This window comes from Mytilus trossulus, chromosome 6 (genome assembly GCF_036588685.1).
Source record: "Mytilus trossulus isolate FHL-02 chromosome 6, PNRI_Mtr1.1.1.hap1, whole genome shotgun sequence".
NCBI classification, from domain to species: Eukaryota; Metazoa; Mollusca; class Bivalvia; order Mytilida; family Mytilidae; genus Mytilus; species Mytilus trossulus.
The window spans coordinates 36,981,860-37,126,038 of NC_086378.1; the positions used below are offsets into that span (position 1 = coordinate 36,981,860).

The 144,179-nt window shown below is 31.9% G+C and overlaps 5 protein-coding genes across 5 annotated transcripts; 3 read left to right on the forward strand and 2 right to left on the reverse strand.

The window, feature by feature from the left end:
* The first annotated feature begins 16,372 nt into the window (after positions 1-16,372).
* On the forward strand, positions 16,373-27,721 carry LOC134723413 (cysteine-rich venom protein LIO1-like). Its single transcript, XM_063587029.1, has 9 exons — positions 16,373-16,442; positions 19,323-19,412; positions 21,611-21,793; positions 22,079-22,224; positions 22,724-22,809; positions 23,364-23,428; positions 24,455-24,580; positions 25,993-26,115; positions 26,419-27,721. The coding sequence occupies exons 1-9, from the start codon at positions 16,373-16,375 to the stop codon at positions 26,547-26,549; spliced, it is 1,020 nt and encodes a 339-aa protein (XP_063443099.1). The 3' UTR covers positions 26,550-27,721.
* A 12,443-nt stretch (positions 27,722-40,164) lies between these two features.
* On the reverse strand, positions 40,165-63,060 carry LOC134721262 (nucleoporin SEH1-like). The gene is made up of 10 exons (XM_063584110.1): positions 62,853-63,060; positions 59,230-59,280; positions 53,385-53,609; positions 52,812-52,942; positions 51,517-51,609; positions 49,863-50,003; positions 49,104-49,182; positions 47,943-48,021; positions 47,315-47,444; positions 40,165-40,502 (listed from the first exon to the last, which is right to left on the reverse strand). The coding sequence occupies exons 1-10, from the start codon at positions 62,961-62,963 to the stop codon at positions 40,406-40,408; spliced, it is 1,137 nt and encodes a 378-aa protein (XP_063440180.1). The 5' UTR covers positions 62,964-63,060; the 3' UTR covers positions 40,165-40,405.
* A 93-nt stretch (positions 63,061-63,153) lies between these two features.
* LOC134721264 (neuralized-like protein 2) lies at positions 63,154-81,274 on the forward strand. The gene is made up of 3 exons (XM_063584114.1): positions 63,154-63,272; positions 76,471-77,163; positions 78,009-81,274. The coding sequence occupies exons 1-3, from the start codon at positions 63,266-63,268 to the stop codon at positions 78,122-78,124; spliced, it is 816 nt and encodes a 271-aa protein (XP_063440184.1). The 5' UTR covers positions 63,154-63,265; the 3' UTR covers positions 78,125-81,274.
* A 3,922-nt stretch (positions 81,275-85,196) lies between these two features.
* On the reverse strand, positions 85,197-91,871 carry LOC134721265 (uncharacterized). The gene is made up of 4 exons (XM_063584115.1): positions 91,623-91,871; positions 90,525-90,821; positions 88,958-88,999; positions 85,197-87,133 (listed from the first exon to the last, which is right to left on the reverse strand). The coding sequence occupies exons 1-4, from the start codon at positions 91,681-91,683 to the stop codon at positions 87,051-87,053; spliced, it is 483 nt and encodes a 160-aa protein (XP_063440185.1). The 5' UTR covers positions 91,684-91,871; the 3' UTR covers positions 85,197-87,050.
* An 11,430-nt stretch (positions 91,872-103,301) lies between these two features.
* On the forward strand, positions 103,302-112,862 carry LOC134722695 (uncharacterized). Its single transcript, XM_063586317.1, has 5 exons — positions 103,302-103,361; positions 106,940-107,016; positions 108,582-108,768; positions 112,134-112,210; positions 112,780-112,862. The coding sequence occupies exons 2-5, from the start codon at positions 106,950-106,952 to the stop codon at positions 112,860-112,862; spliced, it is 414 nt and encodes a 137-aa protein (XP_063442387.1). The 5' UTR covers positions 103,302-103,361; positions 106,940-106,949.
* The last annotated feature ends 31,317 nt before the right edge of the window (positions 112,863-144,179 follow it).

Below are 144,179 nucleotides of genomic sequence, written 5' to 3' on the forward strand. Positions count from 1 at the left end.
GTTGTCTCATTGGCAATCATACCACATCTTCTTTTTTATATGAAACCATATAACCTACCTCCTCTGAAGTCTTCCCCTTCATGAGAGCCATTATTCAATCGCACAGGCAAGGCAATTCCAGCAAGAAGTATATCACTGATGCATAGGTTAATAATAAACAAATCTACTGAGGTGAAAGAGTGTGCTTTGGTGGCTAAGACCAATATCACTACGCTGTTTAACAAGACAGCTAGTATACACATTATAGTCAGGGATACCGACAATCCGGGTACATCTCCTAATGCTTCGCCTCCAGACATTTTAGCAACAGAGTATAATTTACCCAAAAAAATCTTTGAATATAAAAGATTGTTTAGTTTTAAAACAAATTGCTAACAGAATCGTTGTATAAGATTATTCCCATCTTATTGTTTAAGACTGTTTCCACATCATTTTCAAATGACTTATTGATATAGATATGACGACCTTGCTAGAGGCTGACGTAAGCTTGACTAATGGATTTCAATTCCCTTTTCTCTAGTCTTGATTACAAAGATACATTTCCTGTCAATCAGATATATTCTGAACCGCCTTCCTGATAATCTTATTTCTATTAAGTTGTTGGTTAATAAGGTAGGCAAACTAAACTATTTCTTTAGAATGGTCTTAATGAAAACTGTCGGATTTTCATTTTTTAATATTGATTTTAACAATCATTAAATCATTTCTCCATCAAAATATACAATTTAGATCTTCTTAACATTTAAAATGTGAAATAACAAAAAATCCACACTTCATGGAAATGAGACAGCCGCCGCAAATTACATACAGACATGCTTTACATTTTTAAAGTGTTTTGTTTCGCCAAAGCCGACATATATTTTCGTATTTTCAAAAATATAATGCAATGGTGCCATTGGAATTTATTTTGTCTGCTTTGAGACAAAAGCAATCTTTAGAATTGATCTACTGAATATAGCATATTAAAAGATAAGCAGGCAGATAATTTCTTTGATATCTGAAACATAGAAAATCAGACAGAAGCTTATTTACATCTAATCTACCAGTAACACGATATTACAAACACGAGCGCTATCAATTAATTCGGTTTTTTATTGGGGGTTTCTTTTTTTTAATCCATAGAATTAATATAATTTTATAGAAATAAAAGTGTACCAAGCGAATTATTCCTTTCATTCCTTTAGAAAACAAGATAATAAAAGATAAGTTATATGAAATATAACAGGAATACCTTTTTGAATTTATCGAACACGAGCGCTATTTACAAAAAGTCAAATCGCAAAAATACTGAACTCAGAGGAAAACTCAAAACGGAAAGTCCCTAATTATAAATCAAAATCAAATGTTAAAACACGTCAAACGAATGGACAACATCAATGCAAAATATAAAAAACATAGCAAAATAACCTCCATGCGGTCGTCTCAATACAGTATGGAAAACATAAATTCAATATCATTACATTTTTCAAGATTTTGAAAAATTTAAGAATTTTCTTTCCAAAAAGTGTATGTACATGTATTTTAAAAGTTTAGAAGTATAACTCTTTGTTCACTTTTTAAGCAGTAGCTACTATATACAGAAAGATCGGTTTTAATCATTTGTAAAACATTTTTAGTTTTGAGAGTATATCATCGATATATAATGTTCAGAAATAAATATTGTCAGTTAAGTTTTGAATTTTCCTCGGAGTTTAGTATTTTTGTGTTTTTACTTTTTAAGGAAGATTTCGCAAATATTTCATTATTGATGAGACCCAAATAATTTTTGGTTAAATATCATAATTGCATAACAACAACCCTTTATGTCATATTACTTAACTATAAAAGATACAACAGATAAGCGTTGGGTCGCTTTAAGGATCCAACCTTGTCCATCACGTCTTTTTTCAACAGTTTGTGTGCAATTTCTTCAAAATAAGATTTTATATTAATTTGACGTATGATCAGTGAGTTCAAATAACCATTTAACTATATAGGAAGTGGATTTAAATTATCTTAAAAAAATGATTTTCAAATTTATTTTCAAAAGTTTTACGGACGCCATCACGATTTGACAGATGATAACGGATAAGTTCTTAATGATGACACTATAATCTTCTTTTCACGATTGTGACCTACTTTATAAGACTTTAACCGAGTGTGTACTAACATGACTTTACATGAGCGACACGACGGTTGTTATAATGACATATTGATGCAACTTATTCCTCCTGGAGCGACTCGAGATCACCCCCAATTTTTAGTTGGGTTCGTGTTGCTCAATCGTTAGTTTTTATGTCGTGTTTTGTTTACTTGTGTTTTTCTGTTATCTTTTTTAAACCATGCTTTTGTCAGTTAGTTTTCGACTTATGAGTTTGAATACTCCACTTGATTCTTTTGCTTCTCTTCTTCTTCATCATTAACAATATACATATACGCCTAAACATGTGACAATTCTACGACAGAACCATATTCTACCTCAGGAATAGATTACCTTAGCTGTATTTGGCAAAACTTTTAGGAATTTTTTCTTCTCAATGCTCTTCAACTTCGTTTTATTTTGATTCGAACGTCACTGATGAGTCTTTTGTTGACGAAACGCGCGTCTGGTGTAAGTATTAAATTTTGTTCCTGGTATCTATGATGAGTTTATTTGGATTAGCATTAAACGTGATAACCGGTTGAAAAAAACATTTTACATTCATATCTACTCTAAATATCAGCACAACAATGCTGTATTTGCATTGGTGTGTTGATACTTAAAGTAGTTATGATTGTTTAAAGGATATAATTTGGTTGGTTTAAGTTCACATCTTCTGTTTGGCATTACAGTTGTTGATCTCAATCTAAACAGAATTCGACACCTTTGGAAATTGATAGAAACAATAAAAGGAAATAAAAAATGTAAGGTAAACAGCAACGATATCATTGTATGATTGGCCTGTCTATCCATATAAAAGATAACAAGAAAAGTGAAACACAAGTCGTTATACTATAAAATTAAAATAAATATAAACTTAACAACCACAAAGTTCATTTTGACAGTATTAGCACAGTGTTAAAAATGATGACATGGTTTCTGCTTATACGACATGTGTATCTATGGAATACTCAATATAACATGAAATAAATGCGTACGATGTAAGTCTTTTCAAACAAATAGTATAATATGGATATGCTTAATCATGTGTTATTGTTAGCAATACATTTCAACTGGTAGAATGTGTCTAGGTTGATACAAATTGCTAGTAATAGAAGAATAGGTTCATGATTTGTTGGTTTTTCTAATATAGTATATCCCTTGCCAATAAAAAAAAATCCACATTCGTGGGTTGTTCAATAAATTAAACATTACAACGAATTATGTTTTGTAACAAAATTTAATACAAGGACTATTGAAACAGCAAATATACGTCAAAATAAAGTTTAGCAGTAAAATACAGTTACTAGACTCTGGCCTTTGTGAGTCTTGTATAATTTTTAATTTTAGTTTCTTGTGTATAATTCGGAGTTTAGTATGACGTCCATTATCACTGTACTATTATACATATGTTTAAGGGCCAGCTGAAGGACACCTACGGGTGCGGGAATTATCGCTACATGGAAGACCAATAGGTGGCCTTCGGCTGTTTTCTGCTCTATAGTCGGGTTGTTGTCGCTTTGACACATTCACCATTTCCCTTCTCAATTTTTATTAACAAAGAAAGAGCGATGTCTTAAATGAAATACCAACTCGCGTTAGCTGGTACATTTTGGGAACGTCATATCGACCATTCGTCGATGAACGATTGTCATTTCCATATTTGGGTTCTGATGAGTGACATTTTGATTATATGGATTCACTGAAACGAATTATTACCTGCCTACACAATTTGAAGAGTTTTCGTTTTCGGCGAATGAGTTCTCATAAATATAATAAAACTTCGTACGTCAGTTGTTTTCCATACGTTTGATGTGTTTAATCTTTTTATTAAGTGATGTTTGGTAGTTGTTGTTATTTTACCTTTTCTAGATGCGACTATTGAATGAGATATTTTGTGGACTCTTGAAATTGAAAAAAACAAAACAAATCTCTTTAAAACATCGTATGGTAGTTCAAATAACGACATATTAGGCCACACCAATTTGATTCCTTGTTCGCCGGACCCGCCCGCACCTATTTTTTTCAAAACAGATTTTTTTTTAATTTTTATTATATTCCCGCTTCCCGCATCCGGAAATAAAATCATGTCCATTTCCCGCATCGTTTTTTTGTAAATATTATATAAAGATGTCAACATTTGTTTTTTTTAAATCACAGTCTAGCCTTTATATAACGATTTTAAAGCTATCAGCACCCCACAATACTGTAAATATCTGCGAGAGTATTTGTTTCAGCATGAAACCAATTTATTCCAAGCGGGAGTGCTCCGATATAAATAGAAATACCAGTACAGAACAAAACGTTGGTTTCTTTCCCCCTAACTTATATTCCCTTTAAATAGATGTTCGTTGTTAAAATAAAGTAGAAAGAACTTCTGAAGGATTTGCCTTCAACTGCAATTATAATGTATGGTTACGGTCATACCCGCTGCAGGTTTGTGCACCTGTCATTGTTGATTCACGGACCTGTCGTTCAGCAGTTATCGTTTGTTGATGTGGTTCATTGGTATTTTCCCGTTTGGAAATATAATTTAGATCGTTGGTTTTCCTTTTCGAATTGTGTACAATACTAAGTTGTGGTCCCTTATAGCTTGCTGGTTGGCCTTGATCAAAGCTCTGTGTAAAAGGCCGTACTTTGACCCATGTTTGTTATTATCAGGTTGGGACCAACCCTCCCTCAGACAAGGGCCTTGAAGGGGTCATTTTACCATGTTTACTGTTGTAGAAAAGAAAATAGAAATACTAAGGATTTGTACAGTGCTACTATACAAAACCTTTGACAACTTAGAATTTTTTACTCAAAAAGAGGAGAAATACATTATATTTTAAACAACTTTTCTAAAGGAGGGATGGGTCCACTTATTTTGAATAATATTAAACTGTTAAAGTAAATGTGTTAACATGGTTAAAGTCCAGGAATATTACAAAATTCTTGGACATGTTTTGACCATTTAATACCAAATATTATAGTTCTTTGGGAAAATATTAGCCCTTTTGTACTTGAAGTGTTTTTACAAAAAAAATATATAACTTATTTTGACCCCTCATAAAAGGGATATTCATAACATTAAGGGGTTGATCTGAACCTGATTATGACTTGGATGGAGAATTGTCTCATTGTCAGTCACACATACATAGACCAGATTTAATTATTCAATTATTTCTTGTTGAACAGGGAAAAAATACTTGATAAATCAAAGAAATGTCAAGGTACAAGTCATAAATCAAGTTTTAATATAGTCAAAACCTACTATTTTATGTTTACAAAAAAAAAATATAATCGCTCGCCTTTACTTTTTAAGCTTCGCCTCAAAAATTTGAAAATTAAATATTTTTTTATTAAAATTTTCAAATCGCTCGCTCGCCCCAATTTTTGGAGTCCAAAAATCCGTAGAACAAGAAATTAAATTGGTGTGGCCTTATACAATTCGTGAAACATTCCTACGCTGTATAACTAAATTTCTTTTTCATGTAATCTGATTTTACGACTGTGGTATGATTATCTATGAAGTCGCTTTATTTACATTGACAACATCATCGCTTTATCATTTTCATGAACCCCTTTGTCGTACAATTCCTGAAAATAGCAACTCTTTATATCTATTTCATTCAAACGGAACTAAACTAGGCTCTTAAGTTTTTTCAAATATTCACTAACTTAAGAAAAATCTAAAATAACGTTAAAGGTCAAATTTGTTTTCAGTTAAAATGTTCTTGAAGCTATGTCGGCGAAATGACGGATTTACATCAAATCTTTACTATATCTATGATATAGAAATCCCGGAAATATATTAACCAAGGAAACGTTTTACAATCCATAAACATTCTGAGGTGATTAAACGATTCTTGTGTTCTCTATTGAATTTTTTTTCAAAAGTATCATAATTGTTTATGTACTTTCGGAGTCATTTTCTAAAAGTTTAATTAGGATATTTTTTATAAATTGAAAACGCTACGTTATAAATTTTAAGTTTGAAGCACTTTTCTCTCTTTAATTTCAGCAGGAACGCCTAAAGCCAAAGGTGTATAAGAATCAAATCATTGGAAAAGCTATATAAACTAAATCAAACAGTGTATTCCATCTTAGGTCAACTTTGCCTGAGGGAGTTACATGTCTAAACGAAAAAATATAAAACGCTTACTAATTTACCTTCAGGGATGTTTTAGCCGAAAACAAACACACATTGATGTCCTGTTGTGAGATAACTGTTTTCGAATTTCCCGTTTCGCTTATGTGTAATGAATTCACATTTAAACGTATAAAAAGTGATGATGGTACTTAGGTTATTTCAGCTAGATTCCTTATTCAATTTTTCTTTATCTATATAAAAATGGTTAATTTTTCATGATTTGAAGCTTTCTAGCTTGTCTAGCTTATGTTTATATCAATAAAGATAATCACTATCTTTACTGCTATGGGCTTTATTTCAATTCCTTCTCTAACCTGGTATAACAAAGATTATAACAACTTTGATGACATTATAAATAGATGAAACATACATAGTTTAATCATAAACCTTTGAAGTAACTATCATTTCATAGAAATAATTCAGAAACGCGAAGTAAATAGGTAATATCCAGCAAATCGCGGATCAATATCATAACTTGTATCACATATATTAATTTCAATTAGTTTGATAAAACTTATCAGTTAATACTGATATTGAAGCTTTTTTAACAACCCTAGCTCTTTTTTTAGCGTGAAACAAAACTATGTACTTGTTTGAATATGTCCAATGTAAGTAATGACCTTGAAACCCGAGTGGTCTAAGTACTCGAACTAGAGAGACAGTCGAATTCATAGATCGAAAATAAACTGACCATTGTCTAAATAAGAAAAAAGACAGACAGAAAAATAATAGTACACAAGCCACAACAAATTAAACTAAAGACTAAGCAACACAAACCCCTCCAAACACTGGGTGTGATCTCAGATACTCTGGAATGATAAGCAGATCCTGCTCCTCGTGTGGCACATGCCCTCTGGTTCATTTTATTACAAACCCGGTAAAAAGTCTGATTCAGTAAGTAACATTCGTGATTAGGGAATAAACTCATCATAGATACCAGGATTAAATTCAGTATATACGCTGGAAGAAGTTACAACATAAGGAACAAATCCGTGTTGATATGAACTGTTAGAAGTTTATTCTCAAAATCCTTGTGAAACTTCTAGAAAACTGGAGGTTTTTATGCTGTTATTTTGTCATTTAAAAAGTTAATTTGTTTTTACAATGAATATTGCAATAAAATCTCTTTGAGAGCACTTACTCGAATGCATAGGTACAAAGAAGATACATACGACGCTAAGATTTTCACTTGAAAAAACTTTTCATCTTTGCTCTATCACTTAGTAATTTTGATAAATCAGAATTTTTAGTAAATATATTTAACATATCAAAAGCTATGCCATGACTTTAGGTTTTATAAAGTTTAATCATTAGCCCCAAAATATAGCTGTTTTACATTGTTAAAATGTAAACGTTTAGCTATTTATTGAAAGAAGAATTCTTTTTTCAAATTCATTTGACATAAACGATCTGAAAAGGGACTTTTTGGGGGTCATATTTGAAGAAGAAGGAAGACGTAGACACTCTATCCGAATGGATTAAGGCAGTGAGGTCGTTAATACAAATCAGAATTAAGAAACTGAATGGGTCCATCAATGCCCATGCTACGTCAATCTTCAAAGATCCAAATGTTGCTAAACACCTATCTGACCTCCATGATGAATATGTTGTTGTCCCCGCAGACAAAGCCCCAAATAACATCGTTTTTATCTGTAAAAGTCATTACATTAATTGCTTGATAAACGAATTAGGTATAGACAATTCACTTGGAAACCCAACATATACCCTCACGACACTTACCAAAGAGGAAATCCTGGATAATCATAGGTCTGTTCTTTGTTATTTCAACCAAAGATAAAGAACTGGATCTTCCATCACTGTATTGGATACCTAAACTACATAAGTGTCCTTACAAACAACGGTATATTGCTGGGTCTTCCAAGTGCTCCACGAAACCCCTTTCTAAATTATTAACATCCATTTTATCAGCAATCAAAGACGGGCTTCAAAGTTATTGTGAAACTGCCTATTCTAGAGGTGGCGTGAATCAGATGTGGATACTTAAAAATTCCAAAGATCTTTTAGAGTACATACAATCTAACTCTCTTTCATCTTGTAACAGTATTAAAACATTTGACTTTTCTACTCTTTACACAAGTATTCCACATTCCAAACTAAAAGACAAATTAAAAGAGTTGGTATTACTTTTCTTCATAAAAAAGAATGGCCAACGTAGATACAAGTATCTTGTCTTAGGGAGGGATAAATCATACTTTGTAAAGAATCATTCTGATTCAAACAAAAAATTCTCTGAAACCGATAGTATCAAGATGCTTGATTTCTTGATTGACAACATATTTGTTACGTTCGGAGGACGTGTTTTTCAACAGACTGTCGGCATCCCAATGGGAACAAACTGTGCCCCTTTACTTGCTGACTTGTTTCTTTATTATTATGAGGCTGACTTCATGCAGGAACTTCTTAGGAAGAAAGATAAGAAGTTAGCAATATCCTTTAACTCTACTTTCCGCTATATAGATGACGTTCTTTCACTAAACAATTCAAAATTTGGTGACTACGTGGATCGCATCTATCCCATCGAATTGGAGATAAAGGATACTACAGATACAGTTAAGTCGGCTTCATATCTTGACTTACATCTAGATATTTACAATGAGGGTCGGTTGAAGACAAAACTTTACGACAAAAGAGATGATTTCAGCTTTCCAATTGTGAACTTTCCATTTCTAAGTAGCAACATTCCAGCAGCACCTGCATACGGGGTATATATCTCCCAATTGATACGATATTCCCGTGCTTGCATTTCCTATCATGATTTTCTTGATAGAGGGTTACTGCTCACAAGGAAGCTATTAAACCAAGAGTTCCAAATGGTGAAGTTGAAATCATCCCTTCGTAAATTTTACGGACGCCATCACGAGTTGGTTGACCGTTATGGAATAACCGTTTCACAAATGATATCGGATATGTTCCTTACGTCGTAACTACAATCCCCTTCCCTTTCATGAATTTGACCTACCGAATTAGACTATTTACCGGATTTGTAATCACATAAGCAACACGACGGGTGCCGCATGTGGAGCAGAATCTGCTTACCCTTCCGGAGCACCTGAGAGCACCCCTAGTTTTTGGTGGGGTTCGTGTTGTTTATTCTTTAGTTTTCTATGTTGTGTCATGTGTACTATTGTTTTTCTGTTTGTCTTTTTCATTTTTAGCCATGGCGTTGTCAGTTTGTTTTAGATTTACGAGTTTGACTGTCCCTTTGGTATCTTTCGTCCCTCTTTGATAGATTTTTCCTATTTAAGCTTGAAACGGAGTGTTTTAATGACTAAATCAGATAAAATCTTTCACATGTACTAATTAAATCAAGTGAAATAGACACTTAAGTGTTTAAAAAGTGTCCAAAATCTTTCGTCAAATGAATCTAAAATTTGAGGCCGAAATCGGCCCTTATTAGACTTACTCCTTTAATATATATATAAAAAAATAAAAGTTGGAAACCTTTCATTGATATAAACTAAACTTCCGCGTCCATACTCTGGCCTATATCTGATGATTTATAAGTCAGTAATCTGATGTACAGTCGTTGTCGTTTGTTTATGTAATTTATACGTGTCTCCCGTTTCTCGTTTTCCCGTTTAAGGATGTCTGCTGGTCATGTTTTTGAATTCTTGTCATATTTTCGATTTTCTCAGGTTTTATCCATCCAAATGTATTAATTTTTTTTTTACACGACACCCCACTTTTGTCTTCATAAATCTGTTCAATAGATCATTTAAGATTTAGTGATCCGGCGGCATGAAATCCTTGTTATTTTTTCTTGGTTTAAAGGGTAAAAAACAATTCCAATGTTAACAAATAGTAAAGTCTGAAGAAAACCCGTTTCCCGCCATTTTCTAAATGTCTCGTATTTTGAAAACTACACACGAGACTAATGATTTTATTACTCTATTTTGTTTAAATATCAAGGTTGTTTTCATTTTAAGCAACCACATGAAATCCTTGTTATTTTAAATTAGAGCAGCAGACATCCTTAAATGGTTTTACACTAGTAATTTTGTGGCCCTTTATAGCTTTCTGTTCGGTGTCAGCCAAGGCTTCTAGTTAAAGGCCGTACATTGACTTACTTTTATAAATTGTTATTTGTATGGAGAGTGGTCTCATTTGCACTCATACCACATCTTCTTATATCTGTAATAACACATTGTATTTTTCTATTACGGTACTGTAAAGTTAGAAAGTCTCAAATCAATATCATCAGAATACATATTATGGTGCAATTTGGTTTTTGCTTTTATTTTATGGAATAAGTATGATCCATCTTTCCTGCTCTTTATACAATTGCATGCACATCATTTGTCGTGGAATATATCATGGAGTGTATATTAACATAATACTAATTTACTTTGCAGACAAATACAGTTGTAACAGTTAAAAATATGAAGCATTTTAAATAGATATGGCTGACAATATGGAAAATTAGAAGAATTGTTTAAAAAATGGTATGTTTTATTTTGCAGCGTACACAATTATCAAAAAATGACATATGTATGATGCAACTTGTTATCGTATTATTATTTTTTTCTAATTTTTAAACGCTCTATATTAAACATTGGAATATACTTGGACGTGGTGTCATGAATTTACCTACGTCACTTTTAAAACCCGTTTAAAAGTGACTATATTCATAAAATCAAGTTACATTGATCATTTTTCAAGATATTTTATTGAATCTGAGTAAACGGTTGGGTAAAAAAAGTGTTTTGTGCAAAAAATGTAAACAACACGTTCAATAATTTCATGCGTTCGAAGTGCTTTTCATGATTTATCTCAACCTGAAACGTTCACAGCCGAATATTTGAAATCCGAGGATGTGTAGGTACCTTGAACAGTTGAGGAGCTTATGCCATAAATATACCTTACATATAGTCACATCCTTCTAAGATCAACTTTGTCGGAGATAGTTGTTACCTTTGTTTCTTTATTTTTGTGTAAACTTCTCAGTCTGTGATCGGTATATGATATATCTGTATGTCGTTTTTGTACCATTTCAGCAGATTCCAACTTTTGGTAGCTTGTTTACCTTTTGAAATTCCAATGCTTATATCAGAGGAAAAAAACTATGCTTTATTAAAACTTTGAATTTTGAAGTTTTTCTGCACACTGAAGAAATTTTATAAAACATCATGACTGAAGAAAAACATTTAGTGTGAAATTTCATTTTCTCTTCTATAAACACTTGTTTATTTCATTTATATTCCATGATAAATGTTAATTGAAAGATAGTTCTGTTATTGTAAGGAAATTATGACAGCTCAGATTCATCAACATGATAAAAGGATGATAATATTGATGTAACCAAGGCGATTGAAAAAGACACAAAACGTACAGTCATCAAAGTTAAAGCATATGATAAATTTTAGTCATAAGAGGCCTGCTTCATCACTTGTGCAATATATCGTCATTTATAATCATTATCCCGTGTTTGCAAGTTTTTAATAGATTACCAATTCTTTAAAGTTCATGTCAACAAAAATACTTAATGCAATAGTCGCATCAACAGGAATGAGCATTACATATGGGAATAAGGAGATGTGGTATGATTGCAAATAAGACAATTATCCCCAAGATACTTGAGCCAGAGTAATATCTAAACGGCTCTAGAAATCATTTAAAATCATAAACAAAGATCTGATTTTATTGGCATATTTCATTTCACATTTGAAAATCTGTTTAATTTTCGTTTTATCCAGATTGCTGTCAATTTTTACTGGTATAAATGTAAAGTGTATTAAGGTAAATGTTTCCATGTCTCTCTAGGTCAACAACTTGTTTATATAACAACCAATCATCAACGATACACTTAATATGTTCGACAACGTTGATGTTTAACCGTTTACCTCTTGTTTTTACTACACTTAATTATACTAATTATATATAATTTAAGTGAACAAAAAAAGAACGTTTAATGAACATAAAATTATATAGTTTGTTTCGTCTTGATACATATGGTTTTATATATTCAGGTATCACAACTTGTACATGATTAAAATGATAATAGTAGATCAATCAAATGCTGTTTTTAATAGTTAAAATGCAAATTCAAAATTAAACTTATATCAAATGGTTATATCAGCCATATTTCTGAAAAAGTTTGAAAATAAGTGGCGATATACAATTTTTTAAAGAGTATTTTTCACCTCGAAGTACTAATCATATGAAAAATTGCATTGTAAGTGTCCAATTCTAACCAGATTTTTTTCAAAACTTTCATCAAAGGTTAATATCACCAATGTCTTGGACAATTATTTTTAGATTTTTTAACAGAATACTAGTAATGCACTTTGAAAAAATACTATATGTAAATATATTTTTTTAGTTATTGTCCTTGGAAGGGTAAATGTATGCAACGTTGTACCTCTAGTTTGTTCTTTTTTCGAAACGAAACTTTGAAAAGGTATTTATAAAATTCAACAAACAAACAAAATTGGATAAATAAAAGGAAATTTTAAACGGCATTTATTATATTTCATACTAAAGTTTTATTGCTTTACTTTTTATCTATTTTTGTTTTAATTACCAACAATCTAATTTTGACATTTAAAAAAAATAACATATACATGTTTTATTGAATACGGTTTGCAAAATTATAAACTCTAATATGAAATATATTATGCATACCTTCCGTTCTTACGTCATAGAGAATAACTTCAACATCATTTCAAAATTCAAAACATATTTGACCTCTTTATTTATTTATTGTATTTATTCTTATTTCTCATTCTATATAGTACATGACATAAATTTCTTCATACGATAAAAACACGATTAAACCTAAAATGAAATAAAAGGATTTTGAAACATAAAATATATTAGTAATATGATATTAAACAATTGTATATATTGCTAGATCGTATTTGGTAGTCAAGGTCGTTATAAATAGTCGCCAGTTCGAGTCATTGGAGTCAACACAGTTTAGTTTTATTGCTGCCAGTTTGATACGTTATCTCAAGGACTATAACTAATGAAGCAACAATATTGTTTCAATGTCGAATTAGTTTCTGGAAACGACTGTATAAAAATCAAATAAGAAAAAAATTTAACTGATTGAGTATAGGTATAACAGCTAGAGAATTTCTTAATAAAAACAATACATAAGTCAGGAGCTTGATGGTCGGCGGTTGTCGTTTATTGATATTGTCCGTAAACGTTTCTCGTTTCTTGTTTTATTAGATCGTTGGTTTTATGTCTGAATGGTTTAAAACAGTTATTTTGGGGCCCTTTAATCTTGCTGTTCGGTTTGAGCAAAGGGTCCTTGTTAAAGGATGTACTTCGACCTATAATGGTTTTACTTTAAAACTGTGACTCAGATGCATGGAGAACTGTCTCATTGTGATTCATACTACATTTTCTTATACCTAAATAAATAAGATACAAACACAAATCGCATTTGAATAAGTTTCTTTTGCACTTATTCATACGCGGCTAAATTGATAATTATATTTTATTGATAACATTGGGCGTTTTAGAAACTTATGAAACCTTCAATACACAAACGTGTATGTTGTCAATGTGTGATTAATGGCATATTTGTAAAGAATTAACACAGGGAAAAGATCATTATTCTTAAATTTAAGAGATTTCATTTATCTGAGGGATTTGTCCCTCATGATAAATTATTTAATTGAAAACATTTCATCAGCGGCTTCCGGTATTTCTGTAAACAGAAATGTCCATACATAAAGTGTATTGATATTAAAACAGTCGAAGAACCATTGAGATCTTTACGACGGTGAAGAATTGACAGTGTTACAGGTTTTTTTTACATTTTTAAGATCATTGTTCATTTTGACGTAAAAATAGTAACTTAATGACAGCATGAGGATAGACCATCAACACAACAGCATCATATCTAATGGAAGTTGAACTACTTATAGTTCAGATCTTGCCAAACAAACAAGAACAGTTTTATTAGCTGTTAATGCTTACTTATAAGCTTTGAACAAATTCCTGTGAGAGTGCCTTGCAACCTTTTGGAAACATTGGTCAAACCTTTACTAACATATTATAGTCAAATATGTCTTATATGGACACTTATAGTAAAATTTATAGAGCTTAACTGCCAGCTACAAAAAATAGTTCAACACCAAATGTCATCCATTTTATTGATAAAACTGTTTTAGAAAAAAAATCAGCTGCATTTTGTTAAACACTGGGAACAAAAAGAAGCTCAACAATTATAGCTATTAGAAATGAACTAGGACTTCTGTCATAAGACACTTTTATAAAAACCCAAACTTTGATGAACCTATCTGTTTTGAATAAGGAAATGTTAACTCACTTCATAATGAAACTTTAAATCTAGCAAACAAATAAATACTGAAGGAACATACTATTGGTATACATTTGCAATAAATGTGTCACAAAAAATACATATTGACTTGACAAAAAACTTATTGAAGAAGCTTTACAAATTAAACCCAAATTAAAAACAAATGTTATATTAACTACTAGTATTATCAAACTCTTATGGATGATAACATAACGACCTGAATGAAAATATCAAAAAATATATAGAAATTTCTTGCTTTCATTGCAAATGACCAAACGGAATACGACCTTTCTCACCCAAACCAAGACATAATTGGTGATTTTATGCTATTGTTTTAGAAAAATTGAAAAGGTTTGGTACCATTAAAACGTTTAATCCCGCTGCAAATGTTTGCACCTGTCCTAAGTCAGGAATTTGATGTACAGTAGTTGTCGTTTGTTCTTTATACGTGTTTCTCGTTTCTCGTTTTTTTATACAGATTTGACCGTTGGTTTTTCCCTTTGAATGGTTTTACACTAGTAATTTTGGGGCCCTTTATAGCTTGCTGTTCGGTATGAGGCTCCGTGTTGAAGACCGTACATTGACCTATAATGGTTTACTTTTTTAAATTGTTATTTGGATGGAGAGTTGTATCATTGGCACTCACACCACATCTTCTTATATCTATAAGAAAAAAATTAACCAAATTTAGAATAAGCTATCACTGCCTTTTGATAGAAACTGAACGATAAGCAAAAAAAAAAGAAATGATAGAAAATGTAAAACATATATTCTGATGAATTCCATTTTTTTCGTTAACTGTAAAATTAATTAAAAAGAAGAAAAAAATCTATTGAAAAGGTATATAAAAAAAATGTCAAATTTAATTCAATTAACTTAACCGGGAAATTTATGCTTAGACTAAATCCATCAACGCCAAATAATAAAAAAAAAACTGTCCTTTAATTAAAGAGTCTTAGAAATGAGGAACAAAGACCAATAACTGTTTTACAATGTTTATCACTAGTTTTTCTTATGTTTGTTTTGTCTATGTATTGGCTATAATCAAAATTGGTTTCGGTTTGTTTCGCAAATAGAGTTATTTAATAATAGAGATAATATTCATCTGCTCGAACCTCTTAATGCTAGATTAGTTATAAAAATTCATGTAAGCCATGTAAGTTATATGGCATTTTTACATGAACCGGACCGTAATATTCGTAATTCATATCAAACTTTCTGGTATTGAAATAAATGGATTAAAAACTTATTGTGGAAAACACACGTTTGACATGCTGAATTCAAGTTTCATAGTTACTGAATACGCCGAATGTGTTACTCGGAAATCATGCCCGTTCGACTAAGATGGATTCTTTGCGAATGCTGCACAAACGGAAAAGCGGTCATCATAATCGTTTTTTAATCAAAACGTAAGAGACGCCAATGTTTTACAACAGATAATATTGGAGTGAAATAGATAGATTAGCATTCAATTGCTTTGAAACATGTTATGCATGTTTCATCACATCGTCAGTTGGACGTTTCGAAACCAAGAACATTACAATTTGTTCCGGTCACATGTTAGACAGTTAAACCTTACGCATCTAGTGAGTTAGTATTTTTTATTTCTATTTCCTCCACATTTTCCTTGTTGAAATCTTTATCTTTCTAATTGATTACTGCAAAATAACAGTGTATTATAGTGATAGACTTTTCAAAGGTCGTTTAATTGAAAATAACATAAAATCTATTGATAAATTTTATCTCGAATTATAAATCTGAAAAAGATGGGTTGTCAACGTAGTGAATTTTGACGCTCCCTGACGACAGATTCAAATAAACAGAGAAAATGTTGGCACAAGTGTTTCATGGATCCTTTACATTGTTTTTTCTAACTTTTATTTCATTCTTTTGGCAATGTAAGTTGTTATTATACATATTGTAAAAGTTATTTAGATTTTACATCATTTTGTTTTGGAAGTATACATTTTATTTACCGATTGAAATACATTGTTACATTTATTTTTAAATATTTTTGAAAATATACATTACACTGCAAACAACAACAATAATTCTATTGTTCGGGTCACACACGCTTCTCTGACTTCATTCGTAAGGAAACAACAGTGCCGAGTATTTGAAAGACAGGGATGTACAAGAATCGAAACAGTTGCTGAGATAAATGAAAAAAAAGACGTCAAATAATTAAAAAAGCAATTTAAACTGTGAAATCTTTAAATTTTAGTTTGCACGTGTTCAGACTAACTTTTATAATCCTCAATGCTCTTCCAACTTTGTACTTGTTTGGCTTTAAAAATATTTTGATATGAGCGTCACTGATGAGTCTTATGTAGACGAAACGCGCGTCTTGCGTACTAAATCATAATCCTGGTACCTATTATAAAGTATTTTAAGAAAATTGGGAAGAAAAAAACATTAAAAATGTTCTTAATATCAAAACTTATAGAATTTAAACACAACATTAAAAAAAAAGTGAGAAACTATCTCTGTACCGAGCAGACTTGATTTTTAAATCCAATGCGTCCCTGTTTGTGCTATTATGTAAGAATTAATCCATAAGGAAATACCTGTATATAAAAAAATATTAATTACTTCCTTTCTTGGATTTAAGTCATAACTTAAGAGATTGATTGATGAAAACAAATATGTGACACTTACTGTTACCAGTATGACATTGTTACGTTAAATAGCAAATAATTCACTGTACTGTCGAAATAAAATAAGCACCTTTATATAAATCAAATAAAAACAGCAATATATGTCCTTTTTATATATTTTGCGCAGCATTAAAGACGTGTTGGTGACCGTTCTATGGTCGGACTGTGGTCTCTTTGACACATTCCCCAGTTTCATTCTCAATTTTATTAAATATTTCAGTTTGATACGACAAACTCTACAAAAACAAATGACGATCTAAAGGATGATTTTGTTTTTTTTCCTATTGTAAATTTCTCCTTTATGGACAGTGCCGTGTTCTTTTAGCATCATCTTACGTTGTTTATACATCCCGACGCGTCTGCGGTTTCTTTTCCCGGTAGTGAAATCTTGAATGTTAGGCAATGTCAAATTGATAATGGAAATGTGGAATGTGTCAAAGAGACAACAACTGGACCAAAGAGTAAAAATAAAACAGCCGAAAGGGAAGTAATGAATCTTCAGCATATCGAGAAAATCCTGCACCCGGGGGTGGTCTTCATCCGACCACTAAACAAAAATGTGTACAGGTTCAGTGAAAATGAGCATCACAATAAACTCCAAAACATAGAAATGAATAAAAAAAATAATAACACGAGGCCAGATCTACATGTATATGTCATTGGTGAATTATCAAGTCAAGTATTTCTTTACCGCAAATTAATTATAACCATATCTTAATTCTTTCATGGATTCAAATATTTGGTTGAGAATTTTGTTTTATATTGTTATGGAATCAGTAAATTTAGATAGTACGATCCAGGAAACTTATTGGCCCTTTAATTAAACATATTCTAGAAGGTTATTAATTCAATATTACAGTGCAATAAGATATTTGAATATTTTTTTGTCGATATAAATATAGATGTTCTTTTCTATAAATTAAGGTGTTATACCACCAAATCATAGTACGTGACGTCACATCCGGTTTCATACTAAAAACGAATTGAAAAAAAAATATGACAGTTGTTTGAAATTAACTTCTTGTCATGGCATTATAAATAATTCTGAATTATAAACATATATCTAGGGTGTTTCGTGGCACCATTCTTTTTTATTTGTTTTTTTCTATAGAATAATTTTGAAACGTGAGGTTACGTGGTTACTAAAGGTTGTACGCTGGAAAAAATGATGAAAATTTGATTTGTTAATTTCAAGTGATGGTTATATATTTTGGTTATATTCGATGAAATGTTGTGTGTACATGGAACTCGACTTTTAAAGTCAAACCTTTGTTAAAATTGGGCGTCTGTTAAGTTTACGGACGTATATAGCTACGCGGCCCGATTCGATATAGATGGGGACTATATTTCAAATCAATTGCTTGTAAAGAGCAAGTAAAATCTTCTCTTAACATCAAAATAAGATTGGTGAAATTCTCTGACGTTCCGGATGTGGCCTGTTGTCTGTCAAAGTTTCTGCCCGTATCCAACATACATTCTTTTCAGTGGCTCTTCATTCTTATCTACCAACCTTGTAGAAACAGCTTATTGTATTAGTAACTTGTTTTCCTTTTGATAATAAATTAATTATTTGTCACTGGACATAAGAAGGCAACAACCAATCATCAATCAATCATAAGTTATCAATTGAATATCGTTAGATATATGAACCATTATTTATTTTATTTAAAGGAACAAGCACATCACAAAACATATCAAACAAGTACCAAGATATAAATACAAATATAATCTAAAAATAATATCATCTCTAATACATGGAAATATTTATATTCTAAATTTCAAGATCCAAAGACTGAAAGTTAAAGCTAGTTAACAACAACTGATAAATAAAATGATTAAAATGATATTGTATTTGATTTGTTGTGTGTTGGATGTTTCTGTTTCTTCTTAAAAAAAACACACACAAAGCAAAGCAGAAAAACAAATATAAAAAAAGAGTTAGACAGCTACAAATATAATAAAAAAAAAGTGAATTGAATAAATTTGTAAATTATTCTGGTTTCATGTTCTGTTTCTTTAAAAAAAAAAAAAGCGTAAGATACATCTCGATATCTTCGTCGTAGTTCTGACAGAAAAAAACATACTCCATCAGTTAAGATATTGAACAAAGTTTTTTTTCAGTACATGCTGCTGCTACCTGTAAGGATAAGTTTAAAGTATTTCCAAGTCACTCAGCATGTCTTCCAAGATCACCTCAAGCCAGAATTCCAGGTAACTATAATCGTGATGGGGTAATAATTGACAGCAAACTATTGGCGTTGTATCCATGTGTCTTTCCTTTATTGCTACCTCAATATCTTTTTATATTTTTTATATTTTTCTATTTTTATTCATATGCTTTCTTTGAATTGATTACTTTTTCAAGTATCTAACTCCGATGCATATCAATTTGATTTGCTCAATTAGAAGTATTAGTTTTGAACGATTCCATTCCTCCTTTATTTGGGAATTAGAACTGTTGCACCTATAAATAAAAACACGCAACACTTATTGGACAATTTGGACACGTTAGTAGGTTTCAACGTTTGGAATCATGTCTTTGATATATTCTCAATAATATGAATATTGTGGTGACTAATTTAATCAATGTATTTACGTCATAGCATGTAGTTTTTTTTTAATTAAAACATAAATAAATCAAAAATAAACAAAAGCAAAAAAACAGACAGAGTAGAATTAAATAATTGTTTTGTTATTAAACCTGATTATAGTGACAATGTTGGAACGAACATGCATGGTGATAATATGATTAATTCCTTTTATTGCTGTCTTTTTATGTCTTTCGTAATCACATTGGTTGTCCATCATACGTCCGTCCGTCGTCAATCAGTCTCTTGTGAAACCTCTGGGTCAAATTGAACAAAATTGTATGTGAACAGTGTAAAACTAGCACTTTTTACGAAATATCGTCGTCTCATTCCAGTCGGAAGAACAGTATTGCCGCAAGAGGCAATTCTTAATTTTTTATTGGTCAATATTTGTTTATTGGTCATAATTTCCTTCTATACTGCTTCAAGGTGGCTACAGTGCTAAAGATTTTCAAATTTTAAAGAAAGCTGATTGGGAGACTATAAGCTTAAATAGTTATCAAAGGTACCAGGATTATAATTTAGTACGCCAGACGCGCGTTTCGTCTACATAAACTTTGTTTTTAATACTAGTACTCTTCTTTTAGTTTGTGCACTTTCGTTATCTATTTACAAAGCACTGTATATTTAAAAACAGACGGTGCGGTTTTGAAAATGAGTGTTTTGCAAATTTGAATTGTTCAGTGTTTCTTCAAAATAAAATTCTAACTTCTTGATTATTGTATTACATGCCTGGTAGCTCCGGTGTCAAATGTCGATTTCCAGTTGAAAGACTTAAGTTCCGCAGTGCATCTAGTTTATCACCAGCCCAGAAGTCAGCACGTCTGTGTTGACATGAATTATCATTGATATGGTTATGATTTGAAACTAACTGTTTACAAAACTTTGTAATTTTGGAATACTAAGGATTTTCTACCTTAGGGGAAGATAACCTTAGCTATATTTGGCAAAACCTTTAGGAATTTCGTTCCGCAATGCTCTGCATTTTGTACTTTTTTTGCCTTTAACATTTTTTTCGAGAGTCACTGATGCCTATTTTGTACAAGAACGCGCGTGTGGGGCAAATACAAATTTGCAATCTTGTTATCTATGATGTGTTTATTCAAGTTGATAGCACATTTTCTGAGATTTTTTTTGTCGATTCGAATGTCAAATAAAATGAAGTCTGTTGTTAAACCATTACCGACATTTTAGTCGTAGAAATGCAAGTATAATAAATACGTAATCATTTAAGTATTTTACCAGCCGCTATTTGCCCTTAAAGATCCTTTGAAATTGTGGAGGTTTACATATGAAACTGGCAAAATAAAGCTTGGATGTTAACGTTATGGATAGTCATGGTTGTGTTATCAAGCAAAGTTATTCTATTCATCTTTCATCAGTCAATAAAGATAGTTAAAGATCTGAACACTACAATTTGAAATATATACAGTATAGATGCTTGAAGTCTTTTTGTCTCCCGATATGGTGCAAAAGAACCTTGCATGAGTATGTCATATAGCGGGGTACATTTAATTGCAACTATTTAAATATTTCTATAGATGTTTAATAAAAGATACTTATCTAAAAACATATTAAAACATCTTAACATCCAAAGATACATTCCATTAGTTTACTGTTCTAACGATTAAACTTCAAATTAGTTTTATAAATTTCAAAAGTTTCAACATCTATTTTCGCCAAAATGTATTATTTGTTATTTCTTTGTCCTTCATTCATTGCTGTGTCATATGTTTCTAATATATCTGTTCTTGTTGAAATATGCTCTCAAAATGAATAATTAGAATTCAGGTGGTAACTACGATTTGCAATTTTGAATAGGTCCTGTAGACAAAAATGTTGTTTTGGCTCTTCACAATGAATATAGAGAGAAAGCAGCGAAGAAATACAACGCCAAAAACATTTTGAAGATGATATGGGATCGTGAAGTTGCTATGGTTGCACAGAAATGGGCGGAACATTGTTTTGGTGTTCATGATAAGAACTATCAGCGATTAATACCAGGTATTTACAGTGTTACGAGATTATTTTTTTTATTATTTTAGCAGATGCTTCTTTCGGTTTTGATTTGTGATAGCCAATCCAGTAGTTCCTTATTTGTTGGTTTATAATATAGTTATCACAATTTGAATTGTGTGTAGATCTTTAGTCTTTAGAAGTCAATTGGAAGTATTGTAACTTTAATTTTAATTGGTTGATTATATATTGCATAATTGTATTACTTGGAAATCGAATTTCAATGCAGTTCTACTGGATTGTATCTCGTAATAAATTTATTGTGCATTTCAGGAAGATTTCCCATAGGTCAGAATATTGCAAGTTCGAAAGAGAATATAACATGGGAAACTGTGGTACAGTTATTCTATAATGAAACGAAGGATTTCCATTTTGGAGAAAAGAATAATATGCTGAAAAAGGTTGGCCATTTTACCCAGGTAAGATAAGATATACTTTTTAACTTATTTGAAATCGAGCGGCACTGATGAGTATGTTGTAGTCTGGCGTCTGGCGTAAATACAAAATTTAAACCGAGTATCTTTGATGAGTTTATTATATATATAAGCCATATCAGACAGTTCATCCAAGTTTATCATCATTTATATTTTTGGTAGTGGAGCCGTTTGTTTATTCTTTATTCTACTGTATAATTATTCAAAGATTGTTGTTTGTTGTTTAGCCTCTTCGTTTGGCCATGGAATTAATCTTCCTCTAATTCCATGATTGTATTTGTATCGTGGTATCTTTTTCTTGTGTCTTTCTCAAACCAACATACACAGAAACGGACTATGTGATAACAACTGACATATTCTTGACTTGTAGATAACACCGGACATATTCTTTACTTGTAGAGGACATTTAAAGAAAAACTTTTAAAGAAATTCTTGCTGAATTAAATGTAAAACACTAATAAAGCTATGTTTTGGTTGTTTTCAGTTAACTTGGTTTGATTCTTACATACTTGGTTGCGGTTACGCCATTTGCAATGGATATCATTTCTATGTATGCAACTATGCACCGAGGTAAACAATATTTATCAAAATCTTATATTCCACAGGTATAAATTTACATGTAATAAAGTTTATGAATTCTAACAGGAGAATTTGAAAACACAAAATAACTTTAAAACAATACTACATATTAACAATAATCTATATAAAGAACAGAAAATATACAAATTTGCGCATATAATCCTTCAAATTGAGACTACAAAAAAATATCAATAACATGATTTTAACAATATTTTCCTAAAAAATAATAATCTAAATCAGTTCCTGAGCACAAGATTTCACTCCCGGTTTTTAGTGGAGTTCGTGTTGTTTCTTATTTATCATTAATAACTGTTGATGTAAATGTCCTTTGGTAATTTGAGTCTTTGTTAGTAACTCCTTGGTTTTGATTGTTATTGTCTTAATTGCTAAGGTATATATAAATTTATAAAAATCCTTGATGAATGTGTTACTATTTGTTCTCAGTTTTGTATATAGCTCAATGTCCTTTTTATTGATGAGAATGTTTGTTTCATAAAGTATGTTTTGTCGTAGGAAATGTTATTGTTATATCTTATTACTTTCAGTGGCAATCACAAAGGCCAACTTGGATTCCCGTTTTCAACAAACGGAACAAATACGGATTTGCGTGGTAAGACATTTCATCAAGTTTATTCTACAATTTATGTATACGGTATTTGTCATACTATATATTGGTATTGTGCGACGAATGTATTAAATATTTATAGCTTTTTCACAAACAAAGGACTCTATAGAAAGCAAATCATGAAGTATGTTTTGAAAACCTACCTTAATTTTCCGACGTCATTTGACAAAAACATTTGAAAAAACACCAAAGCAATAACGAAAAGGTTTAAGGAATATGTTACTTATATTACATCTTAATTAATAAGAGGGTTGATAAATGAAAGATGAAGACGGCTGTAATGTTCTTTAATTTGGAATTAATTGCAGATTTGAAACAGCAATCGTGATAATATGTATTGGATCAATAAAAGAAAATGAAACACGGTTATAATTTTGTTTAATTTGGAAATAACTGTAGATTTGAAATGGCGATCGTGATATCGCCCTAGTTTATAATGTTTGTATTAGGAATATTAAAACTATTAAATGTCAGTTATAGCTATTTAGATAAGTTATTAACATTGCCAGAACGCTAGCAAGGTATGTTGGCTTTGGTAATGTTGTTTATGGCATGTGATTCTACACACACACACACACACACACAGTTATCCTTACATAATGGATATGTTTGTTCTTGGACCAAAACCAAGGTTCAAACAAGTGGGATGTTTGGCTAGCTATAAACCATCATTTTCTACGTAAAATAGCTGTACGAGGTCAGGAATAAGACAGTTGGCTTTTCGAATGTTCGGTTATTTGATAAAGCCTACTGTTTGATTTTGTCAATTATTATGCTTTCTCCCTTTTGCAAGTTACATTTAGGATCGAAAAATTAATGTTATACTTTTCCAGTTCAAATACAACATTCTAAGGAATATTAAAAACATAAATTATGATAATTGAATAATCCTACAAGCTCTGGTATATTGAGTAATTGAGTTCTTAACGAACACTCAACTAACTTCACTTAACATCAAATGTAACCGATGGCTTCTGAAAAAGGTTGATTTAAATTATTATTTCATTTCAGATTGCAAGAAGAAAATATGCGAAGGAGGAAGTAAGCTCGATCCATTATCATGTCAATGTCTGTGTAGAAAGGATTATTATAAGAAAGACCTTCGGTTTTATAAATCTTCTGCAAACAATTGTAAACGTGAGTAACGTAATTCTGCTTTTAAAGTCATACGAAACCTCAAATTAAAAACAAATGATGCATAATTATGTTGGGTTTTTTTTTTTAAATAAAGTTTTCATTTTAAAACATTTACTTTTTTCTACAGAAAATTCTTTAATTTGTCGACATTTAGAAAAAGTTTACTTTTTTTACTTGCTTACTTCCAGGAAGCAATTCGCCAAAATATTTTTCGTATATACAAGTGACCTTCGCGCGATCCTTCTCGTAAAAATTATCTGATTGTACATGTTATACAGGTGCTCAATGTCCATGATTCTTTGTTGGTTGTTTACTATAAGGTGACAATCGGTAAACTACGGTTTCAAATTATGACAATAAAGTAGCTGCTACATTTTTACTTCATAACAGACAGAGAGAGAAAAAATAACGATTATAAGATATGTTTACGTAAAAAAATGATAAAATCTCGCACAGAAGACTAAGTTTATGATATATGCATGCATTGGTTCAAGAATTGAATCAACATTATTTTTCAACTGTCACTCGTTTCATATGACTTAAAGAATTATTATGAAGATGTAATTTTTCCTCTATTTTCAATTTATAACGTTAATAAAGATTATAGACCAATAGTGAAAATAAAATGGTGAAATTAAATAAAATCGAAAATATACATGTATCGTAAACAGTAAGATATAACTGTTCACAACTTGATTTTGAGATACATTCTGGTAGTGAGATAGAACCATTTAATGCATTCATTTGTAGTTATCTTAATCACTATAAAAACAAACAAATCTGACAGTACAGAAAGGTAAAACGGTAAATAGACAAAACAAATTTGCAAAAAATAAATAAATAAATGCAATAGCACAATGATATAATGACGGGGAGCTTCAGACTGTCTGCGGATTTTTCATTTTTATTTCTGGTACAAATCCATAATTTTTTTACTAAATTTGTTATTGAAATCATGGTAGTAGCAAAGTGCAATCCACAGTATAATTTTAAGCAACCCTTTATTCTTTCATATATGTATTCCACTTTCAATTAATACCATACACCGTTGCTTACAGAAAAATCACAAAAAAACATACTGAACTCCGAGAAAAATTCAAAACGGAAAGTCCTTAATCCAGTAACAAAATCAAAAGCTCAAACACATTAAGCGTATGGATAACAACTGTCATATTCCTGACTAGGTACAGGCATTTTCGTATGTAGAAAATGATGGATTGAACCTGGTTTTATAGCTTGCTTAACTTCTCTCTTGTATGACAGTCGCATTAAATTCCATTATATTGAAAACGATGTGTGAACAAAACAAACCGAAATAATATGTTACAATGTAAAAAATCGGAGTACAGCAGTCAACATTGTGTTATAATCTTAATCACGATAAAAACAAACAAATATTTAATGAATTTCAGTTACATGCAAAGAAGACAAGAAAGAACAATTCTTCTGTGGAAATAGTGGTTATGGAGAACAAAGTTGTCTTACTTTGTCAAACATGCCATTTGATTGTCCATACACATGCCGCGTGTGTCCCTGTAAGTATGGAGAGGATACTACTTTTGTTTCCTAAAAAGGAGCAAAAGAATATCTGATAGTTCATGATTGATTGTTAATATTTTGTTTCTTCTTTCTTTTGACGTTTACCAAATGACAAATTGTCAATAAGCTGATGTTAATTGACTGAAATGGTAATGACGGAACAATCGGACAATATATCAACTACAAGATCAGATTCTCAGACAGCCTTATATACCTTAAAGCAATTGCAATTAAACAAATTAAGACTCCTTTTATTGGTATGAAATAATTAAAATACTTCATCTTTTTCAATTTTTCAGATTCCGATGAAGAAAACTACAGAGAAGGCAATACAACCGTTGTTATTTTGGGTTCAAGTGATGCAGCACCAGTTAGAAGCAATCTGCTTACTTTAGCGCTATTGTTGTACTTATATTCAAAAACTTGTTAATTTCTGTCATATTCCATTTAATCTTTTTTTTCATCCGTCTTATTTTTTTCCTTTCACTTTTTCGTTCAGATAACATTGATAAAAAGGCCCATTCCGTACCGTATGTATCATAGAGATAACAAATAAAGGATAACAGTGACGTTTTAGTTACGAAATAATTAGAAACTCTTGATAATGATTTGTATGTTGGGAAGATAGCGGTATTTGTGTCAATAGTAAGAACAAAACTAGAGTATTAAATTTTAACGGAATAGACATTATGAAAATAAGGCTGTTCAAAGCTCAAAAAATTAGAAACAATCTATATGAGAACCCCAAGCTCATTAATGGCATTCGTCATGATAGAACACACCTCCGACAAAATGGCTCATTTAGGATAAAAGCCTTTTAAAAAGCGTGGACTGAGAAATATATCTGTATAATATTAGTTCACTAATTGGTATCTCAATTATATAAGTTCAACCAAACCTTTGACAGTACGACTGTCACAAGTTGAAACCCTCGTTTGATGTTAACATTAAATTTGAAAATACGCTCTTGAAAGTCTTTTTTTTAAATTTATTTAGGTCTTTGTGAACAAGTTTAGGTCACCTAAGGTGTGTCAACTTAATTTGTACAATCTATTGATGTCAATATTATGGCCCAATAAGTGAGTTATGACGGTAGGTTCGGTGTCATTAAGACTATACCTGTAAATGTAATAATGTGCATGATAAAACATTACAAATTATTAGTGAATTTAGGATAATTTCAATAAGATGTGTCAAAACAAAAGACCGCTTTCGAGTTATGTCCGTCACCGAAAAAATAGTCAATCATGCGCGCCTTTATGCATGTTTCAGTATTTGATTATGCCATTTGGTTAGTGACTTTTGGTTTTGAATTTTCCTCGGAGTTAGTATTTTTTTATTTATTTTTACTTTTAATGCCGTCATTTAACAAATAGAGAGGACTACATCTATGCAGGCTAATCTAGAAGTAATGTTCGTATTTTTTTAAATCACAATTCCTTAATGACAACAGTGCTTATTATTAATTATAAGAATCTAAATTGCCAAAAATTTGTGCAACATAACAAAACAATCAACGAAAACAACATATATCTTATGTTTAAACACACTACAGCCACTGGATTACAAACTAACAATTTGGGACAGGCACATACAGAGTGTTGCGGCGTTAACAATATTTATGAAAGCTTCTTATTATGATTATTAAACATTAAAGTCATGTATAACTCTGTTTGTAAAACTGGTGTTCAGTATATAGAATTTAGAGTGTTTCGATTCTCCCTCGCCAGACCGCAAGATAGTTTCCCTTCGAATCTCTTAAAAATTACAAACTGATTTCAGTCTGAAATATGTTTTTTTTTATCTATTTGATAAAATTGAGAATGGAAATGGGGAATGTGTCAAATAGACAACCCGACCAAATAAAAAAACAACAGCAGAAGGTCACCAACAGGTCTTCAATGTAGCGAGAAATTCCCGTTTTTTATCTGTTTGAATACAGATGTGTGACTGGATTTCATATTTTTGTTTTACACAAAAATGAAAACTAAGCGTTTTTATGAAAGCTTGATGTTCAACTTTAAATTTTTAAGTTGTCAGAACTTTTATTTTTGCCATTTGATTAAGGACTTTACGTTTTTTTATTTTCCTCGAGTTTGCTATTTTAGTTATTTCACTTTTCATCGATGTTCGAAACCTCACTTATCAAGTAAAAAAAATAAAAATCATGGTCACCAAAACATTGGGGGAATTCCAAGAGGTGAAAGAAAGATCTGCGTTGATACCATAAGCTTCTTCAAATTATGACCTATAATTATTATTTGGTCCTCAATGCTTTTCAACTTCGTACTTTATTTTGCATTTATAACTTTTTGGATTGGAGCGTCACTGATGTGTCTTTCGTAGACGAACCACGCGTCTGGCATAAATACAAAATGTAATCCTCGTATCTATGATGAGTTTATTTGCTATGCAGACGTACCCCCGCGAAACACACTCAGTTCTAAAGTTGCAATCAGACGTAGGACTTTATCTGAAAAAAGACTGATCAGATCATTATTCTAGGATAAAAAAAGATATAGACCACTAACATTTCGTTAGTGAGTTGAAACACATATCACATTGTATCGGTCAACATTTTCCTGATGGCGAAGGATAATCAAACTCATTGTCAATTATAGCAGGTTTTATTTGTATGTTATAAACTTATGCAGTGTCGATTTCAATCGTTCTTCTACGAAAAAGAAAGGCGGTAGTTATAAATTAATGAACACAATACCTTTAAAATTCCATGTGCCTGACGTTAACATTTATGAATAAAGCCTTAAAGGACTATTTATAACCGTGTTGGAGCAGTTTTTGCTAAATATACTAGATAAGAGGAAATATGTCTGTACTGATTGGACATGTATGAGCGTAACACGTTGATTGGGATATGTAAACGCCATACAAATTAGCAGGTGGTATCTATCTACAGAAAAAATAAGTTCTTGATTTAAAATATACTTTGGATGTTTTAGATAAATAACTTGCTTTGAATATTCCTTTTAATAGCATTGACAGTTCTGACATTACGAAACTCTCAATCACACTTCCAAACAATCTTTTGAAACAGAAATGTCTTATTCAATCGAATGGTGTTTTAATCAAAATATGATTCTAAACTATACATGAAACGCGTGTCTGGTGTACCAATAAATGAACCTTACGTCATAGTACTCAAAGTGCACCCATTTAGAAAAATAATTAAGAGTTGAAATCTTACAAGTTTTCTTAGAGACTAAACAAGTCGGTTTTTTTAATTATTTTACATTATGCGCGTCTTTCGTCTTACATCTTAATATACACAAAACGTTCACAGTATATAACAACAGATAAAGTGTTAACTTGGAAAGTTAAATCTACGGAAACGTAAACCATGCGACGTCCATTAAAAGTCAACTTTAAAAGAAATAGTAATTAAAATAATATACAGACGTCCATTTCATGAAAAATAAATAGTAAGCATTGTATGTCTTGTATATTGTATAATGGTTCTTAATATTTAGAGAGTAAAAAACAAAACGTCAAATTTTCGATTTCTACGGAATTGCATAGATACAATTTTGGTATTCCTTATTATTAAAGTATCGATCGTTTTGTCTGGGGTTTTGGATAGTTCCACCTGACAAATATACATCACAAAATATAGGTTGGTGTATATGAATGTTGTCAACAGTGTTTTTCATGTCCAGCAGTCCAACTCATGGTCACTTTCTTATTCTACACACAGTAAAATTGAAATACGTTTAGGGACGTAAAACCGAATTTCGTGTTTTATGTGAGAGTGACACGCTTTCTAGAAATGAAACACCCTTTCAATAATTCAAGGAGAGGCTCGTACGCAAATCTATTGCAGGCAATGTTTCTATCCGGATTTAACTAACTAGCTTTTTGCAGTAGCATACGATAGTATGCTCCATTATTTTAACGTTTAATACAATTATTGTGTTGGTAGAGCGTTGATTTAAAAATAAAAAATGCAATAAATCGTTTAGGGGTCCATAAGTGATATGTGATTAAAGGCACACTTTCTGACCTTAATCAAATTATGTCCTTCTATTTCTAGTCCCTCCCCGAACTCGACTTAATCTGCAGAACCTATTTATCGGAATATTGTTCATTATTTCTTGTCCTAAATATGTGAAAAATATATCCACTGGACGACAAGCAAATAAACATCAATCAATATATCAAGTCTGTATTTAAAATCGTCTTTTTGCATTTGTGAATGCTGAAATCTCTGTTGCGACTCCCGGTTTTGCTATTTTAATCATTTACCTCCAAGTCTAACGAATTGTCTAATAACGCAGAAAAAATTACTCATTTGCCTCTCTTGAAATAAAGATTCGCTGTTATCCTTAAAACATCACATTGAATGAACAATTTTTATTCAGTGCATCAAACACATGCGTAATTAGGGAATGTAACTTACAGACAACGGATTTGATTATAAAAATTAAATTCGTTTGACTGATATGTCATGATTTGATAGACATCTTTTAGTATTTACCGCTTTAGTCAAGCCAAACTAAGGTTTAACATCAAAACTAATCGCAACAGAAATTTTTAAAGTTCTAAATAGACTCGTCATATATACCAGAACTAAATTTTGTATATACGCCAGACGCGCGTTTCGTCTACAAAAGACTCATCAGTGACGCTCGAATCAATAAAATTTAAAAAGGCTAAATAAAGTAAGTTAAAGAGCATTGAGGACCAAAATTCCTAAAAGTTTTGCCGAATCCAGCTAAGGTAATATATGCCTGTTGTAGAAAAGCCTTACTATTTCAAAAATTCTAAATTTTATAAACAGTTGATATAAATATAACCATATCAATGATAATTCATGTCAGCATCTATATATATATAATCTATACCATAGCATTAATCCCCAAATAGACACGGATAAAACACAAATCTAACTTAAGGAAACTCAATAACTTTCATTTCCTATGGAAAGTAACATTGGAAAGGGAAGATAACTCTGCAAAAATGAGTCATTTATGTCAAGTTTTGGTTGATTTTCTTGAAATTCCTGTAAAGCATTTGGACACACTGCCACTGGTCAGAATTTTTATATTCTTGTCAAAATGTTTCGGCCAAGTTTTTCTTTGCAATAAAGGGACGGTCGTTTTTTTATACTGTAACACAGGAGCTCTACCGAATCTTAATCGTGCTTGAAATATTTCACTGGCCTTCTGAAAGTTACTACAGCAGTCTTTAAGAAGAAAAAATGTTCAATGTTGTATTCCCCCGTCATCGGAACTTGGGTTAATCTGAGCATTGTTTTGTAGATAAACGCGCGTCCGTCGTACAACAGGTAATCCTGAAATCAATGGGGAATTGATTTTAAATACTACAAAACTTTGATTATATGTATTTCGAAGATTAAATTTCTTCTTTTTGGATCAATCAATCAATTGAACATGTATAAAATCGTTTTTTTTTTATATGCATCTGTGGCTTCTGAAATATCTCGGTTGCTATGCCGGTTTCTCCTTTAAAACAATCCACTTCAAACGATATTGATGTCAAAAACTTTGGAAACACCAATTAATCGGACACAGTCGTTTCGGCTATAGTGGCACCGGTCTGAGCTCTGATATACTTTGTAATGTCGTTTCGACATGGTTTTCTTTGTTATAAAGGGGTTGGGGCACAATTTAATGGGGTCTATTAACAGACGTAAAGAAACCAAGATGTAATGTAATGTGAGGTTTGTGTTGTTCAGTCTTTGGGGTTTGTGCTTTTCTTTGTCTGTTGGTAATTTTTCTTTTTTAGTCGATTTGTTTTCGAATTATCAATTTGATTGTACCTCTGGTATCTTTCGCCTTTCTTTTTCAGTATATACTAATGGAGATTGAATTTTACAAAAGATGAAATCCCAAGAACTGAAATTAACAAAATTTTACTCACACCATACGCTTATTTTTTTGTTGCACTTCAGTGTTTGTTGTTCCATTGTTTTCCATTTTTGTTTGTGTTTCGCTCGGTTTTAGTTTGTAAACGGCTTTGTTTTCTCTCAATGAATTTATTACTTTTGAACAGCACCATACTACTGTAGCCTTTCTTTACCAGATCGCCTTATATAACACCATATATGAACATTTGGTATTGAAAATTTTTACTGCAATTCTTGTGCTAATCCGAGTTTACAAAGTTTAATCCTGGTATTAATGATGAGTCAATGCAAAGAGCTTAAGTGAAGTAATAAGATTTATATTTAATTCGTAAATTAATTGTATTTTTCTTTCTTCTTAATGCATCTTCATTGTTTTTTTCCTGTTTTGAATATATGATGAGTTTCATTTAATTGATAATTTTACAGATACGAAAAATTAGATAAGTAAATTAAGCTTCCATCCAGAAACCAAGTTTCCACATTTTTCCAGAAAGTTAATTTGACCTTAAAAAAGGTTTGTCTAATTGACCATATATGATCATATATTCAATAGGTATGTCTTTTCTTATTGTATTAAATTGCCACATATGAAGCATGGTCTGTTTATCCTAACAGAGCAAATGAGATGTCCCCTATTTTTAGGTGAGGTTTGTGTTGCTAATAGTTTTCTATGTTGTTTTTTGTACACTGTTATAGGTCTTAATGTTGTTTTTCGTTCTTTTTTTGTCAGCATTGTCAGCTCGAATTCGACTTCTGAGCTTTACTATCCCTTTGGTACTTTGCACCTATCTTTTTCATTCCCTATCCTTTTCATCTGTAAAAGTTTCATTTCGATTTAATAAGGAGTACCCAATCTATTATCAGGAAACCATTTGTTTCAAACACATGGTTGTTTCTTGTATTGATCGAAGGGGACAACATCGACTGCATACGAATTTATCCAAACAAGAGTGCAAACATGTCTCGCTGTTTTAATCATGATTGATTTATGTTGAAAACCAGTAATATGTGGTACTATAGTGTCATATAAACTAAACATTATTATTTTTCTATGATAATAAGGTCATGGTCAGATTATCCAGGCAAGACAGACATTCACCTTAAAATCATTTCATTCACAAAATATAGTTGACCTGTTGATTAAAGTATCTCATAAACTGACAAAAGTCAAACTAATCATTGACCAATAAATCATCAAAACGAGGTAAAGGTCACTTAAGGGCATACGATACAGTTTTGATCCTGTATTTACAAGTTCGTGAAAATTTGCATAAAGGCTATTTTTTACCTGATTAAATCAAATATGTAATAAAAAATATACCTTCATGTGCTACTTTTTGAGTAAAATGAGGTCGAAATTTTGTATATTTGCTCAAAATTAAGACTGTTGGCCATAATTTCTTTTTCGAAAGAAAGACATGACTTTTTTGTTATAAAAGATAAACACAAATTGTTTTTGTTAAATAATCGGTAATTTCTGTATTTTATATGTACCGTAAAAAATTATGCATTTTTTATTCAGAAATAACTCATATTTATCAAATGCTCATGAATTGAGAAAAATACGTCTTTTCTTGCTGCATGCTTATCAAAATTTAAAAAAATCCTCTATTTACATTTTTATAAAAATTGGGTCACATAATCTCCCTGCAAAATGAAACAAATTGCTGTTTTGAAAAATAGGAGTCCATGAACTCGTTTTCAAATTAAATCAGTTTAAATGATAACAAGAGTGCACACACTGAAATTTCTCGCCTTTACTAATCCTTGATACTATCTTGATAGACCTAAATATAAAGCTTTATTACAACTGTCACATAAACTAAACATTAACCAAGAAAAGGAAACATTGATCAATCAACCATGAAAATGAGTTCAAGGTCAGATGAACCATGCCAGGCAGACATGTACAGCTAACAGTTCTTCAATACAACAAATATAGTTGACTTATTGCTTATAAATAAAGAAAAACAGACCAAAACACACAAACACTTAAGACTTAGCAATGGACCGTGAAAATGAGGTCAAAGTCAAATAAAACCAGCGTAACCGACATAAAAAGATCCTAAAATATGTCCATACACCAAATATAGTTGACCTAAAGCATAAAGTATTAGAAAAATAGACCAAAACTGAAAAACTTAACTTTGACCACTGAACCATAAAAAATAAGGTCAAGGTCAGATGACACCTGTTAGCTAGACATGTACACCTTACAATCATTCCATACACCAATTATAGTAGACCTATTGCATATAGTATAAGAAAAACAGACCAAAACACAAAAACTTAACTATAACCACTGAACCATGAAACTGAGGTCAAGGTCAGATGACACCTGTCAGCTAGACATGTACACCTTACAATCATTCCATACACCAATTATAGTAGACCTATTGCATATAGTATAAGAAAAACAGACCAAAACACAAAAACTTAACTATAACCACTGAACCATGAAAATGAGGTCAAGGTCAGATGACGCCTGCCAGTTGGACATGTACACCTTCCATACACCGAATATACTAGACCTATTGCTTATAGTATCTGAAATATGGACTTGACCACCAAAACTTAACCTTGTTCACTGATCCATGAAATGAGGTTGAGGTCATGTGAAAACTGTCTGACAGACATGAGGACCTTGCAAGGTACGCACATACCAAATATAGTTATCCAATTACTTATAATAAGAGAGAATTTAACATTACAAAAAATCTTAACTTTTTTTTCAAGTAGTCACTGAACCATGAAAATGAGGTCAAGGACATTGGACATGTGACTGACGGAAAGTTCGTAACATGAGGCATCTATATACAAAGTATGAAGCATCCAGGTCTTCTACCTTCTAAAATATAAAGCTTTTAAGAAGTGAGCTAACACCGCCGCCGCCGCCGGATCAATATCCCTATGTCGAGCTTTCTGCAACAAAAGTTGCAGGCTCGACAAAAATCATTCGAAAAATGCATCTTTTCCAGATATGTCACAGTTTGACGTCGCGAAAGTAACATTTTACGTTAGCAACGTCATTACCTCCCCTGTAACTATATTGTATGCCCTTAATACCTGCCAGATAGACATGAACATTCCACAAAACTGCTACGTCTTTAAAATTCTTCTTTTGTCCCAGAAAAACATGAAAAGATTTCCAAATACAACAAATATTTTCTCCCTAGAAAAAGAAGTATTATTGACCACATTTGTAAATCTGAAGAAGAAAAAAATATATCTACATTTTTTAAACATTTATTAAAATAATAAGAACATAAAGAACATTGGATTTTTTATCAGATTTTTACAGTGTTATACAATGGAAGGCTTAGACAGGGATACCAGAATAAAACTATGATTTAAACTATATTAATTTCAACTATCAATTTTCAAATATGATTTGTGGAGTTAACAGTAGCTGCTGTGGATAACTTTTCTGAAAACAAATCAGTTCACATGATATTTCTTTTCAAATGGATTATAAAATAAAAACTGTAACTACTAGTGTGATAATTTATAACAATCAACAAAGTAAAAATAATCAAAAAATATTTCAAAAACCATTACATAAAATTATTAATCAATAACTGAATTACTATGTTGAATACCTGAGAATGTAAAAAACATGAATGAAGTATTTTCTAATAATATAAAAGTAATTAAGACACTAAAATTGGAACAGTCTTGACATAATATCGAAGATGAAATATGAATAAAAGTTTGCATAATTTTCAAATATCTAGATAAAAAAATTTCAACAGTCTATAGACTATTTCTACTTATACTGTAAACATGCTAAGGATTGGTGTGAAATATTACTGAGCATAATATACGTTTTACAAAATAATGTTCAAAGAAAGGTAAAATTTTCATCCTCACATTGTTTCAAAGTATGCAGAAATTTAATATCTAAGGATTTTATTCACTTATTAAAGACATTGATAATAGTTTACATGCTGCAAATAATATTTTCAAGCTGAGATTTTTGTTCATGCATTTCACAGTGAAAAATCACCCCCCAAAAAAAACACTTTAATGCAACCTTTTTTATAATATTTTCTACTGCAAATATTGAAAAGTATCATTCTTAAAGAGGTACAAAATAAGAATTTAAAGAAATTAAATAAGAATTGAGTAAATTGCTAATAAAAATTTACAAAAAATTATGAAAATTGTTAAAAATTTACTTTAAAGGGCAATAACTCCTTAAGGGGTCAATTGATAATTTTGGTCATTTGACTTATTTGTAGATCTTATTTTGCTGAACTTTATTGCTATTTACAGATTATCTATAATAATATTCAAGATAAATACCAAAATCTGCAAAATTTCCTTAAAATTACTAATTCGGGGGCATCAACCCAACAACTGGTTGTCCAATTTGTCTGAAAATTTTAGAACAGATAGATCTTGACCTGATAAACAATTTTACCCATGCCAGATAGGCTCTAAATGCTTTGGTTTCAGAGTTATAAGCCAAAATCTACATTTTACCCCTATGTTCTATTTTTAGCCATGGCAGCCATCTTGGTTGGTTGGCTGGGTCAGGCCACACATTTTCAAAACAAGACACCCAAATGATGATTATGGCTAAGTTTGGTTTAATTTGGCCCAGTAATTTCAGGAGAAGATTTTTGTAAAAGTTAATGACGGACGATGACGACAACGCCAGACGCCAGAGGCAAAGTGATGAGAATAGGTCAGTTGGCCCTTCGAGGCAGGTGAGCTAAAAAGAGCCATTCAATTCTTATAATTATATTTTCATGTTATAGAAATGAAATTAAAGAGTTAAATCAAGCTTTGCATTTGTTTTCCTGATTATTGTAAAATTGTCATGGAGATGACATGCAGTCATAAATATTGCATTTTATTGAGGAATAAAATGTAATATTAGAATGCCTCATGAAAGTTGTCTGGAAATCAAAACAATGAAATATCATGTAACATCTATGCAAAATTTTATGAAAAATTAAACCAGTATAAGTTCTCAGTTTACTATATTAACAAGTATAAGGTGATGTCATAAAACAGTATTCATTTTTTACTTTGCTTTTTTTTTGCAAGCTTGAGATCACTTAGTAAAAAGACAATGTATGAAAGAGCCAATAGAATATCATGTAATATCTTTCCAAAATTTTATGAAACATTAACCCAGTATAAGTTCTCCGTTTACTATATTAACAAGTTTAAGGTGATGTTATAAAATAGTACTCATTTTTTTTACTTTGCTTGTTTATTGCAAACGTGAGATCGCTTAGTAAAAAGACAATGTATGAAAGAGCAAAATGTAACTGTAAAACAGATGTATTGGAGCACAGTGGTCTAATTTGGGCGAGAACATGAGTCACAAAATCATGATATAAATTAAATAATATAAAGAGTTAAATCAAGCCTTTCTTTTGTTTTCCTATGATCTTAAAATCATCATGGAGATGACATACAGTCATAAATGTTTCTTATGAGAAGGGATGCCTCATAAAGGTTGTGACAATCAAAATAATGAAATGTGAAACATCTATACAAAATCTTATGAAACATTTACACAGTGCAAGTATTCATTTTAATATATTAAAATGAATAAGGTGATGGTATAAAATTAAATTGAAATTTTCTTGCTTGTTTATTGCAAAAGTGAGATCACTCCGTAAAAAGACATTGTATGAAAAAAGAGCAAAAAATGTAACTGTAAGCAGGTTTACGTATTGGAGCACAGGGATCTAATTTAGGCGAGTACATGAGCCTTGGAATTTTAATTCCGCTTACTGTTTTGTCAATTTCAGCATCCCGCTTACACTATATACAAAAGGGTGCAATCAACAGTTTTTTTCTATGACGTCATATTTTGAGGGACCATCTATAATTGACCCTTAGTGGTGTTAATGTTAATGAAGATACTTGTATAAAACTAGATATCATTAGAATCAGAATTTTCTCTAGTTTATAATGAGATAAAAATAAATTGTACTTTTAATAGTACCAAAAAGTTTTATCCAGAGAAAATGGGAAAAACATTGCCTAATCTATGCATAAAAAACATGAAATCAGGCCATGTGCACACCCATGCAGACATGATACATGCACATTTTTCATATTCAAAACTGTATGAATTTCATAGGTTTTTACCTGGTCTTTCTAAAAATTTATGCTTCAGGCTACGTTCGCCTGCTCCGAAAAGAGCTACAGTGGGTGCAAATAAGTGTTGCACATTTCACTGCCAAAAAAACAGGATGTTTACAGTTTGTCTCCCCTTAAAACATGTGTATTTAATCTAATTTTCAAAAATTATTTTAATCATTCAACCTGTTTTAATTGAAGCTATTTAACTTATTTTTACAATCAAATATAAAAAACATGACACTTTTTTACCAATAATGTTGATAAAAAGGGACTTCCCTCCAAGTCTATTTTTAGTCGGGGAATAACCCCTAGTTTTTTATACGAAACTGTTTATAGCACCCTAAGCAATTCTCATTTTTTTGTCATTTCTCCGTTCCTGCAAGACCTCATCACCCTTTTTCACGACACAATAATTTGACTTTCACATGTCACGCTAACAAAAAATTGGCAATCCCGCGTCCCTCTTAGACCCCAATGAGACCCATAATATAGGCCATATTGATGTGTTAAAGAAGAGTTCATTTATGATTAGCAAAATGTCATATTGATATAATAGCTTACACAAATAACCAGGTATGTTCTTGAGATGTGGACTTTTGGCAAGCTATTTATTTGTGTGGTTGTAGCAAAATAAAAGATAACATGTATAAATTGCCTGAATAATTTCTCTAATATAAATGAATTTTTAAAAAAGTCAGAAAATTGCTGTCATGTGCACTAGAAAGAGCTATACATGAAAACTAATCTCTGGTGTAAATAAGTTAACAGATAGTATATTAATTAAATTTCATTCAATTTCAATATATTTTCAAGCAAAAAAAATAAATATATCAATGCTGATACAAGTCTTATAGCTCAGTGTTGAACTATGAAAAATGTGAATTTCATTGATATTTCAGGTTAATAGAAATATGTTAACCACACATATCATTCAAAATTAACTATAAACAAACAGAAAAATACAAATAAAATATATTTTCAAATTTAAGAAATAGAACATTTTTGTTAAATATGAAATCCATGCATTTTGAAACAAGAAATTATTTAATTATAAAAAGGCACAAAATTCAATAAATCACTGGGAACTTCCTAAACTTTAAATAAAACCTTTGCCCTTACAAATAAATGGGAGTATACATGGAAAAGTAGACGAAAAAAGACTTATTTCATTGGATATATATGAATATACAGTGCAACCTGCCTAATCTGACAACTGAGTATTCCAACATCCTGCTTTAATTGACATATTTTCATGGTCCCAAAATATTCTTTCATTGTGTAATCATACGTTTTTTGATTGAGTTAAGTCTGCCAATTGATATTTTATCGTATGTTTTTCTGTGTTGTGATGTTATGCTATTGTTTCAGAAACAGGGAGACGGTTTGGATCCATTAAAACGTTTAATCCCGCTGCAAATGTTTGCACCTGTCCTAAGTCAGGAATCTGATGTACAGTAGTTGTCGTTTGTTTATGTAATATATACGTGTTTCTCGTTTTGTTTATATAGATTAGACCGTTGGTGTTCCCGTTTGAATGGTTTTACACTAGTAATTTTGGGGCCCTTTATAGCTTGTTGTTCGGTGTGAGCCAAGGCTCTGTGTTGAAGTCCGTACTTTAACCTATAATGGTTTACTTTTTAAATTGTTATTTGGATGGAGAGTTGTCTCATTGGCACTCACACCACATCTTCCTATATCTATCCATGATGATGAAGAAGAAAAACCTGAGCATTCGACACCCTGCAAAATTCAACATTTTTCTTTGATCCACCAGTGTGTCCAATTAGACAAGCTGCACTGTACACAATTAAAGAGATGGAGAAGAACTAATTACCATCATGTTCTCACTAACAGAGTTCTGAATAATGTCTACTAAATAACTATTCAAATGAAAAAAATAGCTTGATTGTGTTATGCATTTTGAATACTCTAAAATGGGAGTTTTTATCAAGGTTTATTTTTCATGGCAGATTTATATATATTAAACCTCGAACATATCCCCTGGATAAATTTGAGCTTGAAGACAGACTAGATTCAAAGTTGAGGAAAACACAAAAAAAATACCTCATAAACTTGTTTGGTCTTTCAAATAAAGAACTTCTAATATGAAAATACACCATTTTACAGCATAATTATCTAAGGCACACTAATTTGAGCTGCTTGTGTCAAAGACACTTTTAAAACAAACATAACAATTTAACAATATTGATCCAAAATATTGGATCAACATATTAATTTGACAAAATGGATTCACAACATCTATAATTATTGCATTTTTCATCTGTATTTGATTATTAGTAGTAGGCCTTTCCTTGGTCTTTTTGTGTATTGAATAAAGGCCATCCAGAATTTCTCTTGATGTTCATGTTCATAACTCCTGCTGGAGGGCCCCTGAAAAATAAAACCTAAAATTATAGAATTGTTTTTGGTCAACATTCTATATCAATTATCAAGTCATCTTCTCGTTTTTTCCACAGTTCCCTTTTATGCATGAGTATGATATAATTTTGATTATGTTTTTTATTTGTGGTTGTTCCTTTTGTTCATGCTTAATTATGACTGGATTTATGGAAAACAGTAAATCAGTTTTCACCCAAAGACCACAAAATGTTCCACTGAAGCTAAAATGTAAAACTTTGGTCATCAAGTAAAACAAAACCAGTTGTTATTCAAGATTAACTCTATTACTGTTATGCTATACATTGCAGGGATGGGCACGATTACTGACAAATGTAATCGATTAATAATCGAAGGATTTTTGTGCAATCGATTAATAATCGATTACTCAAATTTTAGTATGTAATCGATTACAATCGATTACTCTATCAAAAGTAATTACATTGCTTTTCCATTACTGTCAATTACATGCTAAACATTTCACCAAAAAAATAACATGAATAAACATCATTATATTGCTCAACATTTGTATAGTGGAAATTAAGAACTTTACCAAATGCCTTATTTTTAAAAAGCATTGTTTCTAAATTTTAAGTTAATAGGTGAGTTTTTTATATCAAATCTTTAAATGAAGATTAGAAATATTTAAAATATCTTCAAATTTTTACTTTCAACATAAATGAAAGATGTCATCGCATTGCAACAATCACTTATTCATAACTAATTGTTTTTTCAAAATTTTTCGTTCTTACTGACTTCAGTTAGCTATTTTGTTTTTATTTTTAAAAAAAAATAGGATAGGAAATATAAAAAAAAAAGTAGAATAATTAATAGTTCAGCTTATTTTTAAGATAAAATTTAATTTTTATAATGACATGCATTATTTAAACCTTTTGTTTGGATAACCACCCTAATTACAGATTATTTAACTGCCACTGGAGTACATTTTATAACCTGGGGCTAAATACTGTGAATTTCCTTCTTAATTATTAGACACAAGATAATTGTAATAAAAACAAGCTATTTTTGTTATTGACTAGAAGACTTTGATCACCTTATTAGGAAAGGCAAGAATGTTGTTAAGATTTGTTGACTTCTCCAATCAAATTATATACACAATATATTTATAGTGTCAAAGGGATTTCTAAAAAGAATTGCATTGCATTGCCATTGGTTCATTAATGTTTTAAGGATTTTTCAATCTTTTTTAATTCAATTTATATACATGTATATCATAACATTTAAGAAATCAATTGATTATCTTTTCTAAGCTTTAATTTAAACTCTGATGGAAAATAATGTTTTCAGGTTATATAATACAAATAAACTTACTACTTTTAAAAATGAAGTACAGAACTTAACGAAAGACAGACAAACACATTTCTTATTTTACATCTATTTTATTATTTCAAATCAATTTTATTATTTTAATATTAAAGCTCTTGAATTATTGACAAGTCCATACATCCATTTGTTTTAAAAGCTAGATATAAAGTAAATTTAGGTAGGGGATCTGGTTGCTCACAATGCAGCATGAGACAATAGATAGAAATAAGGCAGTTGCTTAACTCTCAAGTATTATTGATGAATAATATTTTATCTGTACTTCAAAGTGATAGAATACATAATTTCCTCTGAAATGTTTTTTTTTTCCATCAAACTATTGTACTAAAGTAATCGAAATGTAATCGAAAAGTAATCTATGATTACATCAATTTTTTTGCTGTAATCGATTAAATTACAATTACATGTAATAAAAAATGTCTTCGATTACAGATTACTGTCGATTACTTGAAAAAATGTAATCAATTACAATCGATTACGAATACAGATTACGATTACCCCATCCCTGATACATTGACTTAAAAAGAGAAAGACACAGTACTTTGGGTCCAACATTTCTAACCAATTTACTATAAATAGTCATTATTTTAATAGCCTAGCTAATGTATGTAAGTGTTCAACTCCTCCAAGAGAAGATCAAGCAAGGTCTTGTAAAAGTGTGACCTCTTCAGTTTGTTACAGAAGATCTACAGGTAACACCCAACCAAAGCAATACATTTTTTTAATTACTTTTGTACATCCACCCGTATCTTTTTTTTCTAGTTCATTTTGAATTACTTTTATATATCCACATGTATCTTTCTTTTCTAGTTCAGTATACCATTCCTCTTAAATCTCATTTATTTAAAAGATCAAATAATTTTGCTTGAGAAAACCCCACTACTACAAACTATTTTAAAATAGTTTGATCTGCACCAATTTGTGTCCCAAAATGTCTGAGACAATGCTGAAAATAACCTTGGATATAAATTTGATAAAAATCTGACAAAGGTTGTACACATGGGAACAGTAACAATGCAATGTCCAAGTAGGGTGGCTACAAATATTAATTGTTTTGTCGGAGGAAGCTGTAGAGAACTACCTAACATCAGCTGAAAACTTGCCAATTCTAGTCAAATTAAACACTATCAAACTCCCTTTTTTTATTCCAAGTTTAGGTAATCAAGGTATTCTAGAAAAAAAAAAGGTAATATCTATTGTTATAATTTACATAAATTGGGAATGTATCCATGTGACACAGATGATGCCCAGCTTGCATATAAAGACGTTGTAAAGGTACATAACTTAGGAACTGCATAAGTGATGCTACCCAAATTTGTACTAGATCTGAGTTTTGTGGTAAGAAGCATTGTCTAAACCTTTCATATTATTTAGTTGAGACAAACTTAAGTAAGAGAACAGAAATGAAAAATACAGCAATCTTTCCATTTATAAATAGGCATAACACTGGAACGGTATAGGTTACACCACCAAAATTCAAACTTGATCTGTGTTTAGTGATAATAACCATTGAGTATAAGTTTCATAACATTTGGTTGAGGCAAACTAATATTAGAGAGAAAAAAACAAAAATTCAACAGTTTCTCCATTTGTAAAGGGGCATAACTCTAGAACAGTAAAAGTGACATCACCAAAATTCAAATTTGTCATTTTGAGGCCTTATAAAGCTTTGCTCATTGTTGAAGGCCGTATAGTGACCTTTAGTAGTTAATTTCTGTGTCATTTTGGTCTCTTGTGGAGAGTTGTCTCATTGGCTATCATACCACATCTTCTTTTTTATATTGATCTGTGTTTAGTGATAGTAATCATTGAGTGTATGTTTTATAACATTTGGTTAAGGCAAACTTAAGTTAGAGAACAGAAATAGATTTTCCATTTGTAAAGGGGCATAACTCTAGAACATTAAAAGTGATGCCGACAAAATTCAAACTTGATCTGTATTTAGTGGTACAATGTAAAAAGCATTGTGTAAAGTTTCATAACATTTGGTTAAGGAAATCTTAAGTTTGAGGATGGAAACCAATTTTGGGATGTATGGACAGAAAGACAGAGGTACAGATGGACAAGGGTAAAACTTAATGTACCCTCTGCTATTGCAGAAGCATAATAAAATTTACCACTCGCACACAAAAAAATTGGAAACAAATATGTCTGGCCTATATGTATAAATTTGATAGTAAAATGCTAATGTTAAAATTCAACACCAATACTTTATGCAAAGTATTTAAAGTCAATGAACCATGACTGAAGGTACAAAGCAAAATAATTTTCCCAGTCAATTTACATACTTGAACATACATGTATAGAACAGAAATGAGGGGCCAACACTAAAAAAATCTCCATAGAACTGAGATGTGCTAACGCTTAAAATACTGCATTCAAAATATCATTGATTACCGGTAACCCTAGTTTATTCCCTTTAGAAACTGACCTAATTATAGACTAACAAACTGTTGTAGCTGCTGCCAGAGGGCATACAGAAATCTCACTTTTTTACTCTATCAATGACCAAAACAACAAGTGGTTGACTGACAACCTTAGCCATGTTTGACTAATTTGTAGATCTCGTCTTGCTGATAATTTTGCTATTAAAAGTTTCTGTCTATCTATAATAGTTTTGAAGATGAGGGAAAAGACTAGTTAGAACTCCTTTAAAATGCCACATCCCAGTTTATATGTATAAGAATAGAAGATAGATCCCTACATTCTGAACTTATTTTAAACATGCCCATTAGTAAGTAGTACCCGGTAAGTCATTTGTTGATATTTGACTACAACAAATGTCATTTGTATCTGATTTAAGGGGCAATTATGCATTATAATTTTCAGAACTTTGGTAAGATTGCCTTATAATGAAGTCCTCATATTAAACCAGAAAAAAACCCAGAATTTTTAACATTCATTATAAAAATAAGAACATGTGGTATAAAAGCAGAGTCCAAATGACATAGAAATGAACAACAAGGTCACTGTATGGCCTTTAACAATGAGTGAAACCCATACTGCATAGTGAAAGACTCCAAAATGACAAACTTAAAATAATTAAAGAGAAAACTTAAGGCCTGATTTGTGTAAAAAAAACAATGAACAAAACACAAATATGAAATACAGCAACAAAAGACAACCATTGAATTACATATATATTATTATCTCCCCTGAAACTCCAGCAAGTCTCCTAGCTGTTTATGGCTATTATTACAGCAGATAGATTTTGAAATCATTTTGCAATTACAACCGATTCCATATCTTTGTTACATAGAAATGTAGGCCTTTAAACAATGGTGAACAGAATATTTGACCTTAATATAAAATTTGTATCAATTCAAAGACTTCCAAAGACAACTATAAGGCCCCCTACTTTCAAATACATCATAAACAAGAATGTGTCCACAGTACACGGATGCCCTACTCACCCTATCATTTTCTATGTTTACTGGACCGTGAAATTAGAATAAATTTTCTAATTTGGCATTAAAATTAGAATGATCATATCAAAGGGAACATGTATACTAAGTTTCAAGTTGATTGGACTTCAACTTCATCAAAAACTACCTTGACCAAAAACTTTAACCTGAAGTGTAACAGACGGACGAACAAACAGACAGACGAACAAACGGACACACAGACCAGAAAACATAATGCCCCTCTACTATCGTAGGTGGGGCATAAAAACACTATTAGGACATCTTTCAAATCCAAGAACTTAAAATCTGTATAAACCAATAATAAAAGATTGAATACAAGTAAAATTGAATGATGTAAGAGAAAAACACACATTTTCAAATGCCTTTAATTCATAAATGTGATAACATTACAAAAATGTAAAAATAATCTTACAAATTCTTTGTTTATTCATTTTCACATCTAAGCACAATCAAAAATATACATTGTTTACTTATCTGTCATGCACATTATCTTTAAATCAACAACAAAAATCTGGCTTCAGTGTTAAAATAGTTACTAAACTCCAATGTCTACTAAGTTTTATATATTACAAGTTAGTTCTTAACATTGTTATTATCATGAAAATAGACTTTCAATATAAGCAAAAAAAAATACAAAAAGCTATGAGAAAAGTGTCAATCAGAATAACTGAATGTGGTGAAAATCAATCATCGTTTTGGAATTTCAAATGGATAAGAGAACAAGATATATGAAAATCTAATATCAAAATAAACATCTTTTTTTTTTTATCCATTTATTAAAACATCACTTATTTATCAGTTCTTTTAAAAATGATTTTTAAAATGATGTGCAGATATATTTTGAAATAATCATTTTATCAAAATGAAATACTGTTGCAAATAAACAATAAACTCAATGTTTCTCTTTTCTCCTTCTTTTGATCAGCTTCTATACTACCAAAATTATTGTGTGCATTCAATAATGTAAATAAATCTCTTACATCATAAAATCGCTTGGTTGCCTAATAAGTAAAAAAGCATCTTCAATTTGACTGACTATATCAACAAGTTGCACCAAAATATGCCCCAAAAATAATTCTAATCAAATGTAAATGAGCTACATTTCACCTTATCTTCAAATGAGATTCCAAGTGAAGTATATACACATACTCTACAGAAAAAAATCTCACAGAGACATTTTCTGATTTAAAATTTGCACCGCTCAAAATGATTACTATTCATATATGTGTCAAGCAAATAAATATATAGTAGAAGGTTACAGTGAAGTTAGCAGGATGAATCATAGAAGATTATGTACTTTTGATGTTTGTTTATAATTACAGTGAAACCAGACTAACTGAACTCCTTCAGGACTGAAGATTTTGTTTTAAATTTGAATTTAAGTTTACACAGGTTTAATTACAAAAGAATATTGAATGTGAGTCATGAAACAGGAGATGAGTGAAGAAAGATCTTAGGTTTATGCAGGATTGATGTATGTAAGTTTTACTGTGAAATTGAAAACGTTAAAAAGATGAAATGTAATACTGAAAATTGTTTAAAGGGTTTTTAGTTCTAAACTTGTCATCTACAAATAACTAAAGAAGAAATTTTTCAAATGATATTTATAATGAGCGACCTGTATGCAATATTTGTCTACAAAATCCAAAGTTTCAAAACCAACAATATTCAATATGTTTAAAATGAAGTGAAGTCAATGGGACAGCAACCTAACAAGAAAAAAGAATCATCATAATTTCAAACCTTTTTGTTTTTAATAGTTAGTCTTTCGTAATTCATTTTTTTTTCAAAATTGAATATTTACAACTATGACCCCTTGACATCATTTAAATGCAATGTTAACTATGTTTTCCATAAATAAAAATTCATAACATATCTTACGGGAAATACCCTGATGAGCACACACACATCCCTTTATACCTCATAGATATAGACAATCATATGTTAAATATTTTTAAAGTTATTTCCAATAATACAATCTTTAATTAATGCCAAACAACTTGAGGTGCCTGGGAAACTCTTGAAACCTGGAAGTACCTGACACCACTGTTAGATTGTCCCTGGCCGCCACTAGAGGACATTGAACTCTGATTGATGTCCATCTGTTGTACTTGACTTCCATCACCTTTCAACACAGCAATACATTTCCAACTTCCTAGATAATTTGCTGAAAAAAACATTCTAACATAAGTTTGCTGTCTTTTATTTCAAATTAAATTGAAACACATTAAGATGTTCAATAACAAATAATTTCTTGTTATAATGCCACACAAGTCATGTTTTTTCGGAAATTGTCTAAGTTTTAAATTTTTATGTGAAGTTTCCCTTTATAGTTTTAACATTTGAATGATCATGTAAGTTAGGTCTGGATATTGTGTTGTGTTGAAAAAAAACCAACTTCAGTCCAAGTTTCAAACATTCCATTCAGGTTTGACAAAGTTTTAAAAAATTTAACCACAGACTGAGCCTAAAATGTGGACGCTTCCAAAAAATGGATGACAAATTGTAAGATCGCTGTATACAGTATTACTTTTGCGTAAAAAATATTGCAGGCTCAACAAAATCTGTCTGATTGAATGATTTTATTGTGTTAATATTTCATACATCTCTTTTTTCAATATATTCACATATGAAATATGTTAACCAGTAACAAAACTTGTAATACCTTTCCACAACCGTACACAGCCATCATCTCCTGAGGAACACAAAATGGTACCAGTAACATTCCAACTAAGTCTCCATACCTTTATAATATAACAAAAAGGTAAAATTATTCCTAATAACATATTCTATGTCTGGCAAAGCGGTAGAATATTCTAATATTATTTTCACAAGTGCATTTATACAACAGTCTGAAATTTTATTGTTGTAATAACGTTCATTGTGTAGCATGTAAGAAGAACAGACTCAATTGCCAGCTTACCATGATAAAGAGAAATCAAAATCTATTAATAAGTTATAGTGTAGGAATATAGTTTCATGCAAAAAGTTAATATTTTGTTGATGAGATTTCAGTCATTTTTCAAAGTGTTACATTAAGGTATCATTTCTTAAAGTTCCACTTTAGGCTATAGGACAATGTTTGTATATCAATATTTAATAAAGTCTTGGTTTAGGATTCATTGCATTTCTTAATTGTAGTAATTTTTACTAAAAGTAGTTTTATTTCTTTCAAGTGAACAACTTTCATCTGGCAGGAAAAATTCAAATGATTTCGAAATTGATACAATTTATTGTGTGCTTTGTTAAATTTTTCAAGTAAATCATATTTTTTTTACTTTTTAAAATGTTGAAAACAAAAGGTTGTAATATGTAGTTACTCCAATCATAAGTTTTACAAACAAAAGTGAACCAACGCCTGGTGAATCTGTAGTACAATAGAGTCCCTAAAGTGGATACCTTGGGTATGCAGGGTCATTATTATAAAAAAACATAAAATGTAGAGTCTTATAACAACACTTTAGGGACTGCTGCAGAAATTTGTTGCTGTTATAAGACTCTCTACTATCATAAGTTGTGTCTCAACTTGATTGGATATTACATCAAAGTTCTCTGTCATAAAACTTTACTGAGTACTTTGAGTGTTATTCATTGCTCGAAAAAACAAACCCAGTGTTTTAAATGGTTGATTTCTGAGGGTGCGTACGATTACAATTCTCACAAGTTTTTTGATAGATATTAAAGTAGCCTTTTTAGTAACCAAGAATGATTATTCCAGTTAAAACTAAAACAAATCTTAACAATAAGGGTTCATACAGATATTGACATCTGTAAGTGCCATCTTTCTCATGTAACAAGTACTCAAACACTGGTCGCATTTCATTACCTGTGACTCATGTTCTGAAAAATCAGCTACCTGTTGCATTTTAAATTTACTTCCTTGAGTTGTCGATGCAGCATCTCTCCTAAAATGAAGAAAAAAATTCTTGTCATCTAAGTATTGCGTATCTCACAAAATCTACCCATCTTAGCTTTTACATCTTCAAAACATCTGAAAAATCTCCCATCCAAAAGTGGTTTTTTTTCTTCATGGCTTCGTCATGACTTGAAACGGTGTCAATGTTGATAAGCTTTAAAAAACTTTACCTTTTTCTTTGTTTTATGTACATGTAAAATTCATTTCTTGGTGCTGAATTATTTGTTTAAAAGAGGTCTATATATTCCATTGAATTATAGAATCCTATGCAAGATACTGCTAATTACAAGAATAGATTTGATGATCCAAAATCTGATTTTAATGATATAAAGATAAAGATGTGTTTGAGTTTTGACTTCAGTGAAATAAATCAACCTTATTATTTATTTTTATTAAATATGTGCATCATTTGTTGTCCAGAAAATCAAACAGAGTTCAAAATAAGAGTTTAAAATAACCATTTGACAATCTTTGTTCTGATTATTGCGATGTATTATGCCAAATTACCAATTTTTGTCCAGGAAATCAAACTTAATTTGAAACATTTTGTCCATCTTTTAAATTTAATTTCATAACAATATGGTAGATTAATTCTGGTAATTACTGTAACATGTAGTTCACCTTAGGAATAATATACTAGTATCCTATCATGACACTCCTACTACTTACCCATAAGGTGTGAGACTTATTATTTTCAAATCTTTTGATGCTATAGCTAATAAATGATGAGATCTTCCAAGGTTCGGAGCAAAAGCAACATCATGAACTGGATCTGTAACTACACTTAGACTTTCTACTTTGTTCCATTTTCTAAAATGATAACCAATTTGAATTAATGAGGCAAGTTAATTTCAATAAGAAAATATGGTATTTTATTATCATTTGAAATGCATTAATAATAACTGTATACATTTTAAACAGAAACAATTCAAATATAAAGAAAATCCTATGTTTAAAAGATATCCCATGCATATCACACTATTTAGAGGTTTTTTTGACAGCCTAAATTCTGAAATAAAATCTAGTATGAATTATTGCATTTCAGTCAAATTTTTGGAGAACACTTTACAGTAAGAAATGTTTATAAACATGTTATTCAATAAATAATCAGTTTAATCTTTATAATGGACTATTATAAAAGTAAAGTCCAGAGACATTACCAACATTTTATGATAGACAAAAAAAGAGGATCTGTGTATTTCATTAATTTTAATTTAGTCTTAATATTTACAAATTTGAAAAATATACAGCTGTGCCCCCAAAATTGGCAACATTTCCATAGTACATTCCTACATGTGCTAAATGTTGATGCACACTTTAAGTTTTTAACAACGTTTTTTTATCACCAAAATTCAGTGTGAATTGTATAACTTTAGTGGTCTCTGTTGAAATAATGTTTGTCTAGACTCGAGACAAAAGCAGGATATATATGGTATTGGCACTTGGCAGTTATGCAAGAGGACTTACTTACCTCTATATGTTTTCTGATTTTGTAGTGTTGTTTGGTAGTTTTAAAGGAGTAGGTCCGGTAAGGGCCGATTTTGGTCTCAATTTTCAAGTTCATCTGGCAAAATATTTTAGACACTTTTTAAACACTTAAGTGTCTATTTCAATTGATTCAATTCGTTTTTGTGAAAGATTTTAACTGATTAAGTCATTAAAAACGCTCGGATTTAAGCTTAAATATGAAAAATCTATCAAATTTGCCAAAAATCGTCACTTTTTAGATGGTTTTTGTCAAAAATGAAAGTGATCCGTGTTCATCCTCAACCTTTATATAAAATTATGTATTATCATCAAATACAACTTACATTTCAATATTATGAATGAACACGAATGTGACCACTTTCATTTTAGACAGAAACCGTCTAAAATTGAACTAAAATGCTAAAATTGTGAAGATTTCAGTAATTTAACATGACTTTATGATGCTAGTACCCGATATATGTGCATTGTATTGTCAAAAACAGCCCATATTTATGTAGCAGAATCATTCTACTTTCCAATAAATAGCTTAACGATTACATTATCACAATTTTGTAAAACTGCTATATTTTGGGGCCAAAAAGGGGTCTTACTGAATCTACTCCTTTGTTATCATACGACATATGGTCTAATTGACATTTACCCCTTGTCCCTTTTTTGTTCACGATCACAATCAAGATTAAGCATACCACATATATCATTGCTCATCTCCAACAACACGCATTTCCAGAAGATTGACCACTGAAACTCCTGTATATAGGTTGTAAAACTTTACTATTAAACTTAAAATTAGGAGGTTCTTCAAATATTGTATAAATTTACAATTTACACTTTTTACCTATTAGCACTATTAAATTCATAAATCTGACATTTTCCTCCTGCTGATGGACTTGGATCATCACTTCCTACTGCTATCATTGGAGCATGCATTCTGAAAAAAAAAAAAGAAACACAATTTATACTAATTAGTGTCTGCATACAAATGTGACTCACAAAATGTGTTTGATCCTGTCACATTTTTGCGCCTATCCCAACTCAGGAGCCTCTGGCCTTTGTTAGTCTTGTATTTTTAGTTCATTTATATGTTTTGGAGTTTAGTATAACATCCATTTTCACTTAACTAGTACACCTTTTTTTTTTGGGGGGGGGGGGGGGGGGGGGGGGCAGTTGAAGTCCGACTTAGAGTGCAGGATTTTCTTGTTGTGTAGAAAACCACTTGGTGGACTTTAGCTGTTTTGTTTTTTACTCTTTGGTTGGGTTGTTATCTCTAAAGCACATTCCTCATTTACATTCTCAAGTTTATTGAAACAATGAAAAGTTGAAAAAATTCATATTGAAATTAAGATTCATTTCTCTCTTTCATTAGTTTATATTATGTTGCCAGGTAATTACATCTACATTTTGCTATTTCTTATCTATTTTTTTATATTTAGCACTTTCATGACTTTAACCATCATTGTTTGAGGTCCAAGATGCCAAAATATTATGCCTTCAGCATCACTTACAAGACCATGTTTTTTAATGGGAGTTTTTGGTGGATTAATGGTACAGTGGAGATTCAATTTATGAAATCTGATAAGCAATGGTTTAAATACAAGGAGATGTGGTGTGGTTGCCAAAAAGACAAATTTAGCAAATATAGATGAAAAGTTTTCAACTTTGAGAAACTCATCTAAAAACATTTTTAAATGTCATAATTATTTTTTGACTGGCATGGATTGATTTTTTTATAATTCCATAATTTTCAAGGGAGAAAATTTGTTGTGACATGAACTGTTTAAAACGTACTCAACAGATTTCAGAAAAGGAGATATATTGTTTGTTATAATGTATAACAACAACGAAGAAATTTCATTTGATATGAAATCAACAATTCTCATTGATAAAATGTTTTGGTTTTTAAGATTATTGATGTTTAATTGTCATAAAAAAAAAATCTTCTTTGTACGTTTAATAGCCCATTGAATATATCAAGCTAGCGTGATAAGAAGTAAATTTGCAAGAAAAAAACAACAAAACTCTTTTCTACAAAAAGGAACAGATTCTACCCACAACTTTGACATGGAGTTGTACCAATTTCAATCAAACTCTGTTCCTTAGCATACAGAATAATACCCTGAAAGGGCCTGTTACCTAGAAGGATTCCATGATATACAGCTACAGCTGATTTTACACATAATTTCATGTTGTAAAGACCACTGGCTCAAGTTCATTACATCTGGTGCTTCATATATTCTCACAATGCCATCTGCTGAACATGTGGCCTGGATAGAAAAGAAAAGAAATATTGTGACAGTTATTTTTCTTAAATTAATTTAGCTTAGTGTTGGGGTTTTTCAGAATGCATGCTCCAATTTTTGGTTCTTGTTGCTGGTGTATTGCTATTAAGTTTTTTTTAAATTTTAAACAACTTTTGAAAAATAAAAATCTTTAGATACTAAGACCATTTTCTAATTGACACAAAAAAATAGCACACATGATTCAAACAAGTTGATAAAATTCTTTGAGTTTCCGCAAAATTCACCATTTTTTTTAAGCTTATGCTTTCTCTTTCTGTTAACAGTAAAATTCTAAATATTGGACTTTTAAGTGTACTCAACCTGTCAGATCTTCAAATTGCAACTCAATATTTAACACATTTAGTACTTTTTTCAAAGAAAATAAATACTTTTTACTTTATTCTATTTTCTCTTTTAAAATACTTACTAATAATAATCCTAAATGTTTTGGAGCAAATTTGACATCCATTATTGATGTACGGCTATCAACATGACTAGTTTTTCTAATCCAGTTGCTTTGTACTCCATCCCTGCCAGTGTCCCCTACACATTCTTCCCATACAGAAACAGTCCTGTCAAAGGAGCATGTTGCAATAACTTGTCCAAATTCTGGATGAGCCCATGTCACCCTCCATACAGACCCACTGTGGGACTTCAAAAAAAAGAGAAAGCTACGCTATCTACATGTATATTTTCCAAAATTAGTATACATAAATGTTTGAAAAGTAAATATTAATGACAAAAACTGTTTCAATCATTTCAAATTTAGCATTTGGGTTTTTATGTTCCTTTAATTCTTTCAATAATGACATGTTAAGGTTTTTTGTTTCTACGTGTTGAAAACTGATTTAGAACCTTCAGTCTTATCTGTAAGCATTCCTTGCATTTGACTGAATTTTGAATGGTGGTTTCAGTGAAAATCAACTAAAATCTGAACACTACAACTTTTGGAATTGCAAATACCTGGTAGTAAAATATTGATTCATAATAGAGAAAAACAAATCACCCAAACTACAATAACCATACTGATACCTTTATAAACATGTGTTTTTAATTCAAATATAGTAAAAGTAGTCCAGTTGATTTGTGCAGATTTTTGACAAAATTGCTCAGATTGTGGTAAAAGCATGAAATTTGGCATAGTAATAGTATATGACATGGACAACATTTTAAGCTATGGACCCACTCTAAAAGTCGAAAATGGTGGGAGAGGCGGCCATTTTAAAATGGCGGCCGTTTGATCTCTACAAATTTATAAAAAAAAAATCATAAAAATGATATTAGAGAAGATATTAATATGAAACCTAGTTAATAGTGTAACAGAGATGCGCAGTGTGTAATAATCTCCCTTTACTAAACACGGAATGACGCAAAATGAACTATTTCACTGTCAGATAAAGGAATAACAAAGTGTTTATTTAGATAAATTATATGGTAATGATTTGGTAGACGTTTCATCCAACTTACTGGATATTTAAAAGAAGATTTTGCCATTCTCATGGAGGAATGATACCTTCTTAAATGGACCTGTGAAAAGTAAAGACTTAAATTATTAAAAAAACATTTTGTACTGGGTCTCAAATTGACCACTTCGATTTATCATTAATCCGCTTTACAATATTTACACCACGGATTTATCATTAATCCGACCAATGAAGTCTTCTTCACTTCACTAAATTTATGTTTTGGTTTTACTGTTCACATGTGAACGATGTGTATTCTAATAAAGTATCTGAATATCTGTATTTTGTCTCATTTGCCAGAGCTCAGTCCCAGCGGAACGAACCATTAATCGACAAGAGGGAACGGTGACCCATAGCCACCCGACCCTCCTGTTAAAATAGAATAACAGTGCTGATTCCAATTGTTTGGTTGAACAACATTTTTGAAAATATTACCCATATTGAAAGGTGGCCATCTTGAAAAATCTTGAAATTTTTAAGCCCAAATAGGTAGTCATTATTCGATAAAATTTTAAAAAATGCACTATATGTACATTGACAAAAATATACAAATTTAATTGTTTGAGCTATATAAACAGGACAAAATGCGAGCCTATCCCCTCCCCCTCTCGAGTTTTTCTTCTTTTTTGTAGCGGGTACAAATAACTTTATATTTTCCGACAATGTACTTTTATTGTTTTTATCCAAAAGTTCACACCCAACACTTGAAACTTGAGTTGTTAAAATTTGAATCATGGTCTTTAATGCTTAAAAGTAATCGACATAGTTAAAACGCGGACCACGAAAAGGATATTAAAATGATCTATTACGCTAAAAGCAATATTCATACTACCGCTTGTTCAACATAGGATAACCAGAGAAATTTATTTTACAAGTAATACTAAAGCAAAAAAAGATTTGTTTACCTGTCATTTATAAAAGTTGGCTGATTATAGGATAATTTGTTTTGTTGATATTGGTGAAGGTGGTACATTGTACCTATAAAGTACTTTGAAATGTCAATTGAAATTTTTGAATTTTGTCACGTTGTACAACAGGAAATATTTACATGTAATCAATAGAATTTTTAAATGTTCTGTAACACATGTGTGAATAATTATGATAATTATTTACTTTCTTTGTCTGCAAAATTTGTTGAAAGTACAATGAGTAGTGTTTATATGAAACAACTTTCAAAAACCTTGATTGCAGACATAATGAGTTTCATATTACACAATTAATGTTATAAGAACATCAACTGCTCAAATGATCTCAATTGACGCTAAAAATATCTCACAATAAATGAAATGTACATGTTTTGTCAAACCACAATCTGTCTATCATATTCTATCACAATGTCAAGAAAAGCGCTTCGGACGCAAGAAATTATAAAACGTGTTGTTTTCAATTTTTTTTCTCCGAATGTACACAGAGTAGAACAACTTAATACTGCCTTTACACATTTGCAGTTCCTCGGTAACCGTGTTCACTTTGACTAATCAGTTAAACGCTTGCTGCAGGAAGGTATTATAAAGTCATATGGTACATGCATCACAGATGACAAGGACTGTTATCTGAGGACTTCATATATTGATTGTTTGGAAGCCATCTTGAATGATGGCCATTTAACAAACATGAATTTCCAATATATCATTATTTGCTATTTCTATTAATTCACTGTTTGCATTCATACTTTTTTTTAAATTTATATTCGATATTCACAAAGTGGTCAGATAAGGCGTGCACATGTTTATGAAATATTTAATAAAGATATCAATATCAGAATTACTGTTACTTACAAGTTTGCCTAAGTAATTTTTTAAAACATGTATATATGATATAATGTATGACCGAAAGTTGTTGTTGGAAAGGATCAAAACGAATAGACTAGAAGGAATGTGTGAAACAGCAAAAAAGGACATGTGAGGGTTTGCAATGCCAACAGAACAGACACAGTCATTTGAGCTGTCAATTACTCCTTTGATGCAAGTAACGAAAATGTTGGGTCATGAATTGGTTTTCCTTTCGCTCATTTTGAAACAGATGAATGAAGTCTATGAAACTGCAGAAACATTCCAGAATCACAAGGCAATATGGCACAAATCCTGTCAAAAAAATTTTCAGACCTCAAAATATTTCATCAGTTAAAGTGAAAACATACATCTGATATTGAAGATAAGTTGCCAATTGAAAGAAAACAATGTGAAACCAGACACTAGCTGTAAAGTGGTACTGAATCAACACAAAAACAATGATAGCAATGTATTTTTTCTGTGGTGATGTATCTGAAGATCTCTATGATACATCAACATTTTCAAATCGGCAAAAATAAGGCATGACTGTGCACCTGTACTACAAGACATATTCTCTTAGCCAAAGTAAGTGCTGAAGATTCAAATCCCTAGTATCCTGCTTGATGATTGATAAAACTTGACAACATAGCAAATAGGCAGACACAGAAAGAAAGCCAGGAATCTTTTATCCTTGAAGTTGTGTTTCCAAAATAATAAAATACATTTACGGCACACTGTCTGGAAGAGATATTGTACCAATCTCCAAGCTGGCAAATCACGCTAAATCCTACAGTGAACGCCTTGAACAATTTGCAGTTATCATGGAAGGACTAACTGATACAATGCATCTTACAAAATTGAAATGTAGCTGCCATGGGATATCTGCATGCCAATAAGCAAGGTAAATTAGTTTTCTGGATTTTCAACAAGGTATTCATGAAGCTCTGAAACAGACCTCATAATAAAAGGGTAAAATGAAGGCATCACCATAGTCATAGCAGGCAAAATATGTATGCTAGATACTAAGAATAGCTTTACCGGGACACTCAATAACAGCTGTTAACACGAATCAGTTCAACAGACATAAGTTTCCTTAGTAAGAATGATACAGGATGGCCAAACACCGAGACACAGTCCTGTAATATCCTTGAGTGACAGACAATACTAATCATTTCTCGGCAATAATAGTTCAATTGTGATGCTCGTCATCGAAAGGATACAACTGCAACTTATAAGTTCTCCGATAGAAAGTAAGATGTCTCAAATATTATGGAACTGATTCAATTTGAATGTCACATTGAATGTCCCTGCTTTTTTATAGTAGCAAGCATAGCTCTTCAAACTGTTACTTTGACTAGGGAGAGGCCTTCACCATCACGACTTTAAGACAGTCAGGGGTACTACTTGTACAAATGTATTTTAATTACTTGAAGAAGTAAAAATAAATATACATATATAAGTAAATTTGTAAGATACTTATACAAGTGAATTTTATTTACTTGTATAGGTAAAAATAAATATTGGCTGAGTTATGTCCCTTAGACATTCAGATTTTTTTACTTGTAGAAGTAAAAAAGTCATCCTATCTTCTTTTATAGAAATCTTTGGATTTCTTTGCTCTAATAGAATTTTAAATTATCTGCTCTTTGCAGATGTCTTTACTAATCATTTCAGTGCAATTTCATGGACAATGAAAATCCCATTTGTCTGTTATCTTCAGAACACTGCTCATTTACAAGCCCCCAAGGAGCAATTTTTGAAGGCCTTGCGCAAATACTTAAGATCTTTGCGCAATCAGTTTCTTTGTTGAACTAATGAGATGAAACATTGAACTTTAATTAAAAAATTTGAGCAAACCTGGGAAAAATCATTAAAGGCATGATTTTACATCTCAAAACTTGAGGATTTTTGTTGGATTGTAAGAAAAATTTACTTATACAAGTAAATTTTTGAGAAAATGAAGGGGAGATTATTTAAAAATTATTTATTTACTTATATATGTATATTTTTTTTTACTTCTTCAAGTAAATAAAATACACTTGTACAAGTAGTACCCCTGACTGTAAGACATGGCCTGTTTCAGAATTTACCCAACATATTCATTGAAAATCCAGAGAAAGACACAACCTTTCATGTATGCTTGCATATTACCTATGGCAGCTAGTATTCAATTTTTCAAAAGTGTTGTGTTAATTATTCCTTCCATGACAACTCATATTTACTAAGAACGTTTACTGTACAATTTACCGATATCAGCACTTTCAAATCATGAAAAATTATCTGTTCCAGACTGTGAGCAGTCACTGTTTTCTTCATTTTGGCAAGCCCCATTCCAGGTTCTTGACTTTCTTTCTGTGTCTCGAATTCTGTCTAATGGCCTTGTCGTACAGTTTTAACAAACAGTAAGCATGATATCTGCTCCTGAAATAGTAATCTCCAGCACTGAGTCTGGCTAAAAGAACAACAGTGGTTAGTAGTTCAAGTGACAGTCACATACTCTATTGTCGATTATAATTGTCAATGTTTCATGATGATAGTCAGATACCCCATCACAAAGAAAGAAGTCATTTTTAATAAATTCCATGTTTATTCTATACTTTAATGTTCTGTGCTGCGCACAACCCTTTCTATTACAAAGAAGATAGTACATTTTCAATAGAATGCATTGTGCTGCGCACAACACTATCCATACAAAATACATTTTATGAAAGGGTTATGAATTGCTCAAAACATAATAATACCAAATAATCATGGAATTTATCATAAATTTCAAGCACAAGAAATTATGCAAATTCCATCATTAAAAATAATTCCAAGTTCAAATAACAGCCTGTTACATGTACATGTATTTGCAAATGTCATAAAAGACCAAAACATGTCATTTTTCTGGGGCAGTCATATATTTTAACAATCATCCAACCAAGTCACTTGGAATTTTCTCCTTTAGTTTTCTGTACTTTATCCTTCCAATTCTAAAACCAAATAAAGAAAAAAATCAGCTAAGATAGGCCACAAATTCTTTATTTTTATTATATACCTTCCAACTTGCTGTACACTTCCATTCACCGTTATCTTGTAAATCCCATATCTACAATTTTAATAATATATTATTAAATAATATTCATTATGAAACATCATTCTAATAAATTTAAAGTCTTGTATGGTTTGCTTACTATACTAGTGTTATCATCTTTAGTCAGGAAAATAAAAATGGTCATCAAACAAGAATCAACAATGATAAGTAACTATAAACCTTATCACCATTTGAAAATCTGTCCCACTTGACCCAAGAATCTGTCCCACTTGAACTTTTCCATTGTGGCGTCAGATATTTTCTTTTATGTCATGATGTCAAAATTTTAAAGGGGCACTGGCTAAGAGATATAAAAAAAACCTTATATATTATTTTTTTTGCTCAATCATAAATGAAATGCAAAAAGTGAAATAATAATTCGATTTCAGCAGTCAGTATGGTTCAATTTTGTCAAAATCAGCTAAAAAAAACATAGATTATGAATTATTCACTTGCAAGACCAAGTGTACAATAATTTGACCGCATTGAATCCATATTCATGTGAACTTCAATTTACCCCCTTAGCCTGAGATGAATAACGTGAATTGTATGTGTAAAGTTATTTAAATGTCAACATTGAAAGCGAAACAAAGTCGATCCACAAAAATAATTCTTATAAAGGTAAAGACGATGATAAACATTTATTTTTCATCTATAATATGAAATTAAATAGACCTAGATTAATCCAACAGCACTCGATAATTAATTAGATGGCGCATAGACTAAAATACACACTAAAGGAAGCTACGATAAGATAAGATAAGATAAGATAAGATAAGATAAATTTTATTTTCCAAATTAGGTCCCCAGGGGGGCATATACACATAACATATATGATTGATACAACATACAGTATTTTACATAACATTGTAAAACAAACTATTGAAATAGTCATACAGGTATTATTTGTTAAATAAAAAAGTATTTGAGAGTTGCTACTCCAGAGATGTGACAAACCCCACTTTTTTTTTTCTCACTTGATTTTATAATATTTTGCTGAAAATGTATAAATATAAAATATAAAATAAATGATTGTTTAGCTGCAACAGACACCAAGGGACGATGCTCTAGGATTGTGATCTTAAAAGCTCTAACAATCCTCCTCGTATCTGATGCAGAAAAACAAACAAAAATGAAAAAAGTTTATGTATATTCACCATGTTCACAGCAATTAACATATATATACTGCAGTAAACAGGTATTGAGAATAGTGTAGGTTTCCCTACTGCAACAGACACCAAGGGGCGGTACTCAAGGAGCTGTGGTATTTACACAGTCCTCCTCGTGTCTGAAGCAGACAAGAAGGCCACATAATTAACAATTTTTCGAAATAAATTTACATGCAGCAGTGAGAATAGACTTATCTTCTGTGTTCATAAGCCATATCAATTTATCTCTTGCGTTAAGAGTTAAAAAGTTGGGGCAACTTTTAGTTATCTCTTGAAATAGATGATTCCGGTCGTCATTAAATTTAACACATTGGAAAAAAAAATGATATTCATCCTCCACATCTCCGGAGTTACAACGAGTACAAGTTCTGTCATTTAGGAGAGTACCCTGATACCTTCCAGACTCAATTCTTAAGTGGTGTGATGAAATTCTGAGCTTTGTTAAGCTTCGTCTCTGTTCAAAATTCCCAATAATGGAAAGATATTTTTCTCTTCCAAAAACTGATTTAAATGTAACATAAGTTCTAAGTTTACCATCTGAATGCTTTACCAATTCAGTGTTCCACAAGTCTATAAAATATGATTTTAATATTTTTTTCATATTAGCTTTGAAGCTATTAATTTTTGGTAATGGTGAAGATAGATGATTGATGTCTGGGATCATTTCAAGAATTGACTTAATAGAGCCATACCAAGATGGTTTTTTTGAGTGAGAAAGATTCTGTGATGTTACATAAGCATCTTTAAGAAGAGAAAATTGGGAATCAAGATTTTCCAAGCGATACCAGTAATTTAACATGGATTTAATCACATCATAATATAGTGGGAATCGTCCTAGCTCGGATAAAATTCCAAAATTCATGGATTTTTTATGAACACCTAAAACCAGTTTACAAAATTTTATATGTAGTCGCTCACATTTTAAACTGGAATAGATTTTTTCAAATGGTAAAGTTCCATTTCTGAATCTTGCTGAGAATGGATTAAAAGTTCCCCATATTTCAGACCCATATAGGAGTATTGGTTTTATGGTATGATCAAATACATGTAAGCTGGTATTTATGCTTGGATTAAGTGATAATAAATTCTTGTACAATTTATAATAAGCCTTCAAGGACTTTTTATACAGTTCATTTTGAGCATATGAAAATGACCCTGATGCACTAAAGTGCAAACCAAGATATTTATAATTATTTACACTCTACGTATTTTCATGCCTGTGTCCTGTAAATTGTTTATTTTCGACTTTTAATAGTTTGGATAAACGTTTTACATTGTTATAAATTAAATATGAGAATTTGATGAACATGAATTTGACCTCTAGTGCCCCTTTAAGAGATATTTGGTAATGTCCAGTCATGGTGGACAAATAGCGATAAGGTGTATCAATCAAGTGTGATATGCATTGAGATCATTAACTTCTTCTTCTTCCTTTATACAGTTATAGTATAGGCCTCCCATGGGAGTATTATCGTACTGTTTTATGTACATGTTCGATGTTAGCCCCAAACCGATCCGGCCCCAAGTCAATCCGGCCCAAAGTCGATCCGGCCCAATCGATCCGGCCCACGTCGATCTGTCCCCAAGTCAATCCGGCCCCAAAATAGAATGTGAATAAACTATATTCACTATATGGAGGAATTTGTGACAAATTTGAACCAGTATAAACGGAATTTGCAAAAAGTGTTGATGGTGGTCTTTTTTTGGTGGATGACAGGTAAGTGAAGTATTCGGGTACCCGAAGTAAAAGAACTATTTTAAATCGATACGAAACTGAGTGTTATAGCAGCTTCAACATATTTTAAAATGTGAAGATATTTTCCATGTTAATTTTGGATGTCATGGCGATTTTTTTTTTTACTTCTCACACACAGTATAGCTAAATAAATATTTACAGTCCAATGGAACAGTTAAAATTTAACTCATCATAATGTCTTGTTTAACCAAATCATTAGTCTATAATTGGTTTGTTTATTCAACATTGTCTGATGATTGTGAACTAAGGTAATGCCACTCGTAATCACTTAATTCAATCAAATCCTGATTAATTAAAGTTACATAATAAACAAGGTCTTTATAGTTTGATCTTTTGTTTGGTGTTTTAAAAATGTTGATGTCTGAATTCTTTTATATACGTTTTAATATAATTATACCCAATAATCTTGAAAACTTGTAATAAAAACCTGAGACTTCTCTAACACATTAAAGTAGTCTCAGTAAATACATAATCAACATATATAATACTCATCTAAAGAAAATATTTTTCAAAGGCCATTTTTTTTTTTACCGTACACCTTTTCACATTATAATAAAAATCATAAACATTTATGAATTACAATTAATATATATCTTTATTTGTATTCCTTATAAATATATATTTTATTGGGGCCGGATCGACCCAAAAGCGACTCCGTGTACCTGGACTGTTTGATCAGTTGAGCATGTTGCCATTCGTCTACCATGGAAATCGTAAGACACATCATGAATTAAATCCTGATGGTCTGTTGGTATATGACGAGTGACAAACATTATTCTAATCAGATATATCTGCTTTCATTTCTTTTGGAGCTCTTGCTTATCCCGGCGAGTAAACTAGAATGTATTAACAATTTTGGTTGGATTATCAATAACCGTTCAACCAATCGTATTGCGTGTAACATTTTTTTGTAAAAGGTCAAGGCTAAATATTAGACTGGTTTACTATCATTTATTTGTTTGTCTCACATACCCGCATGTAAGTGTGAGAACCAGGCTAAGCTAAAAATCAGAGAAGATGTCTTAATAATATTGTCCTAGAGTGTGTTATTTTCAGGCTTACATGCAGCTTGATTATGTTTGGTAGGAAGCCCAATATATGTCTTGTAACAAAATCCTTTCAAACATATGCATTTGTCCAAATGGAAGTCAAAAATATTTGCAGAAAATGCAAAAATATTTACAAATAATTTACAAGTTCAATTATTACAAGTAAATTTTTTTTATGGTTTACTTGAAATTATAATATCCTTATTGATACAAAATTGAATAATATCTTTTATAAAAAGTAGAACCGGATGCTTTCCATGTATGGACAGTTAGTTTGATCTGATTTAAAGCTTTCAACCAAAGGATGTGAATGACCTGTATGATGGCACCCACCTTTGGCATTGTCAGACAATTCCACTATAAGGCTAAAGCATTAGAGTTTCAAGTCAAACCAGTGCATGGTCAATTTTGGACCTATAGAAAAAGTCAATTGTGCACCTGATCAAGTCAGCCTCCTGTCAAATCAGCACCTATTTATAGTAATTTCTGCTATCATCAATTAGTCAATTTGATACCAAATAATTTTTTAACTTTTCTTCTCTTTTTTTTTTTTTTGAGATAGAGGGAGAAAAATTAATTAAGATATTTTTATACGACCGCAAAATTTGAAAAAAATTTTCGTCGTATATTGCTATCATGTTGGCGGCGTCGTCGTCGTCCGAATACTTTTAGTTTTCGCACTCTAACTTTAGTAAAAGTGAATAGAAATCTATGAAATTTTAACACAAGGTTTATGACCACTAAAGAACGGTTGGTATTCATTTCGGGAGTTTTGGTCCCAACTTTTTAGGAATTAGGGCCAAAAAAAGCATTTTCTTGGTTTTCGCACTATAACTTTAGTTTAAGTTAATAGAAATCTATGAAATTTTGACACAAGGTTTATGACAAAAAAAGAAAGGTTGGGATTGATTTTGGGAGTTTTGGTTTCAATAGTTTAGGAATAAGGGGCCAAAAAAGGGCCCAAATAAGCATTATTCTTGGTTTTCGCACAATAACTTAAGTTTAAGTTAATAGAAATCAATGAAATTTAAACACAATGTTTATGACCACAAAAGGAAGATTGGTATTGATTTTGGGAGTTAAGGTCCCAACAGTTTAGGAATTAGGGGCCAAAAAGGGACCCAAATAAGCATTTTTCTTGGTTTTCACACCATAACTTTAGTATAAGTAAATAGAAATCTATGAAATTTAAACACAAATTTTATGACCATAAAAGGAAGGTTGGTATTGATTTTGGGAGTTTTGGTCCCAACAGAATAAGGGGCCCAAAGGGTCCAAATTAAACTTTGTTTGATTTCATCAAAATTGAATAATTGGGGTTCTTTGATATGCCGAACCTAACTGTGTATGTAGATTCTTAACTTTTGGTCCTGTTTTCAAATTGGTCTACATTAAGATCCAAAGGGTCCAAAATTAAACTTAGTTTGATTTTGACAAAAAATGAATCGGATGGGTTCTTTGATATGCTGAATCTAAAAATGTACTTAGATTCTTGATTATTGGCCCAGTTTTCAAGTTGGTCCAAATCGGGGTCCAAAATTAAACTTTGTTTGATTTCATCAAAAATTGAATAAATGGGGTTCTTTGATATGCCAAATCTAACTGTGTATGTAGATTCTTCATTTTTGGTCCTGTTTTCAAATTGGTCTACATTAAAGTCCAAAGGGTCCAAAATTAAACTTAGTTTGATTTTAACAACAATTGAAATCTTGGGGTTCTTTGATATGCGGAGTCCAAACATGTACTTAGATTTTTGATTATGGGCCCAGTTTTCAAGTTGGTCCAAATCAGGATCTAAAATTATTATATTAAGTATTGTGCAATAGCAAGTCTTTACAATTGCACAGTATTGCGCAATGGCAAGAAATATCTAATTGCACAATATTGTGAAATAGCAATTTTTTGTTTAATTAGAGTTATCTTTCTTTGTCCAGAATAGTAAGCAAGAAATATCTAATTGCACATTATTTTGCAATAGCAAGATTTTGTTTTAATTGGAGTTATCTTTCTTTGTCCAGAATCAACTTAAATCTTTGTTATTTACCATTCAGTGATAACAAGCAGTTTTTTTACATCTTAATATTTTATGATGTATTTAAATGAGTAGTTATTGTTGCAAACTCCATTAGAAATTTTAATTGAGATTAGTTTTGGAATAAGGGAAAGGGGGATGTGATTAAAAAAATTGGGTTCAATTTTTCTCATTTGAAATTTCAGAAATAAAAAGAAGATTGCTTCACACATTTTTTTGAGAGGATTAATATTCAACAGCATAGTGAATTGCTCTAAGAGAAAACAAAAATTTAAAGTTCATTAGAACACATTCATTCTGTGTCAGAAACCTATGCTGTGTCCACTATTTAATCACAATCCAAATTTAGAGCTGAATCCAGCTTGAATGTTGTGTCCATACTTGCCCCAACCGTTCAGGGTTCATTTTATATACTGTAATAGCAGAAAGTTATCAAGTTGCATTTCAATTCATGTATTTACTTTTAGACTTGTATTCAATATTTTATATCTATAATTGCTGTACTCATGTTTTTTGGCATGAAATTATGTTCTGTTTTACATCTTACTTTGTACTCATTTAAAAATGGGGATGCTGATTGCGTAAGTCAATATAAAAGCATGTGTTTCACTTGTTAAACTTTTTTCTTCGTAACTGGATTTAAAATTATTTTTTTCAACAAAATTTTCATAAGCATTTGCTCAAACGTAATTAAATATTGCAACCAATTGTCTATCTTCATCAAGTGTTCTCCTGTCAGGTGTGTCAATCTACCTGTACAAGTGATTAGCGATCTTTAGTTGGACACCTTCAGGGCTCTAAAACTGTAACCAGGAGGACCCTTGGGATTATAATACAATAAGGGTTATGCAATTACATGCAATTTATTATAATTGCTAACAAAAATGGCAGCGGCAATCGGAAATAAAACAAATTTTGACAATGGCGGGGATCAATTGACGATGACGGAAGATAATTTAACGACAGGTCATGGAGATCCCTGTACAACAACATGTAAATCTCCAGTAAAATTTTCGTTCGGGATTTAATTTCCTTCATTTCATGGATAAGAATTGTCCACGAAATTAAAACCCCAACAAAAATTTACCGGAGATTTACATTATTTTATAATCTAAAAAAAATTGTTTTTCATTATATAAATGATGAACATAAATGCATACACTGAAAGGATATGAAACTGTTTTCTTTCAGTCGGATGATAATCCTAATATTTTGTTTATACAGTACTAGTAATAAAGAATTATCAAGAACTGTCAATCAATGTCATTTAAGTGCCAGTCTGCCTAAGAATCAGGCATTGGTGAAAACATGACCAAAAAAACCCACCCAATTTGACATTGATTTCAGTTCATAAAATGTAGTTATGCACAAAAATAACATTCATTTCCATTTTCTGTTCTGGTAATAGAAGATACAATTTGGTTGAAATGCACTAGAAATTAACAAATAAGGGGAGATAACTTCTTAATTTTTCTGTAATTTGCTATCATTCTAACCTATTTTCTAACGAAGTTATTTGATATTACCAGACACACACAAACGAAAGACTAATACTTTTTGACTCAGGATGATGGTTAGAATTGAATAGCATGATTAGCTCAGTGGGTTTTTTCTAACCATGTTTTAATTTTTACCTAAATTGCCTGATTCTTACAAAGACTGGCACTTAATAGTCTAATGCGGCTGTTAAGCCCTCAAGTCGTTATACATTTATTAATATCATTGTCCTGGGATAAAAAATGAAAGGTGTGTACAAGCCAGTTAGCATGTGCAGGTCACAACACTTAATTAGTGCTCACTGTTACTATGAAATACAAATACTGAATTTACTAAGGAGAAAGCAAAGATCAGTTTTATATGAGTATTGTCAATTATAAAGAGGCATTTACATAATTTTTCTCATCTTAAAAACCACAAAAATTATTCCGAACAAACTTACCTTTCGATGTAAAACCACGAAATTTTAAATTAACCCCACGAAAATTAATGTTTATACAAGTAGTTTGTTTTGCAAAACAGAACAATTGCCAAGGTTGCTATTTGTCCAGCTAGCTGGATGAATAGGACATGTACTCTGAAAATTTATCAAAATGAACACAATGATTCTGCTGTTTTCAGAAATGATCACACAACAGCAGTGCCTGATTACACATGACCCCATTGTGCTGACAGAGACATATATACTATTTATGTTATTTTTGTATGCATGACAAATATATGTTGACACATTAAGCAGACACATATCTTTAAAAATATGGAAAAATGGAAGTCTTCATTTCAATAGTTTACTTTGCAAAAGGTAATAATAGTCATGATAGTCATGGGGCCGAAATAACTACCTTGGATGTGAATTAACCAAGTGCTGAAGTGACCAGAATTCACTATAAGTATTATTTTGTTTTTGTTAAATAAGTGCAAAAATGTTTGCCATAGTTGGAAGTGCAGTCAAAATTTGTGTTTACTTCACTAGCTCATTTTTGTTTACAATTTTACTGAACTGCCTGTAATTGCACAACCCTATTGTATTATAAATTAATGAAAAGTGTCCTCTTTACTACAGGTGGGTCTTTTCACCACCACACACCACAAAAACACCCCTGAACACCTAAAAAAACCACCAACCACTTAAACATTTAAAAAACAGTGATAATACATGTACATGTATACATTGAAACGATTAAATGAATTAAGATTGCATATAATTTAATCAAGTTTTAAATTTTTAAGTGCATTTATAATCAATGTAATCAATCTACATGTAAAGAAAAACGTTTGGATATGGATTCATCACTATTTTTCTGGATTACATTGTGTACATGTATGTACATATATATATTTCAAATAAAATTCAAATATATTTATAATTATTTAGTAATCAGTTCAAGTATCGTCGATCTCTGTTCATTGGTTAGATTTTGATATTTGTCTCTTTTCTTATTATTGGTACAAATATTTTATAAATGAAGAATGAAATGGGGAAAAAATATGTTTAACATGATTGAGGTGTCCAGTGGCAGTGGTGGTTTGCAGAGTTTTGGTATTATAGACTCCTTTTCTGTTCGATGTAGATATTTGATGTGTTAATCTTAGTTATTGAATTAATAACTTAAATATTATATTTAGGTCACATTTATAACGATAAAAGATAAAAAAAAAAATTGAAGGTGCTTGGAGGCGAAAAGACCTACCGCCTTATTACTGTCTTAAAACCCTTAGGAATATCTTGCTAATGATCATTATTCAATATCTGATAAGTTTGAAGAAAAGCATAAACATGATAAATGGTAAATCATTGATAATTGGGTATCCATTTTGTACATGTTGTTGTACAGGGATCTCCATGACCTGTTTTATGATGGCGCACTGCCATCGTTAAAATATCTTCCGCCATCGTTAAATTATCTTTCGTCATCGTCAATTGATCCCTGCCATTGTCAAAATTTGTTTTCTTTCCGATTGCCGCTGCCATTTTTGTTAGTAATTATAATAAATTGCATGTAATTGCATAACCCTTATTGTATTATAATCCCAAGGATCCTCCTGGTTACAGTTTTAGAGTCCTGAGGGATATCCAACTTAAGATCACTAATCACTTGTACAGGTAGATATATAGATTGACACACCTGACAGGAGAACACTTGATGAAGATAGACAATTGGTTGCAATATTTAATTACGTTTGAGCAAATGCTTATGAAAATTTTGTTGAAAAAAATAATTTTTAAATCCAGTTACACGTTTAACAAGTGAAACACATGCTCTTATATTGACTTACACAATCAGCATCCCCATTTTTAAATGAGTACAAAATAAGATGTAAAACAGAACATGAGTACAGCAATTATCGATAATATTGAATATAAGTTTAAGGTCAAGGAACAGTAAATGGGCTATGTCGCAGATTTTGCTAACAATTTGTATACAACCTTCGCTCGTTGAACTACGGGTGCAATCAACAGTTTTTTTCTATGACGTCATATTTTGAGGGACCATCTATAATTGACCCTTAGTGGTGTTAATGTTAATGATGATACTTGTATAAAACTAGATATCATTAGAATCAGAATTTTCTCTAGTTTATAATGAAATAAAAATAAATTGTACTTTTAATAGTACTAAAAAGTTTTATCCAGAGAAAATGGGAAAAACATTGCCTTTAATCTATGCATAAAAAACATGAAATCAGGCCATGTGCACACCCATGCAGACATGATACATGCACATTTTTCATATTCAAAACTGTATGAATTTCATAGGTTTTTACCTGGTCTTTCTAAAAATTTATGCTTCAGGCTACGTTCGCCTGCTCCGAAAAGAGCTACAGTGGGTGCAAATAAGTTTTGCACTTTTCACTGCCAAAAAAACAGGATGTTTACAGTTTGTCTCCCCTTAAAACATGTGTATTTAATCTAATTTTTAAAAATTATTTTAATCATTCAACCTGTTTTAATTGAAGCTAATTAACTTATTTTTACAATCAAATATAAAAAACATGAAACTTTTTTACCAATTAGGTTGATAAAAAGGGACTTCCCTCCAAGTCTATTTTTAGTCGGGGAATAACCCCTAGTTTTTTATACGAAACTGTTTATAGCACCCTTAAGCAAAACCTTGTATGCGATATATAAAAACTTCTCAGCTTTTATGAATCTGTACATAATACCGATTAAAATGATGTCTTACTTTAAGGATTGTGACCCCGAATGGTGAAACTACAGCTAATTTTATATGTCGCATAGTTGTGGTATTTTGGCCAGTGGCAAATAGTTTAACTGGCATATTCCAAACATTTCCTGTATCCTATTGTCATCAGTTTATTTGAAAAGAAAAAACATAAAATTGGGTTTCTTTTGAATAAATAGAATAAAAACTGTAAAATAAGCATAAATAAAGTTACTTTAAACATATTTTGTCCCTATTATTATATGAACTAAGTTGTAGCTGAGTTGAGAAAAGTATTGAAATAGCGTATTTCTTATATATGATGCTTGGAGCCTTTTAACTATAAAAAGTACAAAAAATATAAATTAATGAAAAAAAATCCATGTTACACTAATCAGTAGTACAGGCCAAAGAAGAAAAAATCAACACTTTGCATGTGCAACTTTTGGTTCCATATATAGGAGAGAATTAATAAAAGTATTATGACGTCGCAATAAGCTGAAAAACTTCAAAATTTGAACAGAGTCTGGTTTTCTTATATCTGGTTGCTATGAACAAATCTGTAATATTTGCATTAAATATACCAAACTGATGCTTTAAAATTAATGTACACATGCCATACAATATTTTTCAGAATTGTTTTAGTCCATTCACTAGCACATTTTTATGCGAAAACCTCACTATATTATATATTTGTCCCTTTAAGCAAAACCTTGTATGCGATATATAAAAACTTCTCAGCTTTTATGAATCTGTACATAATACCGATTAAAATGATGTCTTACTTTAAGGATTGTGACCCCGAATGGTGAAACTACAGCTAATTTTATATGTCGCATAGTTGTGGTATTTTGGCCAGTGGCAAATAGTTTAACTGGCATATTCCAAACATTTCCTGTATCCTATTGTCATCAGTTTATTTGAAAAGAAAAAACATAAAATTGGGTTTCTTTTGAATAAATAGAATAAAAACTGTAAAATAAGCATAAATAAAGTTACTTTAAACATATTTTGTCCCTATTATTATATGAACTAAGTTGTAGCTGAGTTGAGAAAAGTATTGAAATAGCGTATTTCTTATATATGATGCTTGGAGCCTTTTAACTATAAAAAGTACAAAAAATATAAATTAATGAAAAAAAATCCATGTTACACTAATCAGTAGTACAGGCCAAAGAAGAAAAAATCAACACTTTGCATGTGCAACTTTTGGTTCCATATATAGGAGAGAATTAATAAAAGTATTATGACGTCGCAATAAGCTGAAAAACTTCAAAATTTGAACAGAGTCTGGTTTTCTTATATCTGGTTGCTATGAACAAATCTGTAATATTTGCATTAAATATACCAAACTGATGCTTTAAAATTAATGTACACATGCCATACAATATTTTTCAGAATTGTTTTAGTCCATTCACTAGCACATTTTTATGCGAAAACCTCACTATATTATATATTTGTCCCTTTAAACAGTCAGGGATATAACTCTATAGGGTTATTACAGGAAAATAACATACATTTGTTATTGTGGACTAAAAAATCAAAGAAATGTGATAACATACGTATGTTACATGTTTCAAAGGGACAATATACATCATTAGTTTAGTTAAAAATGTATACAAGTTCTATTGATATTACTATTGCCTTTATGTATACTTAACTATTGAAAGATATAACAGTTCATAGTATTCCAATTTTGAATAGTACAACTATATGTTATTACAGAAAAAATATGCCTGTAATAACTAAAGGGTGTTATCACGGCTTCTCTTTATCACTTCAAAGCATTTGCTCAGACATAAATCATGCCTAATTACAATGTATTTAAATTTATTGTAAGAAATAATGACCAGAGCATGTATTGAGGTTCTGCGCAAGTTTCTAAGTAATTCCCAAGTGTCTTATATAATAAGTTACATTCCTTTAATAACTAAGCCTTGTTATCACAGCTAAGTTAATTCCTTAATAGCCTTGTCTCATTGATTAACCCTGGTTAATCAAAAATGTATTAATTCAATTTAAAAATTAATTATCAAGGCTATGCATTTAGTTTCTGCGCAAAGTCTCAAGAGTTCCCAAGAGTCCACTATAGATTAAATAATTTTACAAATAACAAACATATGTTATTACAGATTTAGAAAATTTAAAGAAAAGTATCTGTAATAACACACGTAAGTTATTTTCTGTAATAACCCTATAGAGTTATATCTCTGACTGTTAAAGGTGCAATCAACAGTTTTTTTCTATGACGTCATATTTTGAGGGACCATCTATAATTGACCCTTAGTGGTGTTAATGTTAATGATGATACTTGTATAAAACTAGATATCATTAGAATCAGAATTTTCTCTAGTTTATAATGAAATAAAAATAAATTGTACTTTTAATAGTACTAAAAAGTTTTATCCAGAGAAAATGGGAAAAACATTGCCTAATCTATGCATAAAAAACATGAAATCAGGCCATGTGCACACCCATGCAGACATGATACATGCACATTTTTCATATTCAAAACTGTATGAATTTCATAGGTTTTTACCTGGTCTTTCTAAAAATTTATGCTTCAGGCTACGTTCGCCTGCTCCGAAAAGAGCTACAGTGGGTGCAAATAAGTTTTGCACTTTTCACTGCCAAAAAAACAGGATGTTTACAGTTTGTCTCCCCTTAAAACATGTGTATTTAATCTAATTTTTAAAAATTATTTTAATCATTCAACCTGTTTTAATTGAAGCTAATTAACTTATTTTTACAATCAAATATAAAAAACATGATACTTTTTTACCAATTAGGTTGATAAAAAGGGACTTCCCTCCAAGTCTATTTTTAGTCGGGGAATAACCCCTAGTTTTTTATACGAAACTGTTTATAGCACCCTTAAAATTGAAAATCGAAAAAATAATACATTTGTGTCTTTTATTATCTGAAAAATTGCAGATTGATTTCTTTTTATATGGGTGAATATTTGTATAGAAAGCACATAAAATCGGTGAAAAACCTTCTAAAATTTGGGTGACCCTATCTTTATTTTGCATCATTATAATGGAAATTCATGTATCAACAACATATAGTTTTTTAAGAAAAATCTATGGAGTAGAATTAGAGATTTGGCGATTTTAAGACAAATTTCAGAAGGGTTTTCGCCGATTTTATGTGCTTTCTATACAAATGTTCACCCATTTTGTAAGAATTCAATCAGTAATATTTCAAATGACAATTGAGATAAACGCAATATTTTTTCGATTTTCAATTGAAGTTCATCGAGTCAGAGTTGTATGCCAAATTTTACTGAAATCTGTGACATAGCCCAATTACTGTAACTTGACCTTAAATGTAAATACATGAATTTAGGCAATATAGGAAAGGTGTACTGACATAAGTAGTCTCTAAACACATTAGCTCCATGGAGCTTTCGTTAGTAGAAGCCATATTAACTATGTGTATCAGTGAGAAAAATGTAAAAGCATAAAAATATAGTATATACCAATACACATAATTAACAGCGCCTGGTGATGTTTTATAGCCTGACCGGTTTCGGTCCATAAAGGACCTTCATCAGAGGCAGAATGGTGGATTAATGTTTGCACCCTTTTTATATAGATATGGTAACCGGTGGTTGAGTTAACCGGCGGTTGAGTTAACCGGCGGTTGCGTTAACCAGCGGTTGCGTTAACCGGCGGTTGAGTTAACAGGCGGTTGAGTTAACCGGCGGTTGAGTTAACCGGTGAAAAATCCCAGTGGGATTTTCCATGATTACAATTATCTATATTTAGCTAATGTTCATGTTACAGTAAACTTTTTGACATGTTACGGTAAACATTTTTACACTATACGGTAAACATGTGACCTGATGATATAACCATATTTGGGCTTTAGCATTGGATAAAGGGTGTTTTAATAATTTAAGAAGTACATAGTAATCATTTAGTCTTGATCTTTGGCTTATGATCCACCTAAATATCAAGTCTTGGAATAGTATTTCATGGTAGTTATGTGATCTTAATATTTGGCTTATGATACACCTAAATATCAAGTCTTGAAATAGTACTTCCTAGTAGTCATGCAATCTTGACCTCAGGCTTATGATACACCTGTATATCAAGTCTTGAAATAGTAATTCATGGTAGTCATGCAGTCTTGATCTTTGGCTTATGATACACCTAAATATCAAGTCTAATAATAGTATTTCATGGTAGTCATGCAGTCTTGACGTTTTAGCTTGTGATACACCAAAACATCAAGTCAAAACTATTACCCCCCCCCTAACCAAACAAAATTTAGTTTAGGGGGGGGGGGGGTTCTTATTGAGAATGCTTCATTTAAGCCTTTAGTACTCCTTTCAAGATCAAAGGTAGATGAATATTAATCCTCAGTGTTAGAAAGTTTTCAACACCTTAAGTTTGTAATGTAGGTATTACATATATACATCAATTTCAGGTAATTGCTAGGCTTACGCTTAGAGGTCCTATGCCAGTGAAAAATCAATAGGCAATATAGGAAAGGTGTACTGACATAAGTAGTCTCTAAACACATTAGCTCCATGGAGCTTTCGTTAGTAGAAGCCATATTAACTATGTGTATCAGTGAGAAAAATGTAAAAGCATAAAAATATAGTATATACCAATACACATAATTAACAGCGCCTGGTGATGTTTTATAGCCTGACCGGTTTCGGTCCATAAAGGACCTTCATCAGAGGCAGAATGGTGGATTAATGTTTGCACCCTTTTTATATAGATATGGTAACCGGTGGTTGAGTTAACCGGCGGTTGGGTTAACCGGCGGTTGAGTTAACCTGCGGTTGCGTTAACCAGCGGTTGCGTTAACCGGCGGTTGAGTTTACCGGCGGTTGAGTTAACAGGCGGTTGAGTTAACCGGTTACCATATCTATATAAAAAGGGTGCAAACATTAATCCACCATTCTGCCTCTGATGAAGGTCCTTTATGGACCGAAACCGGTCAGGCTATAAAACATCACCAGGCGCTGTTAATTATGTGTATTGGTATATACTATATTTTTATGCTTTTACATTTTTCTCACTGATACACATAGTTAATATGGCTTCTACTAACGAAAGCTCCATGGAGCTAATGTGTTTAGAGACTACTTATGTCAGTACACCTTTCCTATATTGCCTATTGATTTTTCATTGGCATAGGACCTCTAAGCGTAAGCCTAGCAATTACCTGAAATTGATGTATATATGTAATACCTACATTACAAACTTAAGTTGTTGAAAACTTTCTAACACTGAGGATTAATATTCATCTACCTTTGATCTTGAAAGGAGTACTAAAGGCTTAAATGAAGCATTCTCAATAAGAACCCCCCCCCCCCTAAACTAAATTTTGTTTGGTTAGGGGGGGGTAATAGTTTTGACTTGATGTTTTGGTGTATCACAAGCTAAAACGTCAAGACTGCATGACTACCATGAAATACTATTATTAGACTTGATATTTAGGTGTATCATAAGCCAAAGATCAAGACTGCATGACTACCATGAATTACTATTTCAAGACTTGATATACAGGTGTATCATAAGCCTGAGGTCAAGATTGCATGACTACTAGGAAGTACTATTTCAAGACTTGATATTTAGGTGTATCATAAGCCAAATATTAAGATCACATAACTACCATGAAATACTATTCCAAGACTTGATATTTAGGTGGATCATAAGCCAAAGATCAAGACTAAATGATTACTATGTACTTCTTAAATTATTAAAACACCCTTTATCCAATGCTAAAGCCCAAATATGGTTATATCATCAGGTCAAATGTTTGTAATCATGGAAAATCCCACTGGGATTTTTCACCGGTTAACTCAACCGCCGGTAAACTCAACCGCCGGTTAACGCAACCGCTGGTTAACGCAACCGCCGGTTATTGCAACCGCCGGTTAACCCAACCGCCGGTTAACTCAACCACCGGTTACCATATCTATATAAAAAGGGTGCAAACATTAATCCACCATTCTGCCTCTGATGAAGGTCCTTTATGGACCGAAACCGGTCAGGCTATAAAACATCACCAGGCGCTGTTAATTATGTGTATTGGTATATACTATATTTTTATGTAAATACATGAATTTAAATGCAACTTGATAATCTGAAGAAATTTCATATCATAATTTCAAATTCATTTCGTAGTTTACAATCAAAATAATATATCCGGTTTACATTCAGATTCGAAAGATGCATGTTGCATAGTCTATTACTATGAAATTTGCATTAAAATTATTGAAGTTGTAAACGTATGCTTTCCAGATCTTTCTTCTTCTAAGTTATTGACCTATATCATGTTTGCACATGGTTCAGAACATATTTGCAATATCCTCAGTGAAACTCAATTTAAAAGAATCTAATGATAAAATATGCAACAGAAGAAATTAGGATCAACTCAAATTAAACAAACACGATAAAGGACTTCTTGAAGTTTATGACATGCCAGCTCCAGACCTCAATCAAACTTGATACATCTTTATTTTGTCTGTATTCTGTTGTGTTCTAGAAAAAAAAAATCTGTTTTCTCTTTGCAGGTGGTGATACAATGGCAGTTACAAGGTTCCATCCTTATCATGGGCAGAACATTCGCCTGTTTCATGATAACATGGTTGCCTTACGTGAGACAAGTTTTGCTCATGCATTGACTTTTAGTGAAAAGCATTTGCAGCCAGGAGAGATCTTCTTAGTTGAAATAGAAAAAAATGAAAGAGGTTGGAGCGGACACATGAGAATTGGACTTACACAATTTAATCCATGTGACAAGTTTGAGCTTCCACAGTATGCATTGCCTGACTTGCACAATATGGGAAAGTCATGGATATTTGCAGTGACTAAGTCACACAATAAAGTCTACTCTGAACATGACACAGAGGAGGAAGGTGTGCCATATCAGTCAGTATTGGGTAGTGATGCAGAGGTTGTGCATACACCAAGAGGGTCTTTTAGTCGTAGTCTTCTTTTACCTCTTGGAAAATTAAATCTTCAGAATCGTAATGGTGACAATATCAGTGCTTCTCAGAAAGACAATGTTCTTCCCACTGATGTTGGGAGTAGAATAGGAATCATGTATACTGTTGTTAATAATTCTGCCGAAATGCATTTTATCATTAACGGTGAAGACCAAGGACCATGTGTACGCAATATTCCGTATAATAATGGTGCATTGCATGCAGTGGTTGATGTTTATGGCACAACCAAGCAAGTACGAATAATTCAACTATATGGAGGTAAAAATCTTTTTCAAATATTTATGAATTCCAAGGGTTGACTTATATACAAAATGTTCATGTATAGAAATATGGTCATCCTTTGTTCTTCTAACTGTCAAAGTGGGGTTGTTGTGTCTAGCTGTGCGGGATGTATTAACCTGTTTCAGTCAGAATGGGAAAATTAAATTTTATGCCTTGGGTAGAGAAACTGTCACATTCTCTGCACATTAAGAACCCTTGTTACAACTCTTTGACTGGTTCATAGGTCTTCTGTTGCAAGGCTCAATTTCTGTGCCTATCCATTTAACCTTTCATTTCAAGTGGCATCCAAAATTTTCACCAATCATCATGGATGACCACCTTTATTATCACTCACCTATTTGCATTTATTGTTAAAATGTTTTCGTCCGGAAAATACATGGAATATTGGCCTATTGATGCTTAGCAAAAATCAATAAATTTATCTCTTAAAAAATGTAATTGAAAATAAACAAACAGAAAATACAACTTGAAAACTTACAAGCGAAAATCAGGCTATTGATTTTACTCATTGAAATGTTTCACATTTTATCATGTTGGGGCATTTTATACCCAACTAAATGATATAGTTTGCTGAGTGAACCTTGCTCAATGTTGAAGGCTGTATTGTGCCTTATAAGTGCTTAAATAAATCATTGTCCTTTTGTCTCTGGTTGATAGTGTTATAATTGGCAATCATACCGCAACTCTTTATTTCTATTAATTATAATTTGAAGAAATCAGTATACAAGAAAAGCATAGTTTGTGTACATTGTAGATACAAAAAAATATGAAATAAAACTAATGTGTTGCCTAAATGATAATAATTTTGTTTTCTTTTTCAGTATCATCATTACAGAATGCATGTCGTAATAGAATTTTACAGTTGATTGCCAAGAAAGACATTTCTAATCTTCCATTACCTACAAAACTCAAACAGTTCCTCAATTATGAATTATAGTGCTAGGAAAAACTAGTCCAATGACCATGACTAAATAATCATAATTGTTCATAAAGTTGTAGATATGTCCTTTTCATTGTTTTGGTTGTTTATAAATATTTTGTTAATTTTATTTCTTAAAAAAAACATATGTAAACGTATATTTTGCTTAATGCTCATGGGATTTATATAAAGAATCGACATAACACGCAAGTTTAAAATCACTCTTGTTTGAGTTGATTGGAAAACTGAGAAACATGTTGATTCAAATCTAGGTAACACTCATGTATCATGATCCTGTTAAATATACTTTTGAGAGGTATTTCAAAATGAATCACTCAAAACATTAGCATACCCCCTCAAATGAATTTAACTGATTTTTTTCTCTGTACTGTACCTATATGTATGTATTACATGTATATACAGTACCTGATGTTTTGAACATTAATATCAAATTGTATATATAGTATAATGCTGTTCTACTAATTTTGAGTCATTTTGACTGACATTTAATTTAGAGTGTTTGCATAGGCGGATCCAGGGGGGGGCCCGGGTCCCCCCTTTTGTGGGAAAACTTTGGTTGATTGTATAGGGAATCATTGAAGCATGACTGGAGCGGGCCCCCTCTTAGGTCAGTCAGAGGGCCCCCCTTAGGAAAAGTTCTGGATCCGCCACTGGTTTGGCTACATTTTGGTTCTTGATACACAACTCTGAAACTTATTCTGATATCTCACTTCTTACCTTGTAAATCTTTATTCAGCAACACTATATGGTCACAATGACCTACTTTTCATATAAAAGTGATTTTTGGTAAGGTTTTACAGTATTTAAAGTTTCATTTCTCAAAACCTGAAGTCTTATTTCATTTTCAACCATGTTAAACAATATTTAGGTCACTGTGATCTATTTTTTTTAAGTTGGATATTTTTGATTGAGTTTAATTTCTTAGTTCTTTTCTCAGGAGGTCTAGTTACATAGACAAATGCAGGGAATCTCTCGCTACATTGGAGACCTATTGGTGACCTTCTACTGTTGTTTTTTTTCTATGGTTGGGTTGTTGTCTCTTTGACACATTCCCCATTTCCATTCTCAATTTTATATAATAAATCTATCATTACTATAGTGGTCTTGCAAAGTAAAATATTGTTTGCACTATTTAGGTCACTTTGACCATATTTTTTTTAAAGCAGGACATCTGTGTCTTACAGATATATTAACTTGTTTAAAAGACAAACCTATTTCATTTGCCATGTTTAAAAATCAAATGGCATATTTTAGTCTTACCTGACAAGTTACCTCTTTTGTTTTCATTTCCATGAAATGATCTTCAGATTGTTGTTAGAATTTCACTAATGTGAACCTCTGTTTTATAAATTTTGAAACACAAAATGTTTTATTGCTGCAGTCATTTGTTATTTGTACACTGTGATTGTATGTAATTAAAAATTGTATATACAGATCTTTTGGCCAGTATATACATGAATGAATGTTTAGTATACATATACATGTATGTTTAAAATATTACTGCTATTTGTATGAGTGATTTGCATATTTTTTTCATTATTTTGTAATTTAAATGTTAAGTTGATACTTTAGATATCATTAAGAAATATTTTACAGATTTTTTCTCTAATATTTCATACATATGTATTTTTTTTATATTGATCCATTGTTATTTAGGTGCATTTTTTTAAGTGCTAACATTTTATTAACATCCTCTTTTCACATATAAATCACTTCATAGTAAATTAAAGCAAATATTTAAACATTTCAATTTAAAAAGTATATAATTAACCTTTAACATTTTTTTATTCTATTGTTGGGATGCTTTCTCTGATTTTTACCCCAAATCTTGTTTAATATGTAATACTAAATTTCTTTATTATATTCAAACAAGCAAAATTATTTGCACATTTTATGAATAATTGCATTATGTCCCACTTAATTCAAATAAGAAAAAAACGAACTACCGGTAAAGGTATACAAAAAGAGGATAAGAAATCTTAACTGTTTTGTTTTGCTAAAATGCTTGTAAAATGTATATGTAAGATGCACATGTCCACCTATCAGTGTGAACTCAGTTTTTCATATACGTTTATAATGTTCTTAAATAGAAATAAAAAATTACTTTTCTGCAATTGAAGTTGTCTAATCTGATGATGTCACAAATTTTTGATAATGATACTTTTGTTAAAGAAAATACTGTTGCTTGATACATGTATGAATAATATATAAAGCAAGAAAGTTAGCTATTCTGATCCAAGAATAGTGAATTTATTGTTTTGTTGATTATTGGTAAAAGTTTATATTGATATACTCATGTTAGAACTTTTAAGGCAAATAATGTTTTTGTGTATATATGTTGGGAAATTCATTATTTCCTACTCTGTTTTGGCTGAACATATTTTTGTATAGATGTACAATGTTATATTAAACTCAAATGGTGGGCTTTTACCACCATTTTGCATTAATCAGTAATCATTAGTATCAGTATACTGTAGAGATGAATATTTCATTGACAGTATTTGTTTAGTTTGTGGAAAATACTCTTTTTCATTTGAATTATCACAGGCATGATAAGTGCCAGTCTTTGTAAGAATCAGACATTTTAGAATAATTTCAAAACATTACAGAAAAAAAACACCAACCTAACCATCCTATTTTTTGAAGTTGCCCCTCATCCTAAGTTAGAAATAGTAGGTCTTTAGTTTCTGCATGTCTGTTTTTTTTAAAATATCTAGATAACTTTTAAGTGATAATGATAGAAAATTACAGAGTAAGCTCCCCTTAATTTCTACCAAATCATATCTTGAAATACCAGGTTAGATAAGAAAACAGATTTAATATTATATTCATTTAACATGCACAATGAACTTGAGCAGGTTTTTGTTTGTCATGTTTTCACCGCTGCCCAAATAATTTTTATTAAAAAATTTTGAAATGCTCTGAAAACCTTGCTTAAGATTTTTTAAGTACCATCTTAGGGGAACATATCAATTGATTGGGGTTGTGTGGTAGAACTTATATGTCAAATATATTTGACAGCAACCTGTATATCAATGTGGTTTTATTTTTGCCCTTAAATACATCATCATGCAGCATTATACTTAGAATAGCATTGTGTGTGTGATGTATGATTAATAAAAATTTGAAAATAAATATATAGAAATACTTATGTTTTGTTATATATGTATACACATCTTTTTAGCTCACCTGGCCCGAAGGGCCAAGTGAGCTTTTCCCATCACTTTGCGTCCGGCGTCCGTCGTCCGTCGTCCGTCGTCGTTGTTAACTTTTACAAAAATCTTCTCCTCTGAAACTACTGGGCCAAATCAAACCAAACTTGGCCACAATCATCATTGGGGTATCTAGTTTAAAAAATGTGTGGCGTGACCCGGTCAACCAACCAAGATGGCCGCCACGGCTAAAAATAGAACATAGGGGTAAAATGCAGTTTTTGGCTTATAACTCAAAAACCAAAGCATTTAGAGCAAATCTGACATGGGGTAAAAATGTTTATCAGGTCAAGATCTATCTGCCCTGAAATTTTCAGATGAATCGGTCAATTGGTTGTTGGGTTGCTGCCCCTGAATTGGTAATTTTGAAGAAATTTTGCTGTTTTTGGTTATTATCTTGAATATTATTATAGTTAGAGATAAACTGTAAACAGCAATAATGTTCAGCAAAGTAAGATCTACAAATAAGTCAACATGACCAAACTGGTCAGTTGACCTGTTTAGGAGTTATTGCCCTTTATGGTCAATTTTTAATCATTTTTCGTTAATTAAAGTAATCTTTTACAAAAATCTTCTCCTCTGAAACTACTTGGCCAAATTAATCCAAACTTGGCCACAATCATCTTTGGGGTATCTAGTTTAAAAAATGTGTGGCGTGACCTGGTCAACCAACCAAGATGGCCGCCACGGCTAAAAATAGAACAAAGGGGTAAAATGCAGTTTTTGGCTTATAACTCAAAAACCAAAGCATTTTGAGCAAATCTGACAGGGGGTAGAAATGTTTATCAGGTCAAGATCTATCTGCCCTAAAATTTACAGATGAATGGGTCAATCGGTTGTTGGGTTGCTGCCCCTGAATTGGTAATTTTGAGGAAATTTTGCTGTTTTTGGTTATTATCTTGAATATTATTATAGATAGAGATAAACTGTAAACAGCAATAATGTTCAGCAAAGTAAGATCTACAAATAAGTCAACATGACCTAAATGGTCAATTGACCCCTTAAGGAGTTATTGCCCTTTATAGTCAATTTTTAACAATTTTCATTAATTTGGTAAATTCATGTAAATTTTTACCAAATATAGTTCTCTGTTACTAATGGGCAAAGTTCATGATAGATATAATTGTAAGAAGCAAAATCGTTTAGTAAAGAACTTCAAACACATCACCATCACCAAAATACAATTTTGTCATGAATCCATTTGTGTCCTTTGTTTAATATGCACATAGACCAAGGTGAGCGACACAGGCTCTTTAGAGCCTCTAGTTTTTATTTGTAATTCATTCAAAATATCATAAGTCCTTGGGGATCCTATCTGAGTTTACTGGGATCTATAAAAAAAAAACATAATTTAAAAAATAAGGATGAGCAATCTTGTTTGGACAAAAAATATTTGAAGTACAGCCAAACTTCCACACCAAATTTTGGTCTCTATGAAATAATGAAGTACAGGTCTTGATTGATTTGTGGGTTACTAACACTTTTAACTCAACCAAAGTATAATCTAAATCAAATCAGAAACAATGATTTCTTGCATTTTAATGTACAAAATCTTCACTTTCTAAGATTGCACAGGTCAGACACAGGATTTATTTTTTCAAGGATAAATTTAAACTTTTCATTGAATAGCAATTGTATCTATTCAATTGGACAGTTCACCTTCTAATAACTTTAAAACCCTGACCAACACTGATTCTCATGAAAGGTTATATCCTTTGCAACAAATAAGTTTACAAATTACGTATTGGCTGTTAACTTTTACGAAAGTCTTCACCTGAAACTATTGGGTCAAATTAAACATTACTTGGCCACAATAATCAATGGGAAAATAAATTTTAAAAAAATGTGTCCGATTACCCTGCCAACCATCATGGCCGACATGGCTAAAATAGAAAATAGGGGTAAAAGTTTTGCCTATTATATTGAAAAGTTCTATGAAAGGAACATATATTGGGGCCCTTTATATTTACTTGCTGATCCTTTTTGCCCTGCTGTTCAGTGTAAACCAAGGCTCTGTGCCGAAGACTACTTTGACCTATAATGGTTTACTTTTACAGTGTGACTTGGATTTGCACTCATACCACATCTTATTATATATATATTCCATTAATGTTTCCTAATTACCTATTATCTTGAAATTGTGAATTGTAGGAAGAAAATTTAAAGGCAAAAAAGATCAGCAAGTGAATATTAACAAATAAGAATGCTTGGCAAAAATAGTCAGTCAAATTCTTATTGGAGTTATTGCCCTTTGAAAATGATTGTGAGCACGTCACCAATATAGTTTTTTCTATGTTTGCGTTCTAGGAATGTAATGAAAAATACCTTCAGAAATTTTTTCAATGACAGAAGCTACATTCATCCTTGCTGCATTTGGTCACCTTATAAAGTGCATTTCTTCCTGGGGTCCCCATTTTGTTGGTAGATATTGAAATGCCACTCTTGTACAAATGTCTAAGATTTATGTATATCCTATATAGACAAAGAGTTCACAAAATATTTGCTAAGTGGTGTCTTTGATATGCAACAGTGATCAAGTGGTCTTTATATTCTCTTAGATTCGGAACAGGCCTTTGTATAGCTCGAAATCAGTGGAATTCTGGTCACTTTGACTTTATATAGGTGCAGATTTGACTTTATATAGGTGCAGATTTGACTTTTTTTATGGGTGCCGATTTGACTTGTACCCGGTTGAGGAAGGTTTTCTATGTTCTTTGGCATCTGTGATTGCAGACTAGTACAATGTTTGAAAAATTGACGTCTGGTAACCGGAAATACTATTAATTTTGAGTCGTTTTTGAGAAAGAAGGACTTTTCCTGTTTTGTCTAAGTCTTTTTCCTGTTTTGTCTAAGTCTTTTTCCTTCATGAATTCCCCTCAAAATTAGCAGTATTGATTTCTCTTTTTGTGAATTAAGTAGAAATGAACTGCTTTTGTTTAATATTTCATTTAAATAGTTTTTTAGCAACTATTTTAAAATCGAAATATAATTTACCTATTTCGTATAACCCTTGTTAAAAAAAAATTACACACTTATGAAAAATTGTACATACCAAGCTTTTTAATATCGTGGCTTCAAATGACAATAAAACGAATCCTGTTTGATTCTTCGACCAGGCTAAAATGAAAATTCAAACATGTCTCGAAACAAAAAAAATCCTAAAATAGTGTATTAAGAGTTGTTCATTAATGTTGAAATTTGTTGGTTTGGACACTCCCCTATTTGTGTGTGTTTTGCTATTTAGTTTTCTTGTAATATGTCCTTTTACAGTTATTGTTGCCATGTTGAAAAGGTGCCTATTTTCATACTAGAGGTGAAAATGGTTTGAAAAGTACGGTAAAACATCATTAAACAGAATTGTTGCTTGAAAGCATGCATAGGAGTTTTACATACTATTTCCGCCTCTATCCAAAAGCCTGCCCATATTAAGTTTGGATGCATCAACCGTGAAATTTCTTATTGGTCCCAGTAATGACAGTCGTTTTTGTGTCAGTAATTTATGATTAAAATGACTTAAAAAATATTAAATGGCAAAGGTACAATCAGAACAAAATAAAACGAGATTGTTAAATAGAATGACAAAATAAAACATAGCCATATGAATATAACTTGCATTCGAGTCCAGGGAACATTATAAGAATGTTTAGTTTACTTTTGGTTTTCTCGACTGAGTAGTCTCGCATTATGATCTGTGTAATAGCTTACTATTTGGAATGGACTGCTGAATTCCGTGGTTGAACATAGTTTGCATACATTCACTTCATTATGTCTCTTATTGATTATCATTGCCTGGTATATATTCTTTTTACACTGCATATCCAAACAGACAATACATTCATGCAGTCTACAAGCCCGTTTTCATCGTGTTTCGATTAATTAAGTCAAGCTGTATTCAAATATGTTGCATATATCGAGTGCAGTCAATTTATTGAAAAGTCCTCTTTCAAACATTTTTAATGTACACAACATAATACAGCAAACACATAAATCAGTAAAAAATAAAATCACAAAAAACTAAACTCCAAGGAAAAATCAAAATGGAAAGTTCCTAATCAAATTGCAAAATCAAAAGCTTAAATACATAAAACGAAAGGACAACAACTGTCATATTCCTGATTTGGTACAGGCATTTTCGTATGTAGAAAATGGTGGATCAAACCTATTTTTAAGGCTACCTAAACCTCTCACTTGTATGACAGTTGCATAAAATTTCATTATATTGACAACGATGTATGAACAAAACAAACAGACATAATAGGTATAAAATGTAAAATATAATAGGGGAACAGCAATCAACATTGAGTCATATTTTTAATCACTATAAAAACAGAAAACAAAATAAGTAAACAAACATTTACCATGGCACAATAACACGGTTATGGACGGATACTATTTATAAAATACGCTTAATTGAAAAAAAAACATGTAAAGTGTCGTAAATAAATATATATTCAAATTACAAATATACCGAAATCCAAAGAAAATTTAAAAAGGAAAAGTATTTTATCAAATGGCAATATAAAAATCTGAAACACAGCAAACAACTGTCATATTCCTGACTAGTCACAGGCATTTCCTTATGTAAACAAATGTGGATACAACTTGGTATTATAACATGGTAAACCTCACACTTGTATGACAGTCGAATATAATTCCATTATATTAACAACAATTTGTGAGCGAAACAAACAGGCATAAAATAAACAAAAAAATGGGGAACAGCAGTATTGATAATTGGTAATTATCTCAATCACTTAAAAAACTAACAACTACGTCAAAAAGAAAAAAAATGACATATGGTCACTATATAGACAAAGCAAATGATTAGAAATGAAAGACAAGACTCTAAAAATGATCAAAGCACAATAAGACAATGCGGGATGTATAAATGTCAAAGCCTAGTCCAGCAAAAATAATGTTACCAAAAAGGATTAACTTGTAAAGGGTAACAATATACAAAGACAAAAACACAAGATGATGATGATGATGATGACTTTTATAATAATGTCCAGCGGCAAATAATACTGTATATTCAGGACAAGAAAATGTTAATTTCGGATGCATATTAACCATGCTTTGTACTAGACAGACACACTGAGCAGGGTTTTAACTATAAAGTTCACATAGAAACAGTCCGCATGAAGACACTTTACCTTACTTGGTCACATTATTCCGACTCCGAGCCGACAAGTCTTTGCTCTTATTCCATAATGCTGTGGGTTAATTGGAGAGGTAGCAAATACTAATTTCAAAGTATTTTGTTTGATCTGGCCAGGATTCGAATACACGACCTCCTACACTCGAGAGAAACACACACAACACGTGACCACCAATATGACGTTCTTTGAAGAAAACCCTGGTTATTTAACTTTCTGTTCAGACACTGCATGGTGACCTCTTATTCAGTCAGAGTAGCCGATGCAAGCTCTAGAATACCGAATCGTTTTGAAAATGGACGTTTTACTATATAGTTTTCTATTAATTATAAATCATTAATATCGTTTTGGTGTCAGTACTTGAAACCTAACCATATTTGAAAAAGGTCGTATATGGATGATAGGTTATAAATAGTAGAAAAAAACGAATGAGCAATGAGAAATCTATGCAAATTTTCAACCAAGGTTTGCCTTCCGCAAATACACAGTTACTTGCAGTATATCATTTCCAGGCTATCGATCGAATCAATGTTTTCTTAGAAGAACACATCCCTGTCAACCGTATTGATATATTGCAAACATTGCCAAGCTAAGACAAATATACAATGTAAAAGTCTGGTGTATACTGCGAGTAGTACCTACAAATAACAAATCACGAATCATTAACAGTGGTTTGTGATTACATATAAAATAACTATTTGTATTATGAGCTTTGATTCTAATTTTTAAACTTACCTCTATAATAATGAGTGCCATATATATACAAAATTCTATCATTATACTAGTATTATATATCGATGCATTTTTTACGGAATATTTGTTTTATAATTCTTGTAACTGTTCCGTCGGCACATGTTTTGAATAAGATTCTGATGATTTCTTACTATATATTTGCTCGCAGAAGTTTATGAACTGTGTTGTGACTTTAAGATTATGTGTTCTTGTTTTTTGACTCCAATCAAATTATGTATACACTACTCCATTTATTACATTTAAAAATATACAGCGGAAAGTAATTTTATAGCCGTTTATGTTGACATATCATTTACAATTTTACGAATAGTTAAACAAAACCAGTGAAATAGGATTAACCCAGTATAAATAGTTATCAAAGGTACCAGGATAACAATTTAGTACGCCAGACGCGCGTTTCGTCTACACAAGACTCACCAGTGTATCAAAATACTTATAAAACCATACAAGTACAAAGTTTAAGAGCATTGAGAATCCGAAATTCCAAAAAGTTTAGCCAAATACGGCTGAGGTAATCTATGCCTGGTATAAGAAAATCCTTAGTTTTTCGAAAAATTCAAAATTTTGTAAACAGAAAATTTATCAAAATGCAAGATTAAGTAAACCTTAGCATCAATCAACAATGAATTCCCCTACACTTTGAGTTTGTTGCCTCAAAAAATTGTGTGTCGTTTAAAAAAAAAAAAGAATGTTCCCTTATGACGATATTCATTTTAACAAAGAGGTTAGGCTTTTGAAAAAGATTAAAGTTTTGTCGTCATAACATAAAATTGAGTCTCGCCAAGAGTGTTCCTTTTTCAATGTTCCGTGTGTAACTCGTGGTCGGACCAAGATACTTTAAATAACACATGAGCAACGTAAAAAGTAAAACCACAAAAATACCGAACTCAAAGTAAAATTCAAAATGTAAATTCTCTTATCAAACTGCAAAATCATAAGCTCAAACACATCAAACCAATGGATTAAAGCCGTCATATTTCTAACTTGGCACAGGCATATTTTTTATCAATGTTTATGTAGAAAATGGTAAATTTAACCAGGTTTTAAAGCTAGCTAAAACTCTTAATTGAGGGACAATTTTATTACATTCACAACGATGTGTGAATCAAACAAACAGAATAGGTAAAAAAAATACAAAAGGGGAAGACAAGTCAACAGTGAGTCATAATGTTAACAATATAAAAACAAACAAACATGTCAACAACAATAACAAAATGAGGGAACATAGACCAAGTACTTTAATAGTACATTTATATTGTTCATTGCTACAATGCAGTATACAATATATGAGCAACAAAAGTCTACAGCTACTTGTAATTTAGGGTTCCATAATAAGAAAAAGAAAAAAAACGAATTCGGTATTGCAAATTATTAATTTTGGTACCTTAGAATGGTTTGTTTTACACCCAAAAAAATGATAGAAAAGGTGACTATTAAAAAGGGCGAACCAGTCCTCGCCTCCGGCCAATACAGCAAGCCTCAAGCCAATAACAAGGCATATACTGACATAATTAAGTAATGATATTTTTATCGATTAAATACTGACAGATTTTTTTATTTTTTTTCACATATTGTAGCTTTTGTTACATTTATTATGTTAACTATGAAGAACACATTTGATATTTTTAGGTAATACTATAAGAGCATTTTTGTGTCTTTTTCTTTTATGCAAATGTTTTGATATTAACAGACGACCATATCCTACTTGCCTGAAACGGGTTGGTTCCCTTTTGGCGGGGGTGATGGTGATTCTGAAAAAATTTAAGAAAACATAATTATATAAGCATACCTTATTCAACTCTCAGAAAGAAACATTTATGAATATGAACAATATAACGTTTCAAGGGTGAAGATGATATATCCAAGTACTATACATATGCTAAACAACAAAATGAATTGGTATTCTGGTTTTTTCCCCATACAAAACAATAGCCATATGCATTGTATATATACTAACTAGAGATAAATAAGTCGTACTTGTACATGTAGTAATTTAAAGTGTAAGATTAATCAACCAATAATATCTAAAAACGACGTTATCAAGATTCTTGATGTCTTCATTGACAAATTATTTGTTACGTTTTGAAGACTTGTTTTCTAACAAACAATCGTCATTTCATTAGAACACACTGTGCTCTATTTATTTCCGAATAGTTACTTTATTACAATGAGGCTTCATTCAGTAGGTTCTTATGAAAAACATATTGAAGCAAGCATTCTAATTTAACTTCACCTTCCGCTAAACAGACGATATCCTCTAAGTTTAGTGAGTTTGTCGAACTTAAAGAAACATTAGAAGCAGTTAGCTATGTTTCAAATATTGACATTTATTTAGAGAAACTGACAATGGAGGTTGGTTATGAACAAAACTATACGACAAAATAGATAATTTCACAACTTAACAATCGTGAACTTTCCATTTCTATGTAGCACCATTCATACAGACCAGCGACTGCATATGCAGTATACATATCTCCGTTAATATATTCCATTTCAAATCATGATTTCGTTGATTGCTGGTCGATTCTTACATGTAAGCTTATGAATAAATAGGTCGTAGTAGTAAAAAAATTGAAATGATCCCTTCGATATTTTAAAGGACACCTTCACAAGTTGATGACCGTAATGGAATAAATATTTCGCAAATGACAACGAATATGACCACTATACCGTGCTCTTTTCCTCCGATTTAGATATATCACTTGCATGAGCAACACCATGGGTGATAAAAAAATGCTTATTCTTCCGAGGAGCACTTTAAATTACGCCTAGTTTGTTTTAAGGGGTTAGTATTGATTGTGATTTTTAAGCGATGTTCCTTGTTGTTTATAGATTTTTTTATGTCTTTGTGGTTAAGATCGGTAACAGTTTTGTCTTACCATTGTCAAATAAAACTTCACATTCAACCAAGTTTCAGAGTTAGAATATTTTAAATGCCTATGGTGAACGAGTTTAGTGATGTCTTATGCTAAGATATGATAAGATAAAATATAATTTATCAACTTTTATAGGATAACAGGACGAATATCACATGTGGAGCACGATATGCTTTCCCTTCCGAAGGACATGGTATCATTTTACTCAGTCTTTAATTTTCTATGTAAGGATTTGTATACGATTGTTCATATATTTGTTCTTTGGTATCACAAGTTTGTTTTGGTCTTAATAGCATGAATATCCCTTTTTATATCTCTGCCTCTCTATTAATATATTGTTATAAGCATTGCTAGTTTTAATCTTTTCAAAGTCATAAAAGTATGACGATACAAAACTTACGTAAAATTATTTCAAAATAAGCTTCCTCCCCTGAAATGACACATTTCCATATCACACCATTTTCTGTAATTTCTAATGGACTAATTTGAACGGACATTCCAGTCGAATTAGCTGTAAACGAATAGTTTCCATCTCTTTTGATAGTGCAGAAATCAGCATTGTTACATAGAGTGGAAAATGTTTCATTTCTGTACCAGGAGCCCGATGCAGATGACGAATTAAATGATGGTATATTACAGTACAAGGATAAATTTGAGCCAACAGCAAGGGATCCATAACTTGTTATATTTATCTGACCTAGAATGAAAAACATTGCATCATATACTATATTTACCTGGTAAGTAATATTCAAACTTAATAAAAATCTTTTAAATAAACAAATTGCATATCATACATGTAATCAAGAACATGTATATGTTACAGAGAATTTGAAGAATGAGGAATTATGTATAATCATAAAAACTTTTGGGGATTACGTAGAATCACTGGTAACTTAAGTTAAAGTGATTATGTACACTTATTAAAATTTTCTGGAATATACATAATCACTAAAACAAAATGTCTGGCAATTGATAAATACTAAAATCTTAAGCACAATATTAAAATATAAATCATTAGTTTTAACACTCTACATTGTAATTTTCTATAACTATGAGGGTTTGGAATGAGGGTGTCCCTTATTGTTATTTTTGCTTTTTGTATGTCTCTGTAATAAGTAACACGAAATAATATTTCATGGCAACATTATAGTTTGAATTCAAATTTGACATTGAAGCTGTTGATGCTTTGCGGTTTTTTCGTTCATTTCAAAAACTTAACCTTTCCTGTACCCCCTTTTGTCCATGTTTCTTTTTATCTTTAAAATGTCTAACTGGGAACAATATTGATATTCATTGACCAAATAAACTATCGTATACAGTAAACAGACTGTTACTCCGCCTACCCATTGAATTTAGGGGGTCAATCTTAATTACAATGTATGGGCAAACAACTAAACAAAGTTTGCAAGCAAAGCATTTAAAGTATATATTAACCTGCTATATTATTTCAGCTCTTAATATTTATCATTCTTTATAAATAGTATTAAGAATACATTACCAAATATAACTTTAAATTCCAATAACAGTAGAAGAGCTTGTTGAACAGGTCCAAAATGCATATTCGCTGCTTCAAATTCCTTAATGTTGATAACTTTATTCTGTAATCTGTAATGAATATCAATCCGATAGTTGATAGGTAATGTTCTCGAATATTATTCATACGTTTATTTATGTTTATCGATCAAACTATCCAGAAAACAAAAGACTATTATTTCGAATAGTGAAAATAGCGAACAGTCACAGATACTAATAAAGTAACGGAATTCTGTGTAAATTTTAAAACGAAAGTAAAAACCCATTTATTTTTATAGAGTTTACATTTAAAGCACAAAGAACATCTTATACTTTAAATTTATTTTCTGACCTGATATGTGTCATGATTTATCACACAACGTCAATGCACTTTATTTAACTATTTCAAACTTTCAAACTTTATTGTTCTTAAAAGTCCATGCAATGTATACTTTCGTTCATCATTTTACACATATACATCCTCAGCACAATAAAAGTAATCTTACATTAAAATAAAACAAACATTTGTATACTGCAGTACATTAATCACAATCTATACCAATCAAAATATGTATATACATGAAACGAACCAAATCAACACTTTAAAATAATCCTATTGAATATTATGCTAATCAGAAACAATATTGTTTACCAATATTGCTGATTAATCTTAGCGGGGAGGGTTGGATTCCTGTAAGTCAAACATGACCAATAGGCTAGGCGGTGGCTCATTCCAGTTTGTAATGTTTTTACGAAGAAGGTATGTTTTCGCTGTTCAGTACTTGATCTTAATCTGATAAATTTTATAAGATTGAAATGACCGAGTCATTCATGGTGTCATCAAGTATTTTGGAATTGGGTTTGCGATTAGTTGGTGGATTACTTTGTGAAAAAGAAGTAGACGTAATTTTTTTCCCGTCCAAACTCTCCTGTAATCGTTGTTGCTCGAGGTCCTTTAACAAGGCTGTTCCTGTATTATTGGTAATAAGGCAACTAACCACAAAAGTGCATGTATTCAATGTAGAGTAAATTGGATGTAGTCTTTGGCAATTAGAAAACCAAATAACGTGTAGTTGGCTTTAGCTGACACAAAAAAAAACAGAAACCACTTCGATGGCCTTATTCATAACAAAACAATTTTTGAAATACCAAATATCACAAACATAGGAATCAAAGACAACCATGGATCTACAGCCTCCTGACTTGTGACAGTCACATACATTATGTAGCCAGGTAAACCATGAATGTAAGTACTCAATTCACCCAACCTATGACAGTGGTGTTACAACAAGACATACAAACAAACCATAAAAAACAAACTATAAAAAAACGAAACGTCCACCAGCAGTGGCAATGATTAATTGGTGTAAATAGTTATCAGTGTATATCAATAGTTATCAAAAGTACCAAACTTATGATATAATAGGCCAGACGCGCATCTCGTCTACATAAGACTCATTAGTAACGCTCAGATCAAAATCGTTGTAAAGCCAAGTTTAAGATCATTGAGGACCCAAAATTCCAAAAAGTTGGGACAAATACGGCTAAGGTTATCTATGCCTGGGATAAGTAAATCCTTAATTTTTGAAAAATTCATAGTACTTTTGTAAACAGGAAATTTATTTAAATGACCATATAATTGATTCACTTGAGGACGAGACGTCCACCAACAGTTGCATCGACCCATTGGTGTAAACAGTTATCAAAAGTACTAGGCATTTAATTTAATACGCCAGATGCGCATTTCGTCTACATAAGATTCATCAGTGACGCTAAGTTCAAAATCGTTATAAAGCCAAAGAAGTATAAAGTTGAAAATCATTGAGGACCCAAAATTACAAAAAGTTGGGCCAAATACGGCTAAGGTTATCTATGTCTGGAGTAAGAAAATCCATAATTTTTTGAAAAATGTATAATTTTGTAAACAAGGAATTTATAAAAATGAGCATATAAGATATACATGGCAACATCGAAGTGATTACTGCTGGGCTGGTGGCTAATAAAGTTTGGTTTAAATCGATCTAGCAATGTCAATGGACGGATAAGTTTTAATAATGTCAGTTTCTGTCCTTCTTAACATCTGAAATGCGTTCCGCAATCGGTACATTGTATGGTTGTTATATAAAAACGAAAACACATATTTATCTAGCATTTACAAACCAGTGGCTGAAGGTTTGTGGTAGAACACAACAGTACTTACTTGCGCCATAAACTAGATATTTATTAAAGGATTTGTTTGGTGCTATATAGTTTTCATCAATGTTATAGTCCTTGAACCACGTTTCCACAATTGCACTGCATAATTGCCCTTTTCAAAGTACTCCAAAAACCCAACTTTTAATTTTCATACGAGTCGAACGTCGCTGATTTCCAAATACAAATTACTTGGTTCTTGTTAGATTTTTTTCTGCTTTGAATCGATATGATAGGTAAAGCTTTTTTAAGCTTGTTTGTTTGTATGTTGTGCTGTTTCACCGCTATACTAGGTCCTGTTCCAAGCCAGAAGCCTGTTGTTTAATGGTTGTCGTTGGTTTACCTGTTATATATTTGATTTTCGTACATTATTCTATTATGAATTAAGATGTTATTTTTCTCGATTGAATTGTTTTATTTTTTTCGTCTCGTCATTTTTTTATAGCCGACTTTCTTGATAAGGATTTTCACACAGTTCAAAACCGTGCGGTTGTCTAGATAAACTTTATTTAAACATAGTCGTATTATTGGCTAAGACAATTAAACCACATTTCCTAATTTTTATAAAGACAACTCAAAAAAAGACTACTACACGTATTTAAGATAATAAACAACTTCAGTGCCTTCAATTTATACTTCAAGACCATCGTGTATTATTTGTGAAGTTGACACAAAATATTTATCAACAAGTTGTGGTATCACCGATAAACTTTTTTTAAAAAGGACTAGACATGCTTTGAAATGTCTCTGGATGATAAACTTTCTGCGAAGGCACTGGTGACGATTAATGAAGTAAAAGTAAAAGCTGCAAGCTGTTGAATACCTATAAGTGTTGTAATTCGAAATTTTATCGAAATGCATAGGTTAGCAGAAAACGTTCCATTTTGGTACGTACGTAGAGTAAAGTACACACAGCAGATAATTGTAATTTTCTAACAACTCACATGTTTTCTGACAAGAATTAAAAGGTTCTAGAATTGTCATGGAGTTTCTTCCATCTGTTTTTGTTTGTTGTTTTTTATTTCTTTTTTTTTTCTTTTTGTTTGTGTTGTTAATCAACTTTCCATGCATTATTATTCAATTGTTGCATTGAAATGTATTTGAGCGAGATGAAAAAAAAATCCTGTTGAAGAATACAAACTTCTTTAGAAAAATATGATAAAACAGATTTAAAAAGTCTTCTGTCAATCCCACTTAAAATAGTCGTTTTATTTTTTTCAGGAACTAAGTTTCTTGAAATATAGTTGCAGGCTTTATGTTATCATGCAGTACCGTTTGTTGAGTACTCCCAACCATTGCTCACCATGTAATTGTTATCATGCTGTACCGTTTGTTGGGTTATCTGTGGTAAAGCTAGATATAAAATCATGTTTAATCCACATTTTTTTTACATAAGTTCTGTACGAAGTCAAGAAAATGACAGGTGTTATCTTTTCCTTTGATATGTTTGAACTTTGATTTTGCCATTTGATTATGGACTTTCAGTTTTGAATTTGCTCGGAGGTCGATATTTTTGTTGTTTACTTTTTATCTCATTCATGGCTCATAATCTTTTAACTACACAATACTTTTATATAAGTGACCATTTATAAATGTTTCGCCGCATTTAAAAAAACAACGAGACATTTCCGAAATTTGATGTCAAGCTTTATGGGAGCTTACAATACCACGGGATTATTTATACATCTATGGAACAAGATTGTTGTGTCAAAATTTTGTGGTTATTATAAATAGGCAACAGCTCACAGTCCAACATGCGCATTTCTGTTTCCATTGAAAAAAAGATAAGTGGAATAAAATGTTCGAACAAAAAAGATCTCCAAGGTATATTTAAAAAGGGAAGATTCCATACAAACTGTCAAAAATCAAACACTCGTATATATAAACCAACGGATCGACTGGAAAACAACTGTCATATTCTGGACTTATATTTCCATATAATTGATTAGATAAATCTGGTCTCATAGCTAGCTAAACCTTTCGCTTATCCACCATTTTCTACACAAGAAAATGCCTGTACCAAGTCAGGAATATGATATTCGTTTTTGATGTGTTTTGTCATATGAGTTCAGTATTTTTGTGATTTTACTTTTTACTAAGTCAAGAATATGACAGTTGTTATCTAGTCGTTTGATGTGTTTGAGGTTTTGATTTTTCCATTTGATTTCCTCGGAATCACATTTGTGATTTTAAATTTTATATAACAATTTTATAAAGTTATATTATATTGGCACACTTGTGTTTAAAACCCAAACAAACATTATTGGTTAACTTGACAATGATTTGGGTCCAGTAAACAAAACTGTGTCAACATACATAATACTAGTATATATATGAATATAAATTAAATGAATTAGATAACCCAAAAAATTCAAATAAACATACACAAGACATTTACATCTTGAACATTATCATAGTAAACATTGTGGAATATATACTTTTTCGAAAAAGCATACATTAAGTAAAATATAAAAAAAGTAAGTTGATAATTCACACTGACGTAAGATGTTAGATTTATATTAAGTTTAACAAGTAGATCAATATCCTTACTAACAACGATTAATACCAACTATTATACATGGTGTATCTCATTTTATTTATTCTATATTTTAAAGAATTTTATGTCATTTCATATTCCTTCCATAGACTTTTTGCAAGTTGGAAGTTTCCGACTGTAAATAGTTTTGCAAACTATTTCATTCTTCTTTTCATAGGACAAAAATGTCGCTATTGACTGTGCGTTGCTTTGTCTTTATTGCATTGTAAGATAACTAAGTGTTTGTCATTGTCGATTTTTCTAAGTCTATTTGGAAACTTAAACAATACTTTATAGGAGCAATGTTTACAAAAAGATGCACGAAAACTTCATGTAAAATTACAAAAACATAATAAATAAAAATTAAAAACCAATTGTTCAGAGAACAAGTGAAGGACTTTCCACCGGAAAAAATCTATTTTGAAACAAAATTATTAAAAATCCGTTTAAAATGTCTTTTCCAGTGTCAAATGATAGCTTATTGTACGCTGATTTAAAAAATATATGGTTTCTAGACATTTTTTTTAATTAAGGGATATAATTTGCTAATTTCGGTTTGAAAAATGTCACTTCCGGTATTATTTAATACTTTTATGATTCCAAAAATATATGGTTCTATATGCTTGTACAGTACAATAGTACAAAAAATAGCTACTTCCGGTTTACACAGGGTCACTCCAGGTTGACTTTTCCAAGGTCATATGGCTTGCAACCTAATGCAAAAAGTCCCACAGCTTTATCATGTATACATATGAAGTAAAAGCAAAGGTCAAAATCTAGATCGTCAAATTTACCTATGACCTTGAGCTCAATTTGAACGTCATAAACACAGGCACTTGTCTCAAAAAAAAAATTCCTATATACCTTAATATAACACAAGGTACTTAACTAAATTTTTAGAAAATGACACCCAGTCCCGAATTCACGTCATTTTTTTTATTTCTCGGTTTTCAAACCTACTTAAACTTAATATGCCGTAAATCTAAATTGATTTATCTATACAATGGTATATGACACGACTATCACTGTTGTCGGGATCATTAGTAGCAGGCCTCAGAAGTCGGTCAACGGGATGTTTTTTTGCATTCGTCTCAATTTTTGGCAACACCCGGTCCGCATGTAATTTTATACTGGTTTCTCATTGGTCAATCGTCTGGCTAAAAATAAATGTGGGAAATTTTGGTCAATTTATAACTCTACATTAGTGTCGTTGTGTACACGTGTGTTTCATAACAAAGTTATTTGGGTTTGTTTCACATAATCTGTAAAGAATTTACAATAAAGGTAATAATTCATAGTCAGAGGGAAGCTAACAGTTTTTATTTTAATATTTTTTTATAATAATTCAATCACTGCGGGCTGGGTGTTGCCAAAAATTGAGACGAATGCAAAAAACATCCCGTTGACCGACTTCTGAGGCCTGCTACCAATGATCCCGACAACAATGATAGTCGTGTCATATACCATTGTGTAGATAAATCAATTTAGATTTACGGCATATTAAGTTTAAGTAGGTTTGACAACCGAGAAATAAAAAAAATAACGTGAATTCGGGACTGGGTGTCATTTTTCAAAAAAATTAGTTAAGTACCTTGTGTTATATTAAGGTATATAGGAAATTTTTTTTTTGAGACAAGTGCCTGTGGTCATAAACCAAGGACCTCAAATCAAAAGACACTAGGTCTTTATTATATATGGTGAATGAGTTTTATCACCATACGCATAATTTTAAATATTAGAGGGGAGAAAACTCCAATTTAATGTTAGCGTACCTTTTTAACCAAAATGTATGTGTTACGACATGTCGCAACTAACAATTTAGTAAAATATGTTGTTGATATCTTATACCGTTTTTGAAAATAAGTGAAAATAAGCCAAAATCTAAATTTAGAATATGACCTTGACCTCTCACCTTGACCTAATTTTCTTTTTTTTTTTACCAAGGACCTCAAATTAATGGCCCCTAGGTCTCTATCACTTATGATTTACCAGTTAGAACTACATATCCCTTATAACAAATGTATAAGGTTAAAAACTCTTATATGGAGTCTCCAGATTGCTTCCCTCAAAATAAAACGTAATATCCTGATGATATAATGAGCATTTTGGAAAAATAAATTTGTCGCTTTCTTATGTAGTTGCGAAGGAGATCTAATAACAAGAAAAACAGTGTTCGGGGACACAACTCTTACACAGTAATGTGTTAGGATAAACATGGTCAGTTCAAAAGACTGTATAATATTATATACAAAAAAAATAAGCGACATCTCTTGAAACATAAATAAAGCACAAGAAAAAATAATAATCAGAACAAAACCAATCTCGCGTTTTTCCTTAATCAATTGCATTACACAATAAAATGCATCATTCATGACACGAGGTCCCACAATAAAGTGCACAGGTGAATTAAATAAAAACTTTATAAAAATCGTGTTTTCATGATCCTAGCTAAAAATGTAATAATAAGTATTGAATGCTTCTTTTTGTAACTTCATATGGTTGTAAAAGCGTTGACCGTGCGCACATTTTTAGAATGAAGCGCTTCCGCGCTTCATACAAAATGCACTTCGGTCAACGCTTTTACACCCCAATGAAGTTACAAAAAGAAGCATTCAATTCTAAAATAAAACAGATTACTGCTTATGAAATAATAGCAAGTTTGTTGAACCTTTGTTACCAGTCAATAAGTGTGTACTTTAAATAATTATAAATTCTGTTTATGCTATGTCTAGCATGGTACCAGCTTGTGTGACAAGTTAAAAAAAATGTAAAGTACGTTTGCCATTCAGCGACTAGTGTTGTGTTACACGTCTGTATTTCTTTTTATTACTTTATAAAACTTGTAATTAACACCTACACTTTAATTATCTGATTTCTTATCCGGGTTGGTTTCATTTTTAGTCATTTTGTGGTTTTATATCATCATTCAACGTTTGTATTTGGTTTTTGATTTGCAAATATTTTGGCCTCGAGTATCACTGAAGAAATATTAGTAGTCGAAACACACATCTGATGGAGTCAAATTGTTACCGTTTATGTTACTATGTCCTTAGAATTTATCAAACCTAATATGTCAAATACGAGAACACAACATTTCATTAGTTGTTCGTTTTCGTGGTGTTTCGTTCGTTTGTTATTCATTTATATGAAAAAAAGAAGTTTTAATCATTTGTTGATAATCCAGAAGCAAGTTTTAAGTTTTGTATTTTTTCAAATAACACCTACGATAGAATTTTACAACACCTTTTTATATTAAAGTAAATATTATAAGTAGACATAGGTTGTTAAAAAGAACCAAAAGCAAGGCCAAAGGTAAACAAGAAATCGCATAAGTAAAATGACCCAATAATGCCGTGTAATGCCGCCTTTATACATCTTAAAAGGGGGCTTCCGGGTATAAATCATTTTTTTCTAATATAGGATTTCGCCATATTTTTATGTAAATGAACTTTATCATATACTTAAAAGAAAAATGAAATAAAAATGGGGTCACCATTCATTTAAGCTCACGATCTGCCTCCGGAAGAAGCATACATTTTTGTTAATGTCATTTTTTTCGGTTGAGCTAATAGGCGAAATAGCGGTAAATAGTTATCATAGGTACCAGGATTATAATTTAGTACGCCAGACGCGCGTTTCGTCTACATAAGACTCATCAGTGACGCTCATACCGAAATAGGTATAAACCAAACAAATACAAAGTTGAAGAGCATTGAGGATCCAAAATTCCAAAAAGTTGTGCCAAATACGGCTAAGGTAATCTATGCCTGGGATAAGAAATCCTTAGTTTTTCGAAATATCGAAATAAAAAAATAACCTAATTACAGAAATCGCTTAAATTTTACAATTATTTAGTTTATGTACAGCTTATTTGAAAACAATAATAAAAAATGTAGGTCACCGATGAGTTAAAAAAGATATTTCAAATTTAATGCCAAAAAATGGCATTTTTGCACCAAAGGGAGATAATTTGGAGCTTTTTCAATGATATACACATTTTAAGAGTCATCTGGGGCCAAACCGAATCGTTTTTTTTTTGGGTTGATTTTTGTACCATATCATAAAGAAATAACTAATAAAGTAATAAGTAAAATTTGTAATGAAAAATAACCCACGAGCCACCTTAATTGGTTCATCAACTTTCTGTTGACCGATCCCTAATTGCAGAGGCATCATAAACGATTAAAAGCTCACAGTCAAACTTGCCTATTGCTGCTTTCGATTTAAAACCCCAAATATAATTTATAGTAAAAAAAATATCAAATACACCAGGCTTATGATTTGCCATTTAGTACGCCAAAACAGCATTTCGTCTGCATAAAACTCATCAGTTTATTATAATCCTTTGCAGAGAGAGACGTCGTCCTGAGCACACCTATGTATAAAGAATGTGCAAACGAACTTAATTTTCTTTCATTTACAGGTCATTGATGTCGGATCGTGCATGCTTTTTTCGTATACGTATCTACGGGAACACAGATTTGGTTTTTAATCTTTAAATTTGTTTATTATTTGCCATTTAGTACGCGAAAACAGTATTTCGTCTGCATAAGACTCATCAGTCGCGCTCTGATCAAAACAGATAGAAAACCAATCAAATACGAAGTGGGAGCATTTAAAACCGAAAATTCCTGTAAGTTGATCCAAATTCGGCTAGGAAAATATGTAAATATGTGCCTGGGTGTTTGAAAACCTTAATATTACGAATAATTCAACTTTTCATTAACAATAAATTCACAGATAATAAACATAAAAATGTTAGTTCGTGTCAGCACAAACGTTTTGACTTCTTGACTTGTAATACCATAGGGGACAAAGCATCCAACAAGAGTGGTAAGACAGTAAGTAAGTAAGTAAGTAATGACTTTATTTAAAGAGGGTGACTCAATTAGCTTTCGCTTATCTACTTTGAGGTCCTCACGTAGAACAAACAGTACAAATAATACAAAGCTTACAGTTTTTAACATATTATGTAAATGCAATATTCATGCTATAAATTGTTTGTAGAACAAGAGAAAAATAAATTCATATATATATATATATATATATATATATAACTCGTCTAAACATCAACCCAACAATGTTAGATCTGTAAATTTGCTTTCGCAAATTTTTGGTTCTTCCCTCGCCGGGATTCGAACCCATGCTTCTGTGATATCGTGACACCAAATCGCCTGCACTGCAGCCGTCCCGCTAGACCACACGACCACCTGGGCTCTCAAAAAAAGAGCTTTCGGTGGCCATATGTTACCTTTCCACGTCAGTTTTAATCTAGCGGCGTACTACAGTACATGATATATAAGGCATGAAGATGTTATTGTTACAGATCAGCTAAATTATCTATAGTAAAGGATCCTACAAATTAATGTAAGATACATTCACAGAAAATAATTATATTCATAAGTACGTCTGAGTCAGTGACAACCCTACAACAGATGTATCCATCGGATCGCCATCAATGATGGTGATACATGGCTGTGTACATAATGTATATACAACTCGTCTAAACATCAACTCAACAATGTTAGATCTGTAAATTTGCTTTCGCAAATTTTTGGTTCTTCCCTCGCCGGGATTCGAACCCATGCTTCTGTGATATCGTGACACCAAATCGCCTGCACTGCAGCCGTCCCGCTAGACCACACGACCACCTGGGCTCTCAAAAAAGAGCTTTCGGTGGCCATATGTTACCTTTCCACGTCAGTTTTAATCTAGCGGCGTACTACAGTACATGATATATAAGGCATGAAGATGTTATTGTTACAGATCAGCTAAATTATCTATAGTAATTTGCATTTTATGTATATTATATGTCACTGACTCAGACGTACTTATGAATATAATTATTTTCTGTGACTGTATCTTACATTAATTTGTAGGATCCTTTACTATAGATAATTTAGCTGATCTGTAACAATAACATCTTCATGCCTTATATATCATGTACTGTAGTACGCCGCTAGATTAAAACTGACGTGGAAAGGTAACATATGGCCAACGACAGCTCTTTATTTGAGAGCCCAGGTGGTCGTGTGGTCTAGCGGGACGGCTGCAGTGGTTCGAATCCCGGCGAGGGAAGAACCAAAAATTTGCGAAAGCAAATTTACAGATCTAACATTGTTGGGTTGATGTTTAGACGAGTTGTATATATATATATATATATACATAAAATACAAATCATTTGAATATGTGAGTAAGTTGTTATAGATCAGTAAATCACACTGATCTACGTAAGAAGTTATAGTACATATAAAATAAAATAACAGTTACCATGTGGATCAATTTCCATACGAACAACGTTTAAAACCAATTGTTTTATCTCAATATTTTTTTTCTTAAAAAAAGTTGTATAGACAGTTTCAAGACTCCGGTAAATAGAAAATAGTTTTGCAATCACAATTTCCGCACTTTTTCATACTTTTTTTCTTCATTGGACAAAAATGACGTCATTGATTATAAGCGTTGTTTGGACCTTTTCGTATAGGGTTAAATACAACACTGAAAGAAACTGATTACTGTATGTGTCTGCCATTGCCCTTTCAAGTCTGTTATCAAATTAACAAATTTACTTAGCAGGAGTAGGATCAAAAGATATAGAAAAATCTACATGAAAAATTACACTTTTAAAGAACTAAACATAACAAATGTATGTTATGGTTTTGTAGTGATTTTTCAAATCTGTGAATTGTTAAGTTAACTGCTTTATACAAATTGATTACAGTTAATAAAATATTAAGAAATAAATCAAGGGCAATATGCATGTTTATGCGATTTATTGTTTTTACCAAATGCATGTGTAATTAATTTCATTTACATAAATATAGTGATCACTTCCACGTAGGCTTTTTATAGATGAGTACCAGCTTGTGTGACAAGGTGGAGAAAAAATAAAGTACAATTGCTACTCAGCAAATGTATAAAATTTAATTTTTTAGTATATATTCATATAGCTGATTTCTAGGAGACGATAGCCAAAGACGTGTTTGTAGACTAAAGGTACTTGATAATAACTTAGATATGAGGTGATTGTTGTCATCTTTTATATCAATTTTGGGCAATTTGAAGCCTATTTTGTAATTTTTCATTGATATTTTGTCCTTAGTAACGGTTTAAGATTGAAAAGTATCTTTCTAATGCACAGCTCTGATTTCTTGTCAGTTTATTATTGTACGTTTGGTTCTTTTCGATATATATCACTATTACGTTTTGGTTTTCAATCTTTTTTTCTGTTTGCAACGCCGAAGAGACAACGATTGTCGAAATATGCATTTGGTGTGGTAAATTTTGTTTAGACAGTTCGATTTGATTACTACCATTGAATTGACAATGCTATTTGCAGACTGTTAGTCTCCGAGGGTATAACAAGTCCAGTAGCTGAGTACCACGATTCATTTGAAATTAAGAAATATTTCTTCCAACTTGTGCTGTTATTCCTGGTTTGGTAATATTTTCAGTACGTTTCGATTATATCAGTTCTACAACTAACGCTTCTATTAGGTTTTTTTCATATATGGCCCAGAGGATCACGAAGAGAGTTATTTTAATTTGCATCTGGTGAGGTAAAATATGTACCATTCAATGTGATTAGTAGTAATTCATATTTAATACAATAGGTAAGTTCTTATAGGGATTCTTCAGTAATAGAAACAAAAAATATGCTGGATAAGCAAAAAGATGAACATCCCGTCCATTTCTAAAATTTATGATGATGTTGTTTATACATGTTATATATTTATATACGTCAACCGACTGTGCAAGATCATTTTGAGTAATCAAGAACATAAACATCCCCATATAAGTGTTAACTTCATAGTTAAGCGCAGAAACGGTCTTGCCGCTAAACTTTCATTTAGTTTTTGTTGGGTTTTTTATTTCGTTTTGGCAGTAATGTAGGCGGTATACCCATAATAGGGTTGGTAGGGGCAAATTAAAAAAAATTTGATCGGCAAACCCATAAAAGGAAATAGAAAGCTTTATTTAGAACTCATTCAGATCCGGTATCGGATCTGGTATTGCATTAACCTACATTTCTTCTGTTCAGCAGCCATTTTTCAAAGGAGTAGGTCCGGTAAGGGCCGATTTTGGCCTCAAATTTCAGGTTCATCTAACAAAAGTTTTTGGACACTTTTTAAACACTTACGTGGCTATTTCAATTGATTCGATTAGTTTACGTGAAAGATTTCAACTGATTTAGTCATTAAAAACGCTATATATGAAAAATCTATCAAATATGCCATAAAACGTCACTTTTCAGATGGTTTTTGTCAAAAATGAAAGTGGCCGCATCCGTGTTCATCCTCAACCTTTATATATGTTTGTATTATCATCAAATACAACTTACATTTCAGTATTATGAATGAACACGAATGCGGCCACTTTCATTTTAGACGGAAACCGTCTAAAAATTAACCAAAATGCTAAAATTTTGAAGATTTCAGTAATTTAGCATGACTTAATGATGCTAGAACGCGATATTTGTGCATTGTATTGTCAAAAACAGCTCATATTTATGTAGCAGAAGCATTGTACTTTCCAAAATATAGCTTAAAGATTACATTTTCACAATTTTGTAAAACTGCTATATTTTGGGGCCAAAAAGGGGTCTTACGTAACCTACTCCTTTGTTTTTTTATTGGTCAGAATGGTTTTTACTGTTTTACATAATACGTGTTGGCACTATTCTGCATAAAGCTAGCGGTTCAACAAACAGAAAATCGCTATTTCTATCTTAAAGGAACAATACAGAATATGCAGTTCAAAATATAGTTGCCCTATTTTCAGTGATAAAAAATAAGGGTAAGCTATCAAAAATGAGTGTAGGTAGTGGTACCGTAAACACACAGTTTTGTATTTTTTTGTTTGCCTGATAATGTTTGTGTAGACATCTTATATACCTGAATGACTTTTTATTTATTGATTATATGCTGATACAGTTAATCAATACCGGTAACTTAAATATTTGTCACATCTTGTAAATTTTACGGTTGATCAGTTCACAAGACAGATACCACAATCTCACATGACGTGCAATATAGCATTGAAGTTATACTGGATTTGAGTAAGAAAATGCAACTTTAAAGTTTTCCCCATACGGTTCAATGGTAAACTTTTCCCCAGTTTTCATGGTAATGGCGGCCATTTTGGAAATTCCAAAGATGAATAGCACATCTACACATGACCCAGAAAATATTCATAAAGTTTCATCGTAAAATTTTCCATTTTTTTCCCACATATTTGCTGTTTCTATGACAATGGCAGCCATTTTAGAAATTCCAAAGTCAGGTGCACAATACTTGGTGCTTAACATTATGTCATAGTTCAATCAAAATTGGTTCATTCAATTCCGAGAACTAATCTGGACAAAAAGTGTGAATGATAATAACTATTTGGGGTGACATAAAAAAAAAATCCGTTTGGGGTGACATAAGATTCATAATAATGATAAGGAAAAAGAAACAGAGGAAAAGCTATATATCACCAGACATTGTCGATCGGGTGAAATAATAAACAAATTTCCCTAAAACAATGCATTGAGAAATGGCAATGATACACTGTCGGCTCAATAACGAGACCTCTAGAAACAACAAATTCAATTCAAACTTTTAAATGCAAGTATACTAAAAAAGTTAAACTATTAAAATAATTGACGAAACTAAATATAAAAATTAAAACGCATAAAACATAGTATATCCAACTCCAACTGGCTTATTCTTCAAACAAGAAAATGAATCCAAGCTGGTAATCAAGTTATGAGAAAAATAGCTTTTCAAATCAGACCGAATTAAACTTTGAAAGAAGAAACTGGATTTTTTTGGTTGACAAACAACCACTGACTTTACATTCTTGCAAACCTTATTTGGACAATTAGCTCTGATATGCCCAAATATGGAACAATTAAAACAACTACTGAATGTTCAGGCTTGCAACCCTTATTTGGACAATTAGCTCTGATATGCCCAAATATGGAACATTTAAAACATATTTTATTCTTGGATTTCTTGTTCACTAATTTCTTTATAAATTTAACAATTTTATCAAATCGGCTTTTAAACATATAACGTAATAATTTTCTTCACTTTCCTTAACTTGACTTTTAACATTGTCAATTGACATATTAACAGACTCAAAGTCTGTTGCCAAACAGATAGCAGCATTTAAAGTATTCTAATAATTGAGAAAGACAAATTTACCCATTTCTTTATCCAATTTACCAACAAAAAGATTAATAAAATGAGAATCTAAATTATGAAAATGTTTTGAATATTCACGATATTATATTTAATATATAAGAGAGGCGAACGATATCAAAAGTATCTGCAAACTCATTAAGTCGAAAATATGACACCGCCATGGCGAAAAAAGAAAAAGACCAAAAGGCAAACAACAGAATACAAAACAAAACAAAGAAAACTAAAGACTAAAAAACATAAACCTCACCTAAAAACCAGGTCATACATCCAAGTTGTTGTTCATTGAAATATACTGTATTATTTTTAATGACGGTAAAACATTTGTTGTTAAGCCTGGCACTTATGATTATACGATTACAACCTTCCATTATGCTCTATTTTCAGCCAACCAGTTATGATGGGTTTCAAACTTCCTTTAATTATGATGGTCACGGCCGGTGTTGTTCTTACCCAGTATGCAGGTAGGTTATGGAAATTAATATGGCTTGGTCTAATCTTTATGAGATCTCTACCAACCTTACCTTGTTGTATTCCCGATTAGTGGACTAAGAAACAGTACTTAAAATTTTAAGGTTAGTAATTTGATCCGATGTGATGGATAACACAAACATCACAAGCAAAAAAATATAATGGTTTAAATCATTTCACGTTTATTTGCAAAAGCATTAAGTATGTTCTTTTAAGAATGCCAAATTATCCAAACAGTAGAACATCTGAAATTTTATAACGTCACAAATGTTCATACAAGGTACTTTCATGTACATACAAAGATGTAACAAATTGTGTAAGTTTGTAATTTTAGACCCTTGCTATACAGTGTTATAACACAACTAAAGATAATTCACAAGTTCACGTTTCCTTTCAATGTCATAGATGGGTTGGAACAAAGTAGATTTCTGCAACAGTGGTCGTCTGATGTCATATCTAACCGTTTTTTATTTGGTTTGAGAGTTCCAGGTAGGGCAAATCCAGACAAGCGCAGATTTTTTTAATTTGAGTTTTGGTTCTCATTTATGGTTAAGAGTCCCTAAGGACGCCATCACGAGTTGGTTGACCGTTATGGAATAACCGTTTTACAAATGATATGGGATATTTTCCTTACGTCGTAACTACAATCCCTTTCCCTTTCATGAATGTGACCTACTGAATAATACTATTTACCGGATTTGTTATTACATAAGCAACACCACGGGTGCCACATGTGGAGCAGGATCTGCTTACCCTTCCTGAGCACCTGAGATCACCACTAGTTTTTGGTGGGGTTCGTGTTGCCTATATTTTAGTTTTCTATGTTGTGTCGTGTGTACTATTGTTTGTCTGTTGTATTTTTCATTTTAAGCCATGGCGTTCTCATTTTATTTTCGATTTATGAGTTTGACTGTACCTCTGTTATCTTTCGTCTCTCTTTCATATCCTTTCTCTTTTAAAGGATGTTCACTCCTCTGTTTCCAAAAACTTACAAATTGATAGTATGTAAATGATATAACTGAAAAAGTCAAATAAAATGACAGGTCCGTGTCCTTGGTTTTGAGATATGAACATTTAAAAATTTTGCGGAAAACAATTTTCTCTAAATTTTTCATGCATTTAACATTGGTACCTTTGTTCTTTTAAAAACTATAAAAAAAAAAAGGTTTTACAAGATTTTCAAAAATGGTTATTAAAACTATATGTAATCCAATTATGAAAGGAAAAGTACTGTTAGCGGGCAAATTTTTTTTGACACTACATCGATAAAACTAGGGGATTCCGAATATCCGTCCAGGAATCAAAAACTATCTAGAGCAGCAAACATCATTAATTCTTTCAAACGTATGAACCAACCTATGTAATAATCTCAATTCGTGCAAACCTATCATCCTTAAATTCTTTCTACCTGCCTGTTTACTCCCTCTCTGCCAACTCCAACCAAATCCAACAACTGACTTGCCCCACATATTCGCCATTTCTACATTGCAATTCATGTTGTATTGTCATCAACCTGATATCCTTCTATACTAATAACAGGTGTTATTTTTCTTCACAGATAAGCTACCACGATGCTTATATCCGTGTGCATGGAGAGAAAATATACCACTTCTGTTTGAGTTGGATGGTATTTGGATTCTCAACAATCCATCCAGTGGTTTTATCACAAACATTTCTAGACCAATAGGAGATCAGACAGCAACCTCTGAATGCATCATGAGACATGGGCCTTTCTTTCTGTTAAGGTATGATTGCATATAACAGAAAATGAAGAGTAAATGTCAGTCTTGACAGCCATTAAAAACAAATCACTGTTAAATATATAAACATTGATCGCTATCTATATAGCATGGCCACATGATGGCCAACCCCCCTATTACGCAATTTAATTTAAAAAGAAAACCAACTCTCAATGTATAAAATAAGTTACTAATATGATATGATTGGCAATGAGACAACTATCCACCAGAGACAAAAATGTTACGTAGATGTAAGAAAATATTTGTCACCGAACGACGTTTAACATTGAGCAAAACCCATACCGTAAAGTAAACTATAAAAAAGCAACAACACAACCTGATTTATGTATAAAACACTAAACAAAATTCAATAATGACTACAGGCTTCTGCCTTCGAACAGACACATACATAATGTGGTGGGGTTCACACGTGTTTGCTTGTGCTCAAACGTCCCTTAACCTGTGATCGTTGTATAACAGCACATCATGATAACTAACTATAGGAATCAGTTGAAAAAGGCTCGACTAATTAAGTCACAAGCAACCGATCTAAGGATGATTGCAGATATCGAAGGTCAATAACAACTATAATAAATAAATCGAAGGATATCTTTATTTGAGATGTTAAAATCGAGATATTTACCAGAATTCGTCCAAAAAATGCTTTGAATATTCACGCAGAGGGCATGAATTTTTTTTTTATTATTATTATTATTATGCAAACTTTGCGGTGGGAAAAAGTAGAATAAAAAAAATACCTAACGCCGAGGAACATTCAAAACGGAAAGTCCCTAATCAAATGGCAAAATCAAAAGCTCAAACACATCAAACAAATGGATAACAACTGTCATATTCCTAATATTGTACATAGAATGTGAACAACACCGAAGCGAAATGTTTGTTTTGAATCATAGTTAATAATTTATAGTATTCCAAATGGTATTGTCTTTGTTTGATACTTTCAAAACTGCATTTGGGATGAATATTCTTCACTCCGTATTTATATTGTTCTAAACATACTCATGTTAGTGCATATCATTTTAATAATGACATAAGTATGACGGTAAAAGTCAAATTACTTATAATAGTTATCAAAGGTACCAGGATTATAATTTAGTACGCCAGACGCGCGTTTCGTCATCATAAGACTCATCAGTCACGCTCATATCAAAATATTTATAAAGCCAAACACGTACAAAGTTGAAGAGCATTGAGGATCCAAAATTCCAAAAAGTTTTGCCAAATACGGCTAAAGTAATCTATGCATGGGATAAGAAAATCCTTAGTTTTTCGGTAAATTCAAAGTTGTGTAAACAGGAAATTTATAAGAATGACCACTTTATTGATATTCATGTCAACACCGAAGTGTTGACTACTGGGCTGGTGATACCCTCGGGGACGAAACGTCCACCAGCAGTGGCATCGACCCAGAAAACCAATTGCAATTGCAACAAAAGTGAAAATTTGAGTAAATCAATCCAAGAAAACATACTTTTGAATGTGCCATAGTCCTGATATATTTCCACATTCCGTTAGCCATCCAATCAAATTACAAGTAATCATTTCATATAAAACTTGTCAGCACACAATTTACAGTTAAATATCTGGGCTTTTCAGACCTTAAGAATTATTGATAGATACAGAATGTATTTGAAGTAGCCAATGCTTTTATCCTTATTTGATTTAAATAAAGTTTTAATTATTGATTAATATTGCACAAAAAGTTGTTTACTTGCATAATATCTATTTTACCTCTTTTGCCTTTTAATGGTAATCATACATGATATAATAAAATTTGGTTTTCGTTCATTTACTTCAATAGTGAATAATATTGTAAATGATAAAAAAATAGTTTCCTAAATTATTGAGAGAAAATAAACTTCGACAGTAAACGGCAGAGAGGAAAGCGGAATCTGCCTAGGGTTTACGATTGATGTTGTATGAATCATATTTTAAGGAACCAATTAGATTTCACTTTGAAGTCTTGGAAGCAGTATACCTGTGTCATTGTTGGTACCTGTGACTTATCTACACCATACATAACTTTACTACATAACTCTGAATTAAATTTACTTTGGCGTCAAAAATGGTTGCTCGGTTTATGTTGCTATAGATATGAGGATATTTACAAGATGGAAAGTCAATGTGATCATCTTTCAATTTCTTTCCCTTTTTGCGTACGTTTATTGGCCCTCGTACAAAATAACTTCAAAGTGTAAAATATTTGATTCAATTGCCTCCATATCCGACACGTAAGAGTTCACACTGTTAAATCAACGAATATCTAGCGTTTCTTCGGCAAGATTTTCTACACACAAATCTTTTAAAAGCTAGGGAATTCTAAACCTAAACCTATTTTGGGCTTCCCATGAATACTTTGGACATCTCTTATTCTTTTGATGTGATTGACTGATTACTGGTTGCTAAATTCAAGTGGCAAATATTTTATAAAAATTCAGACGATGGCAAATTAACCGAATCAATAAATCATGTGAACTGTGAACCGATGATTCTCCTGGTGAAGGCGGAAAAGTTGAACTGTCAATGAAAAATGCAGGTATGCTTGGTTATTGCATACATTTTCTCTTCAATGTCAACAGTTAACATACGAGCGAACTAAATTATAATCCTGGTACCTTAAATAACTATTTACACCACTGGGTCGATACCACTGCTGGTGGACGTTTTGTACCCGAGGATATCACCAGCCAAGTAGTCAACACTTCTGTGTTGACATGAATATCAATAAAGTGGTCATTTTTATAAATTTCCTGTTTACAAAACTTTGAATTTTTCGAAAAAAACTAAGGATTTTCATAACCCAGGCATAGATTGCCTTAGCCCTATTTGGCACAGCCTTTTTGGAATTTTGGATCCTCAATGCTCTTAAAATTTGTACTTGTTTGGCTTTATACATTTTTTGAGATGAGCGCCACTGATGAGTTTTTGTAGACGAAACGCGCGTCTGGTGTACTTAATTATAATTCTTGTACCTTTGATAACCCATCCCCCTTTGAAAGAGTCGCACTAACCGTACGAGGCTTAGCTTCGGGTGTTACGTACTCATTTCGATCGAACGTCGCACAACCATACAGATGTCCCATCAGATTTATCGAGAAAAAAATGTATCTTTGATATGCCTCATGAAAATAGTCTTAAACATTTTGCAAATTTGAATATTAGAGATGTTTCCTTTTATAAAATGTATAAGGCATTATGACGTAATGTTTTAGCGACAAAGATGGCAATGCATATATTGCATCGGGATGCGTGCATAACAAAAGATATATACAGATAGAATTATATAATGAAACATTCCGATATACTGAATTTGATGCAGCATAACACTTATCAATACTTTTGTTTGACAGAAAACAAGGAAATGTCTACTACTGCCTCAAGTTTTTGACAATATCGGATACCGACTGGTACTTCTTTGTCAGCAAAGGTAAATGCTATTTTAAATATAACACGTAATATTCAAAAAACTTTTCAAAACGTGTTCTTATCATTAGGTGATTTCAATACCGAATTATTTTCACACTGCAAAACTTTGTTGATGATCTTATGGCAAAAAAAATATGTAATTCAAAATACAACCACACCTTTATATAATGATGACTTGTTTAATTTTTCAATATTCTGTCAAGTGAAACATTAACTATTATTCAGAATATTTCCAGAAAATTAAATAACATCAGTAAATATCGCTCTAACATACTCAAAAATACATACATAACAAAAAGGAGAGTACTTTGGAATTGTTAGTATTCATTAAATGTGAATTAATAACAAAAAAAGCTATTATAACGGTTCTACCTCAAAACTTAATGATTAGAGTATTTGGGAGTGGGGACCCATATCAACAAGATCAGTGAAGACAGATTTTTCAGGAAATATAATACTGAAGAAGACAAAAATCCTAATAGTAAACAAACAATTATTTATTTATCTCTCTAAAATGAAATGCTTTAAAAGTCATCTGCTAATTAATCAAAATGAAACTTGATTTTGCAGAAAGCGACACTTTATCTTTTTGCGAGCTGTGTGATGGGTCAAAATTTGCTGGGCCATTTTATGCTTCAGGTAAGAAATCGTGATATTTGTTCTCTCTATTCTCTGAATTTCATATCCTGATAACAACTGGTACCGTACGGGATACGGGAGCAGTTATCAAGTTTGTCGAAATGTTCATTTAAGTAATACAAACGAAAATGACAATAAAATGTTCAGTAGCGAATACATAACACGGATACAGATACCCGTCTTCAAATATGAGGGAGCGGTACTAATGTGAATTCATTGATATTCGTTGGATATTAATTTTTGTGGTTTTCGTGGGAACAGGTGAAGAACGAATTTAAATATTCAACAAATTATAAATTTTCTAAGGAATGTATGCAGACTTTGCCAAAACCAAAAAATCAAATATCCACGAATATGCAAGTTTTCCGAAAACCACGAAAATTAGTACCGAAGAAAATAAACGAATCCACAGTATTCAAAACGCCGTTTACATCTATTATTCATTGCATTGTTCTCTTTATATTCCGTGTCAAGTCGTTTATTTCAGAACATCAGATACTGACAGGAGTTCATGAATCTCTGAACATTTGAGGGTCAATGTTAGATTGCAGGATAATTCCTAACGAAACAAAGCCCTTACACATGAATTTTATAGTTGAAGGCTATATAAGTGATTGTGTATTTTTTCCGTTCTAATGAGATTGAGAATTTAAGTGTCATTGTAAGAATTAGTTACACGTTCCATGATTTTTTTGCCATCAATTTGTCCACCAAACAGAATGATTTCTCAATGAAACATTTCCAGCGCCACATCCAATAACGGCCTTCACAAAGCATACAGGCTTGTTTAAAACAAGGAAATGAGGTATAATTGCTAGTGAGACAACTATCCACCAAAGTTCATAGGAAGTTGATGTGATGTAAACAATAATAGGCAACCATACGGGCTTCAACAATGAGAAAACCCATACCGGCTATTAAATGCCCTGACATGAAAAATATGAAACAATTCAATTGAGAAAACTAACAGCCTAATTTATAACAAAACAATTTACGAAAAACAAATATGACAGACATAAACGAACGACAACCACTGAATTACTGGCTCCTGACTTGGAGCAGGCGCATAAAGAATGTGGCGGTGTTAAATATGTGTGTGAGCTCTTCCAATTTGGTAACATAAAATAATTCAGATAAAGATATGTTTGATTGCGTTGTACCATTAAAATAATGACCATACCTTTGCTACATGTATTGTGTACATTATTAATTAACAGGACACACTTCAAACTTCTTGCCATCTTATAGTGATGTACGTGTTTTAATACACATCAGTATTATACGTTTGTATTTAAGCCACCAACCATCTATCATGTTTAACAATTAATTACTGATTATAGGACTTTATGTCCTCTAACCTTTTTATGGATGCATGTGTCAATTTCATTAAATAATCAATATTTCTTTTCCTAACAGCTCAAAGTAAGTATCATATATTCATTTTAATGCATACATGCAAATACTTTTTTCTTGCAATGACTGTCTATAATTATCATTTGCAGTTCGGTATTTTTGTTATCTTACTTTTTGCTGTTGGTATATTTTTATTTTGGGATAGTCATTGGAACTGGTTTTAAAGTAACTATTTCAAAATAATACTGAAGCGTTTCTAGCTTAAGAAATTGCACTTTTCTTTCTTTTTTTCACATCAATGTTACAATTTATTTTTTTTTAGTGCCGAGGCGTTCTATGCGACATTAATTGTTTCCAGTTTAGCATGAATTTAGGTTCGTTACGCTATAAGAAATTCATAAACACACCACGTCAAGGTCGGAATGAAAGAGTTAAATCAAATGCTTTGTATGCTCGTAAAAAAAAAATATAGCAAAAGCTTTTTATAGAAATTCCATATGTGATCTACTGCAAATGGGAACTCCGTAGGATGGATTATAAAATATTACAAATACGAAATAAAGGATAAGAATGTAATAATTTGTGAACTTGCACATTATTCAGTGAACAGTCTTTTTCTGAGTTAAAGATAAGTCGTCAGGAAAAGACATGTGTCCAGTCTTAAATTTACCCGAGTACATGTCTTCAGCGAATGATCCGTGATGTTAGCGTCTTTCGTGAATTATTTTGAATGAATTGCTGTATTTATACCCTTAGGTTCATATTACATTAGCCTTATTTGGCTCAACATTTTTAGAATTTTCGGTGTGTAATGTTTAAAAAATGTTGAATTATTTAAAACTCTATTTTTTTTCTCCCCTAGGTATAGATTGCCTAAGCTTTTTTTGGCACAACTTTTTTGTAATTTTCAGTTTTAATGCTATTCAACTTCGTATTTGATTTGGCTTTCCAACTATTTTGATTTGAGTGGTTTTATATGCATGCACATTAAGCGTTACGTACCCTGAGAAAGCGCTTTATCTCACTCAATTTGATTTTCAGTTGATTCTCTCGTCCCCATTGTTGTCTATTTTATAGCTGGACTTAGCACCAGTACACTCCCTTAAAGCTAATGAAACGAATCTCTGGTGATTGAAATGCTAAAAAAAACATTGAACCAATGCATGTAAAATGTATATAATTAACTTAATAAAATGTTCTCTGTGTAAGTTTTTTTCCCCTCATATAGATATAACGAATCTATAACGTATAATCGACAAAATGCACTTCATTCATCTACTGTTGGTCCAAACTTTGGCTGCTATCTAAATTTTGTGGTTTTTGTCGAAGTTATCCGATCGTGATTTTATAGTAAAATTCGAATATATAAATTATGTCCATTTTCGTGAGATTAAATGTGAAGTATTATGTAACTTTGATTTTAAATACTGTTTTACTCAAATCCTTTTTTTTAAAAGCATAAGCCATATCGAAATAAAATTAACTCATTACTGCACATACTGCATTATTATATTTCCTGTTTGTCAACGGTATGATTTATATTTTTCATGTCGTTAGATCAACCGTCGTCCTTTGATAGGACTCGACCAATTGGCTGCAATCTGCCGTCTACCTGTCCAAAAACCAACGAAAAACAAGTCCATTGTTCAGATTCTGAGCCATATGATGATGGACGATACTGCAAAGTTCAAAGGTCAACCAGACGTTATAGGTATAACAGATATTAGCGATATGGTTAACCTAGTCAACTTGGTGACTCTGGATATAGGAAAAGTGGATATTTATACAGAAAATATGAAATAAATATGATTACGCAGTTTCCCATCGTTTGTTTCCTTTATTCAAAGGGGGAGGAGGTTGTATTTTTACCGCACATTCTAATCCCTTCACTTCAAAACTATGGAAAGCCAACGGGGTCAAAATTCTTACTTCGTAACTTGTCAATTTGTAACTTGTAACTGTGTGATTTGTCAATTTGTATATTGCTGTCTTGTAACTTGTCGATTCGTTAAATGTCGATTTGTAAATAGTCAACTTGTATAAATATGATGTTTTGTAACTCAAAATTGCCGATTTGTAAATTGTCAATTTGTGTATTGATGTTTTGAAACTTGTCGATCCGTAAATTGTCAATTTGTATATTGATGTTTTGTAACTTGTCGATTCGTTAAATGTCAATGCGTGATTTGTCAATGTGTGAAATGTCATCGTTGTATTATGCTAACGATCATTATGACGACAGACGGCGCTCGGTTTCTTCTTCGGTGTATAAGCCTCCTGAAAGTAGGAGCACCTCCGTATGGAATATATATACCTAAGTAATTTTAATCAATCAATTACAGCAAATGCGTCTAAAAGAAAGCAAAACAAAAATTGAATGTTAACAGGACCCCAGTTTTATTTTATTTACTGACGTGGACTTTCGTTCGAGAACGGAAACTATAAAAATACATCCCGACTAGTCAAGTCCCTCGACGTAATCGATCTCTCCTAATTGCAAGGTAATTGAAATAGTCATTGGTCCGTGGAATATAACGACTGGATTATTCAGGTAAATACAATAAGGAGATGTGGTAATAAACCGTATGATTGACAATGAGACAACTATCCACCAATGCGAAGTTCAAATAAAGTCGATGTAAGCAAGTATAGGCAACATAGGCCTTCAACAATGAGAAAACATAATACCAAATATTCGGCTATAAAAGGCTACATCATTACTGGAAAACCCAGGTTCTAGTAATAAACGTATCTGTTAATCCTAAAATGCTATTATCGGTTCATTTTATTCTGACAGGAGGGGAAAGGGCTGACATATATATATATTGATACACATGCCTACTGAATTTTTTCTGGTCAAGAAGCTTAAAAATTACCGCTACCAGATTCCCGTTCTATAAAAATTTACAACCAAAAAGATCAAAATATTCACGAGTCCCTCTATCGCAACAGCTGCTTATTAACGCCTAGTATTCCCGATATGATCCCCACCCGGTGACACACCTCCTTATACCCGGCAACTTACCAAATCTTATATTTTGTTGATCGGATCGTTAATTAACCGAAATGATTTACGATGTTAATCAATAAAGCTAAAAGATTTTAAATGTGCATGTCATGTAAAATAAAAAAATCATTTGCAATGAATTCGTAACAATAAAATCCTAACTCAATTGACAAACCATGCTGTATTCCGCCTGGCTCTTCTGTCCAGCAGTCAACCATGATCCCAGGTCTGGTTGTTGTCCCTTTGACACATTTCCCATTTCCATTGTCAATTTTAAGTAGGTGACGCATGTAGTAAAAAATAAACAGTTTCATAGTTTTACGATCATGGTCATTAACAAACTATCCAGAGGGACAGACGATAGATTGACGATTCACGAGAGCAGTTTTTGAAAGACTGTCAATGCTCGCAGTTTGCGCACTACAGTTTCTTCAAGGTGTTTCCACTCGAATACTGTTTTTACGAAAAATAAGTTGGAATATTGTTGTATTTTGCTCGTTGATATCTCAAAACACTTTTTGAAGTTCTTGATATGCAATTTTTTTCAATACGTTTCTTGACTGATAATTGTTCAATCGGGCACTTGGCAGAAATTGATTGTCCTATTTTGGACGAGCTTTTTTTTTTAATTGTCTTGCTCTATAGCACTGAAAAACTTTCTTATCAGGAATCCTAGCGTTAATTTTGACTTCTTGACTACGTTGCATTTTTGGAAATATTGGTAGTCCAATTTAGGTCCTCGTTTAGTTGTCTGGTTCCTTTAGATTTTATTACAAAATAGTGCATATTCAATACAGTTTTAATATATAGTATACATTAATTAAGTAACTCATTTAAAAAAAATCAGTTTGTCTTTTCAAAGTTCAAATATGATATAATAAGCTGTGACGTCTTTTATCTTCACTACTCAGGAGCCAAATAAAGATTGTTCGTCTATTTGCTTCTTGTATTAAAACATTATTAGAGAATTGCATTCTTTTATGAAATTTTTATATTGAGATTATAATATTAAGGAATACTGAGTGTCAAACCATTTCTCCCATTCATGATACATTTAGTTCAAAATTTGCTGCCCAGAACACTATTAGTATAAATTTTCCAGCACCGTCTTTAATATATTTCATGTATTTAGTCTTATTTTGACCCGGTTAAATATTAAGTTTAAATTTCCTGCCAAGTGACAGTAATATATTTGCGAAGTTGATAAGGAAGCCCGTTCCACCGACACATCTATGATATCTAAATACAGGATCCCATCCCAGGTTTGGTGACCAGTACAGTAAACTCTTAATAAAAGCGAGACCCTGATATACATGCTATATAAAACAAACAATGTATTTATCTATTTGTTTTCTTTTATATAAATGTGCTTTACATAATTGATTTAAATTACATTGGTATATATTCCATATGCCGGTGCTCCTACTTACAGGAGGATTATACACCGTAGAAGAAACCGAGCGCCATCTGTCGTCATAATGATCGTTAGCATAATACAACGATCTTCTTCTTCTTCTTCTTCTTCTGATATACAGTTACAGCTTCATTATTATTGAAGATTACGAACTGTTGCATGCGCGGAGTATATGATTAAAAAATATGAACAAAAATTTATCTTTAACTTATTAGAATACTTGGTGATATTTACATGAAAGAAAACAACAATTGATTAAAAAATATGTACATTGTTATTTATAGAATTAAATTATGTTGTGGAGAACAGTTGGTGTCAACTGATCTCTGTAAATTTCAATGGTTTGACTTGCTACCACAACTTGTGGCAACAAGTTCCATTGAATGATTGTTTGCGGAAAGAATGACCATTTGTAGCTGTCTTTAGAGGTGGATATTTGCCTAAACGTTTGAGTATGTAATTTTCTTGTTCTAGTATCTGATGGTATGAGGACTAGTGATGGGATTGCAATGAGTCCATGGATGACCTTGTAGAACATGATAAGTCTGGTTTTGAGGCGGCGCTCACAGAGTGAGGGCCATTGTAGTTCGTTTAACATGGATGTAACACTACTGGTGTTGTGGTAATTGTTACATACATATCGGGCCGCACGCCTCTGTACCATTTCTAGCTTATTTTTATAATCTGCTGTGTGTGGATCCCATAGACTACAGGCATATTCAAGTTTTGGTCTCACTATTGATTGGTAAGCACGGGATTTGATACTGGAGTTAGAAATTTTTAAGTTTCGCCTAAGAAAGCCAAGAGATTTATTTGCATTTGATACGATGTTGTTGTAGTGAATGTTCCATTTTAAGTTAGACTGTAGGGTTACGCCAAGATATTTTGCAGATGTTACTAGTTCTAAAGTATGGTTATGAAGGATGTAATCGTGTTTAAATGGTTGTTTTTTCTGTGTGATGGTTAAGATAGTGCATTTTCCAGGATGGAAGGCCATGAGCCAATCAGCCTCCCATTTCGCTGCGGCGTTAAGATCTTTTTGTAAATTTGTGCAGTCTTGTTGACATGTAATTTCTCGGTATATAATACTGTCATCAGCGAATAGTCGTAGTTTGCTGTGTTCCAGGTATTCTGGAAAATCATTAATGTATATTAAAAAGAGTATAGGCCCAAGGACAGTTCCTTGGGGGACACCTGATGTTACTGGTGCTGTATTAGAAGTTATTCCATCTATTACCACTGTTTGCGTACGGTCTGATAAGAAAGCCTGAATCCATTTTAGAGTGTTACCTTGAATGCCATAGTATTTTAGTTTATAGAGTAGACGTTTGTGGGGAACCTTATCAAAGGCCTTGGCAAAATCCATAATAATGAGGTCTGTTTGTATATTTTTGCTGTTGTTGTTATGAAGTTCTTGTATAAATTGAATAAGTTGTGATTCGCATGATCTGGATTTTCGGAAACCATGTTGGAGGTCGTAAAGAATGTTATTTGCCTCTAAATAGTTCATGATGTTACTTGTCACTATATGTTCCATCAACTTACAACAAATACAAGTGAGTGAAATCGGTCTGTAATTTTCAGCCTTGTATCGTTCACCCTTTTTAAATGCTGGTGCAACAATTGCATGTTTCCAGTCTTTTGGTGTTTTTCCCGATTTCAGAGATTTGGTAAATATGGTGGTAAGTATGGGTGCTATTTGTGCTTTGAGTTCTTTTAATACACGTCCACTGATGTTATCTGGACCACTTGCTTTGTGTGGATTTAGTTTATGTAGCAATTTTTCGATACCTGGTGTAGTGATGTTTATATCTGGCATTTTTGTGTATGGGCTTGGACCCTTATCAGGAATATTAGATGGTGGTTCCTTAGTAAATACTGACTGAAATTGTTGGTTAAGGATGTCTGCTTTTTCAGTAGTGTCTGTAACAAGTACACCTTCTTTTTTCAGAGGTGCAATTCCTGTATTATCATTTCTAGTGCTTTTGATGAACTGAAATAGCTTTTTTGGTTTTGTGTTTGTGAACTGATGTTGGTCCGGTTCATTGATTGGTAAATCACAAATAATTTGTTCTATGTAGTTCCAGTATGCCTTCCTTTGTTCTTTTTGAACTGTTTGTTTTAGTTTCTTGTATTTGGAAGGATTTTTATTTCTGTTTTTATAACACTTATTTTTCTTGTTAATGAGTTTCCTAAGGTTGTTGTTTATCCATGGTAGTCTATGCTTGTATGTGAGCATTTTTTGAGGTACATTTGACTCTATTGATTTGAGAAGATCGTTTTTGAAGGTGTTCCATAGTGTATCTGCATCACTCGAGTCATATATATTATTGATGGTATTAAGTGTTGTAGTAAGGTCATTTTTTATGTTGTTCCAGTTTGCCTCTTTATATTTAAGTATTTTTCTTGGTGTTTCTCTTACTCTTTTAAGCCAGGTGTCCATTTCTACATAAACTATATCGTGATCCGCTGAGCCAATAGGTGGTAAAGTGTTGAGTTTGTTTATACTAGTTGGATTGTTTACAAGAATGAGATCTAATATTCTGTCTTTACGTGTTGGTTTGTCTGTGGCTTGGTGCAAGTTATGATTTGATATTATGTCTAGTAACAGCTGATGTTGTTTAGCATCTGGTTTGCCTAAGATGAATGCTGGTATTGACCAGTCTATGTGTCCAAGATTAAAGTCCCCTCCTAACCATATATTTGTGGTTGTTGAATTATCTAGTCTATTTAAGGAGATGTTGAGTTGTTCCAGAGATGTACCTTTATCTGATGGGGGTCTATAGTAACTACCAACACAGATCTTTTTTGTGCCAGAGATGTTTATTTCTGCCCATACTATTTCACAATCTGTTTTTAGTTCTACAATTTCAGAACTAATAAACTCTTTGGTGATAGCTATTAGAACACCACCATGGCTTTGATTTTTGTTGTTTGTTGGTCTATCATTTCTGTATACATTGTACAAGTTGCTAGGAAAAAAGTCAGTTGATGGTATTGACTTGTCTAGCCATGTCTCTGTACCAATGATAATGTCTGGTTTACATGAATTGATTATTTCAAGTAGATCAGGTTTTTTATTGCAAAGTGATTGGAAATTAACATTGATTACTCGTATTGGTTTTCTTATTTTTGATTTTTGCTTTTTCTGTTGTGAACCCTTGTTGTTTTTATGTACCGGTAATTCTATAGGTGATGATGTTGCATTTGGTACACCTGGGCTGCTCAAGTCTGAGCATTTACTAAGATTAGAATACTGATTTTCTGTATCTATTGAGTATGTGGAGTTGAATAATGATGTTGAAAAATTTGGCATACCACATTGTAAGCACTCCCACGAGATGTTGCTTGCATCCATAAATTTGTAAATATTTGAGTGTATACCTTGACAGTTAATATGGAACCAGGTATCACAGCTGTCACAACATACAGCTTTGTGCTTCCAGGTAACTGCTTTGTTACAAGTACCACATGGCCATCTAGGACTTCTAGGCCCTGGGTTTGTTTCAGTATCGAAGGCATTTGCAAGTAGGATTATGAATAAATATTTATTAACTGGTCTGCATTTGTTTACTTTTAATTTCAGACTTGCTAAGTTTGTTATTGAACTGAGTGTTTTCTGATCATGTGTATGTTCATGTTCCTCTTTTTCAAAGATGGTTTTGAAGTTTGCATGGTGGCATATGAGCAATATAAAGGATGTGATCAGTAAAGTATAGTAAAGTCTCATTTTAATTTTGTACAATAAAATATGTTAAATCTTTAATATATACCTTTGTTCACTTTATCTTCGTCTCCTCGGCTACCAAGGAGTACAGGAAATTGAAATAGCCATGTTAGTATAAAGGAAAAGTAGCAGAGTGTTGTTATTTTGTTCTGAAGATTTTCTTGTTTTGATTTCTTTTCTCAACTTCCGGTTTGATCATGTGACTTTTATACTTGTCATGTGACCGATGACATTTCACACATTGACATTTCACACATTGACATTTAACGAATCGACAAGTTACAAAACATCAATATACAAATTGACAATTTACGAATCGACAAGTTACAAAACATTAATATACAAATCGACATTTAACAAATAAACAAGTTACAAAACAGCAATATACAAATTGACAATTTACGAATCGACAAGTTACAAAACATTAATATACAAATAGACAATATACAAATCGACATTTAACAAATCAACAAGTTACAAAACAGCAATATACAAATTGACAATTAACGAATCGACAAGTTACAAAACATCAATATACAAATAGACAATATACAAATCGACATTTAACAAATCGACAAGTTACAAAACAGCAATATACAAATTGACAAGTTACGAAGTAAGAATTTTGACCCCATTGGCTTTCCATACAAAACCTTCCAGAACGTTCACACTTGAGTTTAATCCCGATTTTTTTCAGTATTGTTAAGCTTAATCTTCTTTTAGGATTTATGTGTCTTATTTTGTTGACTATTGTTCATCTGTTCTTCTTTGGGCCGTCAATTAGAATTCTTCAAATGTCTGTTATAATATTTTCTTACGAACCACTGAAAAGAACGAAAACAGACTTGGCAGAGATATTCCCAATGTATGTCCCAGTTTTGTTACTTTGGTGCATTTTCATTAACAAATATGACCGTGACCGTCGAGTCCTTTTCTATTTTCCGATTGGTAAAATTTAATTAAAAAAGTGTGAACTGATGAAAACCAAACTTAAAGGATATGGTCCTGTGAAGATCTAGGCAATTGATATTATTAGGGCCCCGACTAAAAGTCGGGTCGCCCTATAGTGATCAGTCTGTCCGTCCGTCTGTCCGTCCGTTTTTAGGAGAAGGGTGTTATGGGGTTATTTGTATGTAGAACATGGAGTTGTGGGGTTTATCTGTATAGTGAGGTTAACCCCACAATATATCGTCTGAAATTCATTTTTTAATCCTTCTAAGGTTATTGTCCATAAATTTTATTTTGACCCCACAATGTGTTGTCCAATGATAGACGTCCACGTATAAGTATTGTAATGGACTAAACACAGTAAGTGGAGTTGTCTTTACCGCGCGAAGTTAATTAGCTACACGCATGCGCGTAAAACTGGTTCCCTTAAATCTGCTCTGTTCAGACGAAATATAAAGGAACCAGTTCAAATATAAAATGGCCGGATACATGAGTCTGAGAGAAGTCGTCATCATCATCATGGCATGGTAACAGATAAAAGACAAGACGAAAGGTGAGATCCATTTAAAATTCTTTTGTTTATTTTTCGTTAGGCCTGTAGATAATATATTAGATAACAACTTGAGATTTTGTAGACTTTGCCTTTGGCAGTTTCTTTTTGCGAATTACCACTTTTTGCCGGGTTTCCTTAATATCCATCCAAGAAGATAATTTACAATACAATACAATGCAATATACTTAAATTAAATCCCTGCACTCGCTAACCTTTTATCTTGGTCACTGCGCGCTACGTTCCCGTTACGTGTGTTTCACTAAGGCATCGTAAAGGACTACCATTAGTACCAAGTTGATCGCAAGTTACGAATAGTATCATCTTAAGGTTCATCTTTACACTTTGTCAAAAATGGCTGTGTTAACATCATAAAATTACCTCTGAGTACAGAGAAAACTGTCCATTTTAAAAAGTTTAAAAGCCTGGCAGCACCTAGATATATATTTCATACATCCATTTTGTGATTTAAAATGTTTAAAACTTTTATGAATTTTGCTGAACATTTTCTTTCCTTGCCACAGAAGATGGAAAAATAAAAAATCACCTGAGATTTAAATGATACAGTCCACTAACTTTGTTGGGGTCCTACTAAAAAGCGCCCGGGTGAAGAAATAGCGCCCGGGGAAAAGAAAAAGCGTCTGGGGAAGAAAAATAAGCGCCTGGGGAAGAAAAAATACCGCCCACAGTAAAGAAAAGGGGCACAGGGAAATATATATAGATATTGTATTGGCATGAGGCCCGGGGGGGCCACTTCAAATTTATTTTGGATGGGGTGAGCAGCTGAGACATCAAGTACCCCACCCTTTTCATATATTTTGTTAATCAAAAATATATACCTTTTCATATATTAATTAACAAAAAACAGACCTATAGATATATTTCAATATTTTTCCCGCTCATCATCACGTTCTTTTTACGAAGCAAAATAGTCGCAATAATATCACCTTCTTTTCCAATAAATTCCTCAATTTAAACACTTTTCTTACTGCCTTATCTTTCATTATGAAGATATTTCGATTCCAAAATACAATTTTCATTTAAAAGATGTTTGGTCAGATCAAAGATGGTATTACATCTTATGGTCAGATAAATGTAATATCACCCCAGAGTGTAACACCTTCACTAATTTTAACATATTTGAAAATTAATTAAAAACTGATAAAAAGTTTCATTGCCGTTCCCTCTTAAAGGACGCTGTCACAATGGAATTTCTTTAAATAATTGTTATCATGTTTTATGTGTACAAACCCTTGAATGTTAATTAGGTGCAAATGTCAAAATAGTTGGATTTATTGCATCTATCACTGGCATCAGTGGAAAAACCACATCAGAATAAATAGAGTTTAATTGGTTTGACAAATAACTGCTGCATTTACGACTGTGGTTTAACAGCATCAAGAATAAATACAGATACTTATGATATAATCAAGCAAGTGATATATTTAATCTGAATTTCTCACCCTTTTCATATATCATAGAGCATGAAAAAGTGACCTATTCCAGCGGCTCATCCCTACCACTAATTATATAGCAAGTGGCCCCCCCCCCCCGAGGCATGAGGCAACTTTGTGTCAATGAAATAAGTTATGCACATTTCTTCATTTTTAATTTATACAAGTATTTTGCAAATTCAGATAATAGACACTTGTAATAAAGCACAAAAACAAGTATGAATGTTTTAATTTTAACAATAATTTATGAATACTATTTCGATAGACAGATAATAATTGAAAACAGTTTATGCTAAAGATTTATAAAATGTTCGACATCAAAAGACATATATATGTTTTTTAAAAACGATATCAAAATGAAAAATGCAAAAACAACTTTAATTTCACAGATAATGATTAATTTTAAAAAAATAAAAAGAGTTACACATGATTTAAGAACGATAAAAGTTACACACACATGTATATCAGCATCAGCATTTTTTTTTTTTTTTTTTAATAAAAACGAAAATAATACGTTTTAATCGGGGACCATATCGTTCATGATTCTTCTATATACTCTTATTTATATTTACTAATATATATATATAATCATTTACAATTTTGAAACCTAAAATGTAAAATTGCATCAACATATCTACACACTTTAGATGTAGAATCGTACATATCCCCATTTATATTAAGGACAAAATAAGCAATATTTTTTTTTTTTTATTATTCAGGAAAACATTTACTGTTATAAAATAATATTATTTTCTTTTCCCGGGCGCTTTTTCTGTTTCCCAGGCCCTTTTAGTAGGACCGTTTTACCAATGTACAATCGTTACCTGAGGAGACAATCTCAAAGTTTTAACATTAAATTGTAATCATTTAGGATACCTGTGGTAAGGAAAGAAAATGTTTAGCAAAATCCACAATAGTTTCAGTTTTTCTAAAACAAAAAATTAATGTAACTTTTGTATATCTAGGTGCTGCCAGGCTTTAAAACTTTAAATTATACAGTTTTGTCTGTACTCGGATGTAATTTCATGGTGAAAACACAGCCATTTTTGACAAAGTGTAAAGATGAACCTTAAAACAAACAGAGTGCTTTCGAAGCGACCAGTCTTTAAAAAAATGAGGGAGCGCAGAGATTTGATTTTTTATGTTTATGAACTTCAACTTGGACCCCTGAAGACAAGTGTGTGTGGGGGGTGGGGGGTTGGTCTCAACGTGGGATTTTGGGTGGTAACGGGTTTGTTCGCTCTAGTAACATGTTGGCCCTAGGTCCGTTCGCGGTGGGTTTGTTCGCCCATGGCTTCTGTTGGCCCTAGGTTCGTTTGCATTTTGGAATACTGATTAGGTATATTTTTAATGTCTTTGATCTCAGTGATTGCCAGCTGGTGATTGCTTTTGATGGATTATTAATAAAAATAAAATAAAGAAGTCGGCTTGATATGAGTTTAAACAATGAATGTAAGATTGTAAAACAATAAAGGGAACTGTATTTTCACAGCTTGGCTGCTTTTATCTCAGGCTGAGAAAAAAAATCTGTGTTTCAGGTAACCAGACCGACCCTGTTTTTTAGCCCATACCCTAATTTTTTTATTGGATTTTCAAAAAAAAAAAAATTGGTATCAACCGACCCTGTTTTTTCTAGGTGACCATTTTTACTTTCTGCAGTCAAGATTCCATTTCTTTTGTTTGATTTCAACTGGGTGTCTGACTGTATAATATCAATAGGCCACTTGCCAATCAGCACAGAATTCCCAATTTTGACTTTGAATTTTACACTTCATGCAAAGGGGAGCAACTCTAGCCCTGGACGAATTCTGCATTTTCTAACGTTAACTAACCAAATGTAAAAATCATTTTCTCTTGACCTGTACGGTTTCAAAACTTCATCTTTGGTGTAACTTGTTGAAATGATAGGGACATTTTATCTGTAAATTTGTTTTGTTTAAAATATATAATTAGATTTCATATTACAAGATGCCGTTTTTATAAAGGTTTGTTCAGTAAATCAGGCATCATGTCCGGTGCCGCGTGATCTACTTTTTGATTGAATTACTTCCCTTAAAGTTGAAATTTGAAAGAACGGAATCGAAGTCAGTAATTGGCAAATAGACTATTCATTATAAGGTTAGTTGTCTTTCCTTGTGAAACAGGCAATGTGCTCTTGTCAATCATTAAATGGAGGCATGGAAAAATTTCAAGTGTTTCATATGAAGTACATTTGTACCTAAAATGTATCTTATAATCTTCTCCTCACAAGTATCTAAATTTGACTTCAAATTTACTATGTCATACATTCTTTATAATGACATACCTTGTAAGTTGCATTTAGGACGAGGTTTCATGGAGGAATTTGGGTTTGAAGTAAAAAATAATTGTGTGCTTGATGACATCATCAAGTTCTGTGATTTTCATGGGATTCCTGTGACCATTTACGCTTGCTTATGAATATGTAAGTATTATATTTATATCAACAGTGTCTCATTGGTGTATTTGTAAGTAAAATGGTCAATACCGAGGATGAAAAACAAAATGAAAGTAAAAATTCTTTTTTAAGCTATTACAAATAATGTACTTCCTGAGAAATTGTAGTTTTTTAAAATATATTTCATTTATATTTACATCAGAATGTTGTTATGTAATTGGATACCTAAGTGCACATGCTTTTCCATACAATATAAGGGAACGTCATGGTACCCAAATCGCCCAGTGTACCCAGATCGCCCACCCCATTTTATTTTGTCATTGTAAATGCTGATGAAATTTTTTCTTGTGCAGATGAGAGAATCATTTTGAAGCTTTAAAGTCATATGAAACGAGTTGTAGAAAAAAAAGTTGAACATGTTTTTTTTTCACTAAATTGTAAGTTTATAGTATAAAACTTTTATTCATATACTTGTTTTTGTGAAAACTCTTATGTTTCAATGTAAAACTTCATGAAATGTACAGCTTCTGAATTATTTACTTCCAGTGAGTAATTGTTCCGAGATTCACTGAATGCTTTTCCGTATGCATGATTTCTCTCCTAAACAATGTGAAAGCCGTAGCTGCGCAAGTAAAATTGAAAGTGAAAGTAGATAAATCAACACAGCTCAATTGTCACACTAATAAAGCATGTGATTTTTGAGCACGCTTTTGTCAATTGTTTGTCAATATTAACGTGTCTGAGAACATCGGAAGGTTTTCTCGGACTTTAATAAGCAAAGATGGTTTCCATATAAAATCAACGAACGCATTATTTTGTTTGTAAATTACACGTTACCGGTTCAATATAAAAAGTTAAAATATGTTACAAATGTCTTAGTTTAGTGCATGTGCATGTATTGGACAAATAATTTAGTGAACATAATTTTGTGCACTGATGTCTCGTTGGGACTTTTCACTAACTAGGAAATTTGGGTTCCCCTCCAAAATCACATGAAGTCTTCTTGTTAGAACATAAAAATCAACTATGTTGTTGCAACAGTTTCTCAGCAAATGTCAGAAACCACCCTCAGAACAGTGCGATTGGGTACCCCGACATTAAACTCGCTGAACGACCATCCTCATGAATTATAGATAATAATATCTTGGGGTGCAAATTAGATACATCTTCTCGGGCTAATGCCCTTGTGGTGTACACTACATTGTACATTATACAGGAGCGTTACTTCTCAAGATTTTTATGTTCGTGGACAGTATAAAAGTCCTGATATTATGGGGTTAAAAGGTGACTAATTCGCTAAGAGGTTCTCAACCATGTGGTCAGTTGGCAGACCTCACTTGACCTGCAGACAAAAAATGGATGTTTTACATCTACTTCTCTTTTTGATATGTATCCTTTTGTGTATTATATTACTTATATTGTTGCATATAGGTATCATAGCAGCTGTGTTTATAAGAAGGACCAGCAATTTGATGACAAGATGGGATGGCTATTTTCATTAAATGTACATGATGTTTATTTGTTTCTAAAATATGATGATAGTCCTTGCTTTGATACTAATTTATACCTGTTGTATAAATTTGCTCTTTCGTCACTTATTTTCATCAGTAGATAGATACCTTCAAGTATATATAGTGGAAATAGGACAAAAGCCTTTCATTTGCCCTTCACATCACAATTTTGAAAATTACTCTTCCACCAAAGACCAAAGGACATAGAAGGTTAGCAACTATAGGTCTCTGTAGTACTACCTTCAACAATGAACAAAACCCATCCCACATACATGTCATGTAGCAAGCAGCAAGTTGTGTAGGGAGTGTCAAATTAAAACATTTAAAATGAGAAAATTAGTTTTCTTTAACAATTAAGATATACCGTTTGATTTCTCACAGAACTCTATACAATTTTTTATGATAAAAAGTTTCCAGGATAAGATTTGGAATTAGGTCTCCAGGATAAGATTTTGTAATTAGATATTAACCTCACAATCTTAGACAAGTAACCCCAGAAATATAGGTTATTATTTAATATGATGAATTAGATATAAACCTCACAATCATAGACAAGTAACCCCAGAAATAATTAGATTGTTATTTAATATGACGAATTAGATATAAACTTCACAATCATAGACAAGAAACCCTAGAAATATAGATTATTATTTAGTATGATGAATTAGATATAAACCTCACAATCACTGTGAGACAAATAACCCCAAAAATATAGATTATTATTTAATATGATGAATTAGATATAAACCTCACAATCATAGACAAGTAACCCCAGAAATAATTAGATTGTTATTTAATACATGTATGATGAATTAGATATTAACTTCACAATCATAGACAAGTAACCCCAGAAATATAGATTGTTATTTAATATGATGAATTAGATATAAACCTCACAATCATAGACAAGTAACCCCAGAAATAATTAGATTGTTATTTAATACATGTATGATGAATAAGATATAAACCTCACAATCACAGACAAGTAACCCCAGAAATATAGATTGTTATTTAATATGACACAGTGTTCTCCCCAGGATTTTTGGATAGCACCATGGTAGCGTGTGACAAGTTGGATAAACGTGTGGACTTTTGTGACGCGCTGCGTCGATTTTTTATGGTGTTTTTTTTATACTATGGTTATACCCATATTAAAGGTTTGTTTTTGCATCCTTTTTATTGTTTTCTTCTTAGGCTGTGTCTGTTTTTTTATAACAAACAAACAAAATAACACAAGAGTCTGCTTAAGTTCTGGACTGATTAACAGTGACTTTAGATCAATACTGTCATATCTAAGTGAAAGAGCAAACATGACAAACAGGAAATTTAGCAATGTACAAACTTGATATGACTCTATTCTGAGAAATGGCCTTGGTATTTCAAACATTTCCCATTTATACTGAAGCCTTTGAGAAGAGACATGTTTTGATCTGAGATGTGTCATGTTGTGTTAAAACCTATGTATAATCATTAATTCCCTGTATCAAATCAATAATGCTTTAAGCATGAATTATCTCCCATTTGCAGAGTTATCTTCCTATAATTGGAATACTTTATGTAAACTTTTTGGCAATATATTAATATTTTGTTCTGCATACTCGTCTACCTTTGTAAATTGTGTTTTATTTAGATTAAGGAATGTTATTGTTATTCTTGATAATCCAGTCTAATTTTGTAATCATTGATGTTCAATTTTTATTTATTAAATTTTTTATAAGATAATTATTGTTAACTTAATTACTATATACATAGTAATTTAATTAGCTTTTAATTGCTGCAATGCTGGTCATACATAACCAATTATGGGATCTAACGGCCATTACACACAACCGCCTAAGCGTAAAATGTGTACATGTATAATTTTATAGATCTATATTTAACCGAGCGAGTACTGGAGTATGACTTGGTAAAACCAACGAGTTCTCGAGTATTAATTCTTCACCGAATTGACATCCTTAAATGTCAAATGACAGATTTTTTTATGCATTTTTCTTAGGAATCTTGCTGTTTGAAAGTCAGGGTGTATAACAAGTAACCGATGGTTGTTGAAATTAGTAACAACCATGTGTCCTTCATTATTAAAGCATACACCTCTTTGAGAATCAAGGTGCTTCCATAGAGATGGAAGGGGAGACATGTTATAGTGTGCTAAATCAATTCTTATTAATTCAATTATGAAATTGAGCCTATTGAAATGTTTCTCTGCAATGGAGGCTCTGTCTTGTTTTATAACGGAGTCTAAATTAAATATTGTTGGTTTACTCTTTCCAAAATCCCAATAAATCTCGACCAATCATCTAGTGAGAACTCAATATTCTCTAGAGTCTAGAAATATTTTTTTCGTCAAGAGGTGTGAAATTTTAGCAATAATTTGAGACACTTGAGATTGTCGATATTTAGGCTTTTAGCTGTAAAAAGTTTTGCACAGAAATGTAGCTGATTAGAGTATCCATGTTTTATGGGGTTGGGTGTCCATCAATTGTGAGCTTTCATGTTCATACTTAAGACATCTTTATTAATTTATTCCAGGATAGCTACTTTGGAAAATTTGGGTCAGAGGAGGTTAGGAAAAAATATAACTTTTCAAGAAAGTATTTTTTTAAAGCTAAAATTCAGATCTTTAAAGGTTTTTGTCCTAAGTTTGTGGGGTTACTTTGCCATGACGACCATGTAGCCTCTTTTTGGAATTAACATACATGTGGAATACAGTGCTTTCCTTTTAATTTTGCTTCTGAAATGGACAGCTTTATTCATGAAGAAAATTTGCCATTTGGAATTATAATTTTTTTTGATGACTATGAATATTCTCAAGCAATAAGTTTTTGCTCTGATTTTGACATTGATGTCCATGAGATGTATAATTTTTTGGGGTTTCCTATATTAATTTTCTACACAAGTGAAGAGTTGAGAGTTTGTTTATTCTTTTGTCGCTTATATGGATTACAATTTGAATGCCTCAGAAGAATTTAAGGTACAGTTGTTGCAGTGGAAGGAAAAGAATTCTTACATAAGCCAGAACCCAGTAAAAATTTATGCCCCATAAAGTTTGGACAAAGACCACATGTATTTTATCCAGTGTCCCATATTTCAACAGTCAAAATGGAGAAAGGATTCTTAATCAGATGAAAATGGCACAGCTTTGCTGGGAATTTCCTTCTGGAATTTTAGTTTTAATTTTTGATGATGAATTTTTCAAATTGTACAATTATTGTGTCTCATGTGGATTTGACTTTTATAACATGTACTGTCAAGGCAAATATTTCATGATTTTTGGAAGTGAAATGCAACTTTGTGCTGCTAGAAGGATTTGTTCAGATTTGGGCATTCTTGTCTACTACTATCATCTAACCTTAAGTAACATTTAAGAAAGGAAGGTAATTAAATGACTATCAGTTCTATCTAGGTATACATACTTGTTCGTAATGCATATTCCAGATGCTTGTTTTGTTAATTTTATTAATAGCTCATTTGTTGTCATTGTCATGGGCAGAGACAAAATGTATGGTGAATGTTAGTGTAGGGGAGGGGAACACCATATTGTTTGCTTTTAAATTTCTCTTCTTCATAGAAGCACTTTTTTATAAAATGCTTCAGTAAAAAACACTTAATAATTGAGCGGGCTGGTGGCAAAAATGGGTACATAGTTTGTGTAATCAACTCCTCTTAAAGTTTTCAGCCCGGATCCCTGAAACTTTTGACCCATCTGACATCATAATATTTAAACCCAAAATGGCAAAAGTTTGAAAATTTTAACAAAGTTGTACAAATTCCTTACACTGAACGATGTCCATTCCAATTGTTTTTGCACATAAAAGCGCATTTTATTATTTTTAGGTTTTTCTCAAAAATTTATTTTGCTATTTCTTTGTATATAGTCTACAAATAGATTCACTTTATCGGTCGTCCCACTCACTGTCTATATCACTTGATATTATTCCGTATCATGTCTTTGTGACGTCAAATACGTTGACCCGGACATATCAGCGACGTCATAATATTTTAACCGACATTAATAACTTTGACCTGAACTTATCAAGTCATCTTTTGTGTGCTGGTGAAACAAAGAAAACACTTCTGAAACGCACAAATATAGCCCGATAAATCGATTATCAGATTATCTGCATATTGATATTGTAAAATATCAGCTGCTTGACATTATATGAAGGCTTTTTGATCTCGTTCGCTACACTCACTCGACAAAAAGCTTCATATTATGTCTCGCAGCTGATATTTTACGATATCAACATGCAGATAACCTGATAATCGGTACAAGTATTGCACAACAGAACGAAATCTGCAATTGAAAATAAATTCAAATTATTTAACCAATTTCACGTTCTTTGACTACATTTATTCTGTGACAGAAACCTATAATGTGTCAAATATTTAATTAAAATCCAAATTCAGACCTGTATCAAGCTTGAATGTTGTGTCCATTTTTGCCCAAACTGTTCAGGATTGGACCTCTGCGGTCATATCATGCTGCGCTCTGTGAAGCACATTTTCTCTAACAGTTAAAATATGCCATTTGATTTCTCACAGAACCCATTACAATTTTTTTATGATAAAAAGTCTCCAGGATAAGATTTTGAAATTAGATACATGTATTAACCTCACAATCTTAGACAAGTGTCCCAAGAAATATAGATTATTATTTAATATGATGAATTAGATATAAACCTCACAATCACAGACAAGTAACCCCAGAAATATAGATTATTATTTAATATGATGAATTAGATATAAACCTCACAATCACAGACAAGTAACCCAAGAAATATAGATTATTATTTAATATGATGAATTAGATATAAACCTCACAATCACAGACAAGTAACCCCAGAAATATAGATTGTTGTTTAATATGATGAATTAGATATAAACCTCACAATCACAGACAAGTAACCCCAGAAATATAGATTATTATTTAATATGATGAATTAGATATAAACCTCACAATCACAGACAAGTAACCCCAGAAATATAGATTGTTGTTTAATATGATGAATTAGATATAAACCCCACAATCACAGACAAGTAACCCCAGAAATATAGATTATTATTTAATATGATGAATTAGATAAAAACCTCACAATCACAGACAAGTAACCCCAGAATTATAAATTGTTTTTTATACGACCTCAAAAATTTTAATTTTTTGGTCGTATATTGGTATCACGTTCAAGGGAATATTTTTTTTTTACCTATTTTTGTATGCAACCAGATGTGATGACATGTACTATGATTTGTTGGTATGACACCTAAAAACTGTCAAAACTTGGAACATTGTCTGTCTTTGAAAACTGTTGTCAGAAGTCTTCCTATCTGAATCAACTGAATGCAAAAGGTGCAAAGAAGGCCACAATAATACTTAGCTACATGTACATATATATATATATGCTATATCTTTAAATATATGGTATGGATTATTCGTTTCAACAACAAAAAAATGTCTGACTCTCCTTTATTTCTTATGTATTAACAGATTAAAACCAAAATGGGAAGAAAGAAAAAGAATAAGAAGGACATCTTCATGCCTGGTTGCCTTGTCTGGACATCATTGGCAGGAATACCTAAGAAAATGAAGTGGCCCGGGGAGATTATTAGATCTAGCGACGGGAAAGTGGAGGTGTTTTGTCACTCAGACAATTCATGGTAAGCACCAATATCATGAATATGGTACAACATCTTTGTTAAAACATCCACTATGCCAGTCTGCACCAAAAACTTTTTCAACTACTAGTCTGAAGACCAATATTCTGACATTTTTCTTATTGGTCCTAACAAAGTTTTGCAAAAACTTACTAGTCAGAATAAAATTTTACTAGTCTGGGGCATTGGACTAGTGGCTAACTGTGCAGACTGCTAGGTGTGTTATTCAAGTTAGTCACCTGCTAAAACAAAAATCTTGTTGATCAATGGTACAGTCACTGGTGAAATGAGGTATTTTAAATGACAACAATAGCATGAATAGACATGATAGATGATCAGGATGTAAAAGGCATGGTGCTGTTGTTATCAATGGCAGACCCTCATGGATTTCATTTTAATATTTAAATCTTTTTAAAAAATATGTTGATCCAATGTAATCATCAGTTATAAAAATTTAAGCAGATTTTTTGGTCTAAAGGATGTACTAGCATGAAATAAAAAAAAAATCTATAATTCTAAATTGATATAAGTAAAAAGAGCATTTATAAAGGAACAAAACAAGTTAAAATATTGATAGGTTATGGAAGTCCTTTATGAAGTATTTGATTTAAAAAAAAAAAAAAAACAGAACAGGCTGACTCAGACTTTTACCTTATATTTGCATTGGTATTATTTAGGTCTCAAATCATAAGAAAAGAAATCTAGATTCTGCTTAAATATTGGAAATGATCTGTTACAGAGCAAAATATTTTACACTGTATCGTAGGGGTAAAAAACAAGGAGTCCGAACATTTGACTAGCAGTATATATATAGACTATTTTAGTTTTCTCACCTTAAGTTGTGCTCCTTGGAAAAAGAAAATATACAGGATACTAATTAGTGATCTCTTGCCTATATTTCATGTAAGACTAAGATATTTATAAGAAGTTTAAAACAAAAAGAACCCAAAATGAAATTTAGTTTCTAGTCTTTGCACTTTTATATGCTGGGAATATTGGAACTCTGTTCTTTCATTTCATTAATATTAATACAATCATTATAGTGAAATTCATCTTGAAATGTTCAATTGACCAGTCATGGAGTATTGAGGGCCCAACCTTGATTGAGAGGAATATTCATAAAACTCTTGGTTTTAAGTGCCATACATATTTTAAGAATTGAATGCCTCTTTTTGTAAGTTCATTGGGGTATAAAAGCGTTGACCAAAGTACATTTTGTATGAAGCGTGAAAGCGCTTCATTCTAAAAATGTGTGCACGATCAAAGCTTTTACACCCCAATGAAGTTAGGATCATGAAAACATGATTGCATGGAATAATGGAATAGGACCTCGGTTCTATTTGCTGGTTTTTGGAGCTGGAGGTAATGATTAAGAGGGACAATTTTTGATTTAATTTACCTATGCACTTAATTGTGGGACCTCATGTTATAATGAATGATGAATTTTATTGTGTAATGAAGGTGATTAAGAAATAACGCGAGATTGCAGTTTGCCAATCAGAATAACGTATTATAATAAAACATACATCTAATGGAATTATATATATATAGTGAGAGATTTTAAATTTATATACAAATTTGACAGAATATATTCATATTTACAGTTTTATAGTAAACTTAGAGGATGTCTGTCCATTCCCTGGGGACATGAGTCAGTGGAAAAACACAGGAATTAGTAATTATTATTGTTCAAAAGAAGTTGATATTTTGTTTCTATTGAATTTGCATGTTACAGGGATAGAAATAAGACTTGCAATTATTGTAAAAACACTAAAGCAAAATTGTGGAAAACATTTCCAAAACAATATCATAATATTTGGAACATTCAAAAGAATTCCAGGAAAAAAATTCAAATATTTGTCAATGGCCTCCATAGCCTCAGTGCTTATAAGTGCTTATTTCTGTCCTTGTGTGATAATTTTTGTCTTACTTTACAAGACATAAGAATCTTATCCAGTTGTACAGTGTTAACTTTTTGTATTATGCATTATATTTTAGAAGGAAGAAGACTTAGTAGTGGATATTAGATATTTTGATACAGATGCTGGTTTCCTTCTTGCATGGCACATTTTTCTGTTGTCCTTAACCTCAAATGTTCAATGAAAATTATATATATGTTTTCAATTAAGACTTCTTTATAAGAAAAAATTATTATTAAGCGAACCCTTTTAAAAATTTTGTCCATCAATAAATTAAAAAAAATAATTAAATTCTTGATATACTTGGAAATACTAAATCTCACCACTCACCAAGTATTTAGAAATTAAATTTTGGATATTACTTTAGACCGTAATAGGTAAAAGTCATATTTCAAAATTTTCAGTTCTTTGACAATATTCATTCTGTGTCAGAAACCGATTCTGTGTCAAATATTTAATCACAATCCAAATTCAGAGCTGTATCAAGTTTAAAAGTAGTTTTCACACTTGCCTCAACTAATAAGGTAGCAATAAACAGTTAGCACAGTTAGTTTCGCATTATGGCCACGGTGGATTTTTTTTATAAAATAAAATACTGGGGTAAAAGAACTTAAAAATTAAGAAGGCTGTTATATATTGCTATGAAAGTGGTTTTAATGGAAAGGTATGGTTCCAGGGAAGAGATTGAGCCATATTTTGTTCAGTAGAAGTGTAAATTTCGGGTTCATATTCATGTACACACATGTCTAGTCCAGCAATGACTGAAATTATATCCGCATTTGTTGACAGTTTTTGAGGGGTGAGAATTTGACATGAACTTGAAAGTTCAATTGCGGGAAAAAGAGGTGATTGACCCCCAATTTTTATTTCATTTTCTTAAAGGTCTAAACTTTTTGCTTGAAAACATGTATGTCTGAGGTTCATTGAAATTCTAGTATATATATTTTTTTACGCCCAAACGAGTTGTTGCGACAGCAAATTTTGAAGAAGAAAAAACAAAACAAACACCAAATGTTTCCAAGGGTACTGAACTTATGTAATTTATTTTTAACCTTTTATTGCATGATTTGAAATCTGTTGGGAAATAGCATTCTGAATATATATACATGTTGGGGCATTGATGTAAGATTGCATATATCCATTTCAAAATACATGTACATGGTTCAGCACTTAGAGGCTCAATTTTATCATCAAGTGCTAACTGTTTATTGCTACCTAAGGGTTCAACACCCCAGTGTTGTATCAAGCTGTGTCCAGCTGAGCATTTTATTTGTTAAAAATGATTATTATACAGAAACTGTTTCCATACTTTGCTTACAAGGATCGAACGGGCGAAAAATGTTTTTCGAAATATAACTAAAGCCCCAATTAGAGAATGTTTAATTATTCAATATAAACTGGGACTATAGTACCAAATATAAATCAAACAACAAGGTTTATTCCTGTACTAGTTTTCGAATTATAATCAACTATTTGATTTAGGCGTTAAAACCTTTGGCGACCCCCAGTTAAAAGTCTACAACGTGATAAGTGGGCGTTACAGACAACCGCTCACCTAATCTGACCAAGTCAATTGATGAAATGGGCGTGCCAAGATATGGCCTAGTCCAAGCTGTTTTGAATTTGATTCTATTATGAACACAAGAACAGCGACACATTTCAGTGTCTCCACTCTTGTAAAAGAGAGTATACAAAATAGTTTCAATACTATAATACTTATTATTGTGAAAAAATTTCATGGGAAGAGTAGATATTTTCAATGTTTTTCATGTTTGAATTGTTAAAACTAGTCATTTAGGGGCTGTTTGGTTTGAGCCTAGACTCTGTATTGAAGGCTGTACTTTAACCTATAATTGTTAACTTTTCATACATAGAGTTTTCTCATTGGCACTCATACCACAACTTCGTATTTATAAACATGTCATATACATTGCTTTCTTTTGCAGGTGCATTGAAAAAAAGACCAAAAAGCACTTTTGATTTTATCACAGATATAAATTGGGCCTGCAATAAAAAGCATGAAATTAGCACTGAGCTTCCTATAACAGTTGGAGAAGATACACATGTTAGGGATATTCAAGAACAGAGATCTGTACACAACACTGAGCTTCCTATAACAAGTGGAGAAGATACACATGTTAGGGATATTCAAGAACAGAGATCTGTACACAACACTGAGCTTCCTATAACAAGTGGAGAAGATACACATGTTAGGGATATTCAAGAACAGAGATCTGTACACAACACTGAGCTTCCTATAACAGTTGGAGAAGATACACATGTTAGGGATATTCAAGAACAGAGATCTGTACACAACACTGAGCTTCCTATAACAGTTGGAGAAGATACACATGTTAGGGATATTCAAGAACAGAGATCTGTACACAACACTGAGCTTCCTATAACAGTTGGAGAAGATACAAGGGATATTCAAGAACAGAGATCTGTACACAACACTGAGCTTCCTATAACAGTTGGAGAAGATACACATGTTAGGGATATTCAAGAACAGAGATCTGAACACAACACTGAGCTTCCTATAACAGTTGGAGAAGATACAAGGGATATTCAAGAACAGAGATCTGTACACAACACTGAGCTTCCTATAACAAGTGGAGAAGATACACATGTTAGGGATATTCAAGAACAGAGATCTGTACACAACACTGAGCTTCCTATAACAAGTGGAGAAGATACACATGTTAGGGATATTCAAGAACAGAGATCTGAACACAACACTGAGCTTCCTATAACAAGTGGAGAAGATACAAGGGATATTCAAGAACAGAGATCTGTACACAACACTGAGCTTCCTATAACAAGTGGAGAAGATACACATGTTAGGGATATTCAAGAACAGAGATCTGTACACAACACTGAGCTTCCTATAACAAGTGGAGAAGATACACATGTTAGGGATATTCAAGAACAGAGATCTGTACACAACACTGAGCTTCCTATAACAAGTGGAGAAGATACACATGTTAGGGATATTCAAGAACAGAGATCTGTACACAACACTGAGCTTCCTATAACAAGTGGAGAAGATACACATGTTAGGGATATTCAAGAACAGAGATCTGTACACAACACTGAGCTTCCTATAACAGTTGGAGAAGATACACATGTTAGGGATATTCAAGAACAGAGATCTGTACACAACACTGAGCTTCCTATAACAGTTGGAGAAGATACACATGTTAGGGATATTCAAGAACAGAGATCTGTACACAACACTGAGCTTCCTATAACAGTTGGAGAAGATACAAGGGATATTCAAGAACAGAGATCTGTACACAACACTGAGCTTCCTATAACAGTTGGAGAAGATACACATGTTAGGGATATTCAAGAACAGAGATCTGTACACAACACTGAGCTTCCTATAACAGTTGGAGAAGATACACATGTTAGGGATATTCAAGAACAGAGATCTGTACACAACACTGAGCTTCCTATAACAAGTGGAGAAGATACAAGGGATATTCAAGAACAGAGATCTGTACACAACACTGAGCTTCCTATAACAAGTGGAGAAGATACACATGTTAGGGATATTCAAGAACAGAGATCTGAACACAACACTGAGCTTCCTATAACATTTGGAGAAGATACACATGTTAGGGATATTCAAGAACAGAGATCTGTACACAACACTGAGCTTCCTATAACAAGTGGAGAAGATACAAGGGATATTCAAGAACAGAGATCTGTACACAACACTGAGCTTCCTATAACAAGTGGAGAAGATACACATGTTAGGGATATTCAAGAACAGAGATCTGTACACAACACTGAGCTTCCTATAACAAGTGGAGAAGATACACATGTTAGGGATATTCAAGAACAGAGATCTGTACACAACACTGAGCTTCCTATAACAAGTGGAGAAGATACAAGGGATATTCAAGAACAGAGATCTGTACACAACACTGAGCTTCCTATAACAAGTGGAGAAGATACACATGTTAGGGATATTCAAGAACAGAGATCTGAACACAACACTGAGCTTCCTATAACAGTTGGAGAAGATACACATGTTAGGGATATTCAAGAACAGAGATCTGTACACAACACTGAGCTTCCTATAACAAGTGGAGAAGATACAAGGGATATTCAAGAACAGAGATCTGTACACAACACTGAGCTTCCTATAACAAGTGGAGAAGATACACATGTTAGGGATATTCAAGAACAGAGATCTGTACACAACACTGAGCTTCCTATAACAAGTGGAGAAGATACTGTTACAAAATAGGGGTAAGGTTTAAGGGTGATAAGTATATTTATGTAAAGCTTTATGTAAAGCTACTATTATTCTTTTCTTATTATCCAGACTGCACTTTCTATTTTACTTCGTTCGCGGTCGCTGCCGTTTAAGTCTGGATAATTGTGTGACTGAGATTATATGTACGAACACTATTCTATTTCAGGAATCGTGTCCGAATTATATTATTATTGTATGTATTTATTGTTATATTTATTGGGAATGATAGGATATAGAGTTCGTCTCACTGTTTGTCCAAAGGGGGGTCCCGACATGTTCCCAGCCTTATTTCTCCCCGGGTTATCATTGTCACGCTTTCTCACCTTTATCGTGTATTTATATAAGGGTTATATATTGTAACTGGGCATATCATTTGGTAATGCTAAGCTTCCATCGTCCCCTTTTCCTACATTTTCCCATATTTCTCCTACGTTTACTGGAGGCCGCCATTTATTTATCATTATTGCGCATGTGCTTGCCGTGGGAAAAGAAGACGACACACGACCTATAACCCCGTGGGCAACCAACCAATGAAGTGCCGTAGAATTGCCCACGGCTACCATGGGGATGTGGGTTGTGGGCGCTAGTATAAAAAGGGCATCTTCTGTGGGCTCAGGTTAGAACGTTGTAACCCGAGACCAGGGACCTTTGATTGTTATAAACCATTATTATACCTACGAAATTACCACCAACAACTGATAAACATCATTACCAGATATTATTGAGTAGGTTTCCCCGTTTTATAATAGACTGGCCTCTGACCTATATTTATACTACTATTACTACGGAATTTACAACCGAGACATTATGCTTGACACTCGACGTTCCACGGGGGGTCTCTGAATCGTTTTTATTCTCTGGTTATTATATTATTTGTATGAAATATTTCTATTATATGTGTATTAAATTGAATAGGACTTGATTTTGACTCTGTTTTCATTTGAAAGTGTTTTATTATATATTTACAAACCAGTGCCTTATAAGCCATGCTACCAATGGTTGAATACCAGTAACCTACTACCAAGGTTGATTTAAAAGTACATAAAACAGTTTGAGGTCTACAGACCCGAACCGTAACATTTGGTGTCCGGCAGTGGGATTTCGAAATTTAAAACCATACCTCAGAGAGAGACTGTGTGAATTTAACCTTTTGATAAAATTTATGCACCAAATAAATTTATTTTCATAGTGTACTTACCAAGTTCAATAAATTTTAACAAATTTTTATAAACTGTAAAATTAAAAACTGAAAATGAATCGGGGTGAAGGGTCAGAAGATGAAATTGAAAGTAGGAGTATTTCTCCATTTAGTGGAAGCTCAAGAGCTACCACACCTGAGATGCTTTCGCCATCACAAGTCAGATTTCAAGGGGATAACTTTTACCAGACAGCTCAGTTTAATGAAATTAAAATACAAGTTGACAAAATAACCAGTCAAGTAAATGTTAATACCAAAAACATAATAATGCTTAAAACAGATATTGGAAGTCTTGACAATAAGTTGGAATACCAGATGACACATATTGATAACAGACTTCATAGTAATGAACAGAATATGAAAAGACAGCTTGATAATCATGAAGAAGCAATGAAGAGACATTTAGAAAGCAATAATAACCTACTTAATAATATTGAAAATATGCTAACTAAAAAGTTTAACACAGAAAACGAGCAAGAAAGCTCTCCCAAATCACCTGTTAGGACAAATACAAATAGTCCAATTGAAACATACAGACAAACCTCTTTAACCATAATACCAGATGGTGGTGATTACAACACTGTGATCTCACAACAAAATTTACCAAGAACTAATACCTTATGTGACCTTGAAAATAGTCCAGCAGTACAACCTACTAGTGTAGTTAACAATAGTGCCTTTGTACCTATTTATACTATACCACAACAAGTACCACACACTGTCAGCAAACCAGCTGCCTCAAACAAACCACATCAGCATAGCTCAAATGTTAATATTGGCTACACCAAACCATTCACATATGACGGCAAGTCAGATTGGGTTGATTATAGGGTCCATTTCGACACAGTTTCAAAACTTAACAATTGGCCCGATGAAATAAAAGTATTAAAACTTATTTCTTGCATGCAAGGGGCTGCTTTAGCCACAGTAGGACATATAGATACTAATAACCCACCAAGTTACAATGATCTTATGCAAACTCTAAATAAAAGGTTCTCTCCTCCTAACCAGTCTGAAATGTATATGACCCAAATTGATGCTAGAATTAGGAGAAGAGGCGAGTCATTACCAGAATTAGCACAAGACATAAAGAGACTTGTACGCCTGGCTAATCCAACAGCCCCACTAGATGTGCAAGATAACCTAGCATACAGAGCATTCCGAAATGCACTTAATGACCAAGAGCTTGAATGGGCTATCGTTCAAACTAGTACTGATACCATTGATGAGGCTCTACACCTTGCCCTCAAATATGAAGCCTATCATTTAAGCCGAAAGAGGCCCTCACTAAGATATCAGACCAATGAACCAAATACCAAAAGTTCCAAAACTTCATATACCAAGGAACAGGATGACCAATCTAACCTTTGTTATTACTGCCATAAACCTGGCCATACTGCTAAAAAGTGCAGAAAGAGGCTTTTTGACCAGAAAAATGTTTTAAATGACGTTCAAAACCTAAACTATTCACAAAGGCAATCACTTGAGGACCCGGAAAACTAATTGGAGCTGAAAGTAAGGGTCAACTTTCAGCCGTAGGGGACGAAAATATCCCTAGACCCGTATTATTTCAACTTAAACAAGATATAAATGAAGGATTATTTATGAGTTTGTCTATTCATAACCATAATGTTAATTGTTTAATGGATACTGGCTCCTCAATGAGTGTTTTAAACACTTCTATATATAATAAGTTTTCACAAAAGGTAAAAGTACATTTAATGCCATATAGATGTAAATTACGAATGGCAAATGGCAGTCATGTGGTACCACTAGGTGTCCTGTCCCTACCAATCAAATTAGGGGATCAGGTTATTCAGCAAGAGATGATTATTGCAGATATAGAAATACCAGCTGTTCTAGGCTATGACTTTATGGTGAAAAATAAATGTGTAATTGACATTGCCAATTGTAC

What these genes read in the sequence shown, in the direction of transcription:
- LOC134723413 (XM_063587029.1), top strand. Translation starts at nt 16,373, where the DNA reads ATGTTGGCACAAGTGTTTCATGGATCCTTTACATTGTTTTTTCTAACT. An exon ending in TATTTCATTCTTTTGGCAAT is followed by an intron (nt 16,443 to 19,322) that starts GTAAGTTGTTAT and finishes GTTTTTTTTCAG; the next exon opens with TACATGCTGCTGCTACCTGT. An exon ending in CTATCAGCGATTAATACCAG is followed by an intron (nt 21,794 to 22,078) that starts GTATTTACAGTG and finishes TGTGCATTTCAG; the next exon opens with GAAGATTTCCCATAGGTCAG.
- LOC134721262 (XM_063584110.1), bottom strand. Translation starts at nt 62,963, where the DNA reads ATGTTTGTCACTCGTCATATACCAACAGACCATCAGGATTTAATTCAT. An exon ending in GAATTTAATAGTGCTAATAG is followed by an intron (nt 50,004 to 51,516) that starts GTAAAAAGTGTA and finishes TTATCATTTTAG; the next exon opens with AAAATGGAACAAAGTAGAAA. An exon ending in TTTCAGAACATGAGTCACAG is followed by an intron (nt 48,022 to 49,103) that starts GTAATGAAATGC and finishes TATATTATAAAG; the next exon opens with GTATGGAGACTTAGTTGGAA.
- LOC134721264 (XM_063584114.1), top strand. An exon ending in AATAATTCAACTATATGGAG is followed by an intron (nt 77,164 to 78,008) that starts GTAAAAATCTTT and finishes TTTCTTTTTCAG; the next exon opens with TATCATCATTACAGAATGCA.
- LOC134721265 (XM_063584115.1), bottom strand. Translation starts at nt 91,683, where the DNA reads ATGCATTTTGGACCTGTTCAACAAGCTCTTCTACTGTTATTGGAATTT. An exon ending in GGAATTTAAAGTTATATTTG is followed by an intron (nt 90,822 to 91,622) that starts GTAATGTATTCT and finishes TTTTCATTCTAG; the next exon opens with GTCAGATAAATATAACAAGT. An exon ending in AGGGAACCAACCCGTTTCAG is followed by an intron (nt 87,134 to 88,957) that starts GCAAGTAGGATA and finishes TGTTATTTGTAG; the next exon opens with GTACTACTCGCAGTATACAC.
- LOC134722695 (XM_063586317.1), top strand. Translation starts at nt 106,950, where the DNA reads ATGATGGGTTTCAAACTTCCTTTAATTATGATGGTCACGGCCGGTGTT. An exon ending in TGTTCTTACCCAGTATGCAG is followed by an intron (nt 107,017 to 108,581) that starts GTAGGTTATGGA and finishes TTTTCTTCACAG; the next exon opens with ATAAGCTACCACGATGCTTA. An exon ending in GGGCCTTTCTTTCTGTTAAG is followed by an intron (nt 108,769 to 112,133) that starts GTATGATTGCAT and finishes TTTGTTTGACAG; the next exon opens with AAAACAAGGAAATGTCTACT.